This window comes from Cynocephalus volans, chromosome 13, assembly GCF_027409185.1.
Source record: "Cynocephalus volans isolate mCynVol1 chromosome 13, mCynVol1.pri, whole genome shotgun sequence".
In the NCBI taxonomy this organism is placed as follows: Eukaryota; Metazoa; Chordata; class Mammalia; order Dermoptera; family Cynocephalidae; genus Cynocephalus; species Cynocephalus volans.
The window spans coordinates 59,059,406-59,203,584 of NC_084472.1; the positions used below are offsets into that span (position 1 = coordinate 59,059,406).

The window sequence follows — 144,179 nt, forward strand, 5'->3', positions numbered from 1 at the left end:
GGTGAGCTGTGTGGGCAGAGACTTCCTGCAGTTGAGTGTTCCTGCCTGTGCAGCAGCTGTATTGAAGGCCTTTCCTTCTACCAAAGGTTATAATTCTAGGCCCAGTCCTCTAGCTTCAAATTTCATATGAACCAACCCAACGCTCAAGTTACACTAACAATATTCCTTTATTTAACAATCATGTAAGAATTCAGTGACTAAAACTAGAATTAAGCATTAAAGTGGGGAGTAAAATCTACTGCATTATCTACTTTTATACTATGTTGCATTTCATGAAGTAAATTCTAGGTCATTGGAGGCTTGTGTGTTGTTAAGTAAAAAAGGATAGGATAGTATCAGAGAAATAAATTGCAGAAGATGCACTCCACCTGATACATTAAAGGTGGATGAAATGGCTGAAGTATATAAAACTGAAATAAATAAATAAATAAATGTGGGAAAATCACTAGGGTTCAATGGCTTTCTCATGTAATCTGAAGTGTTCTTTAAACACCTGCAGCTCAGAATGTTCCTTTATCAGTTATCTTTTTAATTGCTTCTTATTTTAAATGTCTGAGAAAGATTTTGGGAAATAATTTATTTATAAAAGCATTTATGCACAATAAATATACCAACCAAACACACACACCCCATTTATAAAAGTAAAACACCATAACACATAACATATAGTTAATATCTGAAACAATTCTATTGCTCAAAATGCAGGATGGTGTTATTGTGAGTTTATTTAAATGTATCAGGCATGACTGCACAGCTAGACGGCCTGTTGTTTTTAGGATTTGGAAACCAATGGCCAATTATTTTAAATCTGAACTCATCATATTCATTACCATTAGTGCTACCACAGAATTTTACTGCATTTATGAATTCTTCACATGGCAAAAAAGCAAAAGAGCTCTCTGGGGTTTCTTTTATAAGGGCTTTCCCATCATGACCTAATCACCTCCCAAAGGCTCCACCTCCAAATACCATTAACATTAGGTGAATAACTTTCAACATATGAATTTAGAGGGGAAATAAAAATTCATTCTATAGCAATAGGGAGTATTTATAATTCTTGTTCATCTTTATAAACGTGATACAAACACATTTATAAGACAATTCATTTCATATTCAAATGTAATATATTCATATAATTCATGTCAGATCACTCACATCTGACAATATAGTTATAATTGATGTCTTCTTAAATATTAAATATTTAGGATATGATCAGATACTGGGGTAAAAGAATAAATAAATTGTCAAACTTGAAATATTTCTTATATGACAAAATAAAAGAAAATTTTTATCTTAGAATAAAATATTTATAGGAACTATAATCACAATTTCATTGATTTTTTTTATTATGCAAAAAATTTTTTAAAGTTCTGTGCTTTCTGAAAAATAATAAATGTTATGAAACTATAAATTTCTAGTAGCTACCCCTAGCCGAAATAGATATAAAATAAATTTGTTTAGACTGTAGTAAAGATAATAATATCAATTTTATTGTTAATTTTATAGATGGAATTTTTAGGGAAAAATCTGCATTTGGTTACAACTTCGTTTATTCTATGTTGTTACTGTTTCATTTTAAAATCTATGTTGCATTAATATCAGTTCATATCGGTGTTATGTCTTACTGATTCTATTAGTTAATATTTAATTATTATTAAATTTAAAAAAAGTAAAATGGGTTAGACTCTCAAAATCACCAAAACTGTAGCTTTTTTATATCCCCTAAATCAATCTTACTAGAAAACAATTTTCAGGAGGGCTTTAAAATATATGAATTATTAATTTGGTAAAAGTGTTATCTTTATTACCAAAGTAGAATTGCAAATTAATAAAACTAAAAACTCCTACATAAGAATCAGAATTCTTAAGTTTTAAAAAATTCTTTTTTTTTTTTTTTAAAGATGACCGGTAAGGGGATCTTAACCCTCAACAGCACCACGCTCACCCAGTGAACTAACCAGCCATCCCTATGTAGGGATCCGAACCTGTGGCCTTGGTGTTATCAGCACCGCACTCTCCCAAGTGAACCACAGGCCGGCCCCTAAGTTTTAAAAAATTCTAACATTAATCTTCTAACTCTCTAATTTTCAAACTTCTCCTAGATACCCATTTTGAAATATATGGAAATTATTTTCCCAGTTTAGGCTCCTTTTTAAGGAGATATCTAATTTATAAGAGATTTTCTGAGCTCTATGATACATATGACAGACAGTCTGGAAGTAAGCCACCTCAATTTGAATAAATTATTCTTATAAGACCATTTTAAGAGATGTGGGATAGAAAAACATTGTAACTAAGGTTTAAAAAACACATACTCTAGACATTATTTCATTTCAAACTTTTTGAATCTGTTTTCTCACCTGGTAAATGGAGAAATGGTTAAAGAAAGAAAATTCAGGTTTGGAGAACTTTGAAAAAAATATTGCTTTATCAAAAAATAATTTTAGTGTTTAGTCCTTAGGTGAGAGCATTGTATTCCAGAATTATTCCTACTCTTACAAGTCCAGGATAACTGACACATTGGGATGAAAAATAATCAATGTATACATTTCAGAATCTCTATAAATTTTGTTTGTTCTTTACTATAACATTAGGTGGAAATATAAAGGGATTCTAAATTTGGCTTCTTTACTTCACTTTGTTATAATGTCAAATATTGACATTTCAGACATCACAGTATTATTTAATGCCTGGAAGTTAATACTATAGATATGACCCGAAAACTCCAGAATGGTTGAGTGATATGAAGAAATGTTTTAGTAAAATCATTTTGTTGTTATGGTTGTTGTTGTTCAAATAGACTGGAATTTGTCATAATGCATAAAACAAATTTTATGGTGAATGATTTTCATCTTTGATAAACTTAAAAACAAATGATTCTGTTTAAATTCAGCCAGGGTAGAATATCTATAATTGAAAGCATAGAAACATAAAACTAAATTTTGTACACGATTAATAGACATACTTTACTCTTAAACAATTAAGAGAATGGAATTAAAAATCCTTGTTCTTTATATCAGTGATTCAGTTGTATTCATTTGCTTCTAAATGAAAAATACATTTGCACTCAAAAATTAACATTAATGTACACAACTTTATACAAATCTATGATAATTGATATCACAGTAATTTGATATATCTATTAGTTAATGAAAAAAGGTAAAATTGAGTGGAGTAGACATACTGTTAATTTTTCAGTGAAGTTTCTCAAGAAATGTTAAAAGTGTGATTACACATACCCATAATGCCACCAAATTCAAATATAAACAGTAGGGCTTTGAAAGTTGAGCCATTACAATCTCTTGATATGTAGTGCTTGAAGGTCAAACTAGACGGAAGATTTGAACTAAAATTTTTAGAGAATATTTGAAATGAAACAGTAACACTGGGTCTGAAGAGTTTCAGACACCAGCATCTGTACAAATTCATATAAACTATCAGCTGTTTTGTGTATGGAAAAATATACAGAGTTTGGTGATGGTAAATTTTGGTGTTGGATTACCTTAATGAGTATATGATGACTGATTGGTTCTATCCTGCAGATTTAAAAACTGCTATAGTATGGAAAGAGATCTGCACTAACATTTGTGGCAGTGACTGAGCCATGGCTTCGTCCCGGCCATGTCCTACCTGACTTGAGAGATGATGTTGATAGCTCCAGTGCTGTTGGAACAGTATGATTTCCACTGCTTCTGTTTCAGTCATCTCAGCCTGCAATATCAAAATAACCATTGAATGGGTTTCTTATAATACATACATTTATTTCTTACAGGATTGAGGCTAGGAAGTCCAAGATCAAAGTGCTAGCATATTTGGTTCCTGGTGAGGGACCTCTTTCTGAATTGAAGATGTTTGCCTTTTCCTTGTGTCCTCACATGACAGAGAAAGAAAGCTCTGGTCTCTCTTCCTCTTTTTTAAGGACACTAAACCCATTACGGGGCCCTACCTACTTTTATGACATCATCTAAATCTACTTACCTCCCAAAGACCCCACCTCTAAATACCACTGCATTGCAGGTTAGAGCTTCAACACAAATTTTGGGGAGACACAAACATTCAGTTCATAACTACTTCCATCAGATGTTCATTTTAGCTGAAGTACTAATTTCACAATGCTTATTCTGGATGTGGGCAAGGACTGACTTCATAGGCGCGTGAAGAAATTATTTGGGATGAGGAATGCCATCTAAAACGATTCTATTACTGAAACTCATCAAATTATACGCATAAAATGGATTAATTTAATGGTATGTATATTATTCTTCAATAAAGCTGTTTTTTAAAAAAAGGAGAAGAATGCCATGGGCATATAGTATTTCAAGTTAAGAAAGATATTTAACAAAATGTCTCATATTTTTGTAAGCATGATGAAAACCATGAACATAATAATAGCATGGTTGCCCTGCCTCCCTTCATCTGTGTTAGCCTTTATAAATTTAACATTAATTATTAAATTTATTTTAATTATTTTAATCTTTAATTATTTTTGTTTAGTATAGTCATTTGGAAGAAAATATGCTACGCTACTTTTTTCTGTTGAAGTTTAATCTGTTACAGTTGTATTCCACAGTAAATTGTAGTGTAAGGATTGCACTTGTTTTCTGGTACTGGAACTGTTTTCTATGCAAGCTCTATTGTCAAAAACAATGAAGAAATTTTCAGGATTCTTAACACCTGGCTTGATTAAGATCAAGGATTAGAATTGAATTGTTCAATGGCCAGAAAATAGCTCTTGCTCCTTCAGAGAAGGCAACAGATAAGTAATAAAAATTATTACGTGAAAGAATGCATTGAAATTAGTCATTACTTGAAAAACACTATCAAGTAATTGACTTAACTTATGTTTATAAAACACTGCACTTAACAAGAGCCGGATAAACACTTTTCTTATAAGCACATGGACCAAGATAAATCATATTATGAATAAACCTCAATGATTTTAGAAGGAAACAAAAGATAAGAGCCTACAAGATTCAAGATGGGGGAAACAAACCATATTAAACCAGAATGGCAATTTACTTCTCAAAACCATGGTTTCCATTCTGGAATTTCATATTCAGGCAAAATACCCATCAAGCATGAGAATAAACTAAAGACAGTATCTAAAAAACTTTACCTTCTTATCCTCTTTCTGAGAATTATAATAAAGAAGTGATACATAAAAACGAGAGTAATTAAGAAAAAAAAAATGGAAGAAAAGAAAAGAAAGACCAGAAACAAGAAATCCAGTGCTGAAGATGAAGGAAATTCACAGGGTGATGGAGTAGTGAGATTCCAGCACGATAGCTGTGCTGCTCAGACTTGAGAGAGCCAGCAAGTTAGATTGGGGTAAGATGGTGGAGGTGTCTTGAGAGAATACCACTAAGAATAGACAAAACTGATAGATTATGAAACATTATTCTTATGTGGTCACTGGATTATTTATTGGGAACCACTTAACGGTAAGGACATAGAGATCTGAGCAAACTCAAACTAAGAATAGAGTCAACTGTTAACTCCAGATAAAAGAAAAAGTTATAAGAGGAATAACCCAGATCACTATGTGTGTCAAATTTGAATTATATTTATATAATCAAAGTAATATAAATATTGAATATTTATTAAAAATATTTATTACACAGCCATAATAGAAAATGGGAAAGATATTCTGTGCACATGTGTGTCAATGTGTGCATTTGGGTGCGTGTACATGTGTGTGTGCATGTGGGTGCATATATATGTGTTTGTGCATGTAGTGAGAAGAGTTTGCTAGTGAGTGAAGTCTTCATCTTCCATAGAAAAAATGCAATAAATGGTACTTTAATACATATAACTCAATAAGCATACTATTTATAATGGCAAAAATCAGAAGAAGTTAAAAATTAAAAGTAATTACTTTCAAGAATTAGAAATTGAGGATAGAAAGAGATAGGTCAAATCTCACTTGAAGGCTGAAGATTATTTGACATTTTAAACTATGTACCTGTATTAGTATGACAAAAATAAATTTTAAAAATGAAAGTTTATTAAATGTATGCAAATGCTAACTGATCTTTAAAATGAGGATAAATCCTATAAATTAAAAGAGATAATGAGGTAAATGGCAATATTCTGTGGCCATTTTGCTTAGAATTATGTTTTAAAATGATCCAAAAAGACATATTTAACTATGCTTCCTAATTTTTTAGTTTTTAAAATCTCCATACTTAACAATTTGTTTTTGAATTTCCTATTTTCCCTAGGTTTCTAGGGGAAATATGTATTTTTGTCAGTTCATCTTTTATTATCCCTTTGAATATCAAATATTGGTGTTAGGTAAATAAGGAAAATATTGAAGAAAACAAAGTAAACTTGTTGTGTATAAAAAATATATTAGTACAGGAGAGGAAGTGTGAGGAAAGAAAGCACTCTTTCTGGCTGAATCTTAAAGAATAGAAAGGAAGATTTGGGGAAAACTTTTGGGAGAGTAAGAATATATACCCCTACTCCCCAGATGGGATAGAGAGAGAGAAAGGGAAAAAAAGAGAAAGAAGAAGCCATGAAGGGAGTTCCACTCACTGCATTATTATGGAATTCCTTTCCACATTGTTCTTTAAAAGACTCCAGAAAAAAAATTTTGGTCTCTCTTTTAATTATATGAGTTGTCATAATAATGATTCTTTGATTATAACTCTCTACCTGGATTCACCCTTATAATGCGTCAGCTTTGCAGTTAACATTTATTTTGTGGATTCTTTCCTCCAAGTTTGAAACTATAGTCAAATGTTTATGTGCACCTACAATTAAATTCAGCAGATAAATCCTGAGTCAAGAGCACATTGTTACTATAATCATTTAGCTACTATCTATTGTATCAAGAGGCTGTGGTTGTTCAAACATAAAATGTGAGTGTTTTTAGACTAATACAAAAAAAAATAGCAGAAACTAGAAGGTAAAAATTACATATTTTTTAAACAATTCTATGTTTTGATCAGAAATACTCTATATAGAATTAAAATATATTCTATGTGAGTTTACAAATATGGAAGAAGCAAAAAACACCTGAAATTGCAACCTACATATTCTTTTTCACCTAACTTACATACACACACACACACACACACACACACACACACACACACACTCACACACACACCAACACACAAACAGACACCAATTTCTTAATGCATTTAAATCCTTTTTGGATAGATGGAGAAGATAAACACTTAAACCAGTTTGAAGACATTTTCTTGCTTCATTAAAAGATGCCAGATCCCCTAAGGACTAAGTCGATGTTGTGGGACTTGCAATCAAACACACTTTGGAATTATTGTTATAGCTCAACCGAACAAAGATTTAGAAGTTCTACTAGAGGGCCGAGCCCGTGGAGCACTCGGGAGAGTGCGGCGCTGGGAGCGCGGCGACGCTCCCGCCGCGGGTTCAGATCCTATATAGGACTGGCCGGTGCACTCACTGGCTGAGTGTCGGTCACGAAGAAGACAAAAAAAAAAAAAAAAAAAAGAAGTTCTACTAGAGGCTGAATATAATAGGCTTATATCTTGCGTGAATCACACAAACTGTTCCACAAAACTGCTCTTCTCTTTACTGAAACTAAACCATATTGGAACATGTGGTCTCCAACATTACAGTAACATGGAAAGAAAAGGCTGTAGGATCATGCAGGATATTTTTAAAGAATGCCCCTGGAAGTGTTTCAATTCACTTTTGTTCAAGTCAGCCCAGGCTAGCTAAAAGGGAGACGTGTCCATAAAGTCCGGAGTAGTATAAAAAACACACCTTGGGTAGGTAAATAATGAGGGAGAATAGAGGCTGTCACAAAAGGAATGATTACTGATAGAAAACAGAAGGACCAATGGCTAAGCCTTATTGTCTTTCATTAAAGACAAACCTAAAAGAGAGACTGAAACACAGTTAACCAGTGAAGTAGGAGTGAACAGAGTGTGATGTTCACCTAGTCAAACAAAGTGTTTTAAGAAGAAGGAAATGATCAATTGATCAGTTGTGTCAAATGTTGCTTATAGGTCAAATAAGATAAGAACTGAGATTTGGCCATATTAATCAATACAATGCTTAGTGGTAACTTGTCAGTAGCGATATTAATAGAGTAGTGGAGAAAAAAACGACAAAAAGAAGATGAAAGTGAAAGAATGGGCAGAGAAGCTCCGGACATGGTGAATGTACACAGCAGTATAGAAAAATGAGAGAACGGGAAGAAGGTCTGAAAGAGTTGTTTTTTTTATGATGGGGATGCCAAATTTTATGCATGCTTATGAGATGGCACAGTAGAGAACATAAATGTCAGGGTGTAGAAGAGAGTGTAGTGAATTACTGGATGGTTACTGGGGTGGCAAGAGGGAAGCATCTTGTTCACAAATAGAGATCTGACCTTAGAGAGGAAGACAGGTATTTTATCTGTAGAAGCGGGAGTGAAGGCAGAGTGTGTGAGCAGAGCTGCTAGTGGGCAGTGTGCTGGGAGCTGATGGACATTCTCTTCTGATTACTTCATTTTAAGAAAGTAGCAAATACTCTACTATATAAATATAAGACTAAGGGGTTGGTGGGTATTTGCGGTGTGAAAATATGAAGTCTTTATCTAGAATAGTGGGGAAATGAATGGGCTAGGAGACATGGTATAATTCCTGGTCATCATCAAGATTCTAGCTAGTGAATTTGAATGAGGTAAGTATAGATTTGTGTTTTCTTCCAGCCATGTGAAGCTACATAAGTGCTTGTGCATCATAACAGCAGAGGTCAAAAATGCTAGGGTTATGGATTTGTCAAAGAATGGTCTTTTACAGTAGTTCAATGAAGTCAGTGAACAGCAAGCAAGGGAGATACGGATATATGCAAGAGACTGAATTTAATGTTTAGACGTGGTATTTATTGTGTATGACATAGCAAAAAAGACACCAGGTTTGAGAGGTACAAAGGCAAGGCAAGCTGGATCTATAAATTTTAGATCCAGGTATAATTGAAGAATTACTAGATTTGGAGTACTTGAGGAAATGACCTAGAAAGTCAGCAGGAGATGGTCAGAGTTTAGATGCTTACAATTGATATTAAAGAGGGTTTATACTTACTAGTAAGGGTAAGTTTAAGTGCAGGGTTTCTCACCCTCAGCACTACTGACATTTTGGACTGGATAATGTTTTTGTGTGTGTGCATGGGTGTATGTTGGTGGAGTGAGTGGGCAACATAGAATATTTACCAGCATGCTTGCCCTCCACTCACTAAATGCCAGTAACAGCCCTTCCTCTCTGACCCAGTTGTAGCAACAAAAATGTCTCCAGACTTGGTCAAATATTTCCTAGAGAGGTGAAATGACCCCAGATTGAAAACTACTGGTTTAGAATATGACCTTGGGAGCAAGTGCAGAGGTGAAGTAAAGGGCAAGATCACCAGTGATGTAAAAGCAAGAGTGTTGGAGCAATCATCTGTATGTGTATGAAATCTCCAAAAATTAAGATAGCAGTGATGTTGGAGAAAGTTACAATGAAAGGAGCTAAAATCATACACAAATGATGGGGGAGTAATTTAGATTTTGCTAGATATAGCACCAAAAATGAATAGTGAGTGATAAAGTGTGAATAGTATGATGATATGAGAATTTTCAAACGGCAGTTTTAGGGAGGAGGGAGAGAAAATAGTCAGGAAGTGGCAATGAGGATTAAGGAAGACGACTATCCAAAGACCGTACCAGTGGGAGTAAAAATAGCTACAGACTGAGGCTACAGGGGAAGCTGTGTCCTCCCTGATGACCCTGTTTGGGATTAAAGCCATAACGTAAAGTAGATTCTCAGAAACAAGCCTAAAGATATAGAAAATTTTGCTGCTGATGGTTCATGAGTCCGTTACCAGAAGGTACAATGGAGGGGTTTCAGGAGTTACGATGGGGCAAAGCAAGGGGTAGAATATAAGCTATATATTTTTAAATAGTCTATAACTTCGTGTGGTGAACTGTATAAACAGAGAATGGGAAAGAATGAGAACTGCTGGTGAACTCAAGTCAGTCAGTGGTTGCAAGTCTGTGAATGTTGTGAGTCTAGAACGATGGGTCCAAAATAGAAGGTCCAGGACAAATTGTAGACCCTAAAAAGGACTTATCAAGGCCTGAAGAATGGGGCAATTTTTATTTGCATCACTTGGGACTCACTCCCTCTTGACTCATCTCTGTGAAGAATAATAGCCCGTGGAAGCATGGTCTTATGTCAAATGAATAGAAATCACCCTTGACTGTTGCAAGAAGTGTCTCTGTTCCCCTCTCCATGGACAGTATTAAAAATAGAGGCCAGATCTTCCCATGAGTGCTATCTTGATTCCTATAAAAGAAGAAAGAGGGTCCAGGGAGATTGGATTTTACTCTAATAAGGAGGAGGGGTCTTGAGCTTGGCCCCTATCAATGAGGGATCCAAGATGAAACCAACTCAAAGTGGTAGAAAAGAAGTAGAGAGGTGGGGTTTGGTTCGACTGTGACTGATAAGGGAGTGGAATCCATACATATGTTGGAGAAGCTGCAAATACATAATTAAGACATAGTATCTAATGGGTAAAAGAATACAAATTAAGTTATTTTTTCATCTTTCCAACTCTCACCTTACAAATGAAAAAGGATTGCTGTTAGTAAATGAATTAGGAAAACAGCTAAAGAAGCATGATAGCTTAAATTAACCTACCTAATAAAGAGCCAGTTCAGGGATTAAGAAGAGAGAAATGATACTGAGTATGTAAGATGAGCATTTTTGGCCTAAGGAAGCTGCTGAGTGCAAGAGATGTGTGTGTGTGTGTGTGTGTGTGTGTGTGTGTGTGTGTGTGTGCACGCATGTGCAAGAGAGCCACATGCGTGTATTTATATATGCATTCATGTATGTGTTAGGTATTAATATAGCTGTATAAAAACAGATATAATTCATATAAAGCATTAGATAAATGTATCATAGTAGATTAGACATAGTTCAGAGAATATTTATGTATACATTACACATAGAATGAGAAATGCAAATTTCAAGAAGTATTGGGTTGCTTTATAAATGGGTTAAATTCTGAAATTTTGTATAGTTTACTAAATATTGAATTATTTGATTGCTTATTAATTTTTCTCAGTATTGGATTGGCATTTTTAGTATTTCTTTGTGACTCCATGCCACACCTATACCATGAGGTTACAATTTCTTACACACTTAGAGGTATCAGTCAAACCATGGCATGAGAAGAATGCTAGGGGGAAAGTGACTTCCTTACTATGATTTCATGGTCAATTTTGCTTGCATGTTTTCTTAGTCCCAAATGTTTTGTGGTATGAGTTCAACAGTGCACCTGAGGAATCATTCCTAAGTTAATTCACATCACTTCCAATATACACCAATGCTAGCTTGTTTGGCATTTTTTTTGGTAACCAATGTCTTTATTATCATTTGACTCTTATTAAGATAAGTATTGTGAACATTTTGATTAAGAAGCATGTTGAGAGATTTAGGTAAATGCAGCCTGAGTTTACATCATGTTTGTAAAGCACTGTGGCATTTAATACATAGACTAAATTGCCAATATTTTACTCTTAAACCTATTAATTTTTACTGAATACATGACAATGGTTGTGTCCATATCCTCATAATTATTTACTTCTCACCTCCATAGCAATAACCTTTCCTTTCCAATCTATGGCTCATCATTTAAAAAATCCTAAGAACACATACCACCACCTTGTGCTTATAGAATTGTTTTTACTTATTCCAGGGTAAATCCCTCTTTTATTTTTTTCTTTTTCTCTAGTTACCTGATTATTGAATTACTCATCTGATTTTAATTTATGATGGGTTACTGGATTGCTGCTTCAAATTAAAAAAAAATTATTGAAACATTAATTGTACATATCTATGGGGTACAGAGTTATTTCTATTTCTATTTCTATTTCAATATATGTATACGAAGTGTTATAATCTATTCGGGGTAATTAGCATATTCATCGTTGCAAAACTTAATCATTTCTTTGTGATATGCACATCTGATCTCCTCTGTTCTAGTTACTTGGTAACATGCAGTAAATCATTGTTAGTTATAGATTCATGGGTCTACTGTACACCAATAGGACTCATTTTTCCTGTGTGGCTGTAATTTTCTGTCCATTAACCAATCTCTCACTATTCCCCTCTCCCCTTTCCTGCTTCTCGTAACCACAGTTTTCTCTCCTTTTAACAGCTCAACTTACTATTGTTATTTATTCTTGTTTTGTTTTGTTTTGTTTTTTAGCTCCCAAATATGAGTGAGAAAATGTAGTATTTCTCTTTCTGTGCTTGGCTTATTTCACTTAAAATAATTTTCTGAGCTCATCTATGTTGCTGTGAAAGACAGAATTTCATTCTTTATTGTGGCTGAGTAGAATTCCATTGTGTATATATACCACATTTTCCATAGCCAGTCATTGGACAATGGACATTTAGGTTGGTTCCATACCTAGACTATTGTAAATAGAGCTGCAATAAACATGAGAGTGCAGGTATCCCTTTGGCATGATGCTTTTCATTCCTTTAGGTATATACCCAGTAGTAGGACTGCTGGATTATATGGTAGCTCTATATGAAGTACTTTGAGAAACCTGCATACCATTTTTGAATATGACTGTACTCATTTGTAATCCCACCAACAATGTACAAGTGTTTCACTTTCTCTACATCCTTGCCAGAATTTTTTATTTTCTGTCATTTTGATAATAGCCAGTCTAACTGAGGTGAGATGGTATCTCAATGTGGTTTTGATTTGCATTTATCTGATGATTAGTGAGGTTGAGCATTTTTTCATATGCCTGTGGTACGATTTATGTGTCTTCTTTTGAAAAATGTCTGTTAAGCTTCCTTGTCCATTTTTTAATTGAGTTATTTGTTTTTCACTATTGAGTTGTTTGAGTTCTTTGCATATCCTGGATATTAGCCCCTTGTCACATGCGTAATTTGCAAATATTTTCTCCTATTCTGTAGGTTGTCTCTTTGCTCTGTTGATTGTTTCCTTTGCTATGCAGAAGTTTTTAGTTTGTTAGGATCCCATTTATTTGTTTTCGCTTTTGTCATCTGTGCTTTTGAGGTCTTTTTTAATTTTATTTTTATTTTTATTATTTTTTATTTCATTATACATATTAATGGGGTACAAAGCTGACAATCACCACTTGTGCCCAAGATGTGATAGCCAGATCCATACTACCAGCATGCACATTACCACAAATTGCAATTATTCATAAAATCTTTGCCTAGCGCTATGTCCTGGAGCATTTCCCCTATTTTTTTTTTTTTTTCACTGTTATAGTTTCAGGTCTTACATTTAAGTCTTTAGTCCATTTTGAGTCGATTTTTGTAGATAGTGAGAGATAGGAGTCTAAATTTATTCTTCTATATGTGGATATCCAGTTTTCTCAGCACCATTTATTGGTGCTGTCCTTTCCCCATTGCATGTTTTTAGTGACTTTGTCAAATATCAGTTGGCTGTCAGTATATGGGTTTATTTCTGGGTTTTCTGTTCTGTTCCATTCGTCCAAGTGTTTGTTTTTATGCTATTACCGTACTGTTTTGGTTACTATAGCTTTGTAGTATACACTGAAGTCAGGTAATGTAATGCCTCCTGCCTTACTCATTCGGCTTTCTGAGGTCTTTTGTTGTTCCATATGAATGTTAGCATTGCTTCTTCTATTTCTGTGAAGAATCTCATTGCTATTTTGATAGGGATTGCATTGAATCTGTAGATTGCTTTGGGTAGTATGAACATTTTCACCACATTAATTCTACCAACTCATGAGCATGGAAGTTCTTTGCATTTTTTTGTGTCCACTTTAGTTTCTTTCATAAGAGTCTTATAGTTTCCATTGTAGTGATCTTTCACCTCCTTGGTTAGATTTATTCCTAGGTATTTTATTCTTATTTTTGGTAGCTGTTGTAAAACGGATTGCTTTCTTGATTTCTTTTTCTGCTAGTTTGTTTTTGGTATAGAAATACTCATGACTTTTATGTATTGATTTTGTATCCTGCAATTTTATCTTTTTCTTTTATCAGCTCTAAGAGTTTTCCTTTAAGTGGAATCTTTAGGTTTTTCTGTATATAAGATCATGTCATCTTCATAAAGGGACAATTTGATTTCCTCTTTTCCAGTTTGGATGACCTTTATTCCTTTCTCTTGCCTAATTGCTCTGGCCAGAACTTCCATAATTATGTAAAATAGGAAGGATGAGAGTGTCTTTCCTGTTCTTAGATGGAAAGATTTCAACTTTTTCCAGTTCAGGATTATGTTAACTGTGGGTTTGTCATGTATGACTTTTACTATGTTGAGATAATTTCCTTTTATACCTAATTTGTTGAGAGTTTTTTTTATCATAAATGGATGTTGAATTTATCAAATATTTTTTCTGAAACTATTGAGATGATAATATGGTTCTTATCTTTCATTTTGTTGATGTGGTGTATCACATTTATTGATTTGCAAATGTTGAAACTTCCTTGAATCCCTGGGATGAATCCCACTTCATCATGGTGTGTAAGCTATTTGATATGCTGTTAAATCCTGTTTGCTAGTACTTTGTCAAGAATTTTTACATCTAAATTCATCAAGGATGTTGGCCTGTAGTTTTCTTCTTTTGATGTGTCTTTGTTTGGTTTTGGTATCAGGGTGATGCTGCCACATAGAATGAGTTTGGGAGAATTCCCTCTGCTTTGATTTTTTGGACTAGTTTGAGAAGTATAAATATTAAATCTTCTTTAAAAGTTTGGTAGAACTTAGTAGGGAAGCAATCTGGTCCCAGGCTTTCTTTGTTGTCTGTTGATAACTGGTTCAATCTTCTTATGCATTATTGGTCTGTTCAGGTTTTCTGTGTTTTTTGGTTCAGTCTTGGTAGTTTGTATGTGTCCAGAAACTTATCCATTTCCTCTAGATTTTCATATTTTTTAGTGTATAGTTATTCATAATAGTCTCTAATGATTCTTTATATTTCTATGGAATTCATTGTAATGTCTCATTTTTCATTTCTGATTTTCCATATTTTGGTCTTCTCTCTTCTATTCTTCGTTAGTCTAGCTAATGGTTTGTTAATTTTGTTTATCTTCTCAAAAATCATTTTTTTCTTTCATCAATCTCTTATATCATTTTTGTCTGTGTCTATTTAGTTCTGCTCTGATTTTTATTATTTCCTTCAGTCTGCTAATTTTGGGCTTATATTATTCTTGATTTTCTAGTTCCTTGAGGTATAGTATTAGGTTGTTTATTTGGATCTTTCAACTTTTTGCAAAGCAATTATCACAATAATCTTCCCTCTTAGTTCTGTCTGCATTATCCTATAGGTTTAGGTATGTTGTGCTTGTATTTAAATTTATTTCAAAGAGTATTTTGATTGCTGCTTAATTTCTTGTTTGACCCATTAGTCATTCAGGTGCAGGTTGTTTAATTTATATGCACTTGTATAGTTTCCTAAGTTTTGCTTGTTATTGACTTCTGGGTTTATTCCACTGTGGTCTGAAAAAATACTTCATATGATTTCAATCATTTTAAATTTATTGAGATGTGATTTGTAGCCTAATATTTGGTCTATCCCAGAAAATGATCCATGTGCTGGTAAGAATGTATATCTTGCAGTAGTTTATGAAATGTTCTGTAAATATCTGTTAACAACATTGGGTTTACAATGCAGATTAAATCCAGTATTTCTCTGCTTTTTTTTTTTTTTTTTTTTCTTTTGGCTAAACAATCTGTCCAATGCTGAGAGAGGGGTGCTGTTTCCCCCAACTATTATTGTTTTGGGGGTCTAGCTCTCTCTTCAGATCCAATAACATTTCCATTATATATCTGGGTGATCCAATGTGGGTGCATGTATAATTATGATTGTTATGTCTTCTTGCTGCACTGATCCCTGTATCATTATATAATGTCCTTTTTGTCTCTTTTTATACCTCCTGGCTTAAAATCTATTTTATCAATGTAAGTATAGCAACTCTTGCTTATTTTTGATTTCCATTTGCATGGAATATCTTATTGCATCCCTTCAATATTAGTGTATGTGTGTTTTCACTTATGAAGTGAGTTTCATGCAGGCAGCATAAAGTTGGGACTAGTTTTTCAATCCATTCATCCAGTCTATATATTTTTAAGTGGGGAATATAACCCATTTACATTCAGGGTTGTTATTGAAAAATACCTTTCAGTGCCTTACTCTTGACATTTTATTAATTTTTTAATTTCTTTTTGTGGTTGTTCTATATTTCTTTTGTTTTTTTCTTTAACTTTTATTGTTATCTTTGCTGCTTGGTGTTGTGATAAGATAGTTTCATTCCTTTTTTCTTCAGTGTAACTGAACCACTAGTGATTTCATTCTTTCTTGTGTATTCATGATGATAGTTATCACTCCTTTGATTCCAGATGTAGGACTCCGCTGAAGGTTTATTATAGGGCCAGTCCTGCAGGTACTGACTTGTGTTTTTGTTTGTCTGGAAAAGACACTATTTCTCCTTCATTTCTGAAGTATAACTTTGCTGGGTATAGTATTCTTGGCTGGCATTTTTTTTTTTTTTTTTTTTTTTTTTTAGCACTTTGAATATATCATCCCACTCTTTCCGGGCCTGCAAAGTTTCTGTTGAGAACTCTGCTGTTAGCCTGATGGGGATTCCCTTATATTTGATGATGCTTTCCTCCTGCTGTTTATAGATTTCTTTCTTTTCCTTGAATTTGGACAATTTGACTATAATGTGTCTTGAGGAGGACCCTTTTGGGTTGAATGTATTTGGGGATGTTTAAGCTTCATGAAGGTATGGGATCCTATCTTTCCCAGTACTTGGGAAATTTTCAGCTAATATTTTATTATATAGGCTTTCAATGCCATTTTCTTTCTCTTCCTCTTATGGTATACCCATAATACAAATGATTTCATGCTTAAGGTTGCTTCATAGATCTCTTAGCTTTTCTTCATTTTTTAGAATTCTTTTTTCTTTTCTTTTTCTTTTCTTTCTTTCTTTGTTTCTTTCTTTCTTTTCTTTTTTTTTCTTTTCTTTTCTTTCTTTCTTTCTTTCTTTTTTCTTTTTTTTTTTTCTGGTCTATTTGGTTTAATTAAAAAAGCCTGTCTTCAAGAAAGCCTGTCTTCAAGTTCAGAAAATCTTTCTTCCACTTTTTCTAGCCTGTTGCTTAAGCTCTTAGTCATAGTTTTTATTTCATTGAATGTATTATTCAGTTCCAGGATTTCTGCTTGAGTCCTTTTTTTTTTACTTTTATCTCTTTTTTGAATTTCTCATTCAAACTCAGAATTATTTTGTTTTTCTGGCTTCATAGCAATTTCTATGTATTTTTTTCTTGCATCATGCTGTTTCCTTAAGATTACAATTTAGAATTCCTCTTCAGATATTTCACGAGTTTCCTGATGTTTATGGTATGGTATTGGAGAATAATTGTCTTCTTTCATGGGTGTCATGTTTCCCTGTTTTTTTTCATGCTTCTTATATCTCTGCATTGATGTCTGGGCATCTGGTCAGATAGTCACTTCTTTTAATTTTTGGAGTAGTTTTTGAATGGAGAAACTCTTAGCTGTAGAGGTGTTATATATTGATGGTCAGGTTGGCTGTTTTAGGTTTGGTTCTGGGAGAGTGCAGTATTATAGACTTTGTGTATCTTCTTTGGCTGTGCTCAGTCTTGGAGTTGTCTATGTATGCCTTCATGGCCTAGGCAGTGATGCCCTTGGTAGTTTCTTATTGGGGTGGCTCACATTTAGCAGGGTTATTGTTGCTGTGAGTAGGGCCTCAAATACCTTGAGAGTTTGCTGGTACACTCAGTGCTTCCGAAGCTGAGATGAACAGCCCTGTACAGGGTTGTTGGTGTCACCATTGGGGTTTTGATTTCTGGGGTAGGTGTTGTTTCCTGGCTTCTATCCCAAAATGGCAACATCTTACAGCAGCCCAGGACTGAGGGGTTTGAGATCTCAGTATACACTTCCTTTCTGGAAAAATGCAGTCATATAGACTGTCCATGCTGGGCTCATGGCCCTTGAGATTTGAGCATTTACGTTATAGCTTGAATTGCAGGTATCTGTGGTGGGAGTTCTGACTGCAGGCCCTCTTCCTCTCCCCCCTCCTACCTTGTCCTAGCAAAGCAGGATCTCTCCAGTCTCTGCACCAGTCTTTGGTTGGGTGTTTCCCCTATCTTTCTATGTTGCCATCTCAAGTTTCCACATCTTGGGGGTGTCTCCACACTGTTTTGCTAGATTCTGTCATTTTCTCATAGATGCTCTGTTCTATGGGTGATTATCTGCTTGTTGCTTTGAACTTTCTTTGAATTAGAGATGAGGGCTGGCCACCTCTAGTCAGGGACCTGAATAATCAGGTTTATACTATCATTTTTCTTCAATGATTGGAAACTGAGAAAAAGAACACCACTGTGTGAGGGCACTTCAAGAAGTTCATGGAAAATTAGAATTAAAAACAATGCAACTCTTTCCATAAACTTTTTGAAGTACCCTGGTATATGTGTATTACATTTGTCGTGTGAAATTTGAATATTATTCTCCCAAACAAGACAGGGCGTTATTTAATTTTATTTTACTTTTTAAAACACATAACTGTCTCTTTTGTTCTTGGCTGCCTAATCATGAGAAACTTGGAGCTTATGGAGATATTTTGCTAAATAGCTGTCCCCAAGCTATAGTGATTCTACAAAATCCTAAGCTTTTAAAGTTTTAAAATTTAGAAAATTCCCATCTTTGTTAGAACATTAATTAAACAACCATAAAAGCTTTCTGATAGAAATGATTTTAAATGTAATAATTTTGCTATTTCTATTTTTTTGCTTTTATTTATTTATTTTATTTTATTTTAACTTCTCAATATACATTGTACTTGATTTTCATGTCCCTTTACCCGTTCCTCTTTCCCTCCCCTCCCCTCCACTCCACTACATCATATCTGTTCACTTGTCTTAGCAAGTGTTGTGATTGTTGTGTAGATGAGTGGATATTGCTATTTAAGAAATATTTCTATTTAAGAAATATTGCTATTTCTTAAAACACAAAGATCCCTAAGAAAAACAGCACTTTTCCAGAGTCTATTATCACCCTTGAGTGTTCCATATTGTGCACTACTTTGGGTTAAGGTGGGGTAGCTACCTGTGAAAATGGAGGAGGTAATTAAATTGAAATTCCTGGAGGAAATAATCTATGGATTTTTTAGAGGTTAACTCAAAATTTGTCAATTAATTGCTTTATTCATGGCCTTATAGAATGAAGTTTAATGTGAGAATGGGCAAAACTAAGAAAGGTAATAGAGTACTGGCAGCTTCTATGAGTTCAATACTCATAATTACTCAAAGGAAGTTCAGTTTATGGGGCAGGGAAAGGTTGGGTAAAAGGAGAAATAAGCAGCGAAGAAAGAAAGAGAAATAATTGAAAGGGAATGGAGCAAAGCCAAAGTCAAAATACTTTTAAAATGAAGATTATCACCCATAAAGAACACAGACTACCTGCATTGGGGTGGGTGGGGTTGCCTCTCTGACTGACAACATTTGGGGAATCTAAGGGCTACCATGGACTAGAAATACTCAGCCATAAGTATGGCAAAACAGATTGTTTCACTTTATATTTACTCACAGGCTAGAACCTAGAGCCATCTTGTTGTGTACTCTTATGGAGAACATGACAGAAAGTTCATTCTTTTTTTATTTTCTTTTTTTCTCTCTAAAGTAAAATAAAATGAATAAAGAAATAGATACACGGGTAAATGCATAGATATTTAATTTGAGGTTCTCCTGGTTTCCCTCTTAATCTTTCCTGTGTGTTATTTCTCTTGTCCTCTATTCCCAAAACACAATGTCACACTTCAGGCATTCAGGCTTTTCTTCAGCGTCCTAAGCTGTCTTCATCCCCAAGTCTTCTGAGTTTCAATGCAGAATGTGTTTCCAGGTGCATACCAGTCAGCCTTGCACCATTTATAGGGGCTTGTTTGTCAAAGTTCACAGCTTAGCAACATTTACTGCTACTCTAACTTTCTCTGCAATGTTATGGTTGTAATTATTTGGTGTTATTCTGGGAGTTAATTGCCAGGAAACAAAATTAAGGGAGCATGTCTGATCTTTTCCCTCCTCTGAGACTACTGAAAAAAGAATTGAAAAGAGGTGAGCCTTAATATCAATCCAGCATGGACCATTTCTCTTGTCATTGGTCTCATTGAAGGAGCTCACTTCAAGAAAGTCACAAAGAGGTCAGAAGATTTTAAACTGCCAACTTAGATCTGCATTACAACTTCCAAAGACTTTCAACAATTCAGTATGGCTATGCTGAAAATCTAGCTCATGTTTCTATCATGAGGTTGCAGAGTAAAGTCCTGGTTTTCATTGTGTTAATAGGGTAGCTCTTAGAGAAAAATTTAAATGAGGCATTTAATTTAATTAAATTAATTTACTTATGAGCAAGGATATTTATCAGAATGTAATATGACAGCAAAAACCTCAACACTATATATTCAACAATATGGAAAGAGTTAAACAAATTATGATATATTCATATCATGTACCATTATACTATAATTATCATCCTATTATTTTTGTTTGTTTTTGCTTTTTGTGGTTTTTTGTTTGTTTTTCTTTTCTTTCTTCTTTTTAAAAAAATTTCTTTTATTTATTGAATCAAAATCGACATATTTTGGGGGTTGAACATTGAGATATGTTGATTAAATCAATATTACTAGCATATATATTGTTACAAATCATAATTATTCTTTATGCCCCTTATCCAATCTCTCCCCTTCCCCCCTCTAATTGCCCTAGATTACTTCTCTCCTCCTGAAAGAATAATGTTTACTCTGTTAATTTGTTGCCTAGATGATCTGTCCAATGCTGAGAGATGTGATCAGGTCCCCCAATATTATCATAGAGCAGATGCTTCTTCTGTCACTCTGAAATGGCTCTTGTGAAAAGAGACATCCTCTTTTTTTCTTTGTCTCTGCTGGTGACTCTTCTTGTGTGAATGCCCTCCAGTGGCTGGTGGACCATCTGCGTGGTGGTTGTGGCATCTAGCCACTTTTGAGGCAGCCATAGTTATTGTGGTGGCTGTGGTGGGCCACCCACGTGGAGCTGCTGTTTCTGGTATGCTCCTTGGCACTGGTGGTATGCCTGGTTTGTGGGGTGTGTTTGGTCCCCTTCTCCATGCCTCTGGTCCCTGGGCAGGCCCCAAGGTGCTGGCGCCATGTACCTGGTTGTGGGAGGGGTGGCAGTTCCCCTTCTCCATGCCTTGGGTCACTGGGTGAGACCCAAGAAACTGGCACGGTGTGCCTGGTTGTGGGAGAGGGGTCCGGTCCCCTTCTCCAGACCTCGGGTCCATGAGGTAAATGAGGAATTTTAGTAGCTATTAATTTTTAAGCCACTGGATGTTAAATTATTAGGGAAAAAAAAATTTAAATAATTTGAGATAATTGAATGACATCATTGATAAAATTTAATCAAATGGTATTTCGGACTGCAGAATGTGTGAAATATATTTTTGGATTGTTAAGCCTGAAAGAGGATCACCTCAAACAGGATGGCAAATTTGGAAGGGTTTATGACATCACCGGTATATCCATCACCCTGGGGTTATTCAGGGTTTACTGAGAAATAGGGGAAAGTGCTACATCAGCTCATTTTCCTCTTTTAAGAGAGAAAATTGTTTCCTTTATTGTCTAAAGTAGCAATCCTGTGCCACTGCTTGGATCTGTCTTGTCTTGACCCCTGCCTCAATTTCAATGACAGAGAGGCTTCTAAGGCAGCTTGTAGCAGGAGTGCACGCTTCTTGCCCAGGCTCAGCTTCTCCTTCCTCCTTCAGCTTTGTAACTGTCATGGCCTGGGCTTCTCTTAATAGCCCAATGTTCATTTCACATACAGACAATTAGAGAGGAAACTATTTGTCTTAATTGCTGAGACTCCAACAGATGTTTTGATAATAGTGGTAAGATATCCTTATCTCAAGTATTGCTTTAAGATGGAAAAACACTGCCTGGTGCTAACATTTAAATAATTATAAGTTTGAAAATGTTCACTTTCTACTTTAAAAGGCAGAGAGGCTTAAAATTAAAGACAGCATTGTTTCATATATGAATATCCCATAAACTCACAATTGATTTTTAATGTTTTGCACATTTATATAATTTGTGCACGTGTTAAACCACTAATATTGTAAAAATTTCTACTAAGGTATGATTAATAAATATGAAATGCTTTTCGTGGAGCAGAATTATGTCTTCATCAAATAAGTAGACTTTAGGACAGTCTTAAACTTCTTTGGCTACCAAAGTCTTTTCTTTAGGCTATAATGTGAAGTTTTGCAGAGTACAATGTTTTCACGAATAACTAGTTTGTACAAATTAGATATTTAAGAACATACTGGGTTTTTTAAAAAGATGAATATTGCAACTGCTCTGTATGTTTCTTCTCTCAAAAAAGTTTTAAGTTCTTTTTCCCTTTGTACCATTTAATAATTAAGATCATCATGTGGAAGCCTCAAATTCACTGTATTCCTGATCAAAAAGATACTTTGTTACTTCAAAATACTTGAAGTTGCTCCTGCTCTGTTTGGGTAAGAACATGAACTTAAAAATATGACATTTAATGATCAGTCTTAAACATCTTAATGTGTTCACCAACAATCTTCAGTCACCTTTTATTTTGACCTCTGTGTAACCACATATTTAGTAATAATAGAAATGCTGAACCAATTTATATTTGCTCACCCTGTTTCAAGAAAGACATCTAGGAATCTGGTGGCAATTCCTGACCACCTTTATGAGGCATAAAACTCAGCAAGGGATGGAGAAGTAGCCCAACAGAAATTTCTATCTGGAATGTCTCTCTTCTCTGTCACCTGTCAGTATGGTTTTGGAATTCGGTAGATCCGCATTCCAGTTTGGGGCTCAGATTATGACCTGCTGTGACATAACAGATCACTCAATTTCTCTAAGATTAACTTTTCTGATTTGTAAAATGTCAATAACAACAGATTTTGAGGAAAGACATAAGTTAATTTATTAAAATGGTTTTCATGGTCTAAATGGTTATATAAATATTAGTTATAATTATTTTGCCTGGAGATAGTATTACAAACATGACTAACTACAACTGTGGGAAATACAGCCCTAATTTTTGTGTTACCAACTACAACCTATATGATTTCTACCTCAATCACTCAATTACTAAGAGTAGACTGGTCTTTTTCTGTGTTCTCCTGTGTTATAATAATAAAATACCTATTATCCAATATGAGTACCACTATTTCTCAGCATGGAATGTCTAAAATAAAGTATTTTCTATGTAGAAAATTAGACAAATTAACCAGATTATTTTGTAATGTATGTCAATGATGCAGTGATGTTGCTGAGAAAACACAGATTCTTTTTTAATCAATTGAGATTTACGTACACACATTTATTTATTTAATCCTTTGATATCTTGCCAAGAAATTAGTAGACATTCATGATTAATACATATATTTGTATTAATAATGACCAGGGTCAAATTTACTTTGGATAAAAGTATGTTACTATATATGAAGGATATTCAGGAGAGAGAGAATAGCAACTATAAAGTAAGTTGAAAAAGGTTGACAGTCAAATTAGGGTAAAAGCCTACCTCAGAGCAAACTAGTAGAGATAAAGAGAGACATAAAATAATTATAAAATTATTAATCCACTAGGACCATATGATTTTACTTGTGTATGTATGAACAACAGAGACTCAAAATACATGAAGTGAAAATCGTAGAGACCCACACAAACATGTCCAACTGATTTTTGATAAAGGTTCAAAAGCAATTCAATGTAGGAATAAATTGATAAATAGTGCTTGTTATTAGGTGTCCATAAGCAAAAAATGAAGCTCAACCTAAACCTTAACACAGAATGGATCACAGATTTATCTACAAAACATGAACTATAAAATTTAGATCAAAAATGAGAGAAATTCTTCAAGATCTAGGGCTAAGCAAGGAATCTTAGACCTGACACCAAAAGAATGACCCCTCAAATGAAAAAATGGTAAACCTCATCAAATTTTAAAAATTTGCTGTCAAGATGATCCTGTGAAGAGGATGAAAATACAAGATAAAATGAGAGAAAATATTTCCAAATCTCTTAACAGACAAAGTGTTTGTATCTGGAATATTTAAAGAACTCAAAACTCAAGAGGAGAAAAATTTATTTAGAAAATGGGCAAAAATCATGAACAGACATTTCATAAGAGAATATACAGATGGTAAATAAGTACATAAAAAAATGTCCAACATCATTAGCCATTAGGGAAACACAAATTAAAACCTCAGTGTGATACCCTGACACACACAGCAGAATGGTTAAAATGAAAAATAGCAACACCACCAAATGCCGGCAAGGCTGCAGCGATACCTGCAGATCGTTGGGAGCATGGAAAGTCTATTGAGGAGTGGATTTTGCAATAAATGCTCACCATTATCCCGTTGTAAATGTATCATTAAACCAAACACATGACACAGGTTAGTTTCATGGACCACGTGGTACAACTGGAGTCAGCGGATGAGAATGGCTGGCAACACCATGACCTGCAAAAGGATCAGCTGTGGTGAGGCACTGCTGGTAATGCCGAGAGGGCATCTAAAGGGTGATGTAATAAATCTGCTAGGGTCAGGCAGGGGAAGCAGCCTCCCTCTCTGTGACACAAATCATGCTTCTGTCATGGAGTGGTGATCTCTGCATCAGAAACACAGCCTGTGATAGAAGATGTGCTGCTATGCTGAGGCAAAAATGGGGTATTCTGTGTGACGCAGGCTCAGACAGCATCTTTCCTTCACTTGGTTTCATCAGATAACAGGAATTTAACTTGGGCATTTGCATGTAGAATCCAGATGGTTTGATCAGTAGCTGTGATAAGTTTCTGCAGTTCATGGCATCAAGGAGGGGAGTATTAATCTACCAGTCTGTAGTCTTCCAAGTGGCAGACCCAAGTCGAGGCTAATGGCCACACTTCAAGCTTCAGTAAAATTGTAACAAGCTTTACCAAGGGGTAGGTCAGGGCTATGAAAATGTCCATGAGTTCTGTCCACTGACCAGACTGACTGTGCCATTTTTTCTTCTTCACAGCTGGTACTGGCGTTGAACAGATGTAGGAACTCACTAGATCCCACAGTTTGCAGCTTAGCCAAACCATTAATAAACTAGGCCCTGTCATTCAGGGGAACCTCTGTGAATCAAGGGTCCCTGGTGTCTAGCACCCTTCCTATAAGGCAGTAGTATATAGGATAAAATTGCTTCCAAAGTTGTCATTGCCACTTTTCAAGTAAATTAATGATTTCAGGGCAAAGGCAGGCCAGCTGCATTCTTGAATATAACATTTCCATTTGACAAATGAGGCTTTCTGGGTCCTTCCCACCTTCTTAGTTTTTAAGTTCAAGTTAACTCACATCAAACGTCAGGCATTCAGTTACAACAAGAACTCAGTGGCAAGCTAATAACTATGTAATCATGACAGCCCTGTCATGGAGGCAAAGACACAAAATTCCCAAGGGTGGTCTCCACATTAAGGAGGCCTCCCTTTGACAAAGGCCCAATTGGCAAAGTCATCAGTCATACAGACTCAAAGCTCAAAGAAGTCATTAACACTGTGGAGACATGAAGATAGAGGCTGTGTCATAGTTTGCTGAATGTCTTTCATGCAGACTGTTTGTTTATATCCCACACAAAGGATGCCTGTTTGCAGATTGTTCAATATAAAAGATCAAGAAGAATGTCAAAGGTAAGCGAATGTTTTTTCTAATACCCAGTGTTCACTAAGGTGCTGGACCTCCTTTTTGGTGGTGGGGGTTGAGAAGACAAAAGTTTTTCCTTAACTGCCAGAGGGGTTAAATATTTTGCATTTACTCACATCATTCCAAGAAATTTAAGTTGTTAGGTAGGTATCTAAATTTTATGGGTGGCCCTTGCAGGTGGTAGTGTGACAACATTATAGTCAGTGCTATTGTGACTAATGATTCTGACTTGCCAACCAACAAGATGTCATGTATGTAGTGAAAACTTTAGACATCAGAGGGTAGAGGCATGCATGCTAAATCTTAACCAACCATTCGTTGCAAATGGAAGAGGGTTTTATTGGATTCAGTGGCTTTATGTATTCATTTTTCTTGTGCTTTCCAGATCTGGAGACTCTCCACTGGACTTTACATGCTCAGGAAGTGCATGCATATAACATTAACTCCAATTATACTTTTTGAGGTAGAAATAATATTACCTTTAATTCTCTCAGAGGATGCCAGCCACGCAGTCATGTGAGCTCCACTTTCCCACTGTGCCCAAATTCCATTAGCTGAATCTGGGTGCCTTTTCCTTCCCTGGTCTGGAGAGGATTGTGATTTGGGTACACATATTTCTCAGAGCCATAAGAGCTAGATTCTCTCCCCTCCACCCTATTCCCTGGCACACTAGGAAGGACGCGTGCGTTCTTCAGTCCCTCACAGAGTAACGGAGATTTAGGTCCCTCCTCTAATTTTCTTTATTTTCCTTAAAACAGCTGAGTTTGGGGTAGAGGGCTTAGGAGGGATTGGTGGCATAGAGAAGAAGAGTAATATCATTCTATTAAGCAAGGTTTTGCATTTACTTTTTGTTTTGAGAACCATGATGGCTTCCATATTTAGGCCTGCCCAATGCTTCGTATTGGATGGTAAGAGTCTCCTGGCTGACACCATCTATTTCAGCCTTAGAAACCCTTAACTCAGCAGTTACAGTAACATTTTTTTTTTTTTAATGGAGTCGTGGGATTTGTGCCTTCTGGATGACTCTGGCTTGGATCTTTCAGGTGACTTTCTTTGAGGAACTCACCTTAATCCAAAGCATCTGCTCTCATTACTAAGACAACATTGCTTATGTTCTCTCCTTAGGCTAGTGAAGATTCCCAGGGTGTTAAGCCTGACTACAAGAATTTATCTAGATCTCTTTGGGTCAGTTTCTCATTCTGCAGTGTGCCAATTTATCACTATTGAAAATTCAGTCTGGAGCAATGAGGGCCTCTGAATAATAGGCAATGTCTATCTATGGTTTCCACAGGAGTTTGTCTGATTCAGGGAAGTCTTCCAGATAGAAACAAAGCTCCATTATAGGAGGACTCAGTGCACAAAGCTCTGGGACTGTTTATTGGTCTCTCTCAATGGTTCTAAGATTGCAGTGATAGATACAGGGCCTGTAAGGCAATCCAGCTGTTGACATTCTTTCTTAACAAGTATTATGTGCCCTGTCTCCTAATCTCACAAATTAATCAGACAAAATTCTGATAATTCACATGGTTCTGCCCACATTGTCACACATTTCCCCTGTTTTATGACCGGTGCAGGAGCATGTTTTTGTAACTGTTGTATGAAAGGGAAAAGATCTTTCTGCCCATCTAGAACACATATTTGGATTAGTTGTTACAACTGCTGTGGATACAGCAGTGTCTCCTTGACTGGAAGAGAGATTAAATACTTGAATCCATCGACACAGTCACAGGAAATTTAAGTTGGCTAGAAGGTCCCTGAATTTGTCTGGGCTTATTAGCCAACAGGGAAGATTGTCAAGAAAAATTCCTACCCAGAGGCGAGTTAGCAACAACCATGGCATAGTTTGGGAAGCTCTCTGGACCTCTGCCTATTACTACCTCCCCAATTTCTTCTCATTTATTTGGCAATAAAGTAAAACCCCATTTATTTTTTATCTACTAGACAATATAATTTTGCAGATATATTTATTACTGATTACTGAGGACTTTCTTCAAATCTTACTAATTGGTCCACAATGCCCTCATACTTCTTTTTCTGAAAGCTACGTCTCTGTCATAATTCCATCTTCATCACCAAATCTGTCAAGGACTCTGAAGGGTCTACATTACATTCTACTTTCAAGTGCACAGTTATTGTATTCTAATTTCATGGATACTAGCAGAAAACACAAGACTCAAGTCAGAGAATAAAGATTGTTTATGACTTGCAGCCATAATGGTAGTGAGAACATCAGATGTTTGTGCCAGTTCACCAAGCCTCAGAACCCACAGGATAATGAGACAAGAACCAGAATATTCCTGCATTAAATTGCATTAGAGGGGAGGAACTCCGAGGTTAGAGATTTCAAATCTTTTACAAATAGTGTAAGCATGACTGCCCTTAGCTCTGGAGGGAGACATTATCTTTATTGTATTAGAGAGTAAGAATACCTGCCCTTTGCTGCAAAAGGGTATACCATCCCTGTGTCACAAGGCTGTTCACTATGAAAACCAAAGATAGTCTTGAATGAAGAGCATTCAGTGCCTTGCTTGCAAGACTCACAGAAGTTCTCCAGGAACCCGTGGAGAATTGCCTTCCAACACTGAATAATTTCATTAAAGTGAGTTTGGTAAGATTAAATAATGCTTCTGGTAGAAGAAGAGGAATCAGCAAAGCAGATTTTAAGCTCTTATTTAAAAAAAATTAAAAACTGTGTTAGTTTAATCATGTTACATTGTCTCCTTTCAGCTTCTGGGCTTCATTGGTTTCACACATGCATTTTGTCTTCAGTTTAACTGAGTAAACTTCATCCAGGCCTCTATTTAAACACCTTAGCCCTGGCAGAAGGGGATTTGGGAGTCTGGGCTTTTGATACTTTCAGTTCAAATGGCCCTAATGCCTGAGACACCATTTAAAGGTAAAATGACTAATTTTGTATATTTACATAGCATAATCATGCTATATGTACTCATTAATAACAACTTAGAAGTCAAGAAAATGGTATACTTGGTGAATATGTCAATGGTGTTTAGAAAAGAACTTTGTTTTTCTTTTGAAAACACTGTACTATATAGCCATACTGTGGCATATAGATGAAGAAACTCTATTCTAATAGGCTAATCGGATTGTATTCCCTGTGAAAATCTGTTCCATTGAAATGATGATAGATGACAGGAAATGTCTCTTTAAGTTGCTGGATGCTTAATATGACTCACAACCTTAAATCCTCAATTTGAGCTAGAACAGGATAGTTGGGCCTCATGCCCCATTTCTTCCTTCATTAATTTTTGCTGAAGGGGGTTTTTGACATGAAGGAGAGAAGTCCTAGGGCTGTGCACAATGCTTTGCCCATATTGTATACAAAGCTGCCAGATGCTTCCCCTTCAGAGGAGGGGGATGAAGGTCAGTGGGTAAGTAAGTGGCTTGTTGTGAAAACATTTTACTGACTGAATTATACCTGCCATGTCAGCAGTACCGGGACTCACCTCTGAGCTACAGCAGAGGGAGGATAAAGATAAGAATTTCAGGTGGAAATTTAGTGAAAAAGAACAGCACTTAGGAAATAGCAATGGAGCAGAGAACTCTTTACGCCCTAATAAAAGGTCATTACATAAGGGGTCTCTTCCTCTCTCTCTCTCTTTCTCCTATTCCTTTAGAAGGAATAAAAGTTGAGTTTTAGATGCAACATACATTTTTCTTGTTCTGATTATTCTCCTTGACACCTCTGAATATGCTATTTTTTTTCCAGCTAATTCAGGAAATTTGTTTCCCTGGTCTTAAAGACATACAGACAATGGGTATGTGTGTGTGTGTGTGTGTGTGTGTGTACTATGTGTGCCTGTGCACATGTGCATTTGTGTGTGTAGCTGTGATTAGAAAGCTTGGGAGCACTTGGAGGAGTTTTTGGTTTATCTGTATTTTTTGTTTACAGTGATTGGAATTCTGATAATTGTCTTACATTTCATCTTTTATTTTTTTTGTCTTTCAGGCTCTGGAATCTTCTCTGACCTTCATTTCCCTTATTCTCTGTGTTTTTATGCTCTGGATTTAGTTGAGATTGAGAACTTAAACATTAATTATGAAGCAGAGGCTGTGCTTGGAATTCATGAGCCATTAAAGTGAGTTTGGTGAGATTAAATAAAACTTCAGGTAGAAGAACGTTTGGTTAATTAATACACATGATTACTATACATACTATGTATAATCTTTGTTAATTAAGTTCTTTCAAATGTCTTTCTGCATATTACAGTGACTGAAAATAACATTATGGGACTACAATTTTTACTAATATAAATTGTTAAATTAAATTGAATTTGGCCTACAGCGCCTTCCTATGTAGCAACCTGTAACCTAACTAAGAGTCCGTGTATCCTTGTAACAGCAGAGTCCCAGCCAATCACATAGCTGAGCTTCAGCCAATCACAGGCTACAAACTGATCATGTCATGTCCATATAAGGCAAATGCCTCATCACGTCATGCTCAAATGAATCCAGGGGACAGGCCCCGATCCTTCCTAGCTATTCCCCTTACCCAAGTCAGAGCAGGTCTTGGCTGGGGAGGAAGTGAGATTAGCAAAAAAAAAAAAAAAAAAAAAAAAAAAAAAAAAAAAATCTGTTTGAACAAGCAAGATGGGCTGGATTCCTAGGAGTAACAAATTCAGTTAGTAGTAAGATAGGAGAGAGTTAAACACAAACTTCCTTAGGATAAGACTCAAGTTAGAGGTCAGGATGCTTGTTCCTTAATTAAGTGCCTCTTGGCTTAGGATAAGATCTGTAACACCAATCTCGAGTTGCCTTTACAGATGACAAACTACAGTCCTGTTTGAAGTTTGTGCACTTCCATGCTTGAAGGAACCAAGGTGGATCTTAGCTGAGATATCAGAAATAATTACACTAGCCTCACCACTGACCAATCAGATTCACACGTGACTCCTGGGACTCCCACTCATGATTTTGCTCTATAAATGCTTATGATTATAAGCTATAAGGGAGTATGGGGTCTTGAAAATCACCTTTTAGCTACCACACACTCTGACTGATGTTCAAATAAATACTAATTTTTAACACAACTAAATTTGGCATGAGAGATTTCCTAGACATATGGGCAGCAGATGACAGACCTCTCTTGGTTCAGTAACACAAGTAAGGCAAATGTCCAGCTGTAGCCAGTGAAGTTGTCTCTCTATGTGACTTCCTTTTTCTGTCTAAAAATACTCCCTGCCCATGTTGATGGGTGTTGTTGTCTGAACCTCTTCAGTTTCTGAGTGCTACCCAATTCATGAATCATTCTTTGCTCAAATAAACTGCTAAATTGAATTTGTTTTCCTTTTAACTAAATGCTCACTGTTATTTTATGTGCATAACATAACTACCAAATTGTGAAAAGCCACAGGGTGAGGCAGACAGCAAGAGTCTGAACCAGGATTGGGCCCAGGAACTGAACCAGGGGATTAAGAAAGAGAAAATGATAGAGCAATATCCAGAGACAAAAGTTAGACAAGAGAAGCATACTTTGAAAATAAAGATTAGACTGACAAGTTGAGTTCCCACCATATAAAGAGAAATGAGGTTTAACCATAGACACTGGGCAGGGTTTAAGCTTGAGCTTTGTGAAAAAATAAAGCAAAGAAAATTTGCTTTACAATTTTTTTTTTTTTTTTTTTAATTAAAGCCCAAATATGTTCACTTGGTGGATTAGGGAACATAGGCTAGCAAAGGAATTCTCTGAGTAGTACATAAAAAGATAAAAATAAAAACTAAAAAAAGGTATTTTCAAAGTGTTATAAAGGTGTTATCACCATGTATATTTTATTTAAGTTTTGAAAAATGAAAATTTTAATAAATTGAAGATAGCATTGGTTATAGATATTTTATCATTTGTGGGTAAGAAAAAACTTATTTTCATTTAGGGCATGGCATGTTAAGGTTATCTAAAGTCCTTGGTGGTTTATGATTTTAAACTGTTAGAACAAGTTGTGAAGAAACACAACACTTCATTTTGTCATTTGCTGCTCATGCAGCTGTAAATGAAACATTTTACCTTTTAGAGAAACACAAGCAAGACTAAATAAAAGGATGACTATTTAACCATATTGCAGGTTGGCTTCTCTAGAAGTATATGTTGAGATGAGGTTTGGGATTCAAGATATTAATCAGGAATCAATTCCTTTGAACATGAATAGGGAAAGCAAGATTTGTAAAGAAAAAGAAGTGTCATTGAATTGAGAGGGATCCATTGTCGCGCCAAATGACTAAACAGTCCCTCATGCTGAAGTTTGCAGTGACAAAGAACAGCATTTATTTGAGTCAAGAAGATTGAGGCAGCTAAAGATCTTAAAGACCTTGAACTCCCTGAGAGTTTAAAAATCACAGATACTTATATGACAGGAATTTGGGTGGGTGGGTGGGTGGGTGGGGAGTCTCAGCAATCATGTGGGTGTCTGAGTGGTCAACAGTGAGGTCACCATAATTTCTGGCATCTTGAGAAATGTTTTCCGTGGCTCCTCCAAGGCTAGGTGTATACGCGCTTCAGAGCAGTCTTGTGATCACAGGTGGTCTGGAAAACGTCTCAGAACTGACATTAGTGATGTTCTCTGTAGTCACTACCCTAGGAAACAAACCTCTTATGATTTTTACGTTATGTTTACCTTAAGGACAGTACATGTTTAACTAACTCTAGTTTTATCTTATTGTTAAGCAAGCTTTATTGGCATTCCTAGGAATTCATCCTGCGAGGCTTGGTCAAGCAGTTATTCTTTTGCTGTTTCCCTCTTCCCCTAGCTGAGGCTTGTTCTGACTGAGGGCAGGGGTACAGCTAGGGGAAATCAGGAGTCTGTTCCCTCGTTTCACAGTCAAATTTCAATACAGGCCTAGCATATATCAGCTAAGCTGGGTGGGTGCTCTCAAATTAATATCGAACAATTCCATTGAAGTGGTCCACATCAGACTAATATGGCCAGGCCCTTATGCCCTTGCCTTACTCAGTCATTAGATATTGGCTTCCACAGGAATGGTGTGACCTCAGACGGGTGGCTCTCTGTTGCTAAGGCAGACCCTGAAGTTGTTGGTATTCGAAGGTTTTCTGTTGACCACATACCCTACAGCTGAGCGGCAATGCCTAACCTAATAATAACAAGACAGTCTAATAAACATGGGAAAATATTTCAAAAGATGCTTTACAGATGAAAATACATAAATATCCAGTAATGACAATTATGTACATCATTATAAGAGTGACTATATTAGTACATGTAATTACTCATGAGGAAAATGTAAATTAAAACTTCAAAGAAATATTATTATATAGATACATGAATGGCTAATATGAGTATTACAAATAATTACAATCTCCAAGAGTTAGAGAAGAATGTGGATCAACAAGAATGAATTACTGATGAGATTTAAATTGATATGACTACTTTGGAAAATAGTTTGACAGTTTCTTAGAAATTAAAAAAAAAGGCACCAAATTTCATGTGTTCCACCAACTTCACTATTTATTACTTACTGTATTTGTCTGTTTCTGTCGCTTACAACAAAATATTCAGAACTGTGTAATTTATAAAGAAAACAAAATTCATTGCTTACAGTTCAGAGGCTGGGAAGTCCAAAGTCCAACGAACACATTTGGTGAAGTCCTTGGTGGTGGTGACAGTGACCCAGGGGTCACACATGGCAGAAAATGGTAGAGCAGAGAGAGAGAAACTCTCGCATGCTGTCCTCTTACAGCCCTCAGAACCATGCCCCTGACCACCATTCTTAATCCATTCACTATGTCATGGTCCTACAGTCTAATCACCTCTTCAAGGCCTCATCTTTCAATTACCATAATAGGATTTTCCACCCTCAACAGTTAGAGTGGGGATTAAGCTTCTAATATATGAACCTTGGGGGACACAATTCAATCAATCCCCAGCACATACCCAAGAGAAATAAAAATACATAGCCATCCAGATGTATGTATGAATGCTTATAGTAGCTTTGTTCGTAATAGCAAAATCCTAGAAATCTGAAAACATACACAAAATTCATCAAGAGATGAATGGCATACCAATCATCAATATAAAAACACAAACAACTGCTATTTATAATCTCAAAAACATGTTGCTGAACCAAACAAAAGAGTGCATTATGTGTGATTCCATTTATATGAAACTCTAGAAAATGGTCTCATCTATACCCATAGTGACAAAAATCTGATCAATGCTTTCCCGAAGCTGAGGACTGAAGGAGAGATTGACTATAAAAGTGTGCAAGACAGTGCTTTCAGCAAGAGGAAATTCTCTATAGTGATTTTATTGGTGTAAACATTTGTCAAAATGCATAAAACTGTACACTTAAAAGAGGTGCTATATATAAATTGCAATTTAATAACAACATTTAAAATAATCTTATCTGACATTTTGGCATCTTTATTGAGATATAATTTATATGACATAAGATTCACACATTTAGATTTAATTCAGTGGTTTTTAGTATATTACAGAATTATGCAATGATAACCACAATCTAAGCACAGGACATTTTCATCATTCTAAAAGAAACTCTGTATTCATTAGTAAGTTTGTTTCCTCTCTTATTTCTCTCCCCTATCCCTTTCTCATCTTCTCTGTTTTTCCTCCGTATGTAGAATAAACATATGTATTAACACAATGTAGTACATATTTACATTATTTCACATTCATTTACCTATCCATTAAAGTATTGGTAAATATAAAAGCTGTATAATATTTACATTTATGAATTATCATAATTTATTTAAAATTTTTCCTATTGGAAATTTAGGTCATTTTATTGAAGGCTTCTGAGAAAAGGAACCTATGAGATATCGGATATATTAATAGCTATTTTGGGATTGTTTAAATGAAGACAATTGCCTTATTTCTAGCCCTCTTTATAATTTGGAAAAAAATATTCTGAAATATTAATAATGAATAATAATAAAAATAATAGTAATAATAAAACATTTTAATATGGGTAAATATATTTGAGAGCTACTCACATTTTAAACTGATACTTCTTTTAGTATTAAATTTGTGATTTGTGTGATTTGAATGTACTGAATCTTACGAGAGTTTTATAAATTAAGTCGGGAAAACTGCAAATATTTTAAATCATTAGAACACAGATTATTTTGAAGTAAAAAAAACCAAAAAACAAAAAAAATATAGCAAAGCAGTCAGTAGCAGGTATCTTGTTTGCCCTTGAGAGAATCAGTTCGTTCATTCAGCATACTTCACTGGAGGAAGAGATGAGAGCTGCAAAAGTCCAAAACACGAACTGAGATTTCTTCTTGTCTTTACTTCTCTGGCCCACAGTGTTTCAGGAGGAATACTAGATAAATGTTGGAGGTGAGTCATCTACAGGGACCTAATCCCACTCACAAAGAAGTGAAGTTCTAAGATGTGGGCTTTTTTGTCTTACCTTCAGTGCTATGGTGGTTTTCTGCTTGAATGATATTACTTGGCTCGTTTCCACACAGACCTTTGGATTGTCAAGAAACTCTATGCCTGCTGTTACTAGCACAACACTTTTATTGACAGTGTGAACCACAATGAGAATTGGTATTCTCCCAGGGTGTGTGGGAAAAAAAAGGACTTCTATAATCAAAAGTTCAAAGGCCTGAAAACTCTTTTGCTTGGAAGGCTGGAAAGCCAGTCCTTCAGAAAACAAATAAATTATTTTTAAATAAGTACGAGGTGAAGCTTGACATTGCCATTCCATTTATAAAGACAGATAGGATTTATTTTTTCTGTTAATGTTCACAGGTAAGCCTTCTCTTCTAGAAGTGTCCCACTGGAGGGATAGATATTTGATCTGCAGTATTATTCAACATGTCAATTGGATCAACCTTTTATTTCATGTGCTAGCTTTCTTGAAATCTTAATATGCCTTTTTTTGTTAGAGATAAAGCAATAGATAATCTAGATAAAGAACTATTATTTGGTGATTAGTATCAGTCCTGGAAAAATAACACTTCCATCTACAGGACCAGTTCAATCCTGGTTCAATTCTGTATTACTGGCTATGAATATAAAAAGAAACATATTTTTAAGAACATATTTCTAGTCCTAATATCCAGCAAATACTGTTTGTGAATTAGGTAACTCAATACACCTTTCTCTGTGTAGGTTTTATTTCTAGTTCTGGTTCCAGGCACATTTATAAATAAATCATATAAATAAAAAGTCCCTAAAATATTTCTCTATGGGATGAATCTGTTCTGAGACTAATTTATAATGTTTAATAATTTGCTTATTTTTCAAAACCAAAGGGCCTTATGGGGAAAATTATAGTTTTCTGGGAATAGAAAAGCCTTTTGAACAAGGGATAGTAAAAACCATGGGTCCAATATTACCGTTAATCAAATTTAGAGATATGGTAGATATATAGTCAGAAAAGATATCCCCAACCACCCTAAAAAAAAAAAGTCTTTGGAACTCGCAGAATTCACAAAGTATAGAAAGATTTTCGTTAATCATTGTTTTTTTTTTTTTTTTTTTTTGGTCCTTTGAGTAAACTGAACGCTGAGTCCATGAAATAGGAACATTTTATCTGGTTGAATTCAGGTAGATCTAGTGATAATATCTTGCTTTAAAACTTCTCTTAATTTGAAATGTTATTGTTATTACAAACTAATCATTTTGGTACTATCCAATCACTCCTGGATATAACTCCTGAAGATTTAGGGACATTGATGATTCTATGTTGGAGTCATTTGCTTTCGTTGATCTCAGAAGTATTTTTCCTGCACCTCTCTTAGGTTTAATATGTTCTTCCTAAGAATACTTAAAATTTTAATGACCATCACCTGTAACCACAAGGGGATTTAAGTAAAATGCATATTTGCAGTGGGACTTGGGGAAGAGTTCAAATTAGGACTGGAGTGGGCACTGGGCATCTGCTCTGCATTTGAAACAAGCAACTTTTTATTATCATGTTGATGGTTCACACACCACTCTTGAGAAGCATAGTTTTGCCTTACGGTATGTCTCTATTGTATCTCTCTAATTGGATTATCGGGTTCTTCATGGTTCTGTGTGAAGAATTCACAGCACCGATCACAGTTGGCATTTAGAATACAGTCCTTAAGTGAATTACCGTTAAATCCAACTTCACCAGTAGCCTCACTTGCTGCCTGTTCATGGACTGTATCTTCTTAGTTGAATGCCTGCCTGCCCGCCTTCTTTCTTCCTTCCTTCTTTCTTTCCTTCCTTTTCTGCTTGCTTTCTTTTCTTTTTCTTTCTTTTTTTTTTCCTGTCTCTATCAGGAGAGATCTTCTCAAGGCCTAGAAACACTTGAGGGAAATCTCTGTAAAATGAACTATTTGTACCTGGGCTTATCTTTTTAAATAATATCATTTTAATCATTCCCAATTTCAGTAAAGCTTCTTAGAAATGGCTTATTTTTAATTGGTTATTAATTGCTGTCTGGATTTAATTATTTTTTCAATTGGAAAACACAACATATACTTCTGCCTAAGAGCTCTTGTTCAGAATTACATTACTGCTTTGGTAGGTAAAATGGTAAACTATAAACCCTTTGCTAACATCCTCTGTAATATTGTTTGGTGGTGTTAATTCAGCTGGGAGTCAAGGCCTCGGATGTGCTGAAATAAAAATAAGTGAGAATATGTGGTATTTCTCTTTCTGTGCCTGACTTACTTCACTTAATATAATTTTTTCTAAGTCCATCCATGTTACTGCAAATGGTAGTATTTCATTCTTTTTTATAGCAGAGTAAATTCCATTGTGTAGATATTTTTTTAGTACTGTTTTGGGAGTTGAGGTCTGCAATTCACCTGAAAAGTTAAAGATTTTTTTTTTGGTTTTGTTTTTTGCTTTCTGTGTCTACTGTGAACAAGAGTTCTTTTTAGCAATTCTCATTTGAATTTACCTAAAATACTCCGACTTAAAGAGCCAATGCTATGCTTTTGTACAGATGGCAGGAGTAACATTTGAAAGCCAAAAATCTATAGAGATAATATTTTGTTCCATAGCCAATTTCTATATGGTTATTGCAAATTTACCATTCAGGGGCCATTCTACTTTCTCTACCATTTTTAAGTTTAGAGGAATTATTTAGGGATATGGCTTCTGTCTTGATAAACAAATGCAAAATACCATAGCATCCATAGACAGTTTATCAGGAAGGCCAAAGGTAAGTTGAAAACCCTAGAGATGCTATTAGTTTGATTAGAAGTTCACAGATTAGCTCTGTAGTCTAAGGTGTGGAATGAAGGTTTTAAAGAATAAGAGGGAGTTACAATACACTTGATCCAAGTTAAACAAGTATGACCATGTCATATGTCACAAAGAACTTACAAAACACTACATACTAGCTATTTTCTAAAACTATAGTAATGCAATAAATTTGATAGATTGAATTTTTCACATAGCCTAAAAGGCAAAATCCAATACAACATTACTTTTTTTAACCTACAAAAAAAAAAAAAAGAAGAAGAAAGAAATTTAATTCAAATTCAATCAAGCCCATTTAAAATGCTTAGGTATGAAAAACTGAAGTCCCGTTGCAAATCCTTCTTAAGAATTTAGATGAGTGTTTGTATTATGAAAGTGCTATTATTTTTTAATTCATGCAAAACCTCATATAAAGCATTTTTAAAAATTTTTTTCAGGTCTATAAATACCAATGTTATTTGTAGTTAAAATTAGATAAATTGAGAAATGATAAAAAAAAATATATATGTTTTATAATTTAGAACTTTGAAAGCTAGACAAGTTTGTGAGGAATATTGTAAAAAAATCCAAATAATATAATAAGTAGCTCTATAGTGTTTAAACCAGTCCTTATGCAGAATTAGATGAAGATGTAAAATGTGAAAAAGTTATCTTCTGGCTCAAAACTTTGAAATAACTTCTCCTTGTTTTTAAGTTAATGTCCAAAACACTCGACAAGGCTGTCAAGAAGTTTTTTTTTTCAATTGGCGATAGCCTCAACTCTCACCTCTAAATCTTTTCCTACTGTCATCTTCCCATCACCCCCGGCCATTCTAAGTTCCTCATTATTTCACCCAAAGAGCTATTCTCCACCTCAGAACCTTTGCGCATTTAATTTCCTCCACGTGGAATAACAATTCATAATTCTGTTTCATGATTCAGCTTCCCCACCCCCTTCCCTCCCCAATTCCTTTCTCTCCCTTTCCCCTGCCTGTCCTTGCCTGGCTCCTCTGTGTGAACTCACATCTACTTCTGCTGATGAGCTTTATCACATATCTTTCTAATTATCTGCTCAATTGCCTGTCTCCTGGGCTAGGAAACAGCAGATTTTCTACTACTCTTCTTCATTGCCATAGATGGAACACAGGGTTTCACATATAGAAGGTGCTCAAAAGGTATTATTCAAGGGATGAATTAAAAAATTAGACATTTATGTCATCAGAGAATGTATATTTGAAAAGGTATATACTTCATTCAGAAGTCCTATACCATTCGTCACAGATGGTCATCCTGCCTCTACTTGGATAATTGTGGCAATCGTTAATATTTTCAGGTAATGATTTCCTCTTTTTCCCCTCCCATTCTTATACCCTTTCTGTTATGAGGCACTATATTTTTCACCTCTTAAAGTATCTTAAGTGTGTCCATTTTCAGGTTTCCATCATGAGTTATGTTATAATCTCCTTACCCATATCTTCTCCTCATGTCTGCAGATACTTCATTATATGTTCCGGATATTTTTTAAAAAATGGCAATTAAGCATATTATTCCCAGGCTTAATTTTTGAAATATTTTTCGTTATCTAGGTATTGTTTTCCAAAACTGTCATTTTTCACATCACCTTAGAGCTTCCACCATAACACCAGCCCTACTATGAGGGGTCTTTAAAAAGTTCATGGAAAGATTCATACTATCTTTTAATTCCATTTCTGTACAAACTTTTGGAAGTACCTGTATTGGACTGAATTATGTCTCTCCAAAACTCACTGAAGCTTGAATTGTATCCCGCAAGTTTTATGTATTAGAAACTTAGCCTCTACTGTGACTGTTAAGAGGGTGGGAAATCCTATTATGGTAATCGAAGGGTGGAGCCTTGAGAGGGTGGTTGGATTGTAGGACCATGCAGTAACGAATAAATTAAAAATAGTGATCGGGGGTGTGGTTCTGAGGGGTTTAAAAGAAGAGGAGGAGTGTCTCTGTTCTCTTCTCTCTCTGCTTCCACCGTCTTGAGTCAATGGACTTTGGACTTCCCAGCCTCATAAACCATAAGGAATAAACCTCTCTTCTTTATAAATTACCCAGTCTCAGGTATTCTGTTATAGTAACACAAAACGGACTCATACAGTAACCTTCTATTCTACTTAATATTGCTCTTTAGAGTAACTCTTATTTTTAACTTAATTTAAAAATAAAAGTTTTAGTAATTACTATAGGTGGAAAAATTTTCACTTACATTAAAATAATGCATCTATTAAAAGAAAATAATTGAAAACTTGGCAATATTATTAAATTTAGGTGAAAAATGCTGTTTCTTGATGACACAGAAGGTGGATATTGCTTCTTATTAAAAAAAATAGCAAATGCTAGTAAGGTGTTAAAAGACATGTTACCCAAAAACTAGAACATTTGCTCTAAGATAATAAAGAAAATTAAAAGAGAATTGAAGAGGGAATAACTTTAGCTGAGAATTAATATTATTTGGTGTCTGAACTAACTGTAAGAATTAATATTGCCTCTATTTCTGTGTTAGTTTTTTCACAATTTAGATCCCAACCTTTTTCCCTCTTGCCTGCACAATTCTCTTGCATAACACGCGAGACTCTTGGCACTATTGACATTTCGCTTTGTTCAAGAGAGTTGCTGTGTACATGACAGTCTGCTTAGCACCAACTCTGGCCTCCACCCACTAGATACCAATAACACCTACCAGTTCAGAGGAACAAAACTATTCCCAGATGTTTTGAACTATACAATAAATTATTCTTAATTGTAGGTAACTTACTGTGCTATGGAACATTGGAAGATATTCCTCCCACATGCATTTCTGTACCCATTGATTAAACTCTCCTTATACCTGCTATCCTCTACCTTTTACAGCTTCTGGTAGCCACTATTCTGTTCTCTACTTCTATAAGATCAACTTTTTTTAACTCCCACATATGAGAGAGAACAAGTGATGCTTTTCCTACGTATTTTCTGAGGCAAAAGACTTTGTATACTCCAGCTGAGAACCACAGTTCTAAACTAAATATAAAGTTTCTTGAATCCTTGATGTTGAAACATGACTTTATTTTGTCTGGAATGTCTCTCTGAATCATTCTACTTTTTTTCTATACTCCCTCCACCCCCAGCTACCCAAGCTCACTCAAGAAGATAACCTGAATGTCCCTATATTTTTTAAAGAAATTACATTTGTAGTTAAAAACTCTCCAACAGAAACAAAACAAACCACCTCAGTCTTTACTAACTCAGTCTACAAGGCCAGGATTATTCTTATACCACAACCTGACAAATACATTATAACAAAAAGTAAACTACAGACTGAAATCACTCATAAATGTAGATGCAAATTTTTTTTCAACAAAATTCTATCAAATGGAATCCAACAGTACATAAAATACAATGAAACATCATGACCTGAGTTTTACCCCAGAAATACAAGGCTGCAAAACAATTGAAAATCAATAAATACAGAAAAAGCATGAGATAAAATCCAAATCAGTTCCCAATAAAATCTCTCATCAAGCTAGGACTAGACGATAACTTTCTCAACCTTATAAAGGAAAACTATGTAAAACTTCCTGCTGTATTATATTTTATGGTAAAAGATTATACTTTCCCTATGATCAAAAGTGTGGCAAGATTCTCTACTCTTATTCTTTTTAATCAGTATTGTACTGTAACTTCTAGCCAGTGAAACAAACTAAGAAAAGAACTAAAAGATATCCAATCTGGGTGGTGAAAGTACTATGTATAATACTACAATGATGAATGTATATCATTATAAATCTGGCCAAACACAAAGAATGTACAAACCAATGGTAAATCCTCATGTAGACTATGGACTTTGGGTGATAAATATGTATCAATGTAGTTTCATCAGTTGTAACAAATGTCCCACTGTGGTGGAAGATGTTGATAAGGGGGCTGGGGGGTATGAATGTGTGAGGGCAACAGGTGTATGGCAAATCTTAGTACCTTCTCGGTTTTGCTGTAACTCTAAAACTACTCTAAAAAATATTAAATAACAATCAAACAGAAAGGAAACAGTTTTAAAAGATGTCAATTTGCTCTATATTCAATGCAATTCTAATAAAAATTTCAGCAGGATTTTTTTTCTTGCAAAAACATGCAATCCAATTGTAAAAATATATACAAAAATGCCAAATATTCATAGTATCCCAAAAACCTCAGAAACAGAAAAAATTTTGTGGGCTGACATTATTTGATAAAGAATTATTATAAAGCTATAGTTAAAAAACAAAAAAGTGTGTTCTTGGCATAAAGATAGATAAGTATATTAAAGAAAAAATAGTGATTCCAGAAATATACCCACACATATATAAAAAATTGATTTTTAACTAAGGCATAAAAGCAGTTCTGTGTAGAAAAGTAGTCTTTTCAGGAAGTTGTGCTTGCATATTTGGATATCCATGTACAAAAATATCTTTGACTCATACCTTGAATCATACACAAAATGTCTCTTAGAATGGGTCACAGACCTAAATGTAAAAGCTGAAACTATAAAACTTCTAGAAAAAAAGAAAAAAAAAAAAAAACACAGGAAAACATTTTTTTAACCTTAAGGCAGGCAGAAATTTCTAAGATATAACACAAAATCATAATCCATAAAAGAAAACAAAATGATAAGCTGGATTTCATCAAACTTTTGAAAGTTTGATAGTAGAAAGATATGACTGAGAGGTTGAAAAAACAAACTACAAATTGGTAGAAAATATTTTCAAAGCACATATTTGATAAAGGACTTGTACCCAGAATATATGAAGAACTTTCAAAACTCAGTAACAATTAAACATGCTTTTTAAAAGTAAGAGCAATATATTCGGGGAAAAAAAATTTACTTAAGAAGACATATAGAAGGAAAATAAGCTAAATAAAAAATATTCAATAGCATTCATACTAGGGAAAAGCAAATTAAAACCACATTCTGATACAACTGGATATCTATTAGAAAAGCTAAAATTAAAGACATATTATACCAGGTTGGGGGGTATGTGGAGAAACTGAAATTTTCATGCACTGCTGGTAGAAGCATAAACAGTTACAACCATTTTGGAAAACAGTTTGCCGGTTTCTTAAAATTTAAACATATGCTATGATTCTGCCATTCTGCTTTTAGGTATTTACCAAAGAGAAATAAAATACTATGTTCATACAAAGATGTGTACAAAAATGTTCATAAGATCTTTATTTGTTATAGTCCCACCCAAATAAGAGACAACAGGAATGTCTATGAGCAGGTGAAAGGATAAACAAGTTGTGGTTAAAAAACTACATAAATGTGTCTAAAAATAATTATTTTGAGCAAAGGAAGCCAGAAAAGGAGTATATACTGAATAATTCTCAATATATAAAACTCTGTTGTTGCACAGGTCAGTGACTGCCTTGGGACGGTTGGGTGGGACAATAGAGGAGGCACAGGAGGAAGGGGGTATAAGGAATTCTTTGAGTGTGATGTATGTATTAATTAACATAATTGAGATGATGGCTCATTGGGTGTATACTTTGATGAAACTTATTAAATTATGTACAGATGTGGGGTTACATCCCTATAAGCCCATCATAAGTTGAAAATATCCTCAGTCAAAAATGCACTTTTGACCTATGATATTTTCTGTTTAGTATGGGGTTATGTGGACATAACCCCATAATAAGTTGGGAGTGTAATGAATGTGTGTTGCCTTCCCATTATTGTAAAGTTGAAAAATCCTAAACTGAACCGTCATTAGTATTTGGTCTTCTGTACTTCAGAAGGGTTCAGTGTATTGTATGTCAATATACCTCAATAAAGCAGTTAGAAAAAAAAAAAAAAAAAAAACTAACCTTTATCAGATACCATATTAGGACATTTTGTCCAAGATTTTTAACTCTTACAGATATTACTGAAAGTTAAGAGTTAGCATTGTCATTTTTATTGTATAGAAATAAAGTTAAAGTTGAGAGATTATATGAACTGCTGAAGGTTACACAACAAATGGATTGTAAATTTGGAATCAAACTCATGCTTTCTTGCTTCAAAAGCCAAAATTCTACCATGCAGTTTTCTCTTTCCCAGTTTGAGCACCATAATTCTGGCTACTCCCCAGCCTTTTGAGTCTTCCCAGCCAGGGCTTCAGATATCACTGGACACAGACAAGGTATTGCCATTGTGCTTGGTCTCAACTCCTGGCCCACAAAATTGTCAGCCTGTCAAAGTGCCGATCTACACTGCTAGTCTTATGGAGGTCTGTTATGCAGAAATAGGTAACTGAGTACCTACAAAGTTAAAAGATTATGACTGTCATGCCAGATGAACAACTCCTGAATCAACACCACTTGAACACTAGGATTCAGGACAAATTTCAAAACAACAATTCCCGGTTAGAATATGAAATAGGCTTCGATGGAAAAAGGAAAAACTTGGAAGGTGAGGTCACTGATAGCAGGGACAAGACCTCTCATTTTCCACCCTCCACAGTGGCTCATGGCAGAGTCAGGGCCCCCTGCTGAGCACAGTGTGCATGTATGTCTATGTTCCTATGGATTTGCTTCCCTGCTATTCCACTGTGTTGATTTGATAGGGCTGCAGTGACAAAACAGCACACACGATGTGGATTAAACAGAAATTTGTCTCACCGTTCTGGGAGCTAGAAGCCCGAGCCAAAGGTGTAAGCAGGTTTGGTTTCTTCTGAGGGCTGTGAAGAAAAGTTCTGTTCTAAGCCTCTCTCCTTGGCCTCTAAATGGTCATTTTCTCCCTGTGCCTTCACAACATCTTTTCTGTGTACGTTTCTGTGTCCACATTTCTTCTTCTGAAAGGACACCAGACGTATTGAATTAGGCCCACCCTAATGACCTCAGTTTAAGTTAATAACCTCTGCAAGGATATTATCTCCAAATATGCTCACATTCTGAGGTACTAAGGATTAGGATTTTAACATATATATTTGCAGGGCAGGGGAAGAGACACATTTCATCTTTTTTTTTTTTTTAATAGTGCAAACATTCTAAAGTAACTGTGTTGCTAGGCAGTCTTCATTTGAGGGTCAGGAGTTTTCAGAGAACGCCTGGTGCCAAGCAACTGGGGACACTGGGGTCAATAGGATGTTATAATCCCATCTTCTAAAAGAAGAAAGCTGTTTTTCCATGGGAAGTTCCCCATTGGGAAATATTGACTGCACTCACACCAAATTAAAAATAAAAAGAAAAAAAAGCTATCATCAAAGAGCCAATGAAAGCATCCCAGAATCCAGTATTAAATCAGATTAGGAATGTTTAGGGCTCCTAGCATCAAGAGTACCTTCCTCCATCCCATGGTGAGGTAGAGGGCAGGGTCTCAGCCTTGGATTTCCTTTGGCTCTAAACAAATCTGAACAGTGGTAACACCCATGGACTCAAGCAAATAGAGACCATCCTCTACAAGCCAATGCCAGCAAAGAAAAAATTTACTATAGAATATCAGCATCTCACTCTCACTTACAGAAGCCTCTGCTCTCATTACAAACATTGTTCAAACTCCACTCTGCCCTTTTTCCTTGCAAAAGGTGACTGAGTAAAAATGTTCGTGGTGTGTACTGCTGCCAATTTTTTATAGGGACACTGATGCAGAGCAAGAGAAGGGCTGTGTCTTCAGGTAAGAGGAAAGGAAAATTATTTAATTTCTCAAATTATCCCTTTTAACAGCAGGAAGCTTGTAGAAATATGCATGAATATATATATATATATGAAATATATATGAATACATATATAAATGTAATATATATATACATGTGTATATATATATATATATATATATATATATATATATACATACATGTATAGATCAATAGATAGATATGTGGATATTTGTATCCTCCTTTCACATACCCACAGCTAGTCGGCAGTGATGCATCTGCTCCATAAAGACATTCAGGGACCCAGGCTCAAGGGGCAGACATTATTACACAAGCCACAGTTCCAAAGGGGAAACTTTACAGGTTTTTGCATTGGCAATGAAACGTTTTGTCCTTAAAAGGCACTTTCAACTAGCTAACAACTGAGTGGATAAAAGAAGCCACGCATGACTCCCCCACTCACAAGGGGCCAAGAGTGTGCAAAGACAGAAATATTTCGAAAACAATGGTAATAACGACCACAGATACAGACGAACTTTGAAGTGTCTAACAATTTTCCCTTTCAGGATGGTTTAATCCTCAAGGAGCCTCATCCCTTGACTGGGTACAGGCACATCAGTATCTTTACATATTTCCCCCCAAACCCTGGGTTGTCTTTAGTTATCCTTGTCAAATAAGTACTTGGATATGGATGAACCAGAACTGTGAAATTTAAGAATTGTAAATTGAGGCACGTTCATTTTATCCCCTTTTCTGAGAATGTGCGAGATTATTCAGAAACATGGGATTTTTTTTTAACATGGTTTTTAAAATTTTGTTTGTCCCTCAGTTTGATTATGACTGCTTAAAAATATTTAAATTTCATGTTGCATAATTTAAAAATATAGTAATATATATTTCTGACTCTACTGAGGGAAATGAGATCTCATCTGAGTATATAAAATGTACCTACTGATGTCTTAATTTAAACATAATTTGGAGAAATTTTTAGTTTATAGCTCATTCCAGCTGATATTGTGTAGTTTTAAATTTTAACAGAATTTGTTTTCTACTTATTTACATTTAGGTGTTAATTTATTTCTGCTGGTAAAACCCAGATTTGCACAACATATAATTAATTATTTTTTCAGTTGACACTGATGCTCCTAACAGCAATTGATAGAATTACCATAGCTAAGCAGGGTGGTCAAAAGATATTTTTGATAAAATAAAAAGTGAACAGATAAAAATTGCTCATCATTTCACTTTTGGTGGGATAGAGAGGAATCAAAAGGTCATAAAGGGATAGGGAATGTTGCTAAAAGATGCTACCATTCACTACTAACATATATTCAGTACCAATTAGGTGCTGTATGCATCCTACCGCACTTAATGTCACAGGAGCTTGATGAATTTGGTATTCATTATCTCCACTTCACATGCAAGAAAACTGGGGTCCAATGTGGTACATAATTTCCCCAGATCATAGGTTACAGGAACTGAAACTCAAACCCAGATGAGACAGACCCTTGAGCATTTTTTTTTTATTGTATTTTCGCAATCTCAGTATTTCCGGTGGCATTTTACAGAGTCAAATAAAAGTTTAACCAAATGCTCTAACAGTCGATTCTCATAGGATACTTACAAAACTAGCATCATCAGATATAGGGCCTGAATTGCTGAAATGGCCACTAGTTAGATAGCTAATATAGTTCTATAGACAGCACACTCTGAAAGAAGGATGCAGCCACTGATATATTGATGTTGTGATCATGGCACAAAATGGGCTATTCAGAAGACCAGGCACATTATCAGGAGACCAGTGATTCCTATAGCCATAAACTGAAATTAAGGTATCATGGCTCCCTAGAAGATGTGAAATTTGTCCTCAGACACATAAAGCCTTGCACATTTGTGGAGATAGCAGCACAGAACATCGCAAGAGTTAAATGATACTATAAAATCTGTTGAGGAGACATGAAGAAGGCATTGCATCAACAGGATCAGCAGATGGGATCTTGAGAGCACTCTTCTGCATGTCAGGCTGGCAAGCCTGAGAACCACAGGCATGCTTCAGGGAAGACCCAGGGAGTCCCTGTCACCTTTCTGGCAGGATTGATCCCAATGTCAAGGGGCCCAGAAGCAACACTGAGATTCCAACTTTGGCTACACGTGGCTACCAAGATGCCAGCTCTGGGGAAGTAAGATGTGTAGTTCAACAAAAGCATACTATTAAACAACTAGAAATATTTAGTCTTATGTACACCTCAGTTCTCCTTTTAATGAGAAGATAAAAATGATTGTCACTAAGCAATATTTTACCCACTGTGACCAGCCTTGTTTGTGCAATATGTGTTTGTGGATTCACCGTCTTACACTTTATAAGCGGGTCTGAGGGTCTGCACACATGGTAGGGAAGGGAGGATTACTTTTCTTCTTAGCAAATGCAGCAAATTTCCAGACCCTGAATAGACAATTTATTTGAGATATTTTGTCTAAACAGAGATTAGAAGAAAAAACAAAACAAAACAAAACAAAAATAACAAACCTGCTTATTTCCAAATCAGGACCTGTTTATTTTGCAGATTGAAAGGGTAAGGGGAGAGTACTTAGAGAATAAAGAACAGAAATGGATTTGCTGCTAAGTGGTGTTTAATTTACTGAAGAAGGTAACGGTTTTCTTCTCTCACAGAATATGATACATAAGAATTTTGACTTTTCCGGGAGATCATCTTATAAAATGCCTAAGCAATATTTTTCTTATTCTATGAATATTTACTTTATGTGCAGAAATGGCCATGGAAAATTCCTGTCACAGAACATCTATTTTCTGAGATCCTCAAATGGGGAAGGTCATGCAGACCAAGTTCGATTATTAAAGAATGAAGATTCAATGTGCCCTTTCTTTTATGCCTTTTTTTGCCTTTTGTCCATTTCAATACTCATTAACACCTACATTAAAGGATAGGAAGGCAAAAAGAGATGAAAGAAAATTCTTCAGCATCAGATGTTATTAATCTTTCAGGTTATTAATCTTTTATTAATGATATTTCTGATCAAAAACATGTAGAACCTTCCCTTTCACTGGGAAGCAGATTTTTTTTGTCTGGTTTTCAGGTATGTTTCTACTCTACAATAAGTTGCAGTTTGTTACTGTATCACAAAATTAAAGTCATTTTACAGGTTTATGTGTACCTAATATTATTTATTTCTTTATACTCATATCACACTGATAAGCTGCAATTATTTATGCTGATGGTTTGACATTGTCATATTATTTTCATACATGTTCTAGTAGATGACTGATTGAGAAATTTCTATGTTTTCTAAAAAATGTTCTGCTTCTTTAGATTATGCTTTAAAATCCTTTTAGTAGTTGTTAGAAATATAATGCCCCCAGTTATATGACACTAAAGCAAAAAGAGAGCTGTATCATTTACTAGGGAGAATATAGTGAGCAAGAAATAAGTATGTCTTAATCTTAGTCAGAAGTGTCTGGACCTGTAAGAAAAGTTATTTGGGTGGATTTTTATAGTTCCATGGATTAGGAGCTGCCTTTCATAGAGACTTCTTTCCATTACACATTGTCCCTTCTAAAATGTGCTACTCTCAAACTCTTTTCATTAAGGGACGTGTGATAGGAGTGAAATAAAATATGTTGTGATGATGATTTGGTAAAATAACTAATAATAATGAATAGCCAAACACTGCTATTTCCATTGAATATATTTTTTGGTCCTCACAGGTGATATATGCGATAGGTATTATTATTATTTGCATTTTGTAGATGAGAAAATTGAAGATAAGAGAATTTAATTAAAGAGGCTGGAGAGGTGGGATCAGAAATTTAGATGTAGCCAATCAGATTTCTGGGCACATGTTCTTAAGTTAAAGTGCCTGAATTGTTTAATGAAGATGGCAGTGTCTGCTGCATGGAGCTATGACCAGATGGAACAGAGTGAGGTGATGATACCTAACTAACAGGATTGTCTGGACTCATTTGTAGTAAACACTGCAGCAGTCAGCAGAGTCTAGGAATAGGAAAGAAAAGGAGCAAGGACTTAGAAGTATTATCCAACACTTCTAACTAGAAGAAGCAAAGGCTTCTTTAGAATAAAATGTCCTTAGAATGGAAAGAAGCCTTTCTCCAGGTTACACCAGGGACTTCTACAGAAAATGTCTTTTTTCTAATTGCCTACTTTCCAAGGCACCTTTCATCTACAACTTGGTCTTCAGACTGCATATGCCTCAAAACAGAGAATGACCTTTGCAGATAGCTCCCCTGGGATGAACATTAATTGACACCTATTGTAATTTTGACTGTGCTGATCACTCCAACAGGACTTACAAAATCAAGTTTCTGGATATGAGCAGAGAAGTCTGGGTCTTGATCTCCGGTGACTTACTATAAACCTTTCCATTTGTGAGACCTTGTTCACATAGGGGTTTTTATCCTGCTTTTGATGTTCTGCAGGTCAAAAGAATGTGTTTCTAATCTTGTAGGAAACAAAAACAAAATACACATTTTGGGAAATATGAATTTGGTTTAAGTACTTGCTGCAGCCTTGAGTGGGGCTCAGAGAATCATCCAATGTAACCCTAAGCCTGCTTTCTATTCACACATGTCAATTTAAGCATTTTACTGGAGCACTTTTTGTCAATTCTTTTGAACAAGCTTAATTACTTTCATAAAGGAAGCTGGTTACCAGAATACATTTTGGCCTCGAAAAGTGGTTCTCAAACTTGGCTACACATAAAATCGCTCCAGGAACCTTTCCACAGTGGGAATGCTCAGGCCAAATCCCATACTAGTTTAATCAGTGTCCTCGGGGGTAGAACCCAGTATTTTTTTTCCCTCCTCTACTCTGAAGTGACCCAGTATTTTTAAAACTCTCCAGGTAATTCCAATATACAGTTAAGCGAGAGAAATAATGACCTGAACATATACAGAATATATCTTGTTAAATTGTCTTAGTAACATCTTTCTCTGCTTATTAGAAAAATGTGAAACTAACTGATCTTTTTTTGTTGTTTGTCTTCTCTTATAAAGAGGTTAAAATATGAAATAAAAATAATAAAGATAGCTTTAGTTAGTTTTTCTAATTCTAAATTTTTGGAGTTTTGGCTGTTTATTATATTTATTTGCAAATTTGGTTTTGGAAAACATAAATATAAGTGGATTTACAGTAAAGTAAGGGAACTACCTTCTTGTTGTAGCTCTGGCATGGACTTTATAATTCTAGACAAGCTATCAAAGTAACACTTAGTATGCAAATGTCAATTTATGCATACGTTTTTATAATGATTTAGTACAATGATAAAACTTCCATACATGCATATTTAAATACAGACATTACTGTTCTTTATTAATTTCTCAATGTATTTTCTATATATTTTAATATTATTTTAATGAAATAATCAGGGTTGCCACATTGCAAAATTCCAGGTTACATTGTTTATATTGTTGACTAGGTGAATGGAGCCTTTTAGAGTTATACAAAGAAAAGTCTTTCCAAAAGATGTGATGATAAGTAATAATTATGGTTTGTTTGTTTGTGTGTCTTGTTAGGGTTTTTTTTTTTTTCTTGAAAAATGATAGTTGACACAAGCTTTCTTAACTCTCCCACTCCTTCTCAATTAAAAGCAATAGACATATTGCCCTCAATGACTGTCAATTACAAAATCTAAAAATGCTGATGGTCACTGACTGCCTTCAATTCACCTCCCTAGCTATCTTTGGATTCTGAGAATTCAGCTCCATAAAATATCTCCCTTCAAGGTCCACGTGAACTCTTCATCACTTGGTACTTCGACTTTTGCATTCTCGTATTTCATAACCTCTTTGACTCCCCATTGTTGGGCATTTCTCTTTCCTTAATGTCATGGCATTGTTCTTTTCTCATTCTGTTCTCAAAATGCCATCTCAACTTATGCCTCTTTCTCCTTCTCTTCTTGCTCTATGCACACAGCAATCATTACCACTCTTTTCCTTCTTAAGATTTTATTCATTTGCTTAGGTACAGAAAATTTCTCTGTAGAGACTTCTAAAATCTCTTTCTAACCTCAACCTTTCTCCTAAACTTCACAATCCAATTCCAGCTGCTTTCTGAAAACCTACATCTACCAAGCTCTTTTGTCCTGTATTGAACCTAAACTAACCTGAGAATTGTTTATTGAGTTGAGCAAAAATAATGTCACACGCAGGTAACAATTGCCTCTATTGAAAGTGACGGTGCTGTGTCAAGATCCAGTAGAAAGAAGAATAAACTGAGAAATCACAAGTCTAGAACATATCTTAGCCACCTGCATGTGAGACTTTGCACACACATCTGACCTAAGTTCCTTTTCTGTCGTGGGAAAACTGGTAAATTGGCAAAATGAACTCTGAGTGGATAACTCTCATTTTGAACCTATTAATATTATTTTAGAGAATTAGAGATTATTTTCCTGCTCTAAGTTAACTATTTTTATTATCTGTTCTATCCCACTTAGGCATCTCACATTTTGTATTAATAAACTAGTAGGCACATAGTAGTCTTTGGATTAGTTTAGCTTCTCCTCAAACTTTCTTTTATGGCAGTAGAATTGATTGAACCTTGTATAAAAGGATAATAAACATACACCCCAAAAGTTCTTAGAAATATTTTGTTCATTTCCTTACTTGAGAAGCGTTCATAGAATCACCTTCTATCCTATATTTTCCAGGAAATGGAAAATGGAAAATATACATATGTATATAGTGACTAGGCTGAGTTGGACCCCTGAGTTTTTAGTGAGTAGTCACTTCCAGCACTATGGTCTTATACCACACTATCCACTGCCCTCTCACGCCTCTTTACTTTGTTAAAATGTTACCAATTATCACTGATTTGCTGAAGGAGGTGCCAAGCCAGCCATATTTGCCTTTTAACAAGAGCAACCCAAATGTTGGAAATGCTTTATTTTTCAACTTTTTCACCTTCTTTTGCCAAAGTTTGCCACTGGGATTTCTGACCAGCATCTTAAATTTCATGTGAAGTAATGCAAGTAACCAGATAACAAATGGGAATTACATGCACCAAGGAGGAATAATTATACTAAAAAACTTACCAGTTCTGCAATACCAGTTTTCCTCAAGTGTTTAAAAGAACAAAAAGAATAGTTTTAGTAATCAGAGAGGAATGCATTACAACATGCTTTTTATCCTCAAATAATTAAATAACTTCTGTCAATCCTCTAAGCAGGTGGTTACTGACTCCCTAATTGTGAGTACATTTTTCCCTGGATAATAGCCGAGTTACCATGTTATTCTTCTTCTCTATTTAATATCATTTAATGAGCCTCAGTTATGTGCAATGCTTTATATTCCCAAGAAATTCCCTTTTTCTCGGCCTATTCCTTTTGCTTCATTTGTAGATATGCAAGAACAAATGGTTTTTACAATAGCTATATAGGGGCCCTTGGGAAACTCTATCCTGAGGAAAGACCATATTCTGTTTATTAATGAATGGTTTGGAGAGGAAGAAGAGACCATCTTATTTCAAGAGTGAGTGATATGCACTAGACAGCCAAAATTATTTTTAAAATTTCTTAAACAGTGTTAAGAAAAAATAAAACACCAAAACAAAAGAAATTTGTGCCTGCTTTTCAGTGTAGAAAACTTTTGGTGTTTATTGTACAAAGGAGGTTTTTGGACAAGGGGCTGGTTGTTAATTTCAAACTCAGCACGCAGTAATCTCTTTCATAGTTTGTTTTACTAATATAATCAGATTAGCTCAGGAAAGTTAAGTACTGAAAAACATAGTCATTAACATAGTATGATTATATTCTAAGGTAATATTGAAGAAATCAGATTAATAAAATCGGCAAATTTATAAACAGACTGCGTGGGAGGTATTGTTAATAATTTATGATGAATCCTTACAGAGCAAACCTGTAAATCTTTCATGACAGGACTCCAGTATAGTTGCTACATTTATGCCCCATTCTTGGTTTTCCAGGGTTCCAAGCGGCTGAAAGTCACATCTTTTCCTGCTTCTCTTAAAGACTAAATTAACAACACTGTTTATTCTCCTCTGACCACTATATACTGGAGGGAAATCTCAATGCTTTGAAGAGATAGAAAGTTCCTTCTGACCAAAAAAAAAAAAAAAAGAAAGAAAGAAAAAGAAAAAATGTGACTTCCTGACCTGACCTCAACTGCTGGCAGCTCATGTTCTAGATAATTTACCTATGCAAGAAACAGCAAGCAGCAGAGTAGAGGAGATTATTAATTTGAAAACATTTTTTTGTTTATTTACAGACATTGATACTGGGATAATTATAGGCTCTGTTCAATCGTAAAGCATCCTCAGGCATCTCCTCAGTTACCATCTGCACTCAGATTACTGGTCATAAAATCAACTGAGATCATTACATAGTAGAAATGTATTAACGTATGCATATACACACACAAAGAAACAAACACACACAGAATCATATAGACTAGCATTTTGTGCTCATATTTTATCAATCCTTCTGAAATATTATCCTGTATCTTGAAGTTGATGTTGGAAGAACATTTTGTATTTGGATGTAGAAGTTAAATACCATGTCTTACACATGAGGCACATGCATAGCAGGATTAAGCATTGCATTCAGATCAGTGTGATTGATGAATGAGTGACTGAGTAGCATGCTAGGGCTGGTCTGACCTAAAGAGGCACTTAAGAGCCATCTTTATGGGAAGAGTAGAGTTTAGAAATTTAAAAATAATTAAATGCCTGCCCTGTGATTATGCTGTCCTAATAAAATGCTGGGCAAATGTTGAATTTTAATAATACACAGAAGCCTGTGGAAATGTTGAAGTTTAATACACAGAAGGCTTTGAATCACAACATAATATTGTAAAATGTCTTTAGTTCTCACTTACCAAGCCCACATTTTTTTTTTTTTTTTTTACCATGGGGAATCAGGTTTGTAAAGATTAAAGTGACTTACAGAAGGTCACATAGCTACTAAACAGTAGGGCTGAAACTAAAACGTCTAGTCCTGTTCCTGAAATCTTTTCTATATAAATTGCCTACTAAAGTTGAAACTTTTTTTTTGTTTCAGCATTAAAACTTATTCTTTATCATGTGCTAAGGAGAGGAAAATGTCTCATGCGTGGGAATGTCTAATAAATACGGTTAACTTTCTAAAAAATATTGGATCATGTTATACCATCTTCCTATGACCCTAAGAAAAGCTAGCATTCACTTTTTAGCAATTCTAGGAAACAAAAGTTGCATATTTATTTTTGGATAAAAATTAGGCCACAGAACAGCTTAAAGAATAAGTATAAACCCTCAAGCTCAGCATCAGACTCTTCAACTAGGCACTTGGTTTGCTGGTATTTATAACTTTTTATGATCAGAACTTCAACTCGGTGTCGACCCCATGACTCACTCGGGAGAGTGCGGCGCTGGGAGCACAGCGGCTCTCGCGCTGCGGGTTCGGATCCTATATAGGGATAGCCAGTGCACTCACTGGCTGAGCACAGTGCGGACGACACCAAGCCAAGGGTTCCGATCCCCTTACCGGTCACAAAGAACCAATCAAAAAAAAAGAACTTCAAGTTGACTTCAGTCCAGTAATCTCTATTGTTTTCTACTTTTAAGAATAGCAATTTTTAAATTTTGCATCTTATTAAAGCATTTCAAAGTGGAATGAAGAAAGAAAAATAATACCCCTCCCTTTGCTTTTGAATATTTTATTTTTTAATACTAAATTATTTCTATTTCCATGGTTTCAGTGTTAAGATAAGTAGCAGCCATAATAAACCCATTACAGGAGCCAGGAGGCCCCTAACTTCAATCACTCTATTGATTCCCCAAGGAGTGATAAACAATGCTTTCTAATTACAGTGCTGCAATATGTCCTTTCCATTGAGGCTTCTATCTGGTACTTTTCCTGTAAGCATTACATTCATACTCATAAGTGAATCGTCCCATAAGAAGGAGTGCACAGTGTAATGAGGGAGTTGGATTAACAGGGCTACCTGTGTCCTGTGCAATACCCTGTGATCCAGATTCCTTACCAGATGATACCTGAATTTCTCAGGTTGCCACCCAAAGCTTTGCTTATTACGGCCTCATCACATTCACTGAAGCTCATCTTTAACAACTCTCAACCCAAGCCTTTTCAGTAGGCAACTTCTCATTGTTTTTCTGCTTAACTATTTCTGTTTAGTGATTTTCTTGCAGCATGAATACACACAGATACCCATGCACATACCACACATCACACACACTTCTTCTTACAGTGTGTTTGGAGTGATACTGCAATTTATGGCATCCCTGTCACCTTCCTCTTTATGTCATTCCTATTTTGGCATGTTTTCTACTACGGTTCTCACCTTATTGTGTTATGTATAAAAGATATCGAATTGGATTACTAGATGAAAGGCTTGGAAGTTCAAAGCCAAGATTTCTGGGAGGTTATGAAGACAATGAGGTTACAATGAATGAAATGAAATACAAAATACTCGGACCCACATCTTTTCAGTTGATGTTCTTTCCTTGTGACAAGACGTCTAGCAGACAGTTTAATTTGTAACTCCTATTTTGCTAAATATATACTTAGAGTACAACCAATAGATTTTTCCATTTTTGTACAGAAAACAGGAGAACAAACAGTTTTACATTTTACCATCATATAAAATTGATTCCCAACTAATCCCCTTTTGAGTACTATATTGTCAAACACAAACTTACGATCTACCCATTTACTGATGCTAAATGGGAATTTTAATCACTTTCTAGACGCTATTCGTATCTACATCCAACATACCGAAGTCATATAGTCCATTTTCTGAGAGAAAATAATGTGTTTTCATTGGTATTGCAAGAGAGCATTTTTTGAGTTTTAGTTCCAGGAACCAAATACTACTATTCATAAAATCCATGACACTCCATGCCTAATTATTATTTGTTCTCCAGTAAATGACTAATTCAATTATCATAATCCTTATGCATTTGTTCTGATTCTTAAAAATAGTTTTGCATAGGCAACTGGGTTCTTATTTTTGTTTACATCTGGAGCTCTATTTTTAAATAACATTTTTCTTTTCAAATTTGGATTTCCTAGAATATATATTTTCATTTATGCTATCTGTAAAATACATAACTTGAAACTACAAAAAATATTAATTTTTTCTAAACAAATGGTGGTTGGTGCATGTGATATGACAACCTCTGCTGTTGCCTGTTTTAAAGTCTGAGTGGTAAAATTAATAAAATCATGGAGCATATTTTATTATGCTTTTGAAATCCTCCCAAACCTCCCACATTTATTAAATAAATTTTTATGATCATTCTATAAGACAGATAAGGCAACGATAGAAGTGAGACAAGTGAAGCCTATTTAAGATTATGTCAAAATTGAGTTTTGCATATGACATTAGAACATAGGTAACCACTGTTCCAGCAAAATGACCTTTTCCACAGATCACATCATTAAATGCTGTTCTACTTAAATTCCAAAAAATGTGAATTCTTTTTCTTCTTAGCCAAAAGAGACACATAAAGGTAGTGGGAAAATATAAGTTTTGTGCTAGAAATCTTGTTAGACAAATTCTTAATTCTTCTGAGATAAAGTGTCAAATATTTCATTCATTAAACTAGTATCTATCAAGATGTCAGTCATTTAAAAATGAAAATGTAAGTTAACAGATTGTCTATAAATGGTATCAGAGGTTGAGGATGATGTTGAAAATGGAGATGATGATGTTGATGTTGGTTTCCAATGAACTCCTCATGAAAATTTTCTCTTTATGATTTTAAGGCTTATATTTTCAAAATAAGAAATTAGAAACTTTAAATACAAGAAATAACCAAAATGAGCATAGAAAATATTTGAACTGTATATGTTACTGTATACCAAAATTTTAACCACAGCAAATGCATATGGATTTGCTTTTTACTTAAGTGCAAGTGGCAGCAGAACTCTGACAGAGAACTAAAACAGGAGAATGGATATCTTACTCTGGACATAGAGGACAACAGGAATAATTAATCAAAGAAGTAAAATCTTCTAAATGTTAAGCTATATCCCTCTTTAAACACTTGCTTTTCTTAAGATTATATGGCATAGTGTATAATGAAGCCACAATCATCCTCTGTAAAGCCTGTTTTTGACTTCTAATCCGTAGATTTAGTTTGCTCTCCACTGTCAAAGCTGAGGAACGGTAAATTCCTTACTAAGGGAAGTGAATAGAAATCATTAATATGTTCTTTTGCTCATTTGTAAATTAAAGAACAAAATTCTTGGATCCCTGATATAAATATTTAAGATTAGGTAATGCTAATCTCTGAGACATTAAAAATATTTTATAAAGCTTCTTGGTGTAAATTTATTTAAGAATACTTTGCACCACAGAATTACCATATGAGCCAGCAATTCCACTTCTGGGTATATAACTGAAAAAATTGAAAGCAAGGACTCAAACAGATGTCGTACACCTACATTCATAGCAGCATTATTTACAATTGCCGAAAGGAGGAAGCAACCCAAGTGGCCATCAACAAGGAATGAATAAACAAAATGTGGTGTATACATACAACGGATTATTATTTAGACATTAAAGAAATACAATTCTGACACATGTTGCAACTCAGATGAATCTTACGCTAAATAAAATAATCGAGTCACAAAATGACAAATGCTGTACGATTCCACTTGTGTGAGGTACCTAAAGCAGTCGAATTCATAAAGACAAAGTAGAAGGGTGGTTGTCAAGGGCTGGAGGAGGGAGGAATGAAGGTTTATTGCTTAATGTATACAGTGTATCAGTTTGAAAAGATGAACGAGTTCTCGAGGTGAATGGTGGTGATGGTTTCACAACAATGTTGAATGCACTTAATGCCACTGTACACTTAAAAATGGCCAAAATAGTAAATTTTATGTTATGAGTATTTTCCCATAATAGAAAGTACAATTGGGGCATTTTATGTTCTCTTGTGTTGCATTATATTTTTCATCCTATATTCATGTTTTCATCTTATATTCACTATTTATTTAGTATTATTATTATTTTTTTGTCTTTTTCATGACCGGTACTCAGCCAGTGAGTGCACCCGCCATTCCTATATAGGATCCGAACCCGCGGCGGGAGCGTCGCTGTGCTCCCAGCGCCGCACTTTCCCGAGTGAGCCACGGGGTCGACCCATATATTCACTATTTATGATGTGTTTTATAACACCTGTCTCAATTTCACTACCCACAGTTAAGACCTTGACTGGTGTACTATTCCCATGGTTTGATGAATTAGTTCTATAAACAGACATACTTATTAAATTTTCAATAGCTTAGTTATGTGTTTAGTGGTTCCCGAAGAATGCACTCTTGACGCAATGAGCACAACTGTCGAATAATAACCTTAAGAGCTACCTCTAAGTTCCCCAGACAACACCATGGCTATTGTTGTGACAGAGAAAGAACCTTCACCTCCGACCAGCAGGGAGCGCTGTCCATGAATTCAGTTTACCACGGCAGGGATAACCAGATACCTGGCAGGGAGACTACAGATTCCTTTGCACCCCGAAGTCTTCAGGTGCTAGGCAGCTGTAGATAGCAGCACCCCAAACTCAAACTGACGGTGGTTTGAATAGTCTTTGTGCCTCCTCATTGATAACTTTGCTATCATGCTTGCCATATAAAAAGCAAGATCAATGAGAAGGAAGTGGGATTTCTCCTTTGGAACATAACACATTGTTAAGTATACAGATGGATGTTCTTAAAATTTCCCAGTTCTTTTCTGCCTGAGAAGGTATTTCTCACTTAAAATTTTTCTTTAATTCCTCAGCTATTTCCTTTTCTGGAGCTGTCTTCCTCTACCTGTTCATCATCTCCTAGTTCTAGCTCACAGAACTCTATGTCAAGAAAACAAAGATCAGCTTGGAAATTTCTATGATTTTCCTTGCATAGCAATTCATTTTTAAAAATTTTCCTTGACTTTTCCTAATGCTATTATCACCTTTTTATAGGGGAACCTGTAAAGGAATACAATGAAATTTTATTTTCAAATATGATTTGCCAGTCAAAAATATTAATAGAATAGAAAATTTTAATAGAAAACTAGGATCTAGAAATGAATTAAATGAAAATATTAGGATTAAGAAAAATATAGTAACTGAAATTAAGAACTTAGTTTAGACATAGCATGGAAGAGAATTAGCAAATTGAAAGATACTTAGGAAAATATTAGGAAAATATTCAGAGTGGAATTGAAAAAAAAAAAAAAAACACTCCGAATGAAATTCAAAGATGTGAAAGATGTAAAAATACAGGGGGAAACTGAAAGAAATATATGGGAGAGAGTGTGAAGTTTTATACGTGTGCAATTTGAATCCTAGAATAGGAAGGGAAAGAAAATAGGGCAAAAACAATCATAAAGCAATACTAAATTAGAAATTTCCATAATTGGCAAAAAACTAGGAACAGATTTAAAAAATAGTTAAAAACCCTAAGAGAAAGAATACAACAAAAACAAAACAACAAAGCAAACCTATAACCCAAGCACATCAAAGAAAACTGAGGAAAACTGAAGGCAGAAAAAGTTTGAAAAGCCATTCACAGGGGGAAAAAGAGAGAGAGAGACAACGGTGGGACTCAGGTCTGATTACTCAACAAAAACAGTAAAAGCCAGAAAACAAGGAAATTGTATTTTCAAAAAATATTTAACTGCCAACATAAAGCAAATAAAGGTCTTTTGACAAAAACAAAAGTAGAGTATTCTTCACCAGCAGGGAGAGACACGCACACACAACACTATCACACTTAGCTCTTCAATTACAATGAAAAAAATGACTAAAAGGAGTATATTAAAACAAAAAGAAAATGATCTCACATGTCTACACATCTTTAAGAATAACAGCATCTGAAAGGGCAAATATGTGGATAAATTAACCACGAATATTGACTGAAGTAGCCAAAATTTGAACAACCCCCAAATATTTACAAACAAAACAATGGATAAATATATTGTGATGCATTGAAACAGCAGAACACCACACAGTAATGGAAATCAGCAGGATATTTCTACAAAGAAAAACAACGATGGACTTCACAAACTTACTGTTGATCTAAAGAAGACAGATCTGAAATAACACCCTCTTGTAAGAGTCTACTTATATAATATTGAAAATTTTATTTATGGTGTGAGAAGGCAGTATGACATTTAGAGACATGTCAGAGGAAACACAGGAGGCCACTTAAAAGGCTAATGAGAGTTAACTTGTTGATTAATTACATGATTGGTTTCCCTTCACATTAACTCATCTATCTGTGAACAATTTCTTTCAATAGCTTTATCGATTTGTGAATCTTGATTTGGAAATTGCTCTTTATGTATGTCTTATGAATATTTCAATCCTTAAGAAAATATGTTGGGCTGGCTGGTTAGCTCAGTTGGTCAGAGAGTGGGGCTGATAGGTCCAGGGTTCTATCCCTGTAGTGGCCAGCCACCAAAAAAGAAAATGTGTCATTGTCTAGCATTTTGTAGCACAATCAGTTTTTAAGATTGGCTCAGACATTTTAGGAAAAATGTTAAAATATGAAATTTCATTGACTGAACAGATTAAATCAGAATCGTGTGTTACAATGAATATTTCCATACCTTATTAGCTTCTTTTTTATTACATTAGGTGAAAAATAGATATGTAAAATAATTTTAGGGACAACAATTAGAAATATGCTAATTAAACATGTTAAATTAATTTAGATATCAAATATTATGTTACTCAGCATTTAATCTCAGCATCCTTGTGTCTTGTTTAGCTCCATACAGTAGGAATTTCACACTTCTGCAGAATGCAGCTATCTTGGTATAATCAAAGATGCTGCATACACAAGAATACTCTTTACCACTCTGGGAGGTCCATTCTCAAATATCTCTGTCATCAGTGAAATGAAATTATGGTGGGGGTAACTCAAGTTGTCATTCTTCTGAGGTAAAATATGAAGAAATCTGAGGTAAGAGGCAGTGGTGCTGGAGATTTTTCTCAAAGTTGGAAGAGAGGTTAAAACAAATCCTCATTATATTGCCCCCCAATACTTCACAACACTTTTTTCTTTCTTTCATCTTTCTTTTTCTTTTTCTTTCTTTCCTTCCTTCCTTCCTTCCTTCCTTCCTTCCTTCCTTCCTTCCATCCATCCATCCATTTCTTTTTTGGCTCAAATTATCCACAAGGCAAAAGGCAGAGACCCTGAGAGATGGAGCTGTCTGTGTTTAAGAGATGGGCAGAGCAAGGCAGAGAGGAGCAAGTAGACAAATGCCTGGCATGATGAGGAAAGCCCAACATCCCTGCACGTAATGCTGTTGCCAGCACATAGCATAAAGACTTCTGCTACCTGCCAGCTGCATGCCTGGATGACTCTTGAGGATGGAGCTCATTATATGGTTTTAGTTTTTGTAGAGCATGATTATCCTACACAGATGAAGACTGGCTTCATCTGATCTCATCTGATTCCTGCTATATTCTTCATCCTCTTGTAAAGAAATAAATTTTGCCAAACTGGCATCAAAGGCATATTCATGGGCTCTTAACATACACTCCAGAGGTTTGAGGAACCTCTACCTCAGAGCCTCTCTTTGCCTGGTAAAGCTCATACCCTAGAGTAGTTAATAATGCTCTCTCTCAGGTGCGTTGACCACTTTGATCGATTTTTATCTTACCTAATAAACTTTCCTGTCTCCAGCTGACCTAACAGCTTTATTTTCTTTACACTCTTCCTTCTTTTCTCCTTCACACTTTCTATTGGGAGAGATTGGAAGCAAGATTGTCTTTCACTTCACTTTCATCATCATCTTTTATTTTTATTTTTATTTGTTTTAACCTTGAGCATCAGGTGTCACAGGTTCTACAACCATGGAAGGCTAAAAAGGTATTGCTTCCATATTATGTTCCTACAGGTCTGGGCTTTATAAGTTTGATCAATTAAATGTTAAGCAGGGTGGTAACATGGCACTAGAGGGATTTATCAAACCATCTCCCAATTTAACGGTCTGGATGACCAGATGATGTCTTTGTTTCCTTTCGCTCTCCATCTTTCCTACCCACCACATGACGGACTCCCACAGCTCGGTTCAGGCAGATGCACAACATGCATGAATTGCAGAAGAGCCCTCATACTTCAGATGGCAAGACTTTTCTACTTGGGGGAAAAAAAGAAGATAAAATAATTCTAATTGTCCTGTTATGTGGCTTCTCTTTGTAGTAAACTTTCATCCACAAAGATAATCTCAAAATAATTGAAATCGATCTCTCATAAAAAGACAGAGTGAAAGAAGTAATGCTTACTAAAAATCTTAAATGTTATACAGTTGAATGACTGATTTTGATACTCTAAATCATAGCCTTGATCAAGCTGGACTTTTAATACCGGTGTTCCCCAGAGTTGCCTTCACTAGATTAAATTTTAATGTTATTCCCTGAATTTTTATTGATGAATACTGCTTCGAAACAACTGAATTAAAATCACAAGTACATTGGCCATAGAAGTATTGTGGGCACTGTCCTCTATGTCCTTTATTGTCTTCTTTATAAAGTCAGGATGTCTCTAGCAGAAAAAGGCTAAGTGAACCTATACTTCCCTTGAGGAACTGGCTTTCTGCCTCCTGTCAGTTACAGAATTATGTAAGTAGTCATCTGTCTTTCCACTTTGGCTGTCAAAAAGTCAGAGCAAACCTTGAGATTGCAATATAACAATTATGTGTGACATTTTTATCTCCATTTGTTTATTCCCTGGTTCTAATTTTTCTTTTCCTATTTTGTTATTATTTTCTTGAAAGTATTTGATTAATATTATTGATGAATCAGGCAGTGTAGATATCTCTATTTTCCGGAAGAAAAATTTAGAGATATGTGGGTTATGTGACTATTTTTAAATTTCATTGTTAAGCTAAGACTTTATAATGAATTTTTTAAAATGCAAATTCCTGTTCCCTTCATATGAACCCAGTGGTTCTCAGTGGAAGGGGTGAGTGAGGAATGATTATTGCTCTCCTTGAGGCATTGGGCAGTGTTTGCAGACAATTTTGGTTGTCACAGCCAAATCCCAGGGAGGACTGACACTGGCATCTACTGTGTAAAGCCCTGGTATGCTTTGGGACATCCTGTAATAACACAGGACACCCCCGCATACTCCCTGTAACTCCAACTATGAAGAATTATTTAACTCAAAATGTTAACAGTGCTGAGGGTGAGAAACCCTCCATTAAGATTAGCTCTGTTTAATACTGTTAAAAAAAATCCCAGAAACTTTTGAGTATATTACCACGTCTTCTTTTCATTTTGTAACTTTACTTAAACACCTGTGCCAGTGTTCTTACATTTGATTAATATTTTTCAATGTATCCACTCTTTTATTGCTTAATTTGACTATGTTTCCACCTTTCATTTTCTTTAATTCTACTTTTATTATTACTTTTCTGTGCAAATTTTTTCCTTTTCTTAACTCTCAAAGTATATATGTACTTCATGATTTATTTTGCACACCATTCAACAAGAACGAGTTTATAATAGAAGAATATAAAACACTTTGGCTCTTAATGTTGAGATTAATGTCTTTGGTGGGGGGAAATGCACAAGGAAATTCCTGTTCTGTAAAGCACTAGACTAGGATGATCTTCCTCTGGTGTAGGGCTGTTGGCCACTTGATTTTGATCTTCCAGTTAAGCTTGTCTTCTTCAGTGGTTAATCTCTAATAGAATTGCCTCTGCCTTGTTCTTTTATGAATAATATACACTATAGAAACTGTCTTCCGATCTGTTTTGTTTTTCTCACAGTAAGTTATCTTTTTCAATAAGTGAGTATAAATCTGTTGGGAAATATGCCTTCCCCTCTCTGCTCTACTAGAATTAGAGAAGGAGATTGTGTTGAAGTTAAGGTAAAGCAGAGAGACGTTTTAGGCAGAAAAGATATAGAGAGGTAGATAAGTAAAATTATTTTTAAAGAATAAGGAGATCCATCTTTAGAGTGGATTATCTGCAAAGTGCTCTTTACAAAGTGATTTTTAAGCCGAAAGTGGGGAAGTTGAATAGGAGCTTTAGGTCGTCAGCTAAAGGGTGTCAGGAAATGCATTTCAGGCACTCGTGCACAGGAATAATGAAGGGAATAACCTTGAGGTGAGAAAGCACATGGTGGAATTGAGGAGTGGGAAGATGATCAGTGTGACTGGAGCTTGGTGAGAAGTAACAGGAGGCTGTGGGGAGAGCTAGGGAGGTTAGTAAGAACTGAATGAAACAAGGTACCTCTAGGGTCCTTACCCTAAGAGTATTTTTGTAAGAGCATTGTACAAAGTAATAGCATGGTTCTTTTTAAAAGATCATTCATTGGAAAATGAATAAAAAGGAAGCAAGTGTGGAAGTAGAGAGACAAAAAGCTGCTGCTGCAGCTCAGGTGAGAGACAGTGGTGGTTCACACCAGGGTAGTGGTTGTAGAAATGGTCATAGCAATCAAATGGTACAGTTGGTTTGACAGAACTTGGTGGTGAATTTTTTGGAGTGACAAAGTAAAGAAAAATATTAGGAATATCTTCCAAACAGCTAAGTTAAGCAAATGGATAGTTGCTGGTGCCATTTATTAAAACAGCAAAAACTAAAGAGAAATTGATGCAGGAAGGTCAATAGATCAATTTGGCATGTGTTTTATTTTGTTTGCCTAATTACTTTATCTTTTCTGTTTTTCTCCCCTTTCTTCTTCTCCTTTTAGATACTAAAGTGTATATTTCAAAAAGAAAGTTTATTATATGAATTTGAAACACAAATGAGATAACTGGACTACAGATTAGGTTTGAAGTCTTTGACATATAGATTCCATTATAGCCATGGGAATGGATAAGATCACTTAGGAGAAAGTTTCTGAATAAATACTGACAGGTCAGAATGGAGCTTTGAGGAATTCTAATATTTAGAGGTCAAACAGAGGATAAGAAAGAGAATGAAAATTAAGAATTAAGAGAATAACCAGAAAACTATGTTATCACTGAAGTCAATAGCAAGGAGTGAATGATTAATATACCATGATCAAGTAAAACAAAACTCTGTAGTATAAGTATACCGTACAGACAAAGTGGCAAGCTCTCTGTCTTAGTTGATCAGTTTGTTTTTCTAATTGTCTTAATAATAATCTTCATTTATCTTACTGGTAAAAAATTAGTTGATGATATACAGATGGAAGCATAAAGCTAGGCTGGAAAAAAAAGGAAAATGGATTTCTGCTTAAATTCCAGTAAACCATATCAGTTAAAACTCTCAAACTAAAAGGAAATTATAGCAAGACATTAATCATGTATTATCACACTGTTTATACACATTTATTGGTAGTTGGAAAGATTACACAGAAAAAAACATGCCCATGTTACTTATATATATACACATTACTTATATATATACACATTACTTAAAATATACATGTAATAAAACCCACACTCTGTGTTACCTGGAATTTTTAACCCATAGCAGTTCTTTAATATCAAACTACCAGTTTCATATCAATGGATGCTTTGATGTGTTTATTTATTCATTTTTTATTTTTTTTTACACATGGTTTGACTGGAGATGTACTTCAAAGAGAAACTGGCCTTTTAAAGGAAAAGAGCTTTCCCCTTGTTTAGAGTTAAGTATATGAAAGACCTAGACTAGTATAGATAAAAAAAAAAAAAAAACCTCTCAAAGTGTCAGAAGATCAGACAGAAGGGCAAACTTCATAAGATGTAGTAGTCTAAATTATAGTCAGCATCCTCATTATTAGAACATTTCTTTTCCCAAATCATTAGAAAATTTTCTCAGTTTGAGAATAAAGTAGCAAGTCAAGGTTTCTCTGAGTTTGCTATTGTGTTATGATTTCTGATTATCCTGAGGTGATTTGAGAACAGAAGCCCAAGCATTCTGGAGTCATTCCTGCGATATTACACTCGACATGGTTCATGACCACATGAACTGAAGATGGACGATAAATAGAAACTAAGATTTTAGGAAATGTTTATCACTGTTCAACCCATTTATCCTAGCTCATATAGGGGTTAGGTCTAAACTATAAATGCTTTTGTCTGATTCTAACTTACAAGAATCATTATTTCAATTCTTCAATGAAAACCAAAAATATTTTAATGATATTTTCTGAACATCAGAGCAAAACAAAGCATCTTAGTACTTAGGTAACAAATGCTTAAGGATTATAGAGTATAAGGGACCATTTTTGTTTCTCAAGCAAAAACTACATGTAAAATTAAAAAACAAAAGCAAACAAAACATTGGAATGAATCGAATAGGGTATTTTTTTCTGTCAGGTTTGACTGGATAAATTACATTATTCAGTGAATCATCAATATACTCTTATCATGTCACTAATTCTTTCAATTGTTAAAAAAAATCTCTTCTGTAAATAGTTGTCACTGACAATTTCATTCCTTAAACCAGGAAAACAACTGAAAAAAGGAGAACATAATTTTGGTGTAAATTATATGGAAAATGTGAGGATGTATGACATTCTACTTATATTATGAGAAGTTTTCTCTTGGTTGTCTAATCTGTGTTCCCAGATACTATTTTTTTCTCTATCATGATACCCAGATTAGGATGAAGCTAACTTCCTTCTATATTTCTCAGTACAGAAACTAGCAAAATTCAAATTGTTGGCTATATCAAGGAGATCAAATCACTGAAGCACTGTGAAAATATTAGTTAAGTCTCCAAGCTCCTTATCTAAATCACACATGCCTCAGATTTTCCATTTAATGCAAGTGTAGGTCTTGCCTCTAGACCCTTGAGATCATCAGATAGGAGCAAAATGTTCCTATCTCTGTACAGACATATGTTCACTTTCACATGTAGACGTCCGAGTAAAGCACCCACACCCAACATCAGCCACATCTTTTATTCTAGGATAATCATGGCTCTAAAGAAGAATAAATAACATTTAAAATAAAGTATTTGTTCTCAGAATTTCTTAGGTACTTTGGAAAAATTCTTTGAATATATTTAAAATAAAACACTTTCTTGAGATACATACACACTCATTATATGTTTTTTAATTGGAATACCTTGAAATTCAATAAACGATTACATTTTAAATCACAGACACAACTAAAATGTAGAAAGACAATAAAAATTTAAATAATGCTTTAAATAAGGTCAACTTAACCCATTGTATGATCAAAATTCCATTTATTTTATAAGAGGACAATTAGGAACTGATTATAAAGATATAAAAGCATTGAGTGAAAGGGCATAGCAGTATATTGCTTATGAAGAACAGAGTACAAATATACTTGGGACCCTTCCAAACTCCCACTTGTAGATAAAATTAGTTATACCAAACAAATGTCTAACTTTCTCCCATGATGATTTCTTTATGGGAAAATGTCCTGGCAGCATGGATGTTTAAATGGGCTCTCCCACTTGACTGTTTTATTTACCATGCAATGCAGTATGCATCTTTAAATTTAATACCTTCTGAGTTGAAACAGCAAAGGTAGATCTATAAAAAGAAAGTCTGTGGAAGCCAGACTCTAAGTTAATGAAATATTATTTTACCTCTCCTTAAGAAATGTGAACTATTTTGACACTGTGGAGAAGAGTGAAAAGAAAAAGAACACTGAAACCAAAATGAACTAAACCGAATTTACCTCTTTCCCAGCACCAGAGACAATAACTACAAAATCGCATTACTTAGAAACATCTGGCCTTGAAATACTTTGGGGGCACCTGGAGTAGTAAAGACCTGGTGTCGGGTTTTTGTCTTCAGTCAATTCATTAAGCTGCAAGGGGCCTAGAATATTAGATCACATTAGTCTCTTAAAATTGCCATGAGTGTTAAACAATAAGTACGTTTGGTAGAAAAGCACACTTCATTTTTTCTGGTACAAAACAAAGCATTTTTTCTTTCAGAGTTGGTCTTTGTTCTTGAGTAGAGCCAAGAAGTGTGTACAATTTATCAAGCTATATTTTGAGTATTATTAAAAAAATAATAAAATAGAATGCTTTATTTTTCAGTAATAAATTTGCTGATATAAGTTAAAAGAAAGTGAAGAAGATTTAAACTTACATTTAGCCCAAACAGAGATAATAGTTTGGGGAGAATATGGATTAAGAATTTCTGTTTAATAAAATGAACTGACAGCCTATTCCTGGCTACAGAGAGAGCACCTCATTATATTAAGAAAGCACGCAAAGGAAAAAAAAAAAGATAAAAAAAGATACTTTCTTTTCAATTAGTAATACCATATCATTCTTATGAGGGCAGTTTCTTTATAATCCTTCTACATGTGAGGAGAAAGCATGATGTTAATATAATACTAGGTTTGATATCAACCATTTAAATACGACTTTTACTCTCCAACTCTGTGAATGTAGGGATGTAATTCAACTACTCAACCATTAGGAAGTAAATGATTAAGCAACAGACCTGAAATGCGTTATCTCCTATCCAGCCAGTACGTAAGGCAGATTGTTTTTGGAGGATAACAGTACATACTCAAGGATGAAACTAAGTGGTTTCACTGATAACTTCATCTGCATCTGATATGATATGATAAGACTATACAAGAAGTTTAATAGGCCAAGGAGGTGTTGTATGCTATTATAGTGCTCCCCCCCCAGCAAATGAGTTATTTTCCATCCAAATTTCAAAACCAAACAAGGATAATTTGCATTTTCATGTAATGAGATCCACTATACAGTTATTTTGCCACATGAATATTTTAATTCACTAGCCTATTGGGGTGGGACTTGAGCTCAATAAACTTTATGAGCACCTTAGTGAAATACATTGATGATATTATGAAAATTGCCTTCTCAAAGAAAAGGCAAAGGAGTTAAGAGCAGAGTCATGGCACATTTTTGTTGTTCCTGATGAAGGGTTTGAAACTGCATCCAATAGCAACAGGAAAGAAAATGCTAGGAAAGAGCTGTGAGCAAAATTCTTCAAGGACAAGAGCTCACAAGTGGATGATGTTGGACCTTTTTCAGGGACCCAAGAAAGCTACAAATTGGTGTTAACTAAGATTGACACCTATTAAGTTTTGTATTCACTTATCCTGTAGCAAAAGCAACCTTGGAGGACACAATGAGAGGTTTGGAACAGTTAATTCTTTATCATTCAAAGGATCTGTGTATATTACTTCTGATCAAGTTAGGCATTTTAATACTACTAGTATACAAAAGTGAGCAAGGAAACAAAATGCTGCAGAACCATGCCTCTTTCCTTATCGCTGTCCAAGCACAGTGGACCACCCAAACACTAGATGGTCAAAATATCTGGTTTAAAAAAAAAAGAAGGTTTTTTTAAAGATTGGCCTAACTGTTTAAATAACACTTGTTCTTATATTGCTTATAGCAGGATGCTAGTAGAAAATTTTTAGGATCAGTAGATAGCAAAATATAGGGGAGAATGAACAAAACAACTATATATCATATCATTATCAACTTATAAGTTTTTCCTGTCAATTTTCCTGATCTGATGTTCTCAGGGCATAGCTTACATTATTTCCTTATGTAAACAAGACACCATAAATACCATATATAGATGCTATCATATTTGACAGTTAGCGTTCCTCAAATTACTCTGAGTTAGGTCGTAACTCCATCCTACCTCAAAAAGCAAAATTAGGGTTAACTGTGATTGTGCCCCCTCCAATGAGTCTTGTTACTCTTTACCTGTTAAATCTTATGATATCTGTCTGGAGATGGAGCTAAGAAGAAACATTAGCAGGGCTGTGTACTTCGGTTTAGCAGCGCCTCTGAGCTGGTAACCTCAGCTATGAGAGGAAAGGGCATGAGTCAAAACAGGTAATACAAAAAAAAAAAATGCTACTAGGAGTTAGAGCAAATGGAAGGGACCCTAGTAAGTGAACTGCCATTCTAGGAGAGGATGCAATCCTACTATATTCATGGAAGTGCCTTAGAGAAAGGGAGTACTACTCTTGCTTAGATCCCGTGCTGACTAACTGATAATGCTGGGAGAAACCTCCTAAGCTGCTGTATATGGAGACTGAAAATTGGATTCATGATGCTTTATAGGCTCCAAATAAATACTCCATCTGGGTAATTCTGAGAAAAGAAGTGGTATAACAATTGGGTCCAATGTACCAGAAACTGACCACCTATGTGAACGTAGTAACTCGTAAACAACAATGAGATTTCCAGGTGATTCCTAATGAAGAACAGAAAACTGTGATACAATATCTCCAAAATTCTGAAGAAAATGTCACCTTTGATTATAAATACAGAAAAGGTGTTTTAAAGGAACAAAGGTGGTTGTAGGTATTTTCAGATAAAAGCAGAGAGAGCTCACTACTAAGTGATCTTTAATAAATGAAATTTTAAAATACACCCTTCAGGAAGAAGGAAAACTGTCCCAGGTTTGAGATAAAATGGTGAGCAATGAAATTGGCAAATGTGTTTTTCCTGGCAAGATGGCTGACTAGAGGCAGCCAGCCCTTGCCTCTAATGCAAAAATGTCCAAAGCAACAAATAGATAAGTCATCTGAAGAGTGTCTAGGAGAAAACAATGGAATCCAGCAAAACAGTAGGAAACCACCCCCTCAAACCTGGAAACTTGAGACTGCAACATAGCAGGACAGGAGAAATTCCCAAATAGGACTGGCATGGAAACTTGAGAAACCCTGCACTGCTGGGACAAGGTAGAAGTGGGGAGAGCCAAAGTCCTACACTCCCACCTGAGACGTCTGCAAACCAGGCTGCAAAGCAACCATATTGCCCTCGCAATGAGACCAGTGTGTGGAGTAGCAAAGAGCCCACAAGACTGTATTTTCCCTGGGGAGAACTACATGTAGAGTCACCTCCTCCCTGCTTGTTCCCAGGCTGCCACGGGACATCTCCATTTTGGGATAGGAGACAGAGGGAGCCCAGAGTCTCACCGACCAAGTGGCCCCGCACACCCCGGCGGAGTGTACAGGGAGGAGCATGCCAGCTACCTGGATACATGTCCTTCTTCCCCCAGGAGCTTACAGCCCCACCCAACTCAATGTCCCATGCTCTCTCTGGTAGACAGTGAATGGGGGTTGTGCCAGTCCCTTGCACTGGTTTCCTGGATCCATGCCCTTCTCCTTTGGGAGCTCAGAAGTCTTTCTGACATAGTGAGCTCACCAGCACCAACAGAGAGTGCACCAGGGAAAATGTGGTATATATAAGCAACAGAATACCACTTAGCCATTAATAAGAATAAAATTTTGCCATTCACATCAGCATTGATGAACTTGAAGAAAATTATGTTAAGTGAAATAAGCCAGGCACAGAAAGAGAAATATCACATGTCCTCCACTTATAAGTGGTAATAATAAATAAAGAGATAAATAGACAAACAGAGAAAAGAAAAAAAATCAAGACAGACAGAAAGAAAGAAACATCAATCACAATAATACAATAATAGGTTGAACTTTCAGAAGGAGATAACAGAACTGTGGTTACTAGAGGTGAGAAAGGGGAAAGGGGAGGGGAATTAGGGAGAAATTAGTTAATGGAAATAAAGAATGAATAAGTTTTGTAATAATGAGTGTGCTAATTATCCTGATTTGACTATCACGTATTAGACACAGTTATTGAAATTTAACTCCGTACTGTACAAATATGCATAATCAATTATGCTTAATAAAAATAAATAAATAAACAAAATTACACTCTGTTGGGAAAAAATAAACACTGGAGAAACAGAGTATGTGATAAAAACATTGGCAAATGTGTGGACAAGTGCAGATGAACACTGACTGTATAAGACACACAATTGCACAATCATAACACATAAGCTGAAATGGTTGATGACAGTTTATTATTCCAAGATTATATTGTTAAGTGAAGTTCATTCATGAATAATATTGTGTTGATTACATACCTTAAAATGTAAAGATAACCATCCATTAAAACAATCAAAATACAAGTTTTGAAATACAAAATACAAGTTTACAATTTGGAAAAGAGTAAAGTAAAACATGTAAAATAAAAATAATGAAAGTAGAAGAAATCACTAAATTACTATTGTGATTATCTCTGGATGGTGTGTTAGTAATGATTTTTTATGCATTTAGCATTTTGATATATGTTTCACATCTTCTACATAGAATATATTTCTTATGTAATTAAAAGATAATACACATTTATTAAAATAATTAGATGTTTTTGGCAATGTGTGAACTTTGCTTTCAGGGACTTCAGATTTTAAGTCAATTAGTTAATCATATTTTCACATCACATCACAAAGTACCTAATTTCAAACATAATTAAAAACCTATTAAATATGTCAATCAACATTTTTAAGAGTCTGTATTTTAAAATGAGAAGCCACTCTTTCCATTTAAACATGGACCCTGTGGAAGAGACATCTTTCTAAATGGTGCTAGAAATAGAATTAACATCCATTCAAAAGTTTTAGTTCTAATATCTTGAGTTCATATATAATCTTAGTATTTTGTTTCTCTTTTGTAGACTAAAAGACAAGCAATTTTACAAAGATTTTTAAGTTTTTTGTTTGTTTGTTTATTTGTTTCCACTCGTGAATTCAGCTAATATTTATGGAATGGAATGTGGTGAGTTTCTCAGTATGCTTTTTAATCTATTATATTCTCACATCCTTCGCTTGATAAAGACCAGTCTATGCACAACAGCTGATGAGCAGCTGATTTACCAGTTGCAATGCGGATTGTGCCCAAAATAGAACAGTTTTGATGATTCATTTCTGTGTCCTTAGAGGATGACTTCCAGTCCTGCTTATTGATTTACTTGTTACCTGTGGAATTTCTTGTGACCTAGGAAAGTCTAGCACCGAAGAGCAACATTGCTTGTACAACACTGGTCTAAGGGCATTCCCTGGTTTTATTGCTGGTGAGACTCTTTTTATACTCAGGAAAGGAAAATCATCAATGAAATAGCCCAGAAATGTGCCTTTCTCATAGTCTATGCACCTCACATATCAAAATGAAGATTTAAAATTTTGAAATAGGTTTTCACTTTACTATTGAGATGTGTATAGCATCAGCCTCAATTATATAAACTTAATATTTTCTATCTATTCTATGTGATAAGGCCTATATTAATTATATGGATTCCAAAATAAAAGAGTAATATAGAACAAAGTTGGAGGCATCACACAGGAAACTTTTGGATGCTATAGATATGTCTGTTACCTTTATTGTGGTGATGGTTTCAACGGGTGTATGAGTGTGTTTAAACTAATCAAATTGTATACATTAAATATTTTTAGTTTTTTGTATATCAGTTCTACCTCGGATTCAGCTGTTTAAAAAGAAAATAACAAAGAAAGTACTTTGTGTAGCTAGATAAATCAGTCCTTGTGACTGTAAATTTGACTGTGGGTTCACTGAAGAATGAAGACTCAAATGGTGAAAGGCCTAATTTGCTACTTTAAAAAGATTAAACTTTGCCCTGTGTTCTCGTGGAGTCATTTAAGGAGATAAAGAAAGAGATGTTCTAGTCAGCTGAATAATCCATTTAACAATGAAATAAAGTGGATTTTTTTTTAGTATGCATTTTTCTGTGACTTCAACCAAATTGTTTAGCAATATAATCTGAGCAGGTCTTTTAGACTATTTCAGCTTCATTTAGATCTTAAATTTTTATAAATGTCTTCTTATTACATTATATTGTATATAATTATTGTCTTCATAACGATCACTTTTCTCTAAAAGAAGGTGTGTCAGTTTCAGAATATCCTAGTTTAGAGAAAAAATACGTATATGTTGATAAGTTATGTTATAAATTAATAATAGAGAATGACTCAAAAATATCAGGGATACAAATCCAAATATTTATGATTTTACAGCTTTCTTCAACACAATAATGTACTGTATGGATTTTAAAAATTTACCCATCCCATATTTGTCAGTGTGAAGGGTGCCATACATGCATTTCTTCTTCATTTAGCATCTCTTTTATTCCTTCAATTATTAAAATTGCTGTTTGTTTAATCTTTAGAAGAAAAATAATAGTTATGATACTTCATGTATTTTGAACGGTGACTTTATATAATATTAGGACATCATTTTACTCCTAATATTATTCCTGATGAGAATCGTTACTTCCCATTAGTAGTATATATTTCAGAACCATGGGATTTTTATGAATTTAACTCTAGTAACATAAAATAAGGCATTTTATTGCCTGGCCTTGAGTACGAGACATGTTAAGATCTAAAAAAATGCTTATAATGATTTTATCATGAGTAACGAATTGAAACTAATTAGTACAATTAGAATAATGTTGATGATTGCATGTGAAATTTTAAAAAATGGCAACTCATGGCTAATTTTCATTGGTATTATTTACCACATGTGAAAATGAAATAGATTTTGTATTGGAAATTAAATATCTGTTGGTGCTCCAGTGTTCATAGTGTACTTGGAGTAGCTTACCATGATGAAAATTCACTAAATTGACAATATAACATGTACTGAGAAGGAAATGTCCTTTAATTTCTGAAACATTTGACTAGTTCTCAGTTAGTTAGATTACACAAAGAATAGGACTGAGAAATAAATAGGATGAGACATGCTGAAAAAGGTATTAATTTAAAGATGTAGAAAAATAAATATTTTGAAAAAGATGGCTTTGAATTACTAGTCTATAACTCTTCATAAAGAAACCAGTTTTTCTTCTCACAATGTTATTTACAAGCTAAGTAATTGCCAGAGAAAATATACAGATATACTATCTATAAAAAGTATTGCAATATTGGAAGGAAGAACCAGAGCTATGAAGGAGTAAAATTTCTATATCTTACTGGAAAGTAGTTAGCATATATTTTAAGTAGATTCTGTAAATTAAGATGTATATGGTAAGCCCTAGAGCATCCACTAAGAAAATAACTCAAAATTTGAATTAAAAAAATGAAACGAATTAAAATCTTAAAGTAGAAAAAGTCAACTTTAAATAGAAGAAACAGAAAAGGGTAATACAGGGGCAAAATGTAATGAGACGAGTAGAAAACAAAACATGAAATGACAAATCTATCTCTAATCATACAATAATAACACTAAAAGTGAGTGGGTTGAAAAACCCAAACAAAAGACAGAGATTTTCATCAAGGATATCGGCCTGTAGTTTTCTTTTTCTGGTTGTATCTTTACCTGGGTTTTGGTATCAGGATGATGTTTGCTTCATAGAATGAGTTTGGGAGATTTGCCCCTGTTTTGACCTTTTGGAATAGTTTGTAAAGAATTGGTATCAATTCCTCTTTGAATGTTTGGTAAAATTCTGCTGTGAATCCATCTGGTCCTGGGCTTTTCTTTGTTGGGAGCCTTCTGATAACAGCTTCAATCTCCTTTATTGTTATTCGTCAGTTCAAATTTTCTACAACTTCTTGGCTTAGTTTTGCGTGTGTCCAGAAAGTTATCCATTTCCTCCAGATTTTCAAATTTGTTGGCATATAGCAGTTTATAGTAGTCTTTAATGATACCTTGTATTCCAGATGTATCAGTTGTAATATCACCTTTTTCATTTCTAATTTGTATTATTTGGATATTCTGGATGCAAAAATCCTCAGTAAAATACTAGCTAACAGAATACAGCAACACATACGTAAAATTATTCACCACGATCAAGTGGAATTCATCCCAGGGATGCAAAGTTGGTTCAACATTTGCAAATCAATAAATGTGATACACCATATTAATAAAATCAAACACAAGGACTATACGGTCATCACTATAGATGCTGAAAAAGCATTGATAAAATTCAAGATTCATTCATGACAAAGACCCTCTATAAGGTAGGTATAGATGGAAATTTTCTCAACATAATTAAAGCCAGATATGATAAACCACTGCCAATATCATCTTGAATGGGGAAAAGCTGAAAGCTTTTCCTTTAAGAACAGGAACTAGACAAGGGTGCCACTCTCACCACTACTATTCAACATAGTGTTGGAAGTACTAGCCAGAGCAGTCAGAGAAGAGAAAGAAATAAAGGGCATCCAGATTGGAAAAAATAAAGTTAAACTGTCCCTGTTTGCAGATGACATTATCCTATGTAAGGAATAGCCTAAAGCCTCTACAAAAAAACTCTTGGAGTTGATAAATGATTTCAGCAAAGTAGCAGGATATAAAATCAACCCACTAAAATCAGTAGCATTTCTATTCTCCAATAGTGAACATGCAGAAAGAGAAATCAAGAAGGCATGCCCATTTACAGTAGCCACCAAAAAAATGAAATACTTAGGAATTGAATTAACCACGGATGTGAAAAATCTCTATAATGAGAACTACAAACCACTGCTGAAAGAAATTAGAGAGGATACAAGAATATGGAAAGATATCCCATGCTCTTGATTGGAAGAATCAACATTGTGAAAATGTCCATACTACCCAATGTGATATACAAATTCAATGCACTCCCCATCAAAATTCCAATGACATTTTTATCAGAAATGGAAAGAACTACCCAGACATTTATATGGAATAACAAAAGACCACACATAGCCAAAGCAATGCTGAGCAAAAAAAAAAAATCTGGAAGCATAACACTACCTGACTTTAAACTATACTACAAAGCTATAATAACCAAAACAGCATGATACTGGCATAAAAACAGACACACTGACCAATGGAATAGAATAGAGAATCCAGACATCAACCCACACACCTACAGCCATCTGATCTTTAACAAAGGAACCAAGGCTAAACACCGGGGAAGAGACCGCCTCTTCAGCAAATGGTGCTGGGATAACTGGATATCAATATGCAGGAGAATGAAACTAGACCCATACCTTTCACCATATACTAAAGTCAACTCAAAATGGACTAAAAGTTAAGTATACACCCTGAAACAATAAAACTTCTCTAAGAAGTCATAGGAGAAACACTTCAGGAAGTAGGATTGGACACAGACTTTATGAATCCAAAAGCACAGTCAACCAAAGGAAAAAATAAACAAATGGGATTATATCAAACTAAAAAGCTTCTGTACAGCAAAAGAAACAATTAACAGAGTTAAAATACAACCAACAGAGTGGGAGAAAATATTTGCAAAATATACATCTGACAAAAGATTAATATCCACAATATACAAGGAACTCAAACAACTTTACAACAAAATAACAAGCAACCCAATTAAAAAATGAGCAAAAGAGCTAAATAGGCATTTCTCAAAGGAAGATATACGAATGGCTAACAGACATATGAAAAAATGCTCAACATCACTCTGCATCCGGGAAATGCAAATCAAAACCACACTGAGATACCATCTCACCCTGGTTAAGATGGCTAATATCCAAAAGACTGTAAATGATAAATGCTGGCAAAGTTGCGGAGAAAAAGGAACTCTCATACATTGTTGGTGGGACTGCAAAATGGTGCCGCGTCCATGGAAAATGGTATGTAGGTTCCTCAAACAATTGCAGATAGATCTACCAAATGACCCAGCTATCCCACTGCTGGGAATATAACCAGAGGAATGGAAATCATCAAGTCAAAAGTATACCTGTTCTCCAATGTTCATTGCAGCATTCTTTACAATAGCTAAGAGTTGGAACAAGCCCAAATGTCCATCATCTGATGAGTGAATATGGAAAATGTGGTATATCTACACAATGGAGTACTACTCAGCTATAAAAAAGAATGAAATACTGCCATTTGCAATGACATGGATGGACCTACAGAGAATTATTTTAAGTGAAACAAGTCAGGCACTTAAAGAGAAATATCACATGTTCTCGCTTATTTGTGGGAGCTAAAAATAAATAAATGAATACACAAAAAAAACCAGGGGTTGGGTAGAGAAGAAGACATAACAATTACAATTCCTTGAGGTTGATACAAGTGAACAGAAAGACATTTTTAGGAGTGAGGTTTTGTTAACGGGCCACAATAATCAATCACACTGTATATTGACAAAATAAAACTAAATTTTAAAAAAAGGGACAGATTTTAAGACTGGATTAAAAACTAAAATCCAACTATATGATCTCTGTAGGAGAAATGCATTAGGGTAAAAGATACAAATAGGTTTAAAAGTAAAAGGATAGAAAGTGGTATCAGGCATTAGAAAGTTAGAACACTTATAAACATATATGTACCTTAAAACAGAGCCCCAAAATACATGAAGCAAAAACCAATATAATTAAAGGTAGAAACATAAAATTCAACAATAATTGTTGGAGACTTAAATATCCACTTTCAATAATGGATACAACAACCAGGAAAATTAACACATCGAGAGAAGTGTTGAGAAACGCTATGCACAAACTAGACCTAATGGACAGCTATAGAACACTCCACCCAACAACAGCGGAATACACAATCTTAAGCAAACGTGGAACATTTTCCAATATAGATGATGTGCTAGGCCATAAATAAAAAGCCTCAAAGCATTCAAAAAGATTACAATCACAGAAGTGTGTTCTCTGATTATAATGGAGTGGAATTAGACAGAAAACTAGGAAATTTACAAATTTGGGAATTTTGTATATATGTGGATTAAGCAAAGCAATAGAAATTTAAAAATATATGAGAAAATAAATTCTTAAGGGTAACTGAAAAGTACTTTTAAATAAATAAGCATGAAGGCAAAGCATAACAAAATTTATGAGATGCAGTGGAAGCAGCGCTTCCAAGGAAATTAAGAGCTGTAAACCACTATTTTAAAAATATTTTAAATCAACAACCTAATCTTTCCCTGTTAGACACTGAAAAAGAAAAAAAGCAAGTTAAACAGAAGCAAGAATGAGAAAAGAAACAATAAGTATTAGAGTGGAAATTAATTAAAGAGAAAATAGAAATGCAATAGAGAATATCAATAAAACCAAAAGCTGGTTCTTATAAAAATATAACAAAATGGATAAACCTTAGGCTAGATTACCAAGGGGAGAGAGAGAGATAGAAAAGAAGAGGGGAAAGGAGGAAGAGAGGAGAGAGGAGAGAAGGTTTACATTACTAACATCAGAAATAAAAAAGGAGCAGTACTATCAAATAAAAAGAAACTGTGAGAGAATACTATGAATAACTGTATACCAACAAATTACAGTAGTTGTCGGGTCCGCTGCTGGCCAACTCAAACAGCCCTTAGCCTCGTTGCTTTCGGTGGGCGAGCGAATGGCCCGGGATTCCTCTTTCTCTCCTGTCCCCTTTGGAAGGAGATGGGGGAAGAGAGCTGTGAAGAGAGGTGAGCACAACCGCCGGTCCCCCAAAAACAGCCCGGTTAAAGGATACTCAGACGCAGCGGGGGTTCTGTCGAGCAGTTCCATTTATTACCACACAAGCACTTGCTTTTATAGGCAGATAGGGAGGGGAGGTTTTAACATAATCCAATCAGCTTAAAGGTCAAGGGCATGCATCCTGTCTCAATGCCTAGCTATTGCAACCACACAGTGTTCACGAGCGCAGAAGCACGTATTTGGCCAATAAGGGCTAAGGCGAGGTTTCCGCAGACACCCCCACCCTACTTCCTCCTGGCGCCGTCTTAGGCTGCCACATTAATACGCCCTTGTGGGCCTATAATGGCACCGCTTGCAATGTCACTTAAGGTGGCGTTAGTTTTTAAGGCCTGACAATTCCCCCTTTTTGTTTTAATAAGGCAGCTGGAGGCGGCTAACCTTCCCAGCCTCTCCTTCATTCCCTCTGGTGGCTGTGCCTGTCTTAGGTTGTTTCCCTCTGGAAATCTTACCCATCATTGACTATCCAGCCAAGCGGGGGTGGGGCAGAGCCTTAGAGATTGGTGTTGATTTCTTGAAGGGCCATATTGACCCAAGGGCTGTCAGGGCTTTCATTGTGAGCACCTCCTCTACCACCTGGGTGAGCATTATTTGCACCTTATAAGGGTCACAACCTGATGAATGGTGTAAGGCCCCAAGATGATTAAGACAAGGAAAATGGCTAGGGGGCCCACCAGGGAGGACAGCAGGGTGGTGAGCCATGGGTACTTGAAAGCCAGCTTTGGAACCAATTACTATTGGCTTCTCGCTCTTTTTTTGTGCTTTTCTAGCCCTTCTCTAAGCTTAGCTAGGGAATCTTTGGCCACTCCAGAGTGGTCGGCATAGAAGCAGCACTCTTCTTTGAGGGCGGCACATAGCCCTCCTTGTTGTAGGAATAGCAGATCTAATCCGCATCGGTTCTGTAGCATCTTGTATGACCTCCCAGGTTTGGTTGGCTGGCTCGTGGGGACCTTCCCCGGTGGCAGAGGCCCTTGTCCTTGTTGACCCAAGGAGGGCGGCCACTTGGAGCATCCACAAAGGGTTCATAATGCAGTCTGAGACATACAAACAATAAAGTCCTCAGGGTCCTCAGTACCCTGGGCGTCTGGCAAGAACTTAAGATTTTTGGCTGGGACCCATATAGGGGTTGACTCACTAAGGGGGAAGACACAACCAAATCCTCGACCCATAGTTAGCAACGGGTCAGGGCCCTTCCACTGGCCTGTTAAGGGGTCTTTCCATCACACTTGGACTTCCGGGCACGGTGGTTGAGCTGACCAGTGTTTCTGGAAGGCAGACAGGGGTTCATTTTTGGAAAAATTTAGGATGTTTAGGGTTAGGACTGCCTGTCCCAACTGCTGATGAGGGCTGGTGACTCCCCCTTTTTGTTTTAATAATTGATTTTCTAGGCATTGGTGATGCCGTTCAACAATGGCTTGTCCTTGGGGGTTATAGGGAATTCCTGTAGTATGTTTAATGTTCCATTGTATTAAGAATTCTTGTAAGGCTTTCTAGAAAAATAAGGCCCATTGTCTGTTTTAATTTGTGCTGGCAGCCCTAAGGTGGCAAAACACTGTAGCAGGTGATTTTTTGCATGCTTCGCAGCTTCACCTGCGTGTGCTGTGGCCCAACACGCATGTGAATAGGTGTCAACAGACACAAAAACATATTTGAGTTTCCCAAAAGGTGAGAAGTGAGTTACATCAGTTTGCCACAGCACATTAGGCTTGAGTCCCCTAGGATTGACCCCTGGCGGTTGTAAGGGGGGTACTTGCAGATAAGGAAGGCATGACTTGCATTTGTGTACACTCCTTTTTAGCTGTGAAATAGGTATATTTGGAAACCTGGCATGTAGACCTCGCCAGTTTACATGAGTTAAAGTGTGCAGTTGGCTGGCACTATCTATTGTATATATTTTAGGGCCCTGAGAGGCAAGAGTGTCTGCCTGGGCATTTCCAGTGGCTAGAAATCCTGGCATCCCTTGATGACCCCGAAGGTGTTGAACAAAAATAGGGTTATTGCGGCCTTGTAAGGTACTCCTTACTTGTATCATAATGGAGGAGATGGGATTACAATCTAAGCAAATGTGGGCTCCCAAAAGCCCAGGGAGAGGATTGGCCGCATATAAGCTGTCTGTAAAAAGGTTAATGGGGTCTGGCACCTTTTGCAGGGCAAGGAGTATAGCGAGCAGCTCTTTGTATTGTACCGACCCATCACAGGGGTGAAAATGAGTAGCAGGGGCTGCCTGTGATGTGGTGCATGGGGGGTTGTAAATAATTACAGCAGCCCCTGATTTGCCACCATCCATGAAGACATTGTAGGCGGCTACCAGGGGTTTGGCGACAAAAAGCTGTGGGTTAGTCCATGACAGCTCTTTGAGGTGGAGACCCATTTATTGTTGCCATAGTGGCAATCAACAACCCCGAGATACCCTTCTAGAGCCAGTGCCAGCCGGTTTTGATATTGAGCTAACCATGTAAAATCTGCCAAGTGGAAGGGGACGACAATTTTCTGTGGTTCCTTTGAGAAACATCTTAGTGAGCATTCTTTTCCTTTCATTATTAGGTCAGCAGCTTGGTTCAGAGTGGTGTACACCCAGGGGGGGCCTCCTAGGGATAAGTGTACCCATTGGAGTGGCTCCCCGCTTTGGGTTAGGGCAGCCATGTATGTGGTGTTAGTGGCTATGAGCCATAACTCTATAGGGGACTCAGGGTCATAGCGTTTCAACTGGGCACTGTTTAGGAGATCTTGGACTGACTTTAAAAGCTGACGGCACTCAGGCGGGAGCATGAAGGGGGTGCTGGGGTCAGAGGCATGCAACAGGGCAAACAGGGGAATGAGCTGGCCGGTAGAAAGGGGGATCCACGAGCGTAGCCAATTTATTTCGCCTAGAAGCTTTTGTAATTGAGGGAGAGTATACGAGTTTGAGATGGTTAGCTGAGGCTTTAATGGGCGAGCCTTTTTTAAAGTTAAAAGTGTGCCCAGAATTTTAAACGGGAGTATGGTCTGGACCTTATCGGCTGACACCTGTAACCCCCATTTAGTCAAGCAGGAGAGAGTTAGGCTGAGTGCATGAGATAAGTCCGTGGGCGTTGGTGCCCCAAGAATTATGTCATCCATGTAAAGATAAAGAACTACATGTGGCAGCTGTTTTACAGGATTAAGCAACTGAGAGACAAACATTTGGCAAAACGAGGGACTATTAGCCATGCCTTGGGGAAGCACCACCCACTCAAACCGCCGATCAGGACACTGAAAGTTTACGGAGGGGATAGAAAAGGGAGACTTTTCACAATCATTCAGGTGCAGTTGAATGGAGAAAAAGCAGTCCTTGACATCTATAGTTACTAGGTATAAGTTGCTTGGTATAGTGGGGGTCCATGGCAGTCCTCTCTGTGGCGTGCGCTGAAGGATCATTCTTTTATTGACCTCTCTAAGGTCTTGTAGCATTCTCCACTTTCCAGAGGCCTCTTTAATTACAAATACTGGAGTATTCCAGGGGCTAGTGGATGGGCGAATATGCCCTGCTTGGAGCTGCTCATCGACAATTTGTTGTGGGGCCTGCAATTTATTATCAGGAAGTGGCCACTGCTCTACCCAAACTGGGGGCCCATTTACCCAACGGATGGGGGGCACCAGGGGAGCAGTGGCCTCTAGTATTGGGGGTGACCGGCCATCTGTTTATGAGGAGTTTCCAGGAACTTGACCCTGGGGAGAAGCAGATGGTTTCTTAGGTCCCGAAAAGTGGGGTCCCCCCTATAGTTTGGGAAACAGGGGAGATTAAACTGTTGCTGATACTCCTCCTCATCTAGGATATCTTCATAAAGGGCCTTATGATCAGTGGTAATGAAAGCGTCTGCTTGGCCTAGAACACCTTGGCCTAACAGGTTGGCTGCCAATACGGCAGCAATGAGAGGTTTTACTTCCCCTTTTGTGCCATCAGCATCTTCCCAGTGAAGGATTTCACGGATTTCCCACGTTGGGGTTTTTCCCCCACCCCCAAAATTTAGGGGCCTGGAACTAACTTCCAGCTTGAAGGGACTTCTTCCCGTCTAAGGACTGTTCAATCCGCCCCCATGTCAACAAGGCATTGGAACTCTTTGCCCTGAATTTTAAGATTCATTTTTGGTCTTAAACCAGGGACTATATAGGCATAGTCCAATGAGCCTGGGGTACTGGCTGCCTGGTAGGGCATGGAGGCACTTGCTTTCTATCCCCTTGGGGTGACAGGGCTGGGGATTGCCCCTCCTCTAGTTTAAAGGCTTTCCGTCCTTGTCAAACTTAGATCGGCACTCACGCTTCCAATGAAGCCCCTTACCGCACGTAGGGCATGGCGTAGAGGGAAGGTCTTTATTTTTCCAGTTGGGACAGTCCCTTTTGAAATGACCTTGTTTCCCACAACCATAACATTGACCCCTATGGGACGGTTGGCTGGGGCTCTCCTTAGGGATCCTGACACTAAGACCTGGGTCATAGCACCTGCAAGGATTTCCGTTTGAGCTTGTAGAGCGGAAGTTGAGGCCCTGGTTTGTTGTTGGTAGCTTCCAACGTCTCTACTGGCAATGACCCACTTTTCCATAGAACGATCTTTGAGCCCGGCACAGGCAAGCTTGTGGTTGGCAGTCATGCCATCCCACACTAGCATTTTTACAAACTGGTCCCGGAGAGGACCTGGGGGAAACTTTCTCTGTATGCTCTGTTCCACCTGAACTATGAAAGAGGGCAGGTCCTCGGAGGGTCGCTGTGTGACCCCGGCCATTGCGGGCTCACAGGGCCCTTCAGCCAACTTTTTCCATGTGGCTAATGCTGTTGCCCTAACCTGGTCCTGGTAGGGGGCTGGGATAGTAGCCTGTTGGATTCCAGTACTAAATTGATCTGCTGTTCCAGACAGCATGCCGAAGCTGATAGGGATGGGTGGGTTGGCTGCTTGATTTATCTCTGCCTGCACATGGCACTCTTCTTTAAAGAAGGCGCAGAATTTGATAAACAAATTTGGAGGGAGGACAGCCTTACAGAGCATTTTCCAATCTTGGGTACTGCAGGGTTGGTGCGCTAAGCCCTGGAGGATGGTTTCTGCCCATGGGGAATTGGGCCCATCCTCTGCGACAGCCTTTTTCAGCTCTTTAAAGTCATGAGCTTCCTGAGAGTACCAAGAGGCCAGCCTATTTCCACCGGGGGCAAAGTTGATCGGATAGGCCTGAGGGGCCGCTCCCCACCACGGGCTGCGGACAGCTGGGGGTTCCCAGCGAGCCATGGCAGGAAAAGCCTGCGGCTCTGCCGGGGGTGTTTTTAAAGGTGGGCTAGCCTCCTCCACTTCTTCAGGTGCCGCTTTCTCTCCTTCTGCTAAAGTTTGGTGGGGTGAGTGTGCCGGGAGAGGAGGGTACAGGGTAGGGGCGTAGGTATCACTCAGTGGCTCAGGGCCTTGCATTGGCAGCTTTGTTTCCTTTTTTCTCACCTCATTGAACTGCGCCCAATCTCTTTCTGCCCCTTCCTGATGCTTGGGATGGAAGCAAAGCTTTAGGGCAGAGATGGTTGGGTAGAACCCTAAGGGGGGTCTAGCCCGTGACTAATCTCGTTCTTTCTGGCCAGGGTCTGAACCCGGTCGCAAGTCTCATATGAGAACAAGTCGGACGAAGGTGCCCAAGGGGCCACCTTCACTACATGACACCAGGCATTGGTGACCGTGGAGTCAGATATTTCTAGGCCTCTGCTTTTTAACATGTACTTTAGAGCCTTGCAGGCTGTCTCATCACTCTTTCCACACACGCCTCCTATGTTGCCCTGTGAGGAAGGGACAAAGGGAGCAACAGGGCAGAGAAGTGCAGGGACTTCCCTCTGTTATGGTACTCAACCTGACACGCAGGTGGATTACTTTATGACGACTACTGCGGTTGCGGGGGCCACTCCACTCGTTGATCACCCTTCGTCGACCTTCTTTCAGGACCGAGCTGCTGGGAGCCTCACTTGCTCGCCTTTCACCCACGAGTTTTATAAAACTCCTCACACGGGGCATGACTTTGTCAGGTCTGCACGCTGGCTGACCCGAACAGCCCTTTGCCTTGTTCCTTTCGGTGGGCGAGCGAACGGCCCGGGATTCCTCTTTCCCTCCTATCCCCTTTGGAAGGAGATGGGGGAAGAGAGCCGTGAAGAGAGGTGAGCACAACCGCTGGTACCCCAAAAACAGCCCAGTTAAAGGACACTCAGACGCGGGCGGGGGTTCTGTCAAGCAGTTCCGTTTATTACCACACAAGCACTTGCTTTTATAGGCAGATAGGGAGGGGAGGTTTTAACATAATCCAATCAGCTTAAAGGTCAAGGGCATGCATCCTATCTCAATGCCTAGCTATTGCAACCACACAGTGTTCACGAGCGCAGAAGCACGTATTTGGCCAATAAGGGCTAAGGCAAAGTTCCCGCAGACACCCCCACCCTACTTCCTCCTGGCGCCGTCTTAGGCTGCCACATTAATATGCTCTTGTGGGCCTATAATGGCGCTGCTTGCAATGTCATTTAAGGTGGCGTTAGTTTTTAAGGCCCGACAAGTAGTTAGATGAAATGAACAAGTTCCTAAAAAAATTTAAAATACTGAAACTTGCTCAAGAATAAATAGGAAATCTAAACAAACTATAACAAGTAGAGAGATTGAATTAAGTCAAATAACTTCCCATCAAGAAAACGCAGTTCCAAATGACTTTACTAGTGAATTTTACCCACAGTTAAACAATTAATGCCTATCTTTCACAAACTTCCAAAAAATTCAAGGAGAAGGGTAGATCCTAACTCGTTTTATGAAGCCAGTATTACCCTGATTAAGAAAACCTGATAAATATCACAAGAAAACTACAGACCAATATATCATTGGAATGTAAATCCAAAAATCCTCAATTAAATTCTATCAAATGAAATACAGCAATTAACAGAAAGGATTATACAAAATTGCCATACAGAATTTATCCCAGGAATGCAAGCATTCTTAAACATTTACAGATCAATTGCTATAATACTAACGTAATAATATCAATAGGATAACTTACAAAAAATACATTGTCATCCCAAGAAATGTAGAAAAAGCATTTGACACCACTTCATAAAAAAATAATCCGACTGTACTCCCAGCACCGCACTCTCCCGAGTGAGCCACAGGGTCGGCCCCTGAACTTGATTTATGACATCTATGAAAAACTCACAGGTAACATACTTACCAATTAAAGATTTAGCAATTTTTCCCTAAGATCAGATGACTCTTCCCACTTTTATTCAACACTGTAATGGAGATTTTATCCAGTGAAATCAGGTAATGAAATATAATAAATGGCTTTTAGATTGGAAAATAAGTAGCAAAACCATCTCTATTTGCAGTTGGCATGATCTTGTATATAGAAAATTCCAAGGATTCCATTAAAAATTCTTCAATTAATAAAAGATTTTAGTAAGTTTGCAGAATATGACATGCACAAAACTCAATTGTATTTCTGTAGAAAAGCAATAAGCACATCAGAAACAAAACTGAGAGAACCATTTCACTTTGACTGCATCATAGATAATAAAATATTTTAAAAATAGCAAAAATAGCAGTAACAAAATATAAACCTTACACTGTAAAAACGACAAATCATTTTTGAAATAAGTTAAAGAAGACTTAAAGAAATGGTAAGACAGCCGAAATTTATGTATCATAAGACAATATTGTAAACAAAGCAATGCTTCCCCAAATTATCTACATATTTAACAGAAACTTGTTAAAATCAAAGCTGATTTCTTTGCAAAATTTTACAAGGTGATCTTTAAATTCATATGAAAATTCAAGAGCCCCAGAAACAATCTCGAATGAGTTACAAAGATGGAGGTTTAAACATTCCTTAATTTGAAAATTTACTGCAAAAGTACAGTAAACGAGACACAGTGGTATACTCATAAGGACAGATCATATACAGTAATGGAATGTAATTAAGAGTTCAGAAATAAATCTTCAGATATACTAAAAGACATTGAGTTGTACATTTTAAATGAGTAGATTGGATGCTGATTAGTTACATATCAGTAAATCTACATAAAACAGCCCGTACTTTAAGCAGAAAGTGATTTCCAAGCCTTAAAATTATTCTGCAGTTTCCAGTGTTCCACACAAGATGTTTGTGTCTTTTTAATTTTTTTAAAAAACATTTAATTTATGTTTTTCATTGTACATGTTTATGAGATGCAGTTTGTTGTTTCAATACATGCACATATTGTATAAAGATCCATTTAAAATATTTAGTATATCTACTACCTAAACATTTGCCACTTCTTTGTAGTTATAACATTCATGATCTTGTTTTCTGGCTATCTGGAAATATATACAGTACAGTATTATTAGCTATTGTCCCCCTAGAGCACCAGATCTTGTTCTTCCTGTCTAACTGTAACTTTGTAACTTTGCACAAATCTAACCACCTTTCCCCAGCTCCCCCACTTGCTTCCCTTTCCATGCCTCTGATGATCACTATTCTACTATTTCTCTCTTTTTTCACTCTCTTTTTAATTTATTTTTCTTAATTGACCCATGATAACTGTATACATTTATGTAGTACAATATGGTACTTGGGTACATTCATATTGTATGCAGTAATCATATCAGGGTGGTTAGCATACCCATCATCTCAAACATTCGTCACTTCTTTGTGTTAGGAACATTCAACATCATCTTGACTAGTTATTCAAAGATACATAGTACTTTGTTGTTAACTGTAGTGTCCATTTATTATTAGGCACACTAGCTCTCATTCTTCCTTTTTTTCTACTATTTTGTATTTTGTGTCCACTGACCACTTTCTCCACATCCTTCCTTCCCCTTTCCCCCACCAATTTCTAGTAACTGCTGTTCTACTCCCTTAAAATTATGTTAAGTGGAATAAGCCAGGCAGAGGGAGAGAAATACACATTCTCACTCATATCTGGAAGCTAAAGTTGATCTCACAGAAGTAGAGAAGATGTTTATTCTTATTTAAAAATTTTCATGAAACACATACAAGACACACACAAACACTAAAAATATTAACTGAACTGGCTCAGATATGACACAGTTATTAGAACTATCTGACAGTAATTTAAAATAACAATAATATTATAAAGACTATATTAAAAAATGTAAATGCAGATGATGAGGTGAGTATTTTTAGAAGAGAGATGGAAACCATAAGAAATAAATAAACATGCTAGAAATTAAAAAAAAAAAAAACCACAGTAACAGAGATGTAGAATACCTTCAATGTCCTAAACAGTAGTGTTAACACAGATAAGAAAAGAATTGGTAAACTTGAAAAAAAGTTACTAGAAATTAACAAGCTTAAACACAAAGAAGGAAGAGTATAATATAACAGAACAAATAATTTGAGAGCACTGTGATAATATCAAGTAATCTAATATAAAAAAATAGTCTAACATATGATTTACTAGAATCCCGGGGGGGTGGGAAGAGAGAGAGAGAGTTAATAAAGGGGAAAAACTATTTAAAGAAGTAATGGCTGAGAAGTTTTTAAATTAATAACAGACACCAAATCAGAAACTCCAGACATCATCTAATATCAAAAAGGGTGAATAAAATATAAAAAATAAAAAAAGAATAGAATGCAGAAGAAAGAAAAAAATGAAACATACACAAACACGCACACACACCTAGGTATATCATATTCAAATATCTTAAAAGAAAAAGCAATAGGAAAAATCCTAAAGGATGGAAGAGAACAAAGACAAATTAGATACAGAGGAGCAACGATAAGTATATAGCCAATTTTTAATTAGAAATGAGCTTTTAATTAGTTAACGATGGAACATGATTGATGAACAGATAATTTTATAGGATCTTTGAGAAATTGAAATATCAGAAGTGCTCTGCTTAGGCAAAGTTAAGGAAGGAGACATGGAATGAAATGGACCAAGCCAAAAAAAAAGAAAAGAAATAAAAGAAATCAAAACACAAAATAATAAATAATATTGAATGTCTTAAAGTGTGAAGTCTTCATATTTTTTAAGAATATCAATATAGATGGTACTGGAAACCATCATTTTAAGTAAAGTCAGACACAGAAAGACAAATACCACATGATTTCACTCATACGTGGATTCTTAAAAAAACAAAAAAAATGTGTTTCTCTTAGAAGTAGAGAATTAAATAATGGTAAACAGTGGCTGGCTGGGAGGGGCTGGGGATGGGCGGAGAAAGGATGGACTGATGGATACAAAACTATGCTCTCTACCCTATGTGAATCATTGTGCAGTATATGCATGTATTGAAATAACACACTGCACTCCACAAAAAAATATATAAATAAAATTGGAAAAAAAGAATATCATTGTGAAACTTGAAACTAATCATAGCTGATTGAATGTACCTCTTTAACTTTACTCTTTCCTAAAATCTCAATAATCTTCAAAAAAACAGTAAATGCTTTGTAACAGGCATAAACAAAAGGAAAAGAGAATGTCAGAGAACATGTTGGTAACAAAATGTTGGAAATTGAAAAGCATATGAGTCAAATAGTAACTGAATTAGCAAACTGTCAAAACCTAAAACATGTTTACCATGAGAAACCAGGAAGTAAGTCAATACATGCCAGAAATTAAAGCTACAAAATTGCTTGAAAGGTGGGATGTGTATGAGATTGAATCTAGAATGACTAGCCAACCATTTGTATGTGAAATAGAGAGAATCATAATTAGTTTTCTTATTCAACTGTCCGATAAATGTTTCTCCCTTCAACAGAACACAAAACGCAGGGTGGTTCTCTTAAGGGATGAACCTGAGTAATTAGGAACCTGTGTAAATCAGAAAGAAGGGAGGTCAGACATCTTATATTTGAGGAAGATCTCTGATATGGAAGACAGACAAATGAAATTAATAGGAAAAAAATCAGAAGAATCACAGTGGAAAGAAAAAGAATTATAAATAATTATATAAGTACTGTCTTCAGAGATATAAGCAATAATATTGTGCTTCTGAAACAAAGTAATTTAAAAAAACAGATATTTACAAAAAAGAGCTACTTGGAATTAACACTATGATAGGATCAATTAAAAAATGAAATGTTGGAAAACAAGATGATTAAATCTTTCATAAAAATAACAAAATGTTGAGAAAATTAGATTAATTCATAAAGTCCAACATATGAGTAAGAATTCAACAAAGAAAGAAAATAGGATGAAAAATGATCATAGGTATAATAACACAAAAAGAATTTCTAGAAATGACTCATCTTTATGCCTTCTATATTAACTCACATTGGATATCACAGAAATCAGAATGGCATCAGGTAAGTTAGAACAATTCTAAGGGGATTTTTTTGTTCAAACTAAAATTCTCTGTTAGCCAAACTTATAAGCAAGTATTGGGATAAAAACATGTCGAGATATTTTCTCTCAAATACTCATTCACAGAATGCTACTAAAATATATATTCTACTAAAAGAAGAGAGTATAACAAGGAAGGTTAATATAGATGAACCAAAAAAGAAATAAAAGCTATCCAACAGAAAATAATTAGAAGAATTCATAGGTTGGTGGTGAAGGGAAATCTCTTGATGGCAGCTATGCAACAAACTCTGAGGGCAAGATAAAATTTACATTGGTATTAAAAATATTGAATACCTGGAAGTAAATCTAATGAAAAATGTGCATACCTCCATGCAGAAAACTATAATGTAGTATGAAGAGAAATTAAATAATATGTAAATAACTAATTTGTTTATACCTTCTTGAATTAGTACAATAATTAAATATGAATAATATTGTTATTAATTCATAAACACAAATAATCATAGACAAATAATTTGGCTTTAGGTTACAAAATCTATATTCATGGATTATAAAATTTAATGTAGTAGAAACAAATATACATGTCCCCCCCCCACACACACACCACCAAGGAAATGTCAATATGCCATGAGCACTCACTCAACTTCCCAGAAGACTTTTTATTTATTTTTTATTTATGGAACTTGACAACTTTAAAATTTATATAAGCATGTAAATGGCCAAAAAATAACTAAGATGTACTGAAAAAAGAAATATTAGAGAGATTGTCAACTAGATATGAAATTTTTAAAAAGCTACGGTAACTAAATAGGTGATTTAAATGAAAGATAGATAAATAGACAAATGGGATATACTAGAGTCCAGAAACAGGCCTGTATATATGTAGCCATTATTTACAACAAATGTGACAGAGTAGTTCAGAGTTCAGTAGTGGAGAATTGGTTTTTCCATTATTTCCAAGAAATTGAAATTCATAACATATGGAAAACTGATGCTTGACTTACAGTTCCATAATAATCAATTTCAGGTAGATTGATAGGTGTAATGTGAAACCACAAAGAAGGAAAAGAGAGAGGAAGGAAAGGAGTGAGAGAGAAAAAAAGAAAAAGCTTGAGAATATAATTTGGAGATTATTTTCATGATCTTGTGGTAAAAAAAAATCATTTCTTCCAAAGTGTATTAAGAATACCTATCATACAAATTAACAATTCCTGTTCAAAGAACATGATTTAAAGAATTAAAAGACTAAAAACAGAGAGAGAGATTTCTGCCACACATAGTCAAAACAGGATTTATATTCAGAATACACCAAGAATTCGCAGAAGAAAAGAAAAAAAGCAGTATAATTAAGAAATGGTCAGGAGACAAGCACACCCATATCAAAATGGCCAACAAACACATGAAAAGTTGCTTAATACCATTAATTAAAAATTCCAATTAAAATCAAATTGAGATATTACTCGCACACACCAGAATGTAAATAAAATAAAATGAACACAAAATAAAGTGTTAGTGAACTTGTAAAGCAGACTAAATGTGCATAGGTACCGAGGTCCATGTCCCCCAAATTCATAGCAATCTAATTAGCAATAACCCCAGTCCAAACGTTTACTAAAGTAGAATTTATAAGTCCATTGTGATATATTCACATAATGTAACATGATACCTTGAAGAAAATGAACAAACCATAGCTACACATGAAATCATAAATACATCCCACCAATATAACTGAGTGAAGGAAGCCAGACCAAAAAATATACATTCTATGTGATTTCATTAAAATAAAACTTTAAAACACAGTTTAAACTACAGTTTTCAGAGAAAAATGATGTGGGTGGAAGAGAATAAGCTATTGAGAATGTGATATAGCAAGGGTAAGTTCCTGCCCACAACATACATCACATTGCTCCTCGTTGTTCCGTGCAGAGTTTAGAAACTCCTCAACCAACCTGAATTTGAAATTTCTCAAGGTCAAGCCTTAGAATGTTTAATCGCAAGCTTTTTCCTCAGGATTTAACCTTGTGGTTGGTTATCACTCCAACTCTCTGTGATGTGAAGTTTACACAATACCATATTAATTTAAGTATCTTCCTCGGATCAACTCGCCTTCCATGCTCTTAACTAAAATTAGTTATCACCTACCCGAAAGGGAGTTCCATCTTAAGTCAGGTTTCCCAGAAGCAGATCCAGGAACAAGGATAGGTGTGCAAGTGATTCATCAGGACGTTCTCAGAGGACAAACCAACTGATAAGGAGTTGGGGTAGCAAGACAAGGAAGAGATAGAGGCCAAGCATCGATGTGAATTTAGAGAGTCTCATAGGGGGCTTGCTCTGTCCTGATACCTCAAGGAAACTGTGGGGTGTAGCCTATGCCTCAGAGTTATCCCTTCTAAAGTCCATGGCTCAAGTCTTTCTTGCTCTTGCACCTAGTTATCACTGGTTAAAGACCAAGATTGGGTTGGGGGATTTTAAATTCTAGGCACACCCGCTCTTCAAGCATGAGCAAAGTGCATCCATTAACCCTAAAACAGTCAGTTTTATGAACTGAACCTAACCAGTATGGTTTTAGGTTCAGGCAGTTAGAAACAAAAACACACAGCAAAGGGGGAAAGTTCTCTGAAAAACAGGACATGAGACCTGACTACGACTTGGAGGAGTACTTAGAATGTCCCAAACTTCCCTTGAACGTCATTCATTTTCTGACTCAACACATGTTTTTCAACCATTTGCTATCTGTCCAGCATTAGGCTAAATGCTGAGGACACAAAGATGGTTAAGAAAAAGTTTCTGTCACTAAACAATTCATAATTTGATGTGGACAAGAGAAAAATCTGCAAATAACGACAATACTACAACAGGTTGGTCACTGTGCAGGTGTTCTGGAATCATAAATAAGGGATGCTTATTGCTTTTGTAGAAGGGTCTCATGGAAAGTTTACTTGAATAAGTGCCCCCCAATCTGGGCCTTGAAGGATGAACAAGATTATTCTAGTAGCTGCATTATATTTTTCATCCCGGTTACTGTCAAAATTTTCTTTACTCTAACAATTTAAAGTTCTGATATCCAGCTTCTATGAGCTCTCTTAAAGCCCACAGGCAATTAATAAATGACCCAATGGCCTTTGTTCAGCTTTTTCTTTTACACATAAGGTTTTCTGTAGCATTTTATATTGTTATCGCTCCAATCAACATGAAACTCTCTTTTTCTTTAATTTTGCTGGCCCTGCCCTGCCCTGGCTTTTTTTGGTGTCTATGTCATCTGTCTTTTGCCCAGATTGTTTATTCTTTTCTTTTTATTTCTTATGTGTCATGTACTAAAGTTTAATCTCTGTTCCTCTGTTCTGCTTTGTGGTGTGTGTTTATTTTTTCTCCTGAACATTCTCCCTGGGTCATAGCTTCAGAAATCTTCCAAAAGATCAGTCTTATTTTTTTTTTTTAATTTAGCACTGTTCTTTCTGTGAAATCTCAATTTAGTTCTAGGCAGTACACTTTAAAGAAAGGCACAGTGAAAGCATTGAAAGTACATCAAATGATGTTTAACTAGAGAAGAGAGGCCCAATGGGACATGAAAAGTGGCTTCAATTATTTGAAAGGCCGTTTTGTGAAAGAAGGATTACATTTATTTTGCTTTTCCACAGGGAACAGCTAGCACCAAAGCCTCAAATTTGAAGGAGGCATGTTTTTTGATCAGTCTAAGAGGGACATTTATAAAAATTGCACTGCAAAAAAACATTGAATTGGTAGGAAAATAGGTGATTTTCCTCCCATTAAAGGAATGTCAAACACAGGTTGAATGACAATTCATTAGGAGTGATGTGTAAGGAAAACTATGCATCAGATGATGGTAGAGTCTTACCGTTTTAAAGTCCATTGCAACTCGGGATAACATTGTGCTATGATCCCCTCGGATTTTCCATTGTTCTCTTAAGTCAAGCGTATCTCCAACATAATTCATTTTGTTTCTTTTTAAGCTTGCTTTCCAGATGACTTCCCATCTGCCGACAGAACTCTCCCTGCAGATCATCATCACACTTGAAATTTCAGCACCACCTCTGGCTCATTTTTCTCCTTTGTTTCTCGTACCTAACCAGTGATCCAGTCCAGTCAATTGTCCTTTGGTAAAGCTTCTTTCATTTTTTTTCCTTATTCTTCCCGTGAAAACTCTTGTGATTGAGAAACTTACCCACAACTCTAGCATAGATAAAGTTAATTTTGTCTCATAGCACTGTCTGGCTCCAGATTCTGCCACCGTAATCTACTATATAGAATGTCTCAGATTAACTTTTTAAATTTCTCTTTGCTGTATTAAAGAAGCATATAATAGCAACTATGCAAATAAAATTAAATTATTTTAAACTGATTTTAGATCATACTAAAGGACCATCTCATCAAGCTTCTTTTTAACCAATGTTCTGTTATGTTGATAGCATGAAATCTCCATTGACAAGTGTTTGATTATTCCCTAAATATTCTCTAAAATGAACTGGCCTTCCTATCAAAAATTGCAAGCATGCTTTGTCTTGAATACAGTTTCTAATTCCTTTATCTATACTTTGGTTTTAACCGTTTCCTGTACTTAGTCTCTTTGTTAAAAAAAAAGAAAAAGAAAAAGAAAAAGGAAAAAAGTGTTTTTTCTATTCCATCTAGGCAAGCAGCTTTCACTTCTGAATTCCCTACATGTATAGTACACTTGGAATTTAACCCTACGCTAATCTATTTTTATGTAACTTTTAATTTATGTAGTTAACATATCCTAAATAAAACAGTTAAACTCTTGAGGGAAAAACACTTGTGCTAAGCATAGTGCCAGCATTTCAAAACTTTTGTTTGAATACACATATAGATATAGAGAGAGTTCTTTTTTCTTTGTTATCAGTACAGATTTAGCATAGTGTACACATAGTAAAATATTGAGTGAGACAGGCACCATGTTCCCCCATCTCTGTGCTATCCTGACTTGTGTAGATGTACTGTGGAGTAAATCTCGGAACCAGAGAAATTGGAGGAGCAGGAAAAGGTGAGAGCACTATTGTAGTGTACATATTGTGTATTGTATATGGTCCTGCTAGAGTATTTGTATAGAATAAATATTTTGGTAGTTCAGTATATTTTAATAAAAAATTGTATGGAAGAACACAGAAGACAGACAACCTCAAAAACGTACCAGTGTATTTATATTAAAAACTTGCATGTAAGTTAAATACAAAATCCTAATATATGAGTTTATCCCCTATTTTCCTAACTGGTGTCATATATTTAATTGTCTTTTGACCCTGTGAACAACAAAAAAAATGTCTTACTGGTACAAGAGGAAAATACATTGTTTTAGTTTCTGGTTTGCTTTTTGTTTGTTTTATTTTGATAATGAAGGTCTTTGTGATAATTGTTACATGATTAGCATGGGTACCACACATATTGGTATCTTCAAACAGGCTCACCAAGTAGGTCTCACCTGGCTCCTGCAAAGCACCAATGGCCGCACTCGAAGCACGAGTCTGTTTGACATCCTGGGCAATTTCCCCACCAGATGCTGTTAAGGGATGCTTCTATCTGACATTAAGGAGTCCTGCAGCACAAGGCTATAAGGTGAAATGTCTGTACCACCCAATAGAGGGTCACCTTTGCAAGAAGCTTTTGTATCTAGGTGCACTCTGGTTACTTTAACCTGTTGACAATGATATATTTCTTCATAATTCCTTACTTACCCACTTCTCTTTTGGCTGCAACTAAGCAAGTGAGGCAGCTCTGGCTCATGGGAGCAAAAGCAACAGGAAGAGTTAGGTGAAAGCAGGGAGGTATTGAGCTGGAAATAGCATTGCATGCAAATGAGCAACTTGCAGGCATCAGCCATCCTGGGCCCCAGCCTGCTTGAAATAAACCTGACCAAAAATAATTATGCTACAACAACAAAACTGCTCCTGCCACCTAATTTTTAAAATTTTAATTAAGCAAATATTCCTTAAAATATGAAACATGAAATGTGAAACATTTCAAGAGATACTGTTTTTGTGTAGAAATAATGAAGCGTTTTTAGCTTCAGATTTCCACCTATAAATAGATTTGATAAGTGTCTACATTTGTTGTATCCTATGATAAACACGATGCACATTACATGGAAGAGAAAATTTAATACGTGCTTCAAGCAGACTGGCAATTTGCTTCTTCACTTTTATTGTCTGGAAAAGTTGTCAGCCTAATCCTCTATTTTAAAAATAGTTTTAAATCAGTTAAAATTCCTTTGTTAAAGATAAGGTATTGGCAACATGGATACATAGAAAAAAGATGCTCGTTTACTGCAATTGGATTTTAATATTAAAGCTGAATTAATAGTGTGGTCTTCAGCTCTCTAGAATTTCCTGTGAATAATTCATAATATCCTATATGTCTCCTCTTAATTCAGTATCACCAGGACATTTACTTTACGGACTGAATGTGAAAGAGTGTTCTTATCAGATGAATGAATTAGCTATGAATAGGAATTGATCTATTAGCTTAACATTTTTTCTTCTTCTTTTATCACCCAGAAAGTGAGGAAATGACAATTGTTTCCCCCTTCCTTTTGTTCATCATTTTCTTTTATCCGAAAAAATAAATATATATACATTCTATGGGCGAGTGATATTTTGTGAAATGTTAGAATTCCTTCTCCTAATTCATTTTTACCTGTATTTGGTTTCATCTTCCTTGAACAATTCTACCCCAAGATAAACGTGTGTGCAATCCAGGATATTTTAATTTCTTCATTTTACTGTGGTTCTTAAATGCTCATGGTGTCCAAAGGGTTCCCCAAGGGTGTATAGTTAAAACCTCTCTTTTCTTCACAGACTTCTTTTTGCGAGTGGGAAGAAAAGGAGCCTTAGGGATTTTTCTTCTCCCTTTAAAAAAATACTCAGTTCTTAATTTGATTGTATAATTGTGAAGATGATTAACTTCACAGTAACAGCAGAACTTTAATCCCAGCACATGAATAGTACACTTTGATGTTATTTATGACTATTATACACCACCCATTCATTTAAATATCATAGGAAAATCAATCAACTCCAGGGAACATGGGAGTTTCCTTCTTGGCCTGATTATAATAGGTATGATATGAATCTAATGAGTTTTAAACATTAAACATTTTCTTTATGTAAAAATGTATTCTTTTACTCTTATGATGTAAGATGATTTTATAAAATTTTCTTATGAAGTACTTTTATCTATTCACTTTTTCTATAGAAAAACTTTATTTTTCTCTTGGTATTTTTGTAAATGTATAAAAATCCTAAGAAAATACCTTAGTCATCAAACATACATAATATTACAATCATTGTTCTCTGAAAAACTACTTTTGACCTAAAAAGTTTAAACTGCAATACTTTCTATGGGCAAGCTAAAAGAATCAGTATAAAGTCAGTATCCTTTTTCTTAAAAAAAATAAATAAATAAAAGAAATGTTACACCAGACAGTAGTTACTGGAAATTTGGGGGCCCATAAATCTTGGAAGAGGGCTACCTGAGGAGAGTTTTCTTATGGAAATAAAAACTTAAGAATTTTCTGTCGTATTTTCAAAAAGGAATACAGAAAGATATTTTCCTGAATGTTATTCATTTAATAGTAGAACCAAGAGTCAATGATGATACCTTACTGTTTCAAGCTATAACATGTAAACAGAAGTAAATACAATTATCAAATGTAAAACAGAGGTCTAACGACATTGAGACATGTATTCTAAGAATAAATAGTTCAGGGAAAGAAGCAAGCTTGTAGGAATCAATTGCAATTTGGAACCTGTTTCCTGTTTGTATTGTAAACAATTATCTGTCCTTCCTGAGGCTCTATTAAACCCCATGAAAATTACAGGTAATCATTTCTCTGTCTCTATTGATCTATCAATTTATCTTATTCTTTTTATTGTTAGTCAATACATTTTAGAATATTGGTTTAAAAACTTATTAAAATACAATACCTAACTCTGCCACATGCGACATTTGTGTGTGTGTAGCATATGTATGTAGATGTGGTCTTTTTAAGCAGCACCTTTTAAAAAATTATTTTTTAGGGTAGTGTTAGGTTGAGTGAAAGATACAAAGTTGTCATAAATCCCTTGCTCCCACATATAAACACCTTCTTCACTATCAACCTTCTGCACAACAGTGATACATTTGTTTCCATCAATGAATCTACATTAGCACATCATTATCATCCAAAGTCTACAGTTTACATTAAAGTTCACTTCTGATGTTGTACATACTAAGGGTTTTGACAAATGTGTGATGACATGTTTCTAGCACAGAATGGTTTTGCTACCCTAAAAATCCTCTGTGCTCCATCTTTCCCTTCCCCTAACCCTTGGAAACTACTGATCTTTTTACTCTCTCCATAGTTTCACCCTTTCCATAATGATAGATAGTTGGAATTATGTAGCCTTTTTAGATAGACTTTTTTTTCACTCAGTAATACACATTTTAGGTTTCTCTGTGTATTTTTGTGTCTTAATATCTCATATCTAATTTTTTTTAGCACTGAATAGCATTCGGCTGCCTGGATGCACCAGTTTACTTACACATTCACCTGCTAAAGGACATTTGGTTGCTTCCAAGTTTTGGCAAGTATGAATAAAGGCATCATAAACAGCCATGTGCAGGTTTTTGTGTGTTCTTACATTTTCAATTCATTTGCTAAGTACAAAGAGCAATTGCTGGATCATACGGGAAGAGTATGCTTAGTTGTAAGAAACTGGACATTTCTCTTCCAAAGTAGCTACCTCATTTTCCATTCTAACCAGCCATGAATGAGAGTTTCTGTTGCTCCACAACCTCCCAACACTTAGGGTTGTCAATGCTTTGGATTTGGGCCATCCTAACAGTATCTCACTGTTTGTTTAATTTAAAATTTGTTCTTTCCTTTTTCAAAATAAATATTTGTATGTATTTATTTTGTTTATTTTTAATTGACATAATAATTGTACATATTTATGGGGTAGGGTATGATATTTCAATAGTGCATACGATGTGTAATGATCAAATCAGAGTAAGTAGTGTATCTATCACCACAAAACTTCATTATTTCTTTGTGTTGGTAACATTCAATATCCTCTCTTCCAGCTATTTAAAAAGTATGATAAATCATTGTTTGCTATAGTTACCCTTCAGTGCTATGGAACCCTAGAACATATTTCTCCAATCTAGCTATAATTTTGTATGTCTTAACCAAACTCTCCCTATTCCAAGATATGGAGTCAACTTAAGTGTTCATTAACAGATTAATGGAAAAAGAAAATGTGGTATGTATAAACAAAGGAATATATTAATCCGTAAAAACAATAAAATTCTGTCATTTGCAGCAACATAAGTGAGCCTGGGAGACGTTACAGTAAGGGAAATAAGTCAGGCATGAAAAGATAAATATTATATGTTTGCACTCATATGTAGGAGCTAAAAATGTTGATCTAATAGAAGAAGAATAGTATTTTTTCATTTTAGAATGTATATATTATATTACTGTCAGATTATGGTACATCTTCATAACAATATTGAGAAAGCTTTGAACCTGACATCATAAGGATTATACTTTAGTTAGGATTTTAATTTCTACTCTAAATTGTTATTATTTTGTAATGGAAATGCTAAGACTTTATCACAAGATTCACTTGAAAGATTCTCAGAAAAATTCCCTTAATCTCTAGAGTCATACTATTGTTTTTTAAAAAATCTAGTAATTCTCATTTGCTTATCTCAGAGAGGCATTTAGGTTACTGTCAGTATTAATGACAATATTTATATAAAATGGACATCGATGAATTGTAAATTCTCTAGAGATATAGGGTGTTATTAATGAAAAATAACAGTATTATTACATACTTTAGGATCTCTACACTAGATATGTTGCAGGCAGGTATTGATTTTAAAGTGTTCATCACTGAAGTATAAATGTCTGTGTTCCAGTATGCATTCAAGAACTTATCAACTTATCTGTGGATGCTGAATCAGTAGATTCTCTGATTGAAACAGGCAGAAGATATTAACTTTCTACAGTTGTGATGCTTCTAGCTTGTGCAATTTATTGATGACTTGTACTTTAAGGAGCCTGTCTGATAATATTTAAACCAAACCAAAAATCAGTTCTTTTTGTTGCACATTATTTTCCATATAAGGCTTGTTTTTAGATGATAAAATATGTCTTGATTTCTATGGCAGGGGTGAAAACACAAAACTCTGTTGGTGTAATTATGTTTTTTCTGATTTATTGAGACCATATTTAGAGATCTAGTCACCTCGATATGGACTAGCTTTTCTCTCTTGCCACCAGTGCAGGCTTCATGCACACTTCCAGGCATAAACAACACATGCAGGGCAACAAAGATGTTCCACAAAATAAAAATACCCACAGTAGAGAACTATGGACGTTACATCAAATGGATATTACATCAAGTATCTTAAGTTTAGGTTTCATAAACAGAGATCAAGATGTAATTTTAGCCTTGTTATTTAAAAACTATATGTCTTAGTTCATTTTCTGTTGCTGTAATGGAATACCTGAGACTGGGTAACTTATAAAAAAGGGAATTTTATTTTTACATTTACGGAGCCTGGAAAGTCCAGGGTCAAGGGGCTGCATCTTGTGAGAGCCTTCTTGCTGGTGGGGACTCTCTGCAGAGTCTCAAGGCACAGGGCATCACAAGGTGAGGGGGAGCTCATGAGAGATAGCTAATCTGGCTTTTATATCAGACCTTTCTTGTGATCACTAACCCACTCAATCAATAATCCGTTAATCCATGAACCCATATGTCCATGATCCAATCACAAAGTTTTCACCTCTTAACACTGTTGCATTCGGGGCCAAGTTTCCAAAATATTCAAAGGAGACCATTATACCACCTGGTTACTTAAATTTTCATTTTTTGGAGGGGAGAGGGATTTGAGGGACACAAACTCATTTGTGTTTTTAAGCAGTAGAGTGTTTGAGAAAATGATCACCCTTAAGCTAACTGAGAATTAAATCATATGTCACGATGAATTTACTCAAACCAAATTTGTAAATTCTGAAACTAATTAAGGGCCCTTATGTGTGGCGCTATTCTTGGTACTAACAGTAAGGCGTCTTATTGATTCATCATTTATTTAGCATACATGTTCTTATTACTTAATATACGTGCCAGGTACTGTGATAGGCATATGATATTCATGGTGGAGAAGATAAAGGTTCTGCTCTGCTGGAGCCTACTAGGGGCAGAAGAGAAATAGCAAATAAACACATGCGTGAATAAACAAGATAATTTCCGAGAGTGATGAATGAGATGAGAGAAAAAGAATAGAGTGGTGTGATCAAGAGGGACTAGAATGAGTGGGAGATTCTTTATGTGGAGTGAATTACATACAGTGGCCTTCTAGGAAGATCTGGGAGAAGGGCTCAGACAGACAGCAACAACCCCAAAGACCCTCAGGGGAGAACAAGACTGTGACCTGAGGGACAGCAGGGTGGTCAGTGTAGGGGAATAACAGAGAAGAGGATTGCAGTGGCATACAAATTTGGAGATTGTTAAGGTCCAGATTAAGGACTGTGAACTTTATTCCAAGTGCAATCAGAAGTCAGTGTAAAACTTTAATTAGGGGAGAAAAATGATCTGATTTACATTTTTAAGTGGCCACTCTGGCTTCTGCGAATGTAATGGAATGTAAGAAGGGGTTTTAAAGAATAAAGCAGAAATACCAACTAGAAGATGACTGCAATAGTCCTGAGATGGATGACGGTTGCTTGGATTTGGGTCATAGTGAAAAAGGAAAAAATCATACACTAGACATTTTGGAAATAGACTTGAAAGAATTTGATGATGGTTTGAATTTGAGAAAGAGTAAAGAAAAAGGTGAAATTATAACTGCTCTTAGGATTTGGTTTGTGAAACAAAGAGAATGCGGGTTTCATTGGCTGAGTTGGAAATCACTGTTGGATGCGCAGTTTGGATTTGGAAACTAGGAGTGCTGCTGTGAACACAAAAATTTGCATACATGTGGACACTTAAAGTTGGAAGTTGGAAAAATGAGTAAGGAATTCAGAGGAAAGGATATGAAATTACAGTTTAGATAGTAGTAAGAAGACTTTTTCTTGTAAACTTATTTATGTAAATCTTTATTTCCCCAAAGTTATAATACTGTTTTCCTAGTCTAGTATCAAAAATTTCATGGCGTTTGAAATAAAATGACTTAAACTCACGTTTTCAACAACAAAGAAGTCATTAGAGTTTGCTCTTATTTCATAAATTCATTGTTAAAGTGCTATTCAAGAAAGGCAGACAAGAATACATTCACTGATGGAAGATAAGACCTTCACTTAAGGGAAATAGATAGTTGAAAGGAAAATAAAATATATATAGTTGAAAGCAGAAATTCTTTCGATCCTATTTGGATGGGTCTTTTTTGTGCCTGCAAAAGAATTATTAAATAGTACCTTAAGTTTACAAGAAAGATGAAATGTAGGCCCTACACATCGTCTAGAACAATTTTAAATTTGAGTGTTATCGATTCATTGCTACTTCCTAGGCCAAGCCAGCATTAGGAGAAATGTTTTCTTCCAACTCCATTCATTTTCTAAGAAAATCTTGTCAATTTTTAAAGCTTTGAAGAGCTCAATTTATACTGTATGGATTTAGAAATTTAGAAATTCTGAGAAGAAAAAAATATATATGTCACAGAATCAATTCCAGTGAAAGAATGCTGCCCCCCTCACAAATATAACAGTGATTTGCAGCTTCTTTGAATATATATTGTTTCCAGTTTAGAAGGCATAATCCTTAAGAGCAATGACCCAGTTCCATCAAAACTACCCAAGTGTTACTATCAAATGAGTGAGGATGCTTGAATGTTATTTTGATTTTTATTTTCAGGTCATAGAAAATTACCAGTCCTTTGGAAACAGTAAGTCTCATCTTTACGACTTGCTTAACATGCATTTGGCTCTCTTCCCACTCTGTGGAAATGTGCTTTGCTAGGCTTCTAAAAGATGCCAGGTGTGGAAAAGCCAACCAAGGTTTGACATTCTCAACCTGAGCCTGTAGGGAGGTGTCACATTTTACAGGTTATTGGGAATCAATGCTAATCGGAATTTTTTTCGAAGCAGTAGAAATATAACCTGGGGCAGCCTTACAGACATAGCTAGATTTAAGCTTCAGAGTCCCCTTACTGAACTAAATATTATCTGGAGAGATGGATTTTTGATCATGCTTACATTTCAAAGAAGATTTCTATTCTTTGAATTTGTATCATATTTCTAAGTTTCTGTGAACCTAGAGAACTAATCATTCCTGGTTGATGGGACACAGAAAGCAATAAGATTTGCTTTGCAGCAATATTCAATTGATGTTTTCTGAATCAGTGATGTTCAAATTACAATGCCTGTTCAAAAGGATTACATGTGCATATTTGAAAGCATAGCTGACCTGGATTTCTACTATCTCTCATAGTAAAAATCCTCCAAATCTTTACTGGAAACACATAACTCATGCACACATGCATGCACACTCAGGTGCTTCCAGATCTGTGGTTTGCTCAGTGGACATTGCACTTTTCCAAATTTAATAATCCCCAAAGAAAATGAATTCATTTTTCAGTCTAAGAATGTTAAAAAAAAAAAAAAATCTTGCCAACTTTACAACAGGTTTAGAAAATTAAAGAAACATCAATCAATTGATCATATTACAGACAAGAAGGCCTTTAACATTTTACTACCAGAGTAATTTTCTGGTGCATGGCATCACTGTCCCTGTCAAATTCCTTGGTTTCCAACAAAGGAATTCTGGAGAAAGTGGATCCTGATTAAATTTAAAGGCATCCTAGGGTTGTGTAAGTACTATGAACCATAGAAATGTAGTTGTTTTATGTTCCATTCTTTGTGACTAACAGAGTAAAAATGCATTGTAATTCTTAGGGTTGTTCAAATTCTGTTGAGGTGATATATTTATGTTGTAAAATGACATTAAAGGCCATAAATGGCCAGAAAAGTCATCAGAATAAGATGACTTCAAATATAACTTAGTTTTGAACATACATGTAAAATAAAAAAAAATTTTCACCAGCAAAACTAATTTTATTATTATTATTATTACACTTGTTTAATTTTTTTTTGTTTTTTTTTTTTACTTTTCTAGCTGTTTATGTCCTAAGGTCTGTTACAGAGGATTTTCTTTAAAGTCTTATTTTATACACAGTGTTGATTTTTAAAAATTTAAGTCCAATATTAGTTTATGAAACTTTAGAATGTTGGTATGAAGCACGCTATAAATAGGTATTGTGTTTCCTAAGTGTATTTCTTTAAAGATTATGGAAGAGATGGGCACGACAATGACCTTGACCTTCTGTTTTACAGGTTCTAGCTCTGAGATGACAATATGCTATATATAAGCTTATAGGGTTTTTGCCCATAATTATATCTATCCAGGATTATAATGGAAATCTGTTTCTCATTTGTGCAATCTCTTCCAGTGTCAGGGACAATGTACCATGTAGCAAACTGAAAGCTGGAGTTTCTCCAACCTTTTAGTCTGAGGACAGGAAATGTGACTGTACCAGAAATCTACTAAACAACAAATGTAGAGAAGGTTGTGAAGTGTATTTTAGTACTGGCCCTGCTTTGTTTGGCATGGGCATGAACTTTCTTCCTGTAGCTTTTAATACTCTAACTTCTTTCCTTGTAACACAGGCTGCTAGATATCTGAATTAACAGGACAAAGATATATGCTATTAAAAAGCACTTTATTCCCATCACCGGGTCCTTATATTCACTTACAGATGTTTAATTTAGAGGCTCTGTGTCAGATCCTGAAGCTTTCATGGTTATCAAAAGCAGATACTATGTCTGATTTTACTAAGCTTTCCATCTAGTGGGGAAAACAAATACAGTTGGCCCTCTGAGTCTGTGGGTTCTGCATCTGTAGATTCAACCAACCACAATAAAAAACACTCAAAAAAATATTGCATGTGTACTGAACATGTACATACTTTTTTCTTGTCATTATTCTCCAAACAATGCAGTATAAAAACTATTTACATAACATTTACATTGCATTAGGGTATTGTAAATAATCTAGAGATAATTTAAAGTATATGATAGAATACACATAGGTTATGTGCAAATAATATTTTACACCAGGGATTCAGTGTCCACGAATTTTGGTGTCTGTGGGACGTCCTGGAACCAATCTCCCAGGGATTCCATGGGATAACTGTATTAATCAATTGATTACTAAAATAAATATAAAGTTGAAAGTGTACAATGAGAGCAGAGTGCTGTGAGGGAAAATAATGGAATAAACTGAAATCGTCTATGGTCAGGAAAGACGTCTCTGAAAAAAGGATAGCTTGAACTATAATTTGAGAATAGGTACAAATTAATATGTTAAATGAAAATACAAAAGAGGATAAAGCTGTATAATGTTAATTTTTTGTTTTGATTTTTAAAGATAATTATATTAGGATAGTTTTAGATTCACAGGAAAGATATAAAAGATAGCTCAGAGTGCTCATGTATTTCTTATCCAGTCTCCTCTTATGTTAAGATCTTACTTTAGTATGGTGCATTTATTACAACTAATCAACCAATATCAATATATTATTATTAACTATATTCCACACTTGAATTGGATTCCATCAATTTTTTTTAATCTCTGTTCCAGATCCTATCCAGGGTACCACATTGCATTTAGTCCTAATGTCTCTATAGGTTGCTCTGGGCTGGGATAGGAAATCAGATTTTCTTGTTTTTGATCATCTTGGCAGGTGACTGTTTTAAGGACCACTGCTCAGGTATTTTGTAGCAAGTCAGTCAGTTGGGGTTTGATGTTTTTCTCATGTCTAGATTGCAGTTATTAGTTTCAAGAGGAAGAACACAGAGGTGAAGTATTATTCTCACCACATCATATCAAAGGTACAATCTATCAGCAACATGCCTGTTCAGTGATGTGAACCTGGATCACCTGGCTGAGGTGGTGCTCACCAGGAGTCTCGACCTTAAATTTCTTCTTCCTTCACCTCTCTGTACTCCACTCATAGGGAGCAAGTCACTAAGTGCTGATTAAACTTACAGGATGTGAGATCAACCTACACTTTCTTGAGCACGAAATACCTACATAAGTAATTGAAAGTTTTCTGTATAGTAGATTAGTTTTTAACACATGTATTAACATCTTAAAAGGATCATACTTTAACCATAAGCATATTGACAATGGCTGTAACTGGGCAACATGTAAAATGCTGTAATAATGTAAAACTAGGGATAAGATGAGGATGAGAGTTAACATCCTTTCTGTTCGATACTCTACTAGACATCCTAGCAACTAAAATAATGCTTACAGAATTGGAAAAGAAGAAAAATGCTGCCACTGTTCAGGGATGATATGATTATTTACATTAAAAAAGAATCCACAAGATAAATTATTTAATTACAAATAAAGTTTAACCATTGCTGTGCCTACTAGTCTAGTCTCTAGGATATCTAGCACAGTACTGAATAGAAATGGTTAGCTGCCATTCTTATCTTATTCCTGGTTGTACATTATTACATTATTTTACATTGTTAGTATATGCTGACACAATAAAATTATGCCAATGTACTGGTGGCTGCAGTTTGTTTCATGTTTGGTTTCTATACTTTTTCTGTAATTTTTATATCAATCATACCTCAACAAAGCAGCTTTAAAAGAGAAGAAATTTCCTTCATGTGGCCAAAGTGTTTATCTGATTCAAATTGTAAGATATGTTCACATTAATTGTATTTGTTTCATATTTTTAAATGCTGTTACTCGAGCAAAAAATAAAATCCAACATGTGTGAAAGTATATGTATCAATTAATTTTAATATTTAATTTAAATAAACATACAATATTCTGTATTAGTAAATGTTCTCCAAAGAAGAAGATCCAATACAATGTGTATAGATACAGGGATACTTCAAAAAGTTTATGGAAAAATAGAATTAAAAGATAATGACAACCTTTCCTTTAAATTTTTGAAATACCCCTTGTATATAAGAGGAGCTCTATTATGGGAATTGGTTCACATGATTATTGATACTGAGAAGTCCCATATATACAGTATATAAGCTGCAGTGCCAGGAAAGCTGGTGATGTAATGCAAGACGAGTCTCAAGGCAGAACCAGGGGAGATGGTGCTATAACTCCCATTCTGAGGCCAAAGGCCTGAGAACTGGGGTGACGGTGTTGATATAAGTCTCAGAGTCCAAAGGCCCAAGTACCAGGAACTCTGATGTCAGAAGGCAGTAAAAGATGGATGTCCCAGCTCAAAGAGAGAAAGAGAATTTGCCCTTCTTCGGTCCTTTTGTTCTGTTCAGGCCTCAGCAGATTAGACGACGATGCCTACCAACACTGGTGAGGGCATATCTTCTTCACTCAGTCTACTGATTTAAGTGATGAACTCTTGCAGAAACACCCTCACAGACACACCCAGAAATAAAGCTTTTTCAGCCATCTGAACATTCCTTAGCTCAATCAAATTGACACAAAATTTATCATCACAGGTTCTATGTTGCATACTCTTATATCGAAATATTAAACATTTTGACTAGGTAAAGGTGATGTATTCTAATTAACATCTTGAAATTTCCGGTATTCAATTTTTGGATATGTATTTTGGTCCCTTGCATATGCACATGTGTATTGGATAATAGGACAAAGAGGAAAATTATTTGAGGTAATAGATATGAAAGAACATTAATATGTAATCTGAGGATCACTCATCTTACACACATAGATGCCAAGAAAACTATTTTCCCTAAATCATGTGTGGCCATTGCCAAGTTCCCAGTGAAGTCAGTAAGATTTCACTATAGTACATTAGGTTACAGATTCTTTAGGTACTTACCTGGGAAAAGCACATCTATTACTGTTTTCCAAAGAAAGAGAGAATGACAAAAAATAGAGATAAGGCAAACTAGATTCCATCATACTTCTTTCTTCTGGACCTTTACCCCGCATCCGTTAAAACTGTCATTTTGATCACTGATTAGAAATTGAACTTGGAAGAAAATGTTTCCATTTAAGTAACCACTGTTGGCAGAAGTTCAAAATGAAATCAGTAAGAGAGCTTTAAAAGGAAACATCCTATCCTATACCAGGTTTCATTTGGATTGTAGGACATTTTGCCAAGGTGAAGGCAGCATGATCATGAAATTCATAATAGTGTTTGTCTGGCTTTCCTTCTGCTTTATGTAATGAAAATGATCATGCTTTTTTTGGCACTGGCTTTTTCTTTTCTGGGGAATGAATGGTCCTGGTAGCCCTTACTGTCTCTCTAGGTCTTTAGTTTCTGCTGCATCACTTTATAATCATGTCCAGAGAGGACTGTGAAATTGAAATGATATTATTATGTAATATTCCCTGACCACATGGCTATTCATTCTGATATGAATTAACATGACATTTTAAATGGCTAACTATACAAAGTACACAGAATAACTAGAGTAGGCAAAAATACATATAAAGAAAATCAACAATTTTATAAATTTGTAGAATGAAGGATTACAAGTGATTAAACAAATTTTGCAATAAATAGCTGCTGTTTGTATATAGGTTCCTTCCCCCATTCATTCAAGTGAAAAAAGACAGAAAAAAAAAAAAAAAGATGCCGATCTAGTATTCCCAAAATACATTCTTAGAGATCTTTGGAATTCTTTTACTCTGAAGTAGGATAGTGAGCATACGATTTTGTAGTTTCATTCTATCCTAGTAGAGTGAGGCTAACCATAGCACGGAATTTTGTTGCAATTCATATTTTTTTGAGGCTGAGCTTATTGCTTTATAAATAAGGACAAAAGTAAAGTAAATCACCAGAATGAAATGATTTTAATTATCATTTTTTGCTCTTCTCTGTGTCCATAATATCTGACTGTAGTAGATTGAATTATGTCCCCCCAAAACTCATAGAAGCTTGCATTCTGTCACCCAAGTTTTATGTATTAGAAACTTAGCTCTCACTGTGACTGATAAGAGGGTAGGAAATTCGATTATGGTAACTGAAAAGAGGAGCCTTGAAGAGGTGATTGGATTGTAGGAACGTGCAGTAGTAAATGGATTAAAAATGGTGGCCAGGAATGTGGTTCTGAGGGCTTTAAAAGAAGAAGTCTGTCTTTCGCTCTCTCTGCTTCCACCGTCTTGCAATGTGAGACCCCTTGGTCACTGGCACCACAACCAGATGGACTTTGGGTTTCTCAGTGTCAGAAACTGTAAGCAATAAATTTTGTTTTCTGTATTAATACCCAGGAGCATGTATTTTGTTATAAGCAACAGAAATGGATTAATACAGCACCTTTCTCTTCTATGACTTTTAAAATCCTACCCATTCTCATGAACCAAGTTTTGACTCATCACTTCCATAAGAGCTCTCCAACTTTCTTTAAAATCCTATGGCCTTTATTGTGGTCTCCTATCTATTCAAGGGATTATAATCCCTTGAAGCTTCAGATTCCTAATTTTTTAACATAGAAAATTTGTAGAGCTGTTTTAGGCTTACAGAAAAAATGAACAGGAAGTACAGAGAACTCCCATATACTCCCTCCCAACACACACAAAATTCCTCCTATTGTTAATAACTTGCATTGGTGTGGTGGAGTTATTAGAATTGATGAACCAATATTGACACATCATTATTAACTAAAATACGTAGTTGACATTTGAGTTTTCTCTTTGTGTTTTACAGTTCAGTGGGTTTAGATACATGTGTAGCATCATGTATTACCATTATAGTATCATTCAGAATAGTTTCAGTGCCCTAAAAATACCTTCAAATGCCTTCTTTTCCACCTATTCCTCCCTCTGCTTGAACCCATAGGATCCACTTATCTTTTAACTGTCTTTGTCGTATTTCTCTTCCCAGAATGTCAGAGTTGAAATCATACAGTATGCGTCTTTTTTACTTTTGTATTTTTTCCTTAGCAAAATGCATTTATAATTCCTCCATGTCTTTTTGTAGCTTGATAGCTTTTCTGATTTTATCGATAAATATCTTTCCCTTACAATTATCTACTACAGTTCATTTATCCACTCACCTATCAAAGAACATCTTGGTTGCTTTTAAGTTTTGGTAATTACGAATGCTATAAACATTCATGGTCATATTTTTGTGTAGCTATAAATTTTCAACTCATTTGGCAAATACCAAGGAGCACAGTTGTTGCTTGCTGTGGTAAGAGAGTGTTTTTAGCTTTATAAGATACTGCCAGACTCTCTTTCCAAGTGACTGTACCATTCTACATTCTCACCACAATTAATAAGACTTCCTGTTTTTTCACTTTCTTGTCAGCATTGGTGTTTCAGTGTTTTATTTTTTATTTTATTTTATTTTATTTATTTTTTATTTTTTTAAATTTTATTTTGTCGATATACATTGTGGCTGATTATTGCTCCCCATCACCAAAACCTCCTTCCCTCCTCCCTCCCCCCTCCCCCGCAACAATGTCCTTTCTGTTTGCTTGTTGTATCAACTTCAAGTAATTGTGGTTGTTATATCTTCTTCCCCCCCCCCTTAGACCTTAGTCATTCTAATAGTTTTTTAGTGGTATCACATTATCATTTTAATTTGCAATTCCTTAACGATATGATGCTTGAACATCTTTTCTTGTGCCTCTTTGCCATCTGTGTATCTTCCTTGGTGAGGTGTCTGTGCCTGTTTCTTCCCCATTTTCTAATTGGGTTATTTGCTTTCTTGTCGTTGAGTTTTAAAAGTTTTTTTTCTATACTTTGGATACCAGTTTTTTATTATATATGAGTTTGCCAAGATTTTCTCCCAATCTTTGGCTTGTCTTCTTATACTCTCAATAATGTCTTTTGCAGAGCAGAACTTTTTAATTTTAATGAAGGTCCACTTATCAATTTTTTCTTTCATACATTATGCTTTTGGTGTTGTATCAATAAGTTATCAACAAACTCAAAGTCACCTAAATTTTCACCTATTTTTTTTCAAGGAGATTAATAGATTTGTGTTTGCATTCAGGTCTATGACTCAATAAGGGTCAATAAGGTTTTTTGTTTGTTTGTTTGTGAATATGCAGTTGTTGAAAATTTGTTGAAAAGCCTATCCTTTCTCTATTAAATAGCCTTTGCTTTTGTCTCAAAGATCAATTAACATTATGTGTGTTTGTCTATTTCAGGACTCTTTATTTTTTTCCATTGTTCTATTTGCATATTCTATTGCCAATACCATGCTGTCTTAATTATTGTAGCTTTATAGTAAGTCCTGCAGTTGATTAGCCTCAGCTCTCTGACTTTATTATTCTCTTTCAATATTGAGTTGGATATTCTGGATCTTTTGCCTTACCACATAAACTTGAGAATCAGTTTGTCTATATCCATGAAATGTTTTTATTGGGATTGTGTTGAATCTGCAGATCAAGGTGAGAAGAACTGATATCTTAACAATATTTTTGTCTTTCTACCAATGAACATCAAATATCTCTCCATTTATTCAGATCTTTTATTTCTTTCATCAGATTTCTTTATTTTTTAAAATATAGGTCTTATACATATATGTTAAAATTATATTTAATTATTTTATTTTATTTTGGTTGCTAGAGTAAATGTTATTGTGTTTCTAAATTTCAATGCTTATTGCTGGTATACAGGAAAGCAATTGACATTTGTATAATAACCTTGTATCCTGCGATATGCTAATTGTTTATTAGTCCCAGCACTTTTTTTCTTGATTCTCTGGAAATATTACTAATACTTTTACTTTCATCTACATCTTGACAAGAGAAAGCAGGAACTAAATGTTTTTTTTTTAGCGTGAATGGACATGTGTTATTTTCTCAAGCTATATTTAGAGAGCACCTACTAACTGCCAGATATTATATTTGATTTTCCAGGTACAAAAATAAGCAAAATTTTAAAAAATATGTTTTATTTCATATGCATACATAGGAAATTTAATAACTATGCTATATAAAGAATTTGCTAAATTAAGTATAGAAACCTATGAATGCAAACAGAAGGGTGACTAAGCCACAGAAGTTACCTTGAGGTAGTGATGTCTGAAATAAAACATGAAAGATTAATTATAATTAGCCAGGCTAGAATTGGGATGGGAGTATTATAAGAATGAGCTAAAGATTTTTCAAAAAGTAGAATGAGAAAATATTTAGTTATGAGAGTGAAAATTTCAGTAACTGGGTTTATTTCATGAGTACTAGAAATCTGAATTTGAAATGGCAAATAGGTAGAAAAAGGCTAGAGACATATGCAAGCAATCTCTTGTGAATATAGGTGGTATACAATATACATTGGTAAATTGGTCAGATATAAGGCAATAGGGAAAGGTGGGGACATGGTGAAATACAGAAAATTTTATGCCTGGTCAAAATAAATTATTATTTTTTATATTGCTATATTGTTCAAAGAAAACACTGTATTTCATCAGCCACCAGCTTGTGATCATGGAATATGATCACAAGCAACCTCCCTCCCAAGTCTTGCTAAAAGGTTTCAGCTAGATAGCTGATGGATAATATTTCCTAATTTCCCTTTTTTTCTGTGCTCCAAGTACTATATAAGCATTCTACCCTTCATAAATAATGTGGTAATAACTATATTCTATAAATTCCCCATTTGTCTTTGTTATCCCTGTTTCTATTCATTTCTTACAAATTCTGTTATAATTTTTGTACATTTACAACATTGACAATAAATTAACATCAGATTTTGGTCATCACTGAGGCTTAGTGATCTGGACTTATTTGCAACAACATGAATGAACCTGGAGAAACCTATGTTGAATGAAATAAGCAAAGCACAGAGGGATAAATACTACATGTGCTCACTCATATGTGGGAGCTAAGAGAGAAAGGCAGGAAGGAAAGAAAGACCACAGTAGTGCCATGGCCTTACAGAGGGAGGGAACATTCCTAAGGCTACAAAGTGGGGGGGAGAGGGAGGGGAAAGGGAGGTTGGGAGATAATTGGGTGGGGGACATGGGGTACAAAAGTAATTTCTGGTAATAGATATGTCCCTGGTATGAACCTGGCCCTCACATCATGGGCACGAGGGGTGACAATTAGTTTTGTATCCCATGAATATTCTTAATAAATATAATAAATGAATAAATTAATTAATTAAAAAAATAAAGGACTGCAATGACCTGCAAGCTAATGCATTTTCTCCTATCCTTTTTGAGTATTGTGCAGGATATTTTATGAGAAACGACTTCAAAACATTCTAATTAATTCATGTCATTTTTGAATTCATGGATATTTTTACTATTTTTCATTGAGCAGTAACACACTCATTTTAATCCACCAGATGTGGCCTAAATAATTTGATATGCTAAGCCATTGGACACAACTAGACTTGTAGAGAACAATTTCATGCTAGGTATGACTCACATAAGCCTTTACTTCTGGGTCTTTACAATATCATCCCCAAATGCCTGCTTAATCAGAGAGATAAAACATTTGGCCTGATGTCAGAATTTTCAAATTTGTTAGGAAGAAGAATGTAGTACATGAAAATGATAATAGCTTTTCCTCCTGAAGGATACAGGTTAGAGATAAACTTTATGATTTTAATACAAACATGCCAGTCGTCACATTCCCCCCCCCCACAGAGCAATATCCAGCTTTCTACATTCTTAATTACATTTGGCTTTGAAAGACTTTGCAGAACTTATGAAGTGTCCTTCATCACACCTCTGTAAAATTTGGGTAAGTTATTTTATATTCCCCTTTTAAGTTTATTTTATCTGGGTTAAAAAGTAAAGGCTTTAAATATGGATTTTAGCAATGACTGCTTCTTTTAATGGTGCTGACACTTCATTTAGTGGTCTGATTTACTAGACTGAAAGTTGTGTCTTATGAAGGGCTATTTTATTTAAGATGCATAATTGTGAAACTATGAAAAACAATTGTGCGCACAATAAAGAAAAAATAATAAGTATGCGTTGCACGATCTTACAAATACTAATCCCCATACTGTGCACATAATTATACAAAATTTCTTCAATTTTAGTGAATAAAGGCATATATTAGTATGTCCAATTTACTCTCCAAGTTTATTTCCCTGTAAGAAGAGCATCAGAATCACTGTACATTAAGCCTTTTAAGGACAGGAGGCTAGTGGCTTGTCCTAATTATACTCTCAGTCTCTGAAACATGTTGATTTCTCACATAGTGAGTATTCCATATAATAACTTCTGAATAAATAAAGGATTTTCTATAAGTAAAAAGTTTTCTACATACTGTTCTACAAGATTGTTATGCAAAAGGCAACAGCAAACACTTGAAACAAAGTATGCTTAGCACATTATCATGTAATAAAGAAATACCAAAGTGGGATGTAAAATATTGCATGGCTTTGTAAAAAAGTCTAAAATATCTTGTGTTAATTATATCCCTCAATACTAATCTTGAAAGACTCCCAAAGTGGGTAGTCAGTCAGTTCAGGGAGACCCTCCCAAGGAACAGCGAGACCACGAAGACGGATGCAAACAGCAAGAGGTTTATTTGAACACACGGGTACCCGGGCGACACAGTCTTTTGGAAGACTGGCGCGCCGAGTGGAGCTCCTGGGTCCTTTTTATAGCAAAAAGCGCGGGTACAGAAGCGAGAAGCGAGTTTAATTGGTCAGTTCAAATAAGCGCGGGTACAGAAGCGAGAAGCGAGTTTAATTGGTCAGTTCAAATAAGGCCTGGGGTGAGCTTCGGTTATGTGGGAGTCCTTGAAACAGCTGAGGGGCACCCTGGAAACTGGTGGGAGTCCTTGAAACAGCTGAAGGGCACCCTGGAAACTGTTGGGAGTCCTTGAAACAGCTGAGGGGCACCCTGGAAACTGTTGGGAGTCCTTGAAACAGCTGAGGGGCACCCTGGAAACTGTTGGGAGTCCTTGAAACAGCTGAGGGGCACCCTGGAAACTGTTGGGAGTCCTTGAAACAGCTGAGGGGCACTCTTGAAACTTTAACTGACTTGTCTATTTCTGGGAACTATCCGCCCTTTGCCTCGGGCCGGGGCCCAGGTGCATAACCACAGATATCCTGTTCGTTATCTGGTCTCAACCTCAGGCTGTACTTTTCCTATGCTAGGGACTTTTAACCAGGGTAATGTTTTGTGCCTTGCAAAATGGCGTTACTACGGCTAGCTTAAAAAGTTCTTTCTTCATTCCCCCATTTCTTTTGTGGATAGCTCTAATCTTAGAGCGGAGTTAAAAGTTATTTTCATTATCTATAGTCTGATATTTTTGTCTAAGAACCAGGACTTTAATTGTACTTATTCTATCATTGATGAATTGGACTAACCTGTTGATGACACAGGGCCCCAGAATGAGCAACAGAAGAAGGAGTACTAGGGGCCCGGCGATGGTTGATAGTAGGGTAGTGAACCAAGGGGAGCTATTGAACCAACCTTCAAACCAGTTTTGATCTTTTTGGCGCTCTAACTGTCTTTTATCTAGTCTTTGTTTGAGTTTGGCCATGGTGTCTCGTATCACACCTGAATGGTCTACATAAAAACAGCACTCCTCTCTGAGGGCCGCGCAGAGGCCTCCCTCTCTTAAAAACAGTAAGTCAAGGCCTCGCCTATTTTGGAGTACTACCTCAGATAGAGAAGTCAATGAGTCCTCTAACTTGCTGACTGAATCCTGGAGGGCCCGGAGGTCAGTGTCCATGGCAGTCTGGAGCTCGGTTAGGCCCCGCTGGAGGTCTATAGGTCCTTTAATCAGAGCAGCCGAGCCGGTACCTATACCTGCCACAATTCCCAGTAGGACAGCTAGGGTAAGTGTGAGAGGTTCTCTCTTAAACCTGGGATGAGGGTTGTCATAGGCCTGCAACAAAGTTTCTTCAGGATGGTAATAGATGCGAGGAATCAGCTGAACCTGGACACAGAAATCCTTAGACTGATTAAAAACTGAGAGGGAAACGCAAGGGGTGAGACCGGTGCTGCAAGCCCACCAGCTATGGTTGGAGGGGAGAAGGTACTGATGGTCCCCGGAGGAATTGATGGATAGGGTCTGGTTGCAAAGATGTTGATGGGTAGAAGGTATTGTTCCTATACATAACCCTTGTCCTGTGACCTCTGTGAGAGTAAGCTTTCCCTGGGTCCCCCAACGGCAACTCTCGGCGCTGGTATAATTGGCCTCTCCCAAAAAGGCTATTCCTTCATAGTAGGGGGGGCTTATGGCCAGACAGAGCCAGCAATGCTCTGTGGCGTTCGGGTTGGTGGCATTTAGAGCTAGGAAGGCCCCCTGTACAAGACCAAAGAGCCTGTCACCCGTGGTGGGGGGTAGAGTGCCTGGTGATAGGAGGCTCTGTGTAGCAGTGCTCCTTTGTGCCGCGGGGGGTTGCCTGCTAGTCATTGGGAACAGCTTGTTGCTAGGAGGTCCCTGTTCTGCAAGGACGGGGTCGGGGCCCACTGCCACAGTTGGCATATTGGTGATATCTAGGCGAATGGTGAACAGTACACCTGGATCGTTTCCCGTCAAATAGAACCTTAGTCCCCAGGTTCTTCCTTGTGCCCAATCTCTGGAATTTTTTCCTTTCTCTGTGAATTTTATTTTAAGGGGGTTACACCAGCCGGTGTTGTCACAGTTTTTACTGCTATCGTTACGTTCTACAGTTATGAGGTCCCATGAGGAACTAGGTCCCCAGTAGACTGTCCCCGTGGTTTCACAACCCCATTCTTTGCAATATAGGGATTCCAGCCCTCCGCACCTTCTAGCTTCTGAAAGGGTCCGGCCATCCCGGGGGCACACGTAGAAGGGGGAAGCGGCAAGCCTGTTTCTAGCTCGGGGATAGCTGCACCCTGGGACCCCCCAGGTGATCTGATTATAAGCTTTTGTGTAGTCTGAATCAGGGGGTCTGATCTGGGCCTAGCCCGATGCTATGTATCCCGGGATATCCCAGGTCTCAATACCCGCCGCCAGGGCACATACATCAGGTTTAAGATCGGGCCACCAAGTCCAAGGCGGCTGGGTAGCCTGTTTGGTCCAGACAACTTCTCCAGTTTGGGACAGTACCTTCCAGGTGAGGATCACAGGCCGGTGGGGGTTCTTACCCGGTGGACTCATTTTTCCGCCGCCGAATACGCAGCTTAAGAGGATGATCAGTCCTTTCCAGCTCCCAGGTCTCGTTTGGTGCCGGGGGTGGTGCAGGCTTGAGATGGGAAGCATGGACCCAGGCAGCGATGCCATCAACTTTTACTGCGGTCGGGGTGGTCAGCAATACCAGATACGGGCCTTTCCACCGAGGCTCAAGGTTGCTGGGTCGATGGCGTCTGACCAGCACTTGGTCTCCGACCTGGAACGGATGAGGGATGGCCACGGCACCTGGCTCGTATACCTCCTTGATCTGGTCCCAGATCTGGGTTTTTACAACTTCTAAAGCCTTTAAGTGAGTAAATAAGACAGGAAGAAAGTTATCATCGGGACCCAGTGTTCCTCCCAACTCAAGTATGGGGGGGGGTCCCCCGTGGAGGATTTCATAAGGGGTCAGACCAAGCTGGCCAGGGGTATTCCTGGCTCTGAACAGCGCTAAGGGAAGGAGGGCCACCCAGTCTTTTCCACCGGTCTCTAAGGCCAATTTAGTTAAGGTCTCTTTGATGGTTCTATTCATTCTCTCTACTTGACCTGAGCTCTGGGGCCTATACGCACAATGTAATTTCCAATTTATTCCCAGTTGTGTGGCCAGTCCCTGGCTTACCTGAGCAACAAAGGCTGGGCCATTATCTGACCCGATCACCTTAGGGATCCCGAAACGGGGCAGGATTTCTTCTAGTATCTTTTTACATACAGTCAGGGCCGTTTCAGTTTTGGTAGGGAAAGCTTCTACCCATCCAGAGAAAGTATCTACAAATACTAGCAGATACCTGTTCCCATACCGGCCAGGCTTTACCTCTGTAAAGTCTACTTCCCAGTATACGCCGGGTCGATCTCCCCGTTGTCTTTTTCCGGTCTCTCGGTAGGTGGTAGTCGCATTAGTCATGGCACAAGCCGGACACCGATTGGCGACTTCTTGAACGGTGGACCGGAGATTCGGGATGGAGAGGCTGGTGCGGCTCGTTAGTTGAAGGAGCTTTTCTGGTCCTAAGTGTGTTAGCTGATGTAACCGCTAAATGAATTCTTTTCCCTGGTCAGGAGTGAGCTCTCTTGGCTTGGTCCTAGCTTGAGCAGGCTCGATTGGCTCTTGAAGCTTTGTAGTTTTTGTTAGCACCTTGACCGACAGGGCGGCTTGTTTTGCAGCCTCGTCGGCCCTCCGGTTCCCGGCCGCCACAGGGTTATTTCCTCTCTGGTGGCCCGGGCAGTGGATAATGGCGACCTGCTTAGGGAGGTGAATGGCCTCTAGCAGAGCCAGAATTTCTTCTTTGTTTTTAATGTCTTTTCCAGCCGAAGTGAGCAGTCCCCTCTGTTTATATATTGCCCCATGAATGTGAGCAGTGGCAAAAGCATACCTGCTGTCCGTGTAGATGTTGATGTTTTTTCCTTCGGCTAGGCGTAATGCCTGCGTCAAGGCGATTAGCTCGGCCTTCTGGGCTGATGTCCCTTCTGGCAGGCTGCTTGCCCATACCGTCCGTTTGCCATCTACGATGGCGGCCCCTGCTCTCCGCTTACCTTCCACAATGAAGCTGCTACCGTCTGTATACCAGGCAGGCACTCCGGGCAATGGCTGGTCCTTCAGGTCCCGTCGAGTCCCAGCTTCTTCAGCAAGGATTTCTGAGCATTGGTGTACTGGGGTGGATTCTGACTCGACTGGTAGTAGGGTAGCTGGGTTCAGGACAGCAGGGGGCGCGAAAGATATCCTTTCGTTTAGCAGCAAACTCTGGTAATGAGTCATTCTGGCATTGGTCATCCACCGATTGGGGGGCTGCCGCACAATACTTTCGAGGCTGTGGGAAGCAATCACAGTCACATTTTGCCCCAAGGTTAACTTATCAGCGTCTTTGAGGAGGAGTGCCACTGCAGCAACCGCTTTTAGGCAGGTTGGCCACCCACTGGCCACTGGATCCAGTTTTTTTGATAGATAAGCTACTGGCCGTCGCCATGGTCCTAGGGTCTGAGTAAGCACTCCTCGGGCTACACCGGCTCTTTCATCTACGTACAGAGTAAATGATTTGGTGAGGTCTGGGAGAGCCAAGGCGGGGGCAGACAGCAAGGCTTTTTTTATGTGGTCAAAAGCCTTTTGATGCTCCTCAGTCCAGGTAAAAGGAATGTTTTCCCTTGTCAGGGGGTACAAGGGTGCAGCCAGGGAAGCAAACCCAGGAATCCAGAGCCTGCAGAATCCGGCAGTACCCAGAAATTCGCGGACCTGCCTGGGGGTTGTGGGAGTAGGGATCTTCATAACTGTAGCTTTCCGGGCCGGGGTCAGCCATCTTTTTCCCCCTTTGAGCAGGTACCCCAAATAGGTGACCTCTTTCTGGCATAACTGGGCCTTTTTAGCTGATACCCGGTACCCCAACTTACTCAGTTCCTGCAAGAGCTTTTGTGTCCCTCTTTTGCAGCCTTCATATGTGGGAGCTGCCACTAGGAGGTCGTCCACATATTGGAGTAATATGACCTGGGGGTTGAGAGCCCTAAAAGGAGCTAAATCTCGGTGGAGGGCCTCGTCGAAGAGAGTGGGAGAATTTTTGAACCCCTGTGGCAGCCGTGTCCAGGTCAGCTGACCTGTGTTACCTTTTTCTGGGTCTCTCCACTCGAACGCGAACAGTGGCTGGCTGTTGGGGTGTAGTCTGAGGCAAAAAAAGGCATCCTTGAGATCCAGGACTGAGTACCAAGTGTGACTAGGCGGAAGGGAACTCAGGAGGCTGTATGGATTTGGGACCGTGGGATGAATGTCTTGCACCCTTTTGTTAATTTCTCTCAAGTCTTGGACTGGCCGATAGTCATTGGTCCCTGGCTTTTTTACTGGTAGCAGAGGGGTGTTCCAGGGCGATTGGCAGGGCACTAAGACCCCTAGGTCTAAGAACCTTTGGATGTGGGGTCTGATGCCTTCCCGGGCTTCTTTAGTCATTGGATACTGTCGGACGGCCACCGGTGAGGCACCCGATTTCAGCTCTACTACTACTGGTGGGACGTTATTGGCCAGTCCCATACCTGTCTTTTCTGCCCATACGGTGGGAAAAAGTTGGAGCCAGGATGGGTCGATGGAGGGAGAGGCCGGCTTTTCATACAGCCGGTATTCTTCTTCTAGGTTTAGGACCAGGCACATGGTAGAGTGATCTCCCCATGTTACTTGTGGGCCCTCTGTAGAAAACTGGATTTGAGCTTTTAGTTTGGTCAGGATGTCCCGGCCCAACAGAGGAGTAGGGCACTCAGGTATGACCAAAAAGGAATGGGTCACTTGCTTATGTCCGACCCTTAAAAGTCTCTGTGTGGTCCAGGGGTAGACTTTGCTGCCGGTCGCTCCTACTACGACTGTCCGCCTGGACCCTACCTTCCCCATGGGTTGGGTCAACACCGAATGTTCAGCCCCGGTATCGACCAGAAACTCGATGGGGGTCCCCTCCACAGTCAGTGTTACCCTAGGTTCGGGGAGGGGGTCCGAACCCCGACTCCCCTAGTCATCTAGGGATAGAACCTTGGCTTCTCTGATGTTCTTTTTCCGGGGACATTCTCTTGCCCAGTGACCCTTCTCTTTACAGTACGCGCATTGGTCTTTGTCTAGAGGGGGTCTTCCATCCCTAGGTGTTTTCTTTGCCCGGTTGCTCAGGTTCCCTGTCTGCCTATCTCTAGACCCTCTTTCACCTACCACTGCGGCCAAAATCCTAGTCAAGTTTTTTTCTTGGCGCCTATCGCGCCGTCTCTCTCTCTCTTCTGTCTCTCTTTTTTCTCTTTCTTGTTTTTCCTCTTCTGTCTCTCTCTTGTGGTACACCTTTTCTGCCTCTCTCACTAAATCTTGTAAGGAATAATCTTGGAGCCCCTCTAGCCTCTGCAACTTTTTCTTGATATCTGGGGCTGCCTGTCCGATGAAGGCCATTGCAACTGCCGCCTGCTGTCCCTCAGAAGAGGGGTCAAACGGAGTGTATCTCCTATATGCCTCCATCAGGCGTTCCAAGAAAACCGAGGGGGGTTCTACCGGTCCCTGCAAGACCTCTCTTACCTTAGCCAAATTGGTGGGGCGCCGGGCTGCCCCTTTGAGACCTGCCACTAGAGTCCGGCGGTAGACCAGAAGACGCTCCCTACCTTCGGCCGTGTTGTAATCCCATTGAGGTCGATTGAGGGGGAAGGCCTCATTAATGAGGTTCTCGAGTTGTGTAGGGGCCCCGTTGTCCCCGAGAACGTTCTTGCGGGCCTCCAGAAGAATCCTTTCTCGCTCTTCAGTGGTGAAGAGGATCTGGAGTAGCTGTTGGCAATCGTCCCAAGTGGGCTGGTGAGAGAACATAAGGGACTCAAGAAGTCCCGTGAGTCCTGCTGGTTTTTCAGAAAAAGAAGGATGGTTAGATTTCCAATTATAAAGATCTGCTGAGGAAAAAGGCCAATATTGTAGAGGAACTAGGCCGTTGGGCTCGGCTGGGGGTCCTATGGCTCGGAGGGGTAAAATCACAGTGGAGTCAGGACCTGAGTCGTCTGCCGGACTGCGGGCACGGCGACTCCTGGTCCTAGCGGCTGGTCCCTCAGGATCGGAACTATCGGGCGCCTGGCCCGGCACCGGTCCGATCGCCTGAGGGGCCAGAGGAGGCGGCAGGGCCGCCGGGTAGGGCGGGGGCTCAGAGAGAAGGAGCGAGTCGTCTGGTGTCGGGAGGACGGGGGGTTGGGGAGGGGCGGAAGGCTTCCTTGTAGGTGGCCTTTGAGTATTTTCTGATCCCGAAACAACAGCGACTTTGCTGGAGGGTGGCACCCAGGGAGGGGGATTCTGGGCGAGGTCTTGCCATACCACGACATAGGCAACCTGGTCCGGGTGTCCTCCGGTCTCCTGAAAAACAATCTTTTTAACTGCAAAAATGACAGTAAGATCAAAGGTTCCCTCTGGCGGCCAACCTACGCCGAATGTGGGCCACTCAGACGAACAGAAAGTCTGCCATTTTCCTTTTTTGATCTCCATGGACAGATTGTGAGCCCTGGCTTTGACATCTTTCCAATGATCTAGAGTAAGGGAGAGGGGCGTAAGGGCACTTTGCCCCATCTCGAAAATTTCCAATAGGGGAACGACGACGCAAAGACCTATCACAACTAAGACAAAAAGAAACCAGAAACGGCGACGAGACCGAGTGCCGTAGAAATAGAAGAAAGAGTCCGATGGCAGAGCGCGCCTCCCGAGACGCGGTGAGACCAAAACACAATAATCCTCTGCCAAGGGGTCCACCAGGCGTCCCTGGTCCTCCCCTGATCCTGGGACGTCTCCCAGGATTGCCGGGTGGCGAGCCCCCGAACACGTCTGTTCGCTACCCGCACTTCGCTCCCAGAGCGACTAGCCCGGAACAAACTGAAACCAAAATGCGCGCACTCAGAAAGACAGTCAGAGTCACAGGATTAGACACAGAAACGAGACACAGAAACGAGACACAGAACGACTGCTGGCCAGCTTACCTCCCGTTGGTGGGTCGGTGGTCCCTGGGTGGGGGTCTCCGATCCCGGACGAGCCCCCAAATGAAAGACTCCCAAAGTGGGTAGTCAGTCAGTTCAGGGAGACCCTCCCAAGGAACAGCGAGACCACGAAGACGGATGCAAACAGCAAGAGGTTTATTTGAACACACGGGTACCCGGGCGACACAGTCTTTTGGAAGACTGGCGCGCCGAGTGGAGCTCCTGGGTCCTTTTTATAGCAAAAAGCGCGGGTACAGAAGCGAGAAGCGAGTTTAATTGGTCAGTTCAAATAAGCGCGGGTACAGAAGCGAGAAGCGAGTTTAATTGGTCAGTTCAAATAAGGCCTGGGGTGAGCTTCGGTTATGTGGGAGTCCTTGAAACAGCTGAGGGGCACCCTGGAAACTGGTGGGAGTCCTTGAAACAGCTGAGGGGCACCCTGGAAACTGTTGGGAGTCCTTGAAACAGCTGAGGGGCACCCTGGAAACTGTTGGGAGTCCTTGAAACAGCTGAGGGGCACCCTGGAAACTGTTGGGAGTCCTTGAAACAGCTGAGGGGCACCCTGGAAACTGTTGGGAGTCCTTGAAACAGCTGAGGGGCACTCTTGAAACTTTAACTGACTTGTCTATTTCTGGGAACTATCCGCCCTTTGCCTCGGGCCGGGGCCCAGGTGCATAACCACAGATATCCTGTTCGTTATCTGGTCTCAACCTCAGGCTGTACTTTTCCTATGCTAGGGACTTTTAACCAGGGTAATGTTTTGTGCCTTGCAAAATGGCGTTACTACGGCTAGCTTAAAAAGTTCTTTCTTCAATCTCACAACACATCATGCTGTTTTATACACACAAAGGTCAACATTCTTATTAAAGTTTCTCATTGATAGACAAATTATGAAAAAAGAATGTTGAAATTATCTAGATAATTTGGTGTATATAGACTATAAATGCAGGTATGTTAGGCCAAAGAATACACTTTAGAAATTTTGGGTAGGAGAAGACATTTTATTCATTTAGTTATTTGTCAGTCTCAGCTGTACTCATGGATGAAATTGACCTAACCCCTTGCTCCTTTCTTTTGTCTCAAACCTTTTGGGAAAAATAATTGAATAAAACGATATATTATTTTGCTAGATACAAGCTAGTAATGTAAAATATTTGTTCGATTCCCACATTCTTAGACACTTCTCAGGATATTTTGTGAAATGAAATAATAGATGTAAAATGCTTACTTCTACACTAATGCAAGACAAATGTTCAATATATGTCTGAAATATCATTGCTCTTTTAAGTGGAGCTATCCTTCTTTCAGCATTAGAATTTCTTAATCATTTCATTCTTAGGGTTTGAAAGTTAGAGACAATGTATTGGACCACATACTAACTTCTAACCTGTCTTTAAGCAAACATCTTTATAGCTTCCTTTAATCTGCCTGAAACGCTCTTGCGGTTTACTGTTTCACCCTCTCTATGCTGTTTACCCACAAAACATAGTCAATATGTTTGATTTCCTTTCCTCCTTTTTAATACAGAGGTTATTTTCTGCAATTGATTTTAAATATAAGATCGACCAACAAATGTAAATGTAGTTAGAAACTTACCTTTGCACAAAAAAGACTAGTCCTATAATCTTACCAACTTAAAAGTATTTTACATTTGCATGAGGTACTAACCAGCGTATGTTGCTTTATTCTCAGTAATTTTTGTTTGAGATCGCACAGAACTTATAATTCCAATTGGTAGTTCCTAAGAAATTTTTGTATTTTCAGTTAGTTTCAACTGATGGTAAAAATATAACCAAATTAAATGATAGCACCAAAACTACCTGCAAGTATCAAATAATATCATTTAGGTATAAGAGGAATTTTACAATCATGTTGTCAAAGCATGTCACGTAAATACAAGTTAACATTCAGTATCTGTGAATGAGAGAAAAGTTACTGAACTAATTCTATATGTCTTTGGGTGAAATCACTGGACATAAATATACATGTCAAAGACATTGTTTCACATTTGTAGCTGAGAATTGTTAGTGCTGTTTGGTTTGTTTTGCTGCTTTACCTACCCACATTATGAAACTGGGGGTGGAGGAGAAGATTTAGTATTCTGGTATGTGATGGCATCTTGCTCTGAATGCGCAGCTCTTTTACTCTTTCTAGCCTTTATGTTTGAAACGTATTATTGAAAACAGCATTTTTTCTTCCCTTGCCTAATAGGTTTGGGGATTAAAAGCATACAATTCCAAATAAGGGATAAGGAGAGAGATGAAGTATTTTTGAGCTGAGGGCTATCATTAAATGAGACACTACTGGGATTGCAGCAGTTCAACCACCACCACGTCACTCCTTCAAAAAAAAAAAAAAAAAAAGCAGAGATAAGGGTTCATGTACAGTGAAAGGAATCAGTTTTTAAAGGAAAGATGAGCAATGTCAGAAAAAATAGTGAAAATAATATAACTATTCTGGTTGATGGTACAGATCATGAATAAATCATATGCTTCAAGGAAACATGAAAATAGGTTGGTATCTAGGACATTGGATGCTGCATTCTTAGAGAAAAAAAGTGATACACATATCATCCCTTGCATTTCCCACAGTACCAAAAGGAACTGGTCTGTTCAAATTGTTGACTTCTGTTCAACTTTAACATGGATATCTTGTTTTCTGAAAGCTGTTTTAGTTTAGTTCTTCATGTTTTAGAAATTTATTGAGTGGCTTTAGTTCATGTCTTACATTTTATATCAAAATGATTGTATAACAACTTCAGGATAGCTTCAAATGTCCACAGATCTCTTCTGTGATTTATTTACTCAAAGCAAGAATTGTCCCAATTAATTATTGGAATCATTAATTTCTAATTTTGACATTCTCAACTTTCCAAATTATTTCCATATCTAATTCTAATCTTCCTTGTTCCCAAAGGTATAAATTTAAACTTAGAAAGTTTGGAAAAAGAGTATAGAAAATTCCTCTAGGCTTAAGATTTGCATTAGTCTTAAGAGTTGGTGTTTGCTTCACCTAGTCAGGAGCAGAGACTAGGTGAGAATCCGACAGGAAGTTTAGATAAAAACTTTGCGCTATTTTCTATCTCCTACAATCAGTAAACACGGTTTGAATTTCTTAATTTTATTTGTACTTAGATTAATTTGCATAAATTCAATTACTCATATATGCACGGATATATTAAAAATTGAATTCAAATTATTATGAAATACCTACACCATTTGCATGAGCATTTTTCTATGGATGTCACTCTCTTACCTCTGCTCTTGTCTCTGAAGCTTCTTTATACTCTCCCTGACCCAATTTTTAAGAATCTAACACAGCAACCACTTGTCAATAAGCCATGTGTACATGTTCAATAAAATGAAGGCCACAGGAGCAATTATTATTATTATTATGATAGAGCTGCAAAAAAATAAAAATAAAAATAAAATGAAATTGAAAAAAAATTGACAGGGCTTTATTTGAAGTCATATCTTCTTTTTTTTTCATATTTTGTCATGGGACACTGCAGAAAAAAACTTAAGGAATTTGGTGCATATATTACATAATATATGGTAGGATTAACTGTAATACTGAAATCAGTAAAAGAGAATGTGCAACGATGTACCAACTTGAACATCACCAAGGGCAAACATGTGCATATCAACTAGAACTTGAGGAGGCAATCCCCATTACGGAGATATCAGCAAAAATAACCTTTGCAACTACAAAGAAAACTGTAAATGTGGAAATTGTGTTTGTGCAAAGGCAAAGTTGGCTTTGTAAAAGTATTTGATGGGAACAATACCACAAAACATGAGATATCTCTCAGTTTCTTAGGAAAATGGCATACCTTCTGTCTCATTATCATATTATTTAGAAAACTATACCTCTTGGTCACTGGACTGAAAAATATATAGATTGATAATAATAAATTTAAAAGTTAATTTTGTAAAAGTGGTTTTGTTTTTTCCATGGAAGAGGATAGTTACAATTAATAAAATAAAAACTCACTAACATTTCCTGATGAAAAGATTTTTTTTTATAATTTGAGTTTTTACTCCTGACTAATCATTTTATTAATAAAATTGTAATTTTTATACTGAATGTATCTTTTCCAAATGATATCACACTATATCTGGTAATGAATGAGTCCAATAGGATTCCCCTTCACCATTAGCCAACATGTGAGAAGCCAACTTAGTTGGGGGAATTGCTGACCCATTTGGGTCTGAGTGCTCTGTTACAGGAACTCCAGACAGAACTTAAAGGAAAGCATTTTTATTTCAGAAGACATTGCCTGGGAGACAGAGGGTGAAGTCCCAACTCCCTCTCTCATACACCGAAGACTGGGGTTTATGTAGATAAATGTATCCAGCAAGACAGGCTGCTTTGAGAGATGTACATGGGACGTAGGATGTCTTCATGTGTGATGGACAGCTGCTTCCTGCTTTGAGAGATTTTATAAGGTGAGACAGGATATTTGCTTTTGATTCAATATTAATTAACTACAAAGGGCGGGCTAGAAAGGGAAAACAAATTTAGTTCTATAGCATATACATGAGTGTGGGGGGTTTTCTATATTTACATATCCAAATAAGATTGACATCATATGTTTGCTAAAACACTCAAATCTCACATATAGGTAAAACATTTTTACATTTCTCTTTGCAATGTACCATATGGTACACATGAATTTCATGATTCAAAATTGTTTCAAGTATGCTATTATTTGAGTGGGATATGACTTTTTTTTTTTTAATGTGGCTTTTTAGATCCTCCATTAACACTGGCTCTCCAGCACTTTGTTTTTACAATAAAAGGCTTTTCAGATATGTTATGCTATTTTTCCCAATTATTCTTGTGTATACATTCATTTTATAGTTAGAAAAATGGAGGCTGACACATATTAAATGATTTGCATAAAACCATAGTCATTAGTGGCCAAGTTAGAGACCAAATTTAGACCTTTATCTGGAAGATCTTATCTTATTCCAACCTGCCATTGTCCCCCATTCCCCCTCTTTGCCCACCCCCCAGTAGTTTAGGTCTGGCTATGCCTTGAATTAACACGATGCTCACTAGATGTCTCCACCTCTCAGTTTTCAGAAATTAATTTGGGCTTCTAAAATTGGCCAGTACAAATCTCTTGCCTCCCAATAAAAAGGAGACCAAGCCTATATTATATTTTTAGGATTGAAAGAAGTGTAATAATATGTTAATTATAATCATATTGAGAACAATATTCTATTTAAATAATTTAATTTCATTGAGCTTGATAGTTAAAAATAGCCATCACAAAATACCAAATCTAACAGCTACCCTGAGCACCCTGACTATTTAGATATATACTAACTGCTCAACTAGAAGGGATCTTGATTTTCTTTACACATAAAAATATTCAAGTTATTATTTGATAAGGTTACTTTTAAAGATCGTATACATCTTAAGTGGTACACTTTATGGAATATATTAAAGACTTAGAAATGTAGAAAATGATATTTGTAAAAAATATAAGCGCTAAGTACATTTGTTTTGATTTAGGAAATACTTTACCTAAAACTGAAAAAAAATCTGCTTCTATAAATACGTTTTGATTTGTTTTCTTGTTTAAAAGTTGAATAAAGTTACAAATGATAAAAATCTGTTAGTTAATTTTCATAACTAAGTCACTGCTTCAATACTTCTAAAATTATATTAATCAAAACTCAGCTATTAAGAATGGCGTTAAAATGTATATTTTAGTTTTACCAAGTGTAGTCTTAACTATCAACAAGCTAGTTCATGCATGTCTGGATGAGAGCATCATGTATGAAAAATGTACTGTTACATAAGATCCAGATACTTGGCCACAATACCTAAAGTGAGCTTAATTCCTGTGTCATGTTAGAAAATGCAATTATTTCCAACCCGTTCTTTTAGAAGATTTATCTTTATTGTCTTATTTATGTCACCAACAGGGAAGATGTAGGCAAATATTTAGCTTTGGGGCTAGAAAGGAAAGGGTAACAGCCAGTTCTAAAGGCTTTCTCTAGCCTTAGGAATGCTGAGGCTTTGAGCTGTGGTCCATTCTCCTTGTAACGTGAATCTAAGAGATTAATGGGAGAATATCTAATACCAGATTCAAGATAAATGAAACTCAGGCCAGGAATACACACCTGACCAAGCATTGAACTTCATAGTCAAGAGTGTTTATTAGGTGCTGAGACTCAACTCTGATGAGACGCAGCTGCCGTCGAGGGTGGGTGTGGTCTTCTACACTTAAGGGACTGTGTGGGAGACCAGTTGTGTTGTGCACACCTGTGGGGGCTACATCACGAAATAGGTTTAAGCATTAAGGAGACTCTAGAGCCCTCAACTGAAATTGCTGGCATGCATAAAGCCTCATCTCTCATGACCAAGCATGTTTCAAATTCAGAAGAATGTGGACATCATAAGAGGAGTCACAAGACTTTGCTGTGATGTTCCAAGATAGGCAGTAGTGTTTTATGTCATTCACTCTGTCTTATAAGTAAATATATTTGGTGCTGAGTGCAGCCTATTATACCTTACCAATGTGATTGTAAATATGAATCCAGGATCAATGTCACTAATATAGCAGAATTGGTGTTTCAGGAAAGCTAAGCTTCTTTTTTCCTATATAATGAAATAATTACTTGACATTTTCTAACATTATTTAAAATGCTGTTCATATTCGGACTCCATATCAGATAAGCACCACTTGTCCTCTTTCCCAACACACACACATAACATCACACACATACACGCCCATTCTCTGGAGCGCCAAAATATCTTGGAGTTGACTAAAATAGAACGTATCTTGATTGGGCCTTATTCAAATATGTTTAGTCAGTAGAAATGTTTGTTAAAAGTTCAGCTACGCTGTGTGGCCACATGCCACCAGTTCTTATTTAGTGGGTTATGGATAACAGAGAAAGTTCTTTTCTAACAACTCTTTCTGTGATTCTGATAAAGAACCTCAAAATAGACACTTTTTCCTCATTTTTACTTTTCTAGTTTACTTTTTTTTTTCATATGGAACACCCTAAAGATGGGGAAAGAGGGGAGAGAAAAAACATGATCTCCATGTATATTGCTATTTCCTAAGAGATACATTGAGATCCCTTGCTGTGACATAAGATGGTTTTTATGTATGTGGATTTTATGACTATTCTTTCAATTTTTGACCTTTGGGAGGAAATGTGGCTGACGATAACTATGGTATGTAAACGTAGTTTCATCATTTTTAAGATAATTGCATATGCTAGAAATCTACATGACTTTGCAAAAAAAAAAAAAATGCCTAAGCTTCCTGTCTCATGGGAAATGTTAAGAACCTTATTAACTGCTACACTTGGTGGGAGGGGAATCACAGTATGTATGTTATGCTTGCTTTCAAAAGAAACAGCCAACAAAATCCACAGGATAACACGAGACTGCTGGACAGAGACCCACAGACTGAGCACAAAGCCTAAATGGAGATACTGTCCCTTGGAAGACATAGCAGCGGCCATCCCACTATAGACTGTAGCATCACGACCAAAATTATAAACTAGCTGCATGACTCCAAATATTATTAAAAGACTAAGAGGGAATCGTTCTCCCAAGTTTTATACACACAATGGGAGAAACAAGTCAGAATGAGTGAGAGGAAACAATGGAATAACATAATGCATACTGTAATAGCAAACTGTAACTCTCAGTGTTTTTTTAAATATAAATTTATGATAATTCAGTTTTTTTCTAAGCTGTTGTTGTTTTATTTGTGTCCAGAATCTTTTTGCATCAAGGAGAGGCTTGGAGTGAGAAATATTGTTGAGAGGTAAAAACCTGCAAAAGGACAATTAGTTGTCTGAAGAACGGAAAAGAATATCTAAATTTTTGTTCAAATATACAGAGTATTCTATCTCCAACTTCAAACAATAATCATATTAAAATATCATGTTTTAAGAACTTAAAGTATTTTTCTTTTTCTGTGATAAAATAATATATTCTTTTCTAAAAAGTCTATTGTCCTTTTGAAAATCCCCACAGTCTTGGAAGCATTGGAGAGGAAACAATGGCTGAAATGTATTGAAATATTATACTTTATATATAATATAAATATCATAAGATTAAATAAATATAATATAAAATAATATAATATTTCAATAAGGTATACATTAAACCTTCAAACAATCCTGGAGGTAGGCATTAATTTTTATGTTATAGATGAGAAATCTAGGAGTCAGGATATTTAAGTAACTTGCTTGTGGGTTACCCAGCCAGTGCTGCGTAAAAGTGCTTATGCTGTGTTAAAAGCCAAATCTGTGTTGCTCCACACCTGTTCCTCAACACTGTGATTTTACTCTTCCCAAATATAAAAACAGGTGAACAGAGTCTCATTATGGGCAAAGAAATTCAAAAAACAAAATCAAACAGAGTTTTATTATTTTTGAGGACCCAAATGATGCCATAAAATAAGAACCCATTAATTGAGATACATCAGTAAGTTTCTCTTTTTTGGCAAAAAAGCAAACACAAAAATTAAAATAAGGTATCCCATGGATAATAATTTGCTTTCCATTGCTGCCTTGTAAAATTAAGATAGGTGTAAACAAATGATTTCAGTGCCATATTTTACACAGCAGAAATATGTATTTTGGGGTGCAAAGAGGAAAAACCTAAAAACTGCCTGTGGTTGCCAAGAAAGATTTTACAAAGGAGATACCATTTAGAGTGGGTATTCAAGAAAACGTATGAATTTGTGAATTGTAAAAGGAGAAACTTTGTTTTCTTGCCTAGTTAAGAAAAATGATATGCTCAATTGATAACTTGTAAGGATTGAAAATTGTGCATAATTTGAGGACACATTCACTTTAACAAACATTTAAATGACCCTACATTTCTAGGAAATTCTGTAACTTGTGAACCATGAAAGTTTAGTGATTAACAGTTCCAAAGAATGAATTTACATCTACAAAGTGAGGGAGAGGTTATTTTTTTCATTTATCAACTTTCTCCATCTAAATGGATATCAGCCTTGCAGAGACCACTTCATGTTTTTTTTCCCTCTCTCCTGATGATCTGTGTTGCCTGATACTGAATTTAGGGAGACTCAAGATAAATTAATTAAATTAGCTGCATCCTTTGCAAAGTCACATTGGGGGCAATTTAATTTTTTTCTGTTTAACTGGTTGAGAAAAGAAATTCATGCACAACTGTATAAAATACTGTTTTAATTAAATCCAAGGAGGAATGTAGCCTTGGTTTCTTGCTCAACTTCCTTAATTATGAAAATTAATTTTAAAAGCAATAGTAACTTTGTTTTATGAAAGTGAAAATGTTTGTGAAATTATCTTGTCTTGCCCACCAGGAAAAAATTCATGAGTCAAATTGTGTTACATTCATTTCTTTTGATCAGTAAATACAGTCTCAAAGCAAGACTAGACCATTTTCAGGAACTCCTCCAATAAAAAATCATAAATAAATGTACATCCCAAGGTGTTAAAATTTTCTGAAGCAAGAAAGGACAGTTACGACTACGTGTTAAAACACATTTCTGAAGAAATGAGCATGCTTTTAGGCAAACACTATAGTTTTGTCCGCCTCCTGTCTAATATATATTTCCTTTTAAAAAAGTAAATGTATTATTAACAAACTTCAGTAGAAACAAATATATTGCTAAATGTTATAAACATCTCTCACATCTCTTCAGATATCTAAATAAAATACTATTGAAACTGACTTTCTCTCTGTGATTGATGGATGGCTTGTAAACTCTGGCAACTTGTCCTTTCTTAACTCAACACATGACAAAGAAGTATTGATCCATATACCTGATAAGTTGCAAAATTCTAACTAGTTTCATGGTTTCCATATATAAAATTGACTTAACGTTTTAAGTCGTCATGATTTTGGAGCACCTTCACTATGTCAGCAAACTGTGATGGAACCAAAATATTTGCTATGATACATCTTTATGCACCATAGTCACCCTACTTGTTTAAAAGTAATCAATAGCTCTTGCCATTGGTTCAGACATCTAATAGGAAACTTAATCAGTATATCAAGGAACTGAAAGTTACATATTCAAACAGATATAAATAGATATATCAGAGATAATTAGAGATAGCAAGAGCAAAAAGAAATATTCTAGACAAAATGTTTACACACTTGCATATACTCACAATTCTACTCTCCCATCTACATACATAATTAAAAAATATGTACATATCCATATAGTATTATCACTTTGTATACTCCAATCTGTATTGTGGAAATAGTTTGCTGATGAATTAATTATACTAATGGGATGTACTGTTCACTGAATAAGTATATATAGATAAATAGAATAGCTACTTGAACTTATCAATTTAGATACTTTGAAGTTATGGATTTCTATTACCTCTCAGTTGTGAATTTATCATACTTGTTAGTAATTTTACCAACTATTTCATACTGATGTTTATAATAAAACCCTATGAAAATAAAGCATAAGTAAAATGTGTTTTACTTCAAATTTTTATGTAATGGTGAAAGGTAAATATTTGTCATACATACATACATACATATATACATCTAGTGAATTAATAAACTGAAATTATATTACAACAGAGATAGAGAGATATAAAATCACTGAGGTTACCCTTATGATGATTAAGTTTTTTAATTGAAACATAATTGATTACACATATTTATGGAGTACAGAACTGACTATCAAAACAATGTGTGATGATCAAATCAGAATAATTAGTATATTCATTACAAAACGTAATCATTCTTTGTGTCCATTAACCAATTTCTCACTAACCCCCCCCCTTTCCCATCTCCAGTAACCAAAGTTCTGTTCTCTCCGTTTGTAATTTTAAAGTATTATTGTGATTGTTCTTTCCTTATTTTTTTTTTAGTTTTATTTTAACGTTTACATTGATCTAGGAAAACATATTTTATCTCTTTTTATAAATTCTCAATTTATTTGCTTAACTTAGTAATAATCTAATATATGAAGACGATCAATTAAAAATCATCCATTTCTTTTTAGATTTATCTTTTTAAAAAATGAATTGTATGTTTTGACATTTGCAAAACGTTCACTTTGGAATCACTGTCTTGTGAGGAAAGTTAGCAAGTAATAGAATTTTTTTTCTCCTGTGCTATAAGTACACAAAAAATAAATATATAGGTATTAAGAAAAATATAATTGTTATAGAGAGGCTGAAATATTTTGGGCGTAAGCTTGTGGAAATAATGCTGCAATTCCACTACTGTGAGTGAGGGGACACAGAGTGCTTTAAAACTATTTCTTAATTCAATTCTAGAATGATAAAATCTAGGGCAGTATATATTTTTTTTATATATTTTCATAAATGTGTAAGTAAGAGAACAAATAATCAATGGTGGACTGTTAAATGCTCAACGTTCATGATGAATAAGTTTAAGATGCACTTTGAACTTTGCCAAATTAAAGAATAGCTACAACACCAAATATTATTTAACCACTTAAGTATTATACCTTTTCAATTGAAAAATGCTAAACAGAAGGCCTCAAGAAATCAACACTAGTTTATTATTTGTGCTTATGTATTAATTGCTTGGGGGTATAAAATGGGGGGAGGTTGTATATTTTTACACTAGTCAACTGAAGTGGAAAATTAAGATCATTCCCACAAGCAGAGCTCACATTCACTTCAATTATGTGGATACTTGAGATGAAAATAACTTTCTTGTCATAATTACATACATCCTTCAACTTTATATCTTGATGCAAATTTAGTATGTCATTTCCAATGTTAGGATTTTTTTTTAACACAATATGTTGTACTTTATGGAGATTTATGCTTCAAAATTCAGTCCAGAAATCTTAGGTATCAAAAGACATTTGAAGAAGTAGGTAACCCTTTGAAAGTTATCACAGTAGGGATAAGCCAGTGATGACTTGTAATACAAATAAGCATCTTAAAAATAGTCTTTTAAAAATGGACTCTTTTAAAGGTCATTGTTTAACTATATAATGAAACGAGATCAGATTTTGGAAGTAAACATCAGCAATTACTTGACAGAACATGTGCTTTAAAGATTTTTTACATGATACAACAATGTTGCACAGCTTTACAAGGACATAAATATAATTTCAACACAGTGATCTAAATCCTAACCTTATTTGTGACTGCTGACAGTGCCTAAGCAGAAGAAAAAAGGCAATGAGGTTTTCCTCAGTGGTAGAAGTGCTTAGTACTAATTTTGTGTGCATGTATTTTTTTTAACCTTATTTTATGAAGAAAGCATTCCCCTGTTATTGTCCAATTTTCTCTGCAACATATTTCAATCAATCTTTGAAGCATAGTTTTGCTAATTCACTTTTCCATGGTTGGCCTTATCTGGACTAAAGGACAGCTTTTCCCCCAAATCTTAGGAGACTAGTTTACACTGATGCCCAAGTGTTCTTATGTAAAATAAGATAAGTGAGTTAGCATAACTGCTATTTTCAATTTTAGAACTTTAAGAATTGAGACTCTTTAAAAACACAATCGCTGTAAATGATTTATTGTTATTTGAAAGAGAGTTTTGTGTGTGTATGTGTGTGTATTCAACATTCATTTTATAAGTATTCCTCAATTAATAGACTGCAGTATACAATAATGTTAGTATATCAATCAGTTCAACAAAGAGAATTGCATTGTTATCATTCATTAACTTTGTAACAGATAACTTAATTGTACAAATAACCCAAAGCTATGTAATTAGGATGTGATTATATTCCCATTTCTTTATGACAAAAGGAACTTATAGTTCAAGCAACTGGTGCAAATAAAAAGGAAAATGTGAAATGAGTTTATAAATCAAATATTAAATGCTTATTCTACTTTGCTACTAAGTATAAAGGGATGGTTTAATTCTCCATGTTTTATAACAATTTCCTATTAAATGGCATGGTGGAATTGAGCCCAATATTAGCTCTTTTCTCATTATAGTCAAAATGTTCCACATTATTTGGAAATGATGGGAATGTTTCCTTTTTTCTTTAGTTATGGTTTTATTTATAAACATTGTTATGCTTATATTCATAAGCTAGAATTAATAAAATTTAAGCATTGATGTTTATAAATCTACATTTCTGGAGTAGAGGGTAAGTAACTTATATAAGACTGATTAGTCTTAATTTTTTCCTTACACAAAAAGACTTTGAGGATGCCAACTCCAGATAAAGGCTGATGAGCTCAACTCCTGGTTACTTTTGCTCATCTTAGTGATTACATCTATACCTCGACACACTGGAAAGGAATATCCATATTAACAAAGAAAATTAATAAAAATATAATAATTATTTTGGTATATTCCATTTATTCGTTTTTAGTTATTGTAGTAGATAATTTTCCTTGCAACTCAGTTATGCACAATTTAAAATTTGTGTGTGCTTTGTTTTGAACAAAGTAGTTTTACAAACAAATTGAAGTCAGTTAAACATTTCTTAACCCCTGTTTTTTAAATATGACATGATAGGAAGTAATGGGTAAATCTTCCTGACTCCTAAATCATTATGAATTAGAGTAGCATAAATTAGTAATACTACCTTATTCCTAACAAATAAGTTATTTTTTTGTGTGTTGTTCTCCATCACCAGAGTTTTTGTAGTCCAGAACTTTGCTTAACATAGGTGAACTCACGCTATTTTTCCTATACTCCTCAGAGTGTATTTTAAATTTCAAATCTGTGTGGAGAGTCAGCCTTAGTCCAACTATCATGCCTATCTTTCCTATCTTCCCTTGCAATGGTCTGAATGTTCATGTCCTCCCAAAATTATCTGTTGAAATCCTAACTCCCAAACTGATGGCATTAGGAGGTGGGGCCTTTGGAAGGCTCTGACCTAATGAAGAGAATGAGTGCCCTTAAAAAGGGGACCCCATATTGACCTCAACCCCTTCCACCATGTGAGGACACAGCAAGCAGGAGCCATTTATAAACCAGTGTCAGCAGACACTGGAAGGGATGGCACCTTGATCTTTGACTTCCCAGCCTCCAGAACTGTGAGAAATAAATTTGTATTGTTTTTAAGCGACCCAGTTTATGGCATTTTGTTGTAGCAGATTGAATGGACTAAGATGCTTCCACCAAAATTATCCAGGTCCACCTTACTATAGGAAAAGATAATTTGTGCCCAGGTCACCAATATACCTGATCCTAGGTTACCATGCATTATTAGCACCCACTATTTGGAATCATAATTTATCCTTTTCTTTAAACATGATTCGTCTTATAGTTTGGTTCTTTAGTGTCACATTTATTAATTTTCAGCACAGAGGTGAATGTTTGGCTATCAAGATGTTTGTTTTTACTCTCTCTGGTAATTCCAGAGACAAAAACTCCAAAGGTTTGAAAATCTAATCTCAGCCCTTATGTTAAGTGATTGAGCAGCCACTTAGGGCCTTGTACTATTTTAATGGCCCTAAAAAAACTTTTTCATGACTTTTTTCTTTTTTTACAATTTTAGCTTTTTTAATGAAAAATGATATGCATACAGAAAAGTGTACATGTTATAAGTGTACAAATTAACTTTTTTGCAAACTGAACACACCACACCAGCATAATTAGCTAGGAATCAAAAACTGAAACATTACAAGCATCCCAGAAGCCCCCTTCCATTAACTGCATTGTCTGAAGGATAGCTGCTATCCTGTCATCATACAGGATTTTTTTTTTTTGCCAATTTTTGTTCTTTATATAAATCAATTCATAGGTAATTTTGTGACTGACTTCTACTCTATACTACATGATGCTCATCTTAGTTTTTGTATACAGTTAATGTGTTTGCTCGTATAATTCAGCAGCATAGGTTTGGCTTCCTGAGAAACATCTCTGATCATTTGTTAGCAACCTCAGAAAAATTCAAATTGCAATCTTTCATTCTCTTTGTTAAATAGAATGTCATTGTGTGCATCATATTGCCAATAAACGTTTGGTATGTCTGGTTTTCAGATATTATGAATGACACGTTTGTTTTTTTTTTGGTTTTGTTTTGTTTTGTTTTGATGAACATATTTTATATATTTTGGGGGGTTACATACCTAGAAGTAAAATTATTATTTAGAATGCATTTATGTGTTTGTTTGTTTGTTTTTTAGAAATAATTTTATAGTACTCCAACAAGAGTGTAAACAGTATGTGAAAGTCTGTTTCAGTCTAGATGTATGCCAATACTTGGTATTTTCTGTCTCTTTCATTTTAGCCTTTCTGGTGTTTGGAGTGACATGGCATTGTGGTTTTCATTTGCATGGTCCTCATAACAAATGAAGTTGAGCACATATTTATGTTTAGTGTGCCCTGAAATCTGAATAAATTAAGCTGCCAGATCAACTTCCAGGGCTGGCTCTGGATGCTTATATGTCCTCTCATTTAGGAAAGCTTATTTTCTAAGACTTTCGAAGCGTTCTAATTCACATCTTAAGCTATTAAATTCTAACCTGTTCATGTGAATTGCATTTATATTCAAAGAGTTCAGCAAAGTTTAGTCCTTGTAGACATTTAGGTAAAAAACTTTTTTTTTTTTTTTATTGGAGTGATTCTTTGTTGCATTTTAGTCCTTTGGTGATGTGACTGTGTCAACTATGACATGAAGCAGATTCCGTAACCCTCTACCGGTCACCTCCAGTGGGCCCAGATCATGCTCTGGATGGTTAGATGAAGGTGCCCATGATATCTGAAAACTCATGGAAAGTTCTAGGACAGTAATAACGGGGAACTTAAGAAACAGATAAAAGGACTGAAGATTAAAAATGTTTCAAAAGTTTTTTTTCAACAGGTAAAAAAATAACTGAGTATTTCAATGATGAGCATTATTTGACTCATCTTTTATTATGTCTAGTACTCTTCAATAAACAGAGTAACCTGTGACCCCAAGATCAACCAAATGGATTTTTGATAGATATACAGACAGAGAAAAAATTACAAAGTGTTATCAAATCTCAATTCATTGGCAATAAAATTATAAGTGGATTTATTTTTGCACTTAAATGGCAATTAAGAACTGTAGCTTGACAGCAGACCTACTTGTTTTCATGGAGTGCATAAGCATTACGCTCTCTTCTAAATACCATGATGTTTTAGTACCTGCAAAGAGAATTAAATATACAAATAAACACTTTATTCAGAATTGATTAAATAAAATGTCAAGTATTATTAAAAGCTTTAGAATGGGGAAATGGTTTGGGAAGTTCATTGGTTTCATAGTGCTGTATTTGTTTTAATTTGGGGTTTTTCTGTTTCTAGTTTATCTGTTTGCTAAGTATAATAAATAATCCAGAAATTTTTCCTTATATCAATTTCATGGGAAAAGGGAACCATCATTTCTCTTTTGCTTCTTGTTCTTTTATTTGTCAATTTCCAAATTGTTTTTCTTACATTGATGGAAAATAGAGCCCACCTGTATTCTGGAAGAGTTTTATCTTAATGAGAAATTTCACCTCAACACATAATAAAAGAAGCATGCACTTAAAATTCAGTTACTAAATTTAGCAGGGCTATTTACAGAGATTTTTAAAAATATCTGTTTCATCCTTTATATTTCTATGACCACTGTCCTCTTTCAATTTCTCATTAACTTTCACATTGGTTTATTACAACATTTTACTACCTTAAACCCTGTTACCAGTTTCCCCAGACACTAATATTTGCTGCTTTGCTTCTAAATCCTTACATGGTGTTTTAGACAGTTTAATTTGAAACGTTTGAGCATGAGGGATGTGTGCTTGCATAAACACGTCAATTGTAATTTCCATGTACACCTTGTGGTTGCTTGTTAGAAGTAGTTTGGGGGTACTGAAATCTGTGGGGCTTGCTTTTAGAAGGTATAAAACCACTAAAGTCAACCCTATTGGGGGTAGTCTTTTAAATTTATTGTACTGTTTCTTGCTTAATTCCCTTTCTTGCAAGCTCCTACTGTTCAATTTGACAAGTTTTGCTAATTCTTCCAAAAGAATGACCTCTCCTCTATTTTGAAGCAAATTTTTTTTTCAAGGTTTTTGTGGAGTATTTGTCAGTAGAAAGGTACTTGTTCTAACTTGCTTCAATTACTAAGCGCCTCCTGTCATTGAGGACAGGGACAGAGAAAAACAGCATCCTCACCTTTTTCTTCCCATTTCCCATTGCACTCAGTTGAGGCTATTGATATGGACCAAAAATCTGGCCTTTGCCAAGTTATCATTTTTGCTTACAGAAGTCAGCAACATAGGTACGGATTCCTGAAAAATATCTCTGATTATATGTTAGCAACCTTAGAAAAATTCAAGGCTCATCTTGTTTTCTAAGGCTTCATTCAAGAATTTTTCTTTCTTAGAAAATCTATTCCAATCTCATCTGTAGTTATTTCTTCTCAGTGGCTAAGCTTAAACCAAATAAACGCACGTACCATCTCTTAAATATCCTTCCTACTTCTCTGCTTTCAAATCTTTGCTCATAATCTGCTTTAGGCTTGAAGTATCTTTCCGCTCACCATCTACAATTAACTATATTACATGACTTTTTCAACTTTATATGAACTGACACCTTTCTGTTGAAGTGTGTGTCAGTCTTGCCAGCCTGAAGGACTATTCTTTTTGAATTCCCTGAGAACACTTTTTTTAACCACAACATGCATTCCGTGACCTCAGAGAGGACTTATATTTAATACTTGATTCTTCAAACGTCGACCACAAGCACATTTCCTTGATATTCTTCAACACTTAGCACGGCTTCTGACACATAGTGAATCTTAATAAATATTATAGTACACAGTTTCTTAAGAGTTTCCTTTTTCATGTTATGACATGTGGATCATATTTTACAATCAATATCATTTTACAATCACAGTGGTTAAAAGACAGGTATAAGCCAGTTGTCTTTGCCTATGCATGTGAGAACTTGGTCATACTTGTTTCTATTTTCATCACTACAACCAAGCTGTGTGCATTGTTATCACTTTATGTATTGATTCTAATTGCTATTTAAAATTGTCCGAAGATTTCAAAATGCTTCAACATTGAAACAAAGAGTTGTTGTTTACATAAAGGAAAAGAAAGAGAAAAGCGGGGCATAACATTGATAATAGTGAAATATAGTCTTCCTAGAGAGCTATTCCATATTGTCTTACAAAGCCACATTCAAGTGTTTTATGGTAAGTAAGAAAGGAAAATGCACATAAGCAGATAATGTTTAACAATTGATACATAGCAAAACAGTTGCCAATCCCATACCAGGGAATGTAAACTGAATAGAGGTAAAAACAAAACAAAAAAAACCCCTTGGAATAAGATGAAAGAATCCTCAAAGTAGTGAGAGGATTATGCAACTAATGCCTGTGCTGAAAAGGATTGTTAATTTATACCAAATTTGAATGCATAAAGTGTTTTTCCTTTATTAGTGGTTCATAATATAATGGCATATCTTATAATTGATGGCTTGTTAAAGTCAAAGTTAAAAGAGTCTATGTTAACTCACTGTATGAAGAGAAGAAGAGAAAAATGATGAAATCTCATCTGAATAATGCAGTTCTGAAATTATGCTTGTAATACTGTTAACCATCAGTTATGAACATGATTTAGGCTATAATTTCTCAGATTAGCCAAAATATAGAAAGTCGAGCACTTATTTGAACTAAGTAACTCTTTCCTCCTTGAAGAAAACAAATTATTTTTTTTAAACTTAATCCGTTTAGTAATACAAACACTTGTACACACACACGCTTGTATGTACATGTATATGAAATATGATTGTGGATATACTTTGTCTATAATTGATTGTGCTGTTACTTTAAAACGTGAAGTGGAGTTGAACCAATTTTCTCCTAGTGTGACATTTAAAAGTCAGGATATGTTCTGTTATAAAACATACCTATTTTCGTAGTGGTCCAATACATAAAAAAACATAATCACTTTCCAAATCCTCCAATTCAATCTGCTATGGAAATCCTTAATAACTATAAAATACTGATAGCAGCTCTATCATGATCTAAATTAAAATGCTCTTTATGAAGAAATAAATGACATAAAATAACATTCACAAGTGTGTGCCTATTTGAGATATTTACAGTGAGCTATGTTTGTTGAGGGTATCTCTCTTCATATAAATGAACCATTTTAAAAGTGGAAATAGGGGCCGAGCCCGTGGCGCACTTGGTAGAGTGCTGCGCTGGGAGCGCAGCAACGCTGCGGGTTCGGATCCTATATAAGAATGACTGGTGCACTCACTGGCTGAGTGCCGGTCACGAAAAAACGCCCCCCCCCAAAAAAAAAAAAAAAAAGTGGAAATAGATGTGGGTTTTGCCTAAACCTGTTCTCCCTGCTCTCCCCAAGAGTTTCTTGACGCTGTTTACACTCCCATTTGGATTTTAGAGAAGTAATATTTTAGGTTCTTTCTCCCTTGTTTTGTGCTAATATCACTCTATTTCTCTATGAATTTAGTATTAATTCTAAACTACTATTATATCCAGATATACAGGGAAGATCACTCATTTATCATTTGATGGGCATAACCAAAACCAAAATAGTTTTATTATATCACTCTTAAGGGATCCATTAAAATTTAGTGACTCTGGTAAAAAATAAAACCCTGAAATGAGCATATTTTTACTAAAAGGAAAAAAAAAACCAGTTAAATTTCTACTTTGAATTCAAATAAATTTTAAGCAGGAAGGAAAGTGAAGAAGAACAGAAGAGATTGCTAGGATACTTGTTATGTACTTGGTGTGCGCCTTGAAGACATTTGAGAACAGAAGGATGGAACATGAAATTCCTTCTCCCTATAAGTAGCCTCCTTTCCTTCCTCAATCCCATATTTCCTCTCCTCACTTAAGCTGCATTCCACCTCAGCTATCTCAATGATTTTTTCAGTAAACTCTGTTGCGGAGAATTATCTCACAAGAAAGCTGAAGCATAGGTCATGTGTCTGGAAATAGCAGGCTGTGTCCAGGTTTCATTCTGGGGCCTAATATATAGGACATAGAGGAGGGACAGAATGTGCAAGAGAACAGACCAATCCATCAGCTAATCTGACTCTGCAGAAGTAGACGAAAAGCTCCAGATGTCATCATGACAATGCAAACCCCTGAGGCATCCACAGAAAACTCATGGTAGACCTTAAACTTCTACTTAATGTGGAACTCCAATGGTTCAAAATGGTTGAGGTCAGTAGCTTGAAGCTGAGCTTATTCAGGTCTTAAAGGCCAGGAAACTTCAAAAGACATCTTGGTTATATTCATTTTAAAAGTGCAAGAAATCAGGTTGAACTAGCAAATTTAGACCACTTTTGTCCATGCCTATGGCAATCATTCCTAGACAGAATATTGTCCATGTAGAGACCATTAAGCCAATTTAAAAAAGTTGGTCTTCTCACAACTTATTTTGATTACTTGCAGAACAAGATGAATATTTGGATTAGAGTTAAAGAATAATAATTGAAAACAAATATAAAGTTATAATCCTTTCTCTATTTCTGAAAAATTTGACCAACTATCTCTGCCTTGCTTTCAGCTGACTTTGGTGATAGCTGATTTAGGACAATAAGTAGACAATTTTCACATTACAGACTAGATGCCAATTAAATCCAACCCTTCTTCATTTTTAATCATAAAATCTATTCTCTGTTTTCAATTCTGTCACTTTCTGCTTTACTCAAAACTTCAAATATTTAAGGAGGAAACTTAAATTTTATGTCATAATTATTCTGAGGCCTGTGTTTTTAGGTATATGAAAGAGAAATCATATTTAAATGGCTCTAATTAAACGTGCTTTTGCATAAAGTCATTTTAGGGTGCAGTAAAAGCAATCAATGAAATTGACATGTTAAAATGAATGGATTCTCTCT

The 144,179-nt window shown here is 36.1% G+C and overlaps 1 protein-coding gene across 1 annotated transcript; it reads right to left on the minus strand.

Moving 5' to 3' along the window:
- Window positions 1–121,113: 121,113 nt before the first annotated feature.
- On the minus strand, window positions 121,114–123,155 carry LOC134362100 (uncharacterized; the record flags this gene model as incomplete). Its single annotated transcript, XM_063077452.1, is given in 1 exon segment — window positions 121,114–123,155. A coding segment is annotated over 1 exon segment (1,875 nt), but the record flags the coding sequence as incomplete, so codon positions are not given.
- Window positions 123,156–144,179: the final 21,024 nt, after the last annotated feature.